At 42.2% G+C, this 144,179-nt stretch overlaps 1 protein-coding gene and 1 long non-coding RNA gene across 3 annotated transcripts; both read left to right on the top strand.

Moving 5' to 3' along the window:
• The first annotated feature begins 6,272 nt into the window (after positions 1–6,272).
• RFT1 (RFT1 glycolipid translocator homolog) lies at positions 6,273–63,954 on the top strand. 2 transcript variants are annotated; one of them, XM_048856672.2, is made up of 13 exons: positions 6,273–6,827; positions 8,099–8,184; positions 9,185–9,301; positions 11,427–11,616; positions 12,094–12,195; positions 14,276–14,410; positions 17,037–17,115; positions 20,763–20,813; positions 21,982–22,112; positions 24,703–24,847; positions 28,479–28,584; positions 32,918–33,167; positions 60,416–63,954. In XM_048856672.2, exons 1-13 carry the CDS (start codon positions 6,765–6,767, stop codon positions 60,458–60,460), a joined length of 1,500 nt encoding a protein of 499 aa, XP_048712629.1. In that variant the 5' UTR covers positions 6,273–6,764; the 3' UTR covers positions 60,461–63,954. The 2 variants fall into 2 exon arrangements, with proteins under 2 accessions (XP_048712629.1, XP_048712628.1); XM_048856671.2 differs by lacking the exon at positions 60,416–63,954 and adding an exon at positions 38,622–39,783 and having other exon boundaries at positions 6,276–6,827.
• A 10,960-nt stretch (positions 63,955–74,914) lies between these two features.
• LOC125639484 (uncharacterized) lies at positions 74,915–119,459 on the top strand. The gene is made up of 5 exons (XR_007357499.2): positions 74,915–75,248; positions 94,227–94,427; positions 103,155–103,239; positions 117,158–118,215; positions 118,797–119,459. It is a non-coding gene; the product is annotated as an uncharacterized LOC125639484 (long non-coding RNA).
• The last annotated feature ends 24,720 nt before the right edge of the window (positions 119,460–144,179 follow it).

The raw sequence follows: 144,179 nt of genomic DNA on the forward strand, positions 1-144,179 counted from the left end.
TCCTCACTGAGTAGTGGGCCTATTCTGCCCTTGGTCTTCCTCTTGCTTCTAATTTATTAGAATGGTTTGTTGTTACCCTTTATGTCTCTAGCTAGTTTGATCTTGTTTTGTGCCTTGGCCTTTCTAATTTTGTCCCCACAAACTTGTGTTATTTGTTTATATTCATTGTTTGTAATTTGACCTAGTTTACACTTTTTGTAGGACTCTTTTTTGATTTTTAGATCATTGAAGATTTCCTGGGTAAGCAAAGGTGGTCTCTTGCCATATTTCTTATCTTTCCTATGCAATTGGATAGTTTGCTCTTGTGCCCTTAATAATGTCTCTTTGAAAAACTGCCAACTGTCTTCAATGGTTTTTCCCCTCAGGCTTGCTTCCCATGGGATCTTACCTACTGACTTCCTGAGTTTGCTAAAGTCTTCCTTCTGGAAATCCATTGTCTTTATTGTGCTGTTCTTCCTCCTACCATTCCTTAAAATCATGAGCTCTACCATTTCATGATCACTTTCACCCAAGCTGCCTTCCACTTCCAAATTCTCAACCAGTTCCTCCCTATTTGTCAAAATCAAATCTAGAACAGCCGCTCCCCTAGTAGCTTTCTCAATCTTCTGAAATAAAAAAAATTGTCTCCAGTACATTCCAAGAACTTGTTGGATAATCTGTGCCCTGCTATGTTATTTTCCCAACAGATGTATAAGTAGTTGAAGTCCCACATCACCACCAAGTCCTGGGCTTTGGATGATTTTGTTAGTTGTTTAAAAAAAACCTCATTCACCTCTTCTTCCTGGTTAGGTGGTTTGTAGCAGACCCCTACCAGGACATCACACTGTTGAAAGTCTCTGGGTAAGGATAAAAGGGGTAAAAAACAAGTCTATCTCCTATTTCCATCTCAACCTCAGTCAAAGTATATACATTTTTACTATATAAAGGCAACATCTCCTCCCTTTCCCCCCTGCCTGTCCATCCTGAGCAAGCTGTACCCTTCTATACCAATATTCCAGTCATGTGTATTATCCCACCAAGTCTCTGTGATGCCAATTATGTCATAGTTGTGTTTATTTACTAGCATTTTGAGTTCTTCCTGCTTATTCCTCATACTTCTCGCATTAGTATAGAGGCATTTAAGATACTAATTTATTTCCCTTCCCTCCCCAGTTAGGTTTTATCTCTCCTTTATCCCTGCTATAATAGCCCACACTCCCCGCAAATTCTGACCCTTGTCCGAGGTCTCCATGTTTTTGACTTATCTGTGGGCTTTGATCATCTGCCCCCTTCAAAACTAGTTTAAAGCCCTCCTCACTGGGTTAGCCAGTCTGTATCCAAATATGCTCTTCCCCTTCCTCAATAGGTGGGCCTCATCTCTGCCTAGCAGTCCTTCTGCCTAGCAGTCCTTCTTCCTGGAACAGTATCCCATGGTCAAGGAAGACAAAGCCCTCCTACCAACACCATCCTCACAGCCAGGCATTCATCTCCAAGATGCATCTGTCTCTGCCTGGGCCCCTACCCTGGACCGGAAGGATCGAAGAGAACACCACCTGCACTCCGAGCTCCTTCACCCTTACTCCCAGAGCCCTGTAGTCATTTCTGATCTCCTGAGGATCATACTTTGCAGTATCATCAGTACCCACATGGATGAGTAGTATGGGGTAGTAGTGAGTGGGCTGGATTATCCTCGATGATCCCTCCATAACATCTCGGATATGGGTCCCAGATAGGCAGCATACCTCCCAGGATGCCATGTCAGGCGACAGACAAGTGCCTTTGTCCCCCTCAGAAGAGAATCACCAAGAACCACTACCCTTAGTTTCCTCCTGGGAGTGGTGGCTGCTATTCTCCCAGCCTTGGGAGTACATAGCTTCTCCTCCTCCACCTCTGGGGAGTGATTTCTCATCGCTTGTTGCCAGGGCAGCATATCGGTTTTCCATCACCATGGTGGGTGGGTTGTTAGTAGGTAGTAAGTAGTAACCAGCAGCCATATCCTCCTCCCCCGGTGATATGACAGCAGCCCTTTGTAGCGGGATAGCTTCCTCAGCCTTGGATGTCTCCATAGGAATACTCTGGAGGAATTCCTCATGGGCATGGATGCTCCTCAGCCTAGCAACCTCTTCCTGTAGCTCTCCCACCTGCTTCCTGAGAGATTCCACCAACAGGCACCTTTCACACTGGATGGTCCCCCCAGCCTGGCTTCCTATGAGTGGGAAGTGTAGGCCACGGTTTCTGAAAATCCACACCAGGATCTGGGTAGAGGTATCCATGGTTGTCTGTCTGGATACAGGCACAGGTGGAGGAGACAGGAGCAGCATTGGTACTGGCAGTGAGGCCTTTCCTAACCATAGCAATTATATTACATCTTCCTCTTCCAAACTCCCCTGTTTGTTAGCTCCTCTTGGTAGCTTAGCTCCTGGCATTTAAGGCTTTCTCTCCTAGGTCAGCCCTACCCTCTCGTTAATCACACATGGGGAGGGTGATCACAAGGCTGATTCAGGCTAATCAAAGATGATCAAGGATGATTCAGGGAACAAAAGCTGAAACAGTCCCCAGACACACAATGCCAACTGATTCTGTAACTGAAATAACCTGAAAGAGAAGGAAAAACCACAAACAGCCAATCAAATTCACTCACCCCAAGATTAGTATTTGCACCTTGTTCGTTCAGCAGGAGGATCTCCTTCTCCCCGTCTCAAACTCCCCTGTTTGTGGTCCCCTGGTTGCTAGCTCCCTTTCAGGCTACAATCATTGTTACCTATTAATAATCTTCATAGGAAGTAAAAAGAAAAGGAGTACTTGTGGCACCTTAGAGACTAACCAATTTATTTGAGCATGAGCTTAGTTGTACCTCACCAGGTCTACAGGGGTTTCTTCAAAGTCTTCTCAACTAGAGTTTGAATAATTCTTTCTTTTCTCAGCTGCAGAGATGCACACAGTCCTTAACTAGCTCAACAACTTAAAATGCAGTAAAAATTCTTTCCTGAGTAGTCAGACCTCAGAACTGCCCTGTTTACTTACAGCTGATCAGCTTTCATATTCTGCTGTGTTCCCGGAATGCCCATGCTTAAAAGACTAAGGCCAAAAACAGGAATGCTGGACTGCACCTGCCCTTAAAGGGTCAGCATGCTCTTGCCAAACTGACTTGCCAATTATTCTGTCTTTTGTGGGGAACACATACATGAGCTCCAGCCAGTCAGAAAAAACATGAAAAAAGCAGAGTGTGGAGGCAGAGCACATATACAGATGATCCTTTATTCTATGAAGCATTTGAAGTATCTTATGCTCATGAAATTTGGCACAATTACATTTGTGGGGAGGGTTGGAATATATAAATAACTGATTAAAAGGCTGGGGAAATGTTGCTTATTTAAAGATATTTGAGTACCAATACATTTGACATACGTAATTGTCCCTCCATAATCCATAAAGTTAACACAGCATAGATGCAACTAGCCTGTAAAGAAATATATAATGAACTGTTAGATAAATGTATATTAAATAGTGGTAGAGAAGTAGAGATTATATATTTAATAGTGTTATAAGAAAATAAAGAAGAGATTTTTCTGCTCTCTGTGTGTCTTGTTGACACAGCTCTCAAAACTCTGGTAAAACAACTTCAAAGCTTGTAAAAAACCAGAAAGCTGTCTTATCTACAGTTGATTCTTGGTCTGTGTAGATGATGGAGCAAAACCAGACAAATGTGTGATTTACTAGCCAGGTGCAGCTCTCCCTAGTAAAACAGATTAGGGAGGATGGACACTGACTGGACAGGACTAACCAACCAGCAACTCCAAGGCCAAAAGAAGCAAATAAGTAAGAATAAGACAACTGTTGTAAAAGACAATGGAACACATGAAAGTAATGAAATGACAGCTAGACTGAGTAAGGAGGAAGGTAGCAATGGTTACAAAAGATATATAAGGAGGTACCAATTAGAGTTTTAGCAAGCTAAGTAAAAATGTATGAGAGCTATTATGATGTGTGTATGCAATTATATTTGGAATAGAATGATTATAGATAAGGTAGTTTTAATAATTTGTCCTTGCATGGTATTATGAGACAAGGTATAAAGGATGTGTGTTTATAAAAGGGAGGGTAGAGCAATGCAGGACATCCACCAGATCAGACCAGCATGGACCTGATGATGACAGAAACAGCCTACCTGCACCCCAGGACTCAGTAACTGATTGTTATTCTATCTTGCGCTATCTGTTTCACTTATGCTTTATGCTTGATAATGGCATAAAATTTTCTTATTAAAGCTTTAAATTACTTAAGCTTAGTAATTGGTGTGGACTGCTTTTCACTCCATAAGCCTTTCATTGGCTTAGGGGCTATATATGTGTATCTGGCTGAAATGGAGTCCTAAATACTGTTAACCATTTTGCTGCTGCCCCTGTGCAATGTTAGAGCACAACATAGTGAAGTGCCAATGTACGATTGGACACAATCCAGTTAATGTGACAGGAACATGCCATTGGAATATTGGCACTGCAAAGGGAGCATATTCAGTACATGCTTACTGCAGTGATAACAATGAGCCAGAGTCTGGTCTTGTCACATTGTTATCACATAGCAAAACCCAACTCTTCATGTAAAGACATTCTTGCAGAAAATAACCAAAGCACTCAGATACTACAATGATGGGTGTCAATAAAAGAATTTAATAGAGAATGAGTCTGCTCAGAGCTGTTAGAATGAGAGGTAACATTAACAGAAACATAATGCCTAGAAATTATGCACATAGGTACATTAAAAATGCAGACACAGATAGCAATATAGGAAGTGCATTTTATGCTAGGAACCCAAGAGAAAACCACCGCAGTGGTTAACTGTATCATCTTTGGTGTCATCTTAACAGAAGTAATTTCATATAATTTACTGCAAATAACTTCTCTTCAGCAGGTTTACAGAAACAGGAGAGTCACCAACAGTTAAGAATAGCCTCTTGATTTGCATGTGGCCAAATCTCAAATCTCCATCATTTTGAGGAACGTGATTCATTTTACTCCCCAAGTTCCCTATGTTCCATACAAATTTCTGTATCTTCAGTTTTGTTGTTGAAAATTATTTACATAATAAACACAAATTGCTATTTACACTAAAGGAATGCCCTCCAAATAATTAATTTTCCTGCATGCATGATTTGTGTGTTCCTCATTTTTTTGGATCTTTGCGTCACATTACATTCCACATTTGGGCCTTAGCAGGTGTTGAGTTATACCCATGGCTGTTTGTTGCTTTGGTGAAGTTCACAAAAGTTATCTATTTTGACATTATGGGCATCTAAAAACTAAGTGTCTGAGTGAAAGTGACTCAGAACTTTACACTGGCAACCAGCTGTTTTGAGATCAGCCTGAGTGATACATTGGTGGGTCTGAGCTCTTGGATAGTTGCCAGGTGCACCTCTTAACAGAGACAGCTGCAGGAGGAAACGTTAGAAATAGTTATCAGTGAGAATGTGTCTCATCAAACAGCCAAAGTCTTCACTTCAGGACAGAATCAAAGTACAACACCCAAAGGGAGAGGAGTGTGTGTGAAAGGTGTCTCTATGCTGCCTTTAAGAGTTGGCGTTTGGGGAGCTGCCTTTCCTTGTTCCAGATAAGGGTAGAGTTTGGGGGAGCTGTATGTCTGTGAAGGATGTCTCTCCTGGTCCATTAGAAGGTCTGGAGGAGCGCTGGTTTGCCTTGACTCCATAGGGGTTGGGGGACCTATATGAATGTTTTCCTTTCCCCCTAAGACAGAGGAGGACAAGCTGCAGCCGCGGGGCACTCTCGGAAGCGGCTGACCCCCTCTCCCTGCGGCCCCTGAAGGAGCGGGGTTTCAGAGTGCTCCGTGTGTTGCCTGCAGGCACCGCCCCCGCAGCTCCCATTGGCCAGGAACGTGGAACTGCGACCAATGGGAGCTTCGGGGGCGGTACCCACAGGCGAGGGCAGCGCGTGGAGCCATCTGCCCGCCCTGCCCCAGGGGCCGGCTGTTTCCCGGAGTGGTGCGGCGCTAGGGCAGGCAGGGAGCCTGTCTTCGCCCTGCTGCGTGCCACTACCACCACCACCACCACCACCCAGGGGCCGCTCCAGATACGCGATGCCGGGCTGGAGCCAGCACCTCAACCCCCTGCCGCACCCTCTGCCCTGAGCCCCCTCCCACACTCTGCACTCCCTCCCGCACCCCAGCCCTACCTTCATGAGCCAAAAAATTTGCCCACCCCTGCCGGAAGAGTTCGGGCAAGAGCTGGGTGTGAGTTGGCATCTCTCTTTGAGAGTTCGGACGTGTGTTGGGAGGTTTTTTTCATGTTCCCTACAGGGGTCATGGGGAGTTGTGTATAAGGGTTTCCCTCTTATCCCGTGTAATGCCGGGGGGCGGTTGTGTGGCTCCCCTTGTCTCTTCTCATGGTTAGGGCGGGAGCTTGTCTTCGTGTCCCCTAAAAGGGCGGGCCTGTGTGTGTGTGTGTGGAGGCGGGGGAGACGTCTCCTTGTCAGGGTTTGGGCTGGAGCGAGGAAGTGGCTGGGCGCCTCGCCTTGTCCCCGCCTTGCGTTGCGGTGGGGGAGGCCTGAGGAAGCGGCCCCGCGGCCAGAGCCCCACGCTCCGCCCCGGCTGACGGGATCGATGCGCGACAATTCGGCAGTGCCATGACTTCCTGCTTCTGGCCGGGGGAGACCGACGCCGGGCTGGGAGCGGGATGGCGCCGCAGCGGAGGCTGAGAGCGGCTCCCACGCGTGGCAGCCGGGGGTCCGGGTGCTGAGCCTCCGTCTCCCCCTGGTGCGGCGGGGGCGCGAGCCATGGGCTCCCAGGACGTGCTGAGCGAGACCACCCGGCTGGCCTCCTCCAGCGCCTTGCTGCAGGTACCCGGACGCTTCATGTCCCCCTCACGGCTCCTCTGTTGGGTGCCCCCCCACGCCCGCGGCGACGCGGCTCCCGCTCCCCGCCTTGGCGTGGAAGGAGGGAATCTCCTCTGCGGTGTAAGAGCGAACTCCTCCGAGCGGGGGCTGCCGGCGGCCAACCTCCTGCGTGTCGCCACCGCGTGTCGTGACAATTGACCGCGCACGGAGACCAGCTAGGTTCAGTCGTCCTCTCCTGTTCCCATCCCTTTCTCTGGCTCGGTTATTTTCATAACTGAGGTTCGCCTTCTTGAGTTTTGCAGGTTCTCTCTTGTGTCATTTGTGCTTGGCTTCCTGCAGTGCCCACTGGCTGCTGTTTTGAGTTCCTACTTATTTCTGGGTCTGTTACAGATGAAAACAAAGCTGTTCTGCAGGCAGTCTCAAGGCTTGTACCCTGTCCCATAATAGGTTACTGGTGAGAGGACACAATTAAGCAACATAAGACAAAAGCTTAATAGATAGCATCATGGTCACTGATCAGGAGTCAGGAGAACTAGGGTCTTTTAGCTCTGCCACAGACCTGCTGTAGTCATCTTTTGCAATCCACTTCATCTGTGAAGCGGAGAAAATGCTTTCTTCCTTGGTTAGTAAGTTTGTGCTTACAGTATACTTAAGGTGCCATTGCACCTCCATGTTCCCTATAAGTAATTTTTATTTTCCAGACTAACAATGCATTTAGCATGTGAGTTGTTTCTAATTTCAATTATTTCTAGGTAAATTGATGCTGTATGGGAGGTTCTCAACCTTTGCAGACTACTGTGTGCCTTTCAGGAGTCTGAGGCCCAAGCGCTGCCACCCAGGCTGAAGCATGTAATTTAGCTTCTCAAGGCCTCCTGTGGCATAGGGCCCTGGGCAAGAGCCCTGCTTGCCACCCTCTAACACTGGCACTGCACTTGTGGTGCCCCTAATCCTGTCCCGTGATCCCATTGTGGAGTCACAACCCCCGTGTTGAGAAACAATGATGTAGATGAATTGACGTATCGTACCCTAGTTGAGAACCATTGATTTAGATAGCAAATAGTAAAAATAATTGTCTATGGGGTTAATCCTGTGAGATACTGGACATCTCCTCTGAGTTGAGCACATATCCTCATCAACTTCAGTAGGAGCTGAAAGAATTCAGTACCTTTCAGAAGATGTTTGGCTCTGCACAGGATTTGGTTCCTTGTTAAGATTGATATTGGTCCATATTTGAAAGTATCTAATGCAACTTATTCTGTGTGTTTTCTTCACAGATATTGTTTCGGGTGATTACTTTTGGCTTAAATGCATTTACTCTCCGCTATGTATCAAAAGAAATGATTGGCCTTGTGAATGTAAGGTAATGAAGAATAGAATTGATGGTGAATGATTCCAATATAGAAGTTTGTCATGTTGTTCCTTTTCTAAATACAAATGAAGTACCCAGGCTTTCCATAATGCAAGATTTTTAAAAAGTGGGTGCTTCATTATGCTACTGAAGATGCTGGTGTCAGTACACTTTAAAGGCTTGAAGTAAGATTATATGCCTTGTATTTAAAAACAAATTCTTACCCATGTTGCGAGTAACACCTCAGAAAAAAACCTCTAACAAAGTACTTCTTGGTATTTTATGCTGTTCGCTTGTTGGAATTCTCTAAATCTGAGCAATGGAAGTATATCAATCCATTTCGCTTTCTGCCTCATGGACTAGCAGGATGACTAAGTGAAATGTTTAGAACTGTTTCCAGTGTCATTAGAAACATTTCTGTCTGAATTTTGAACTATACAATGGTGTGCCTGTAATTTTGTGATAAGAGTAGCTTGATAATGTTCAGTTTTGAAGTTATGAATGAGTAGCTGACTACTAGGTTCTTAATACTCAATGTTGAACATACAGGTACCTGGTGTGGGTTTTTGCAAATCTTAAGCAAATTGGGTAGGGTATTCCTTCCAACTTCCATGGGACTTGCTTAAACCTTACCTGGTAAAGGTTGGAGCATCCATTTGAAAAACGCTGCTTTACTCTTATTCTTTTCCTGCCCGTCAGGAGAACTGTATGTTAACAATTTACCACGTGAGGGGAAAAAAAATACAATTTGCCTCTATCTGTATTAAATCTTATATCATGACACCACATCTTCCCCCATTGGGGGCAAATTCGTCAACCCTCTATTATGCACGATTTTTATTATAAGATCATCTATTAGAAATAAGTTTTTGCTTCATGGTATTTAAACTATGTTTATAGGTAAAGTGGCTTTGTCAGTTTAGTTTTTAAACGTCAGTTTAGCCGCTGTAGTGCTGTACATGAAGACAAGCCCTCAAAAGAATCACTTTATCTTTTTATCCCCTTTCTTTAGGCTAACACTGCTTTATTCTACAGTTGTCTTCTTAGCCAGAGAGGCATTCCGTAGGGCTTGTTTGAGTGGCAGCACAAAGCGAAATTGGACCAAAACTATTAATCTTTTGTGGCTAACGTAAGTTTCCTTTTGAGATTCTTATTTATTCCAGTCTATGTTTATAAAAGTATTCATTGCCAGATGTCTGAGCACATGTAAAGATGAAAATATGTATTTACCTAACTAGTCTACTGTTCCAGGAAGTAGCAAATTATGATCTCCTCAGTTGCAGCCTCAAGACAAAGTTTCAAGGCATTAGATTAAATGGGGTTAAAAGTGTTTTGAGATCTACTGACGAAAAGTGCTGTATGAGAGTTGAGTTAAGTATTATTGTTTATTCTATGCTCTTAGTATCCATGGCCTTGGCCTCTTTTGGAGCTATACTAGGGAAGTAAATTCTATAGTCAAGATACACACAAGGGAAAATTTGATTATTTAGGAACATGTACTTCAAAAGTATTAGAACTAGAGGTTCTTATACAGCATTCATCACCATACTACCTGAACGCCTTCTCATAGTGCCTTAAGCTTTGTGACTAACTTCTGTCGTATGTGTTTGCCTATCTTCTCCCAGTGGGGAGAAGTAAAACTGAAAATGAAGGTTTTAATTTATGTGGCGGATCCAAGTTTGGATCTAGAGCTTGATTCCAAATTTCTTTGGGGTTTGGAGCACTGCAAAAGCATTGTGGGTGGCCCCGAGGGCATGGCTGTCTTCGGTTACTTTAGAGGCTAATTAAGTACTAAAACTGCCTGCTCCTGGAGGAAGCAGAGTACAGCTTTTGCTTAGTAGGTCTGGTACAGGACCTTGGAGTGGAAGTGTGAATAGGAGAATGAGAAATCAGAGAAACACTTTGTCCTCCCCTCACCCACAAAACTGCCATGTTTAGATAAGATCAGAGGTTTGCTTATGTTTTCAGCTGTGGAAGACGTAAAACTAGGTGTCTAGCCAAAATGCCTAGCAGCCAAAGTGTGTTAGATTCTACAGGTTTGTCTATGCAAACATTTAGTTCATGGCAAGCTGGGGTGTGAATCTAGCCGATCACGAGCCTGCTGTGTACAAAGTGTCCATGTGAACCTTGCTGACATGCACTGACAGTTCCTTCGTGTACTTTATGGGCCCTGCTTTGAAATGGGAGTAGATCAAAGCACACTAAGGAACTGTTAGTGCATGTCAGCAGGGTCCACATGAACACTTAGTGTGCCCCAGCTTGTTGTAAACAAAGTGTTCCTGTAGACAAACCTTTATTTAGTATTAATCTTATTATTGTTTAACTTACATAGCGGTAGTAGCTGAAACCAGCCAGTCAGGGCGCTGTTGTACTAGGTGGTGTAAAAATCTTGTTACTGTCCATATTGCTTAAATTTAATTACAAATACTTATTTCAGATATGGTAAAGCAGATAAATAAAAAGGCTTCTATTTGTATTAAATAAATAATTAGTGTAGTCATCCATAATTGAAATTGTGCTAGTAATGATGATTTGCTCTGGTTGTAACTGTTAATGCTAAATCTCCAAGAGAAAGCAGTATTTCCTACTTATTTGTGTGTTCCAGGGGCTTTTGCTATGGCTTTGTTTCCAGTCTGGGTTATCATAGGGCAAGATAAATTGTACAGTAACTCCTATTTCTATACTGTTACTTTATGAGCAGCATAATGCAGTCATCATTAGTATTTTGTAACTTATTAAAAGATTTAGTGTGTCTTTCTATATCCTTACTGAATACTGGCCTTTTCAGAAAGAAGGGTCTGTCTTACAACCATGCAAGTGGTCCCCTAGAGGTGAGGAAGTTGTCTGCAGCCTCTTATGTGATGCACTTGAAGAGGCACTGAGTGGGGTAGGCCTATAAAAAGAAGTCAAAGGAGTTTGTTAGAGATCTTTTTAAAACAACAGCAACGGTGCACAGGGGTTTTTTTGGGGGGGATGGGGGAAGCAGTTAAAAAGTGGGTGGTAATGGTTTGAACTTTTTCTATTAGAATGTTTAAAGTATTTATGTAAATATAATCACCACAAAGAAATTAAATATGAATACTTGTATCCTGTAGTATCAATTCAAATATTTTAATTTTATATAGCAAAGTGAAAACTGCACGTTTCCTTCCTCTCTTGCTTGCAATATGTGATCACTTAATTTAATTTGTTTTTTGCCATTTAGACAAGCGCCTCTGTAACTCAGAAAAACAACTTATTTGACTTTATTTTAGAGTTCCTTTGGGGGTTTGTTGGTCACTGTTCCTGGGCTGGATCTGGCTACGCTTACTTGAAGTTCCTGATCCTAACACAGTTCCTTACTATAAGATTGGAGTAGTTGCATTTGGTCTTTCTGCAGTGGTTGAACTTCTAGGAGAACCATTCTGGGTTTTGGCACAAGCACATTTGTTTATAAGGCTTAAGGTTAGTAAAATGAGCGCTATACATACATATATTGGACAATGATGGAGAAAGTCTTGATTGAAGTAGTCAAAGATGACTGGGGTATTTAATCACAGAACTCTGAATGGGAGTACTTGTGGCACCTTAGAGACTAACCAATTTATTTGAGCATAAGCTTTCGTGAGCTCACATCCGATGAAGTGAGCTGTAGCTCACGAAAGCTTATGCTCAAATAAATTGGTTAGTCTCTAAGGTGCCACAAGTACTCCTTTTCTTTTTGCGAATAAAGACTAACACAGCTGTTACTCTGAAATAACTCTGAATGAAGTTAAAGACTAGTGTGATGAGATCCCTTTGGCTTTGAAAGTCTGATACCTAATATTTAACACACGTTTTTAAATGTACATACATAATAAGTGAATATGCAGTTTGTGTACACTTCAGGTCTTCTGGCTGATGCAGTTGGCAGTGAATGTGTTTTTTTTTTTTTTTCTTTAGGTAATTGCTGAAAGTCTTTCAGTAGTCTCCAAATGCATTTTGACAGTTATTTTAGTAGTTCTGTATCCACAATGGGGACTTCACATTTTTTCTTTGGCTCAGGTAAGTTTTTTTTTCTCTGTGTTCTCTACTGTATATTTGTGATTCACCAAACGTCTGTTTGCTGCTGCCTCTTGGATTTAGCCAATTAACTAATTCTGAAAGTAAGAGGAAGATGCTTCTGCAATATTGTACAGAATACTGTTCTTGTATATTGATGTCTACTACACACTTAGCATTGTGACTGACCCAGTTTAGTGCTAACGGAAACACGCATCAGGTTTTATGTATGCATGCACATTATCCAAATATGGACACTTATTATTCTCTTATTATTTCTAATTCACTTATACATGCTAATGATTGGTATGCTTAATCATTGAATTTGTTACTTTGAATTCCTACTGTTTGCAACAGGAGATGACGATGTGTGTACCAGTTCAACAAATATGTTTTGATTTTTTTCCCGCTTATTGTAGTAAAGATCAGAAGAGAAATGCGTATGGAAATAAGATCTTGAGTTCTTAAGCAAAGAATTTCAATGATAAATATGACCAAATAGATCAATGTTTATATGTAATAACTTTAATAACTGGCATTTAAGATTTGAGAATTTATTCCAAACTAAGAGAGCCTTTGTGCAGACTAAGCACTACCACACTACAGAAAAATAACAAGTATTTAAAGGCCTGAGCCTATTGTGCTAGGCACTGTAGGAACATAACAGACCCGCCCCCAAGACTTCATCAGACTGATTTATAATCATAGCAGTTGTGTGGATGGTGAAATAATCTATGGACTGAATCAGGATTTGAAAGACAGCTGTTCCTCTGTTAAGTACATGCTTGAACACCTTACTTTAGGGCATAACAAACTGAAGCAATTATATATTTTTGTCTTCATAACCCCTTTTAATTTAGGGTCTAATCCTGCAAAACTCTACTTCACAGTAAGAATTTGTAAGATCAGACCCTTAGATTGCAAATACCCTGCCTTTAATTTTTCTGCAAAATGTAGTGCATACCTGTGGTGTTACATAATATTAATGCTGTCTGTCACTGTAGTTGCTATCAATCCTTCCATTTAGGTCCCCCTTTTACAGACATTAGTATAATTTGGCTGCAAATTTCAATTGTTTTGAATAATTTATAAACCTCTTCTCCCTATGTACGTGCTTGTGGGACAGATCAATAAAATATATTCTGTGAATTAATTAAAGCTTTATAATTAGATATCTACTAACTAGGACAAATGAATTGGACGACAGAAGAGGAAAACAGTGCAGTGAAAAACTTCTGGGGTCTCAGAGCTTTGGCTCCAAACATCTACACTGCACTTTTTAGCCCAGGGGTGGCCAACCTGAGCCTGAGAAGGAGCCAGAATTTACCAATGTACATTGCCAGAGAGCCACAGTAATACGTCAGCAGCCCCCACCAACTCCCCCACCCTGCTCCCAGCACCTCCCACCCATCGGCAGCCCTGCTGATCAGCATCTCCCCCGTCCTCCCTGCACCTCCCGATCAGCGATTTCGTGGCAAGCAGGAGGCTCTGGGGTGGAGGGGGAGGAGCAAGGGCATGGCAGGCTCAGGGGAGAGGGCGGGAAGGGGTGGAGTGGCGGCAGAGCCTGTGGCAGAGCTGGGATTGAGCAGTGAGCACCCCCCGGCACATTGGAAAGTTGGCGCCTGTAGCTCCAGCCCCGGAGTCAGTACCTACACAAGGAGCCACATATTAACTTCTGAAGAGCCGCATGTGGCTCTGGAACCACAGGTTGGCCACCCCTGTTTTAGCCCTTCAGCCTGAACCCTGCGAGCCTGAATCAATTGACCTGGGTCAGCTGCAGCCATGCTGAAAATATTTTGTTGCAGTGCAAACATAACCAGTTTTAGGGTGGAGTGACACGGATTGGAGCCAGTAATGTTAAAATGTGCTGATTAAAAAAAAAAAAAAAATATTATGGGATTTTTGTGTTAAGGTGACTAGTGATAGTAGTAATTTGGTTTAGAACATTTGTTTGTAAACTATTCCTTCACTCAGTCTACTATTTGACAATTCAGAATAATTGTGAGGTATCCAATTATTATTTAGCTGGGAATCCTAGTATGTAGTTTGTAGTTTATATTATGTTTCATATCTTTTCTTTCAGCTTTTATACACCAGTATTCTGGTGCTGTGCTATATAATGTATTTCATGAAGTTTTTGGGTTCTCCTGAAGCAACAAAGAAATCTTTTCCAGTTTCTAGAATGACAGATCTGTTACCCAACTTGATTGAAGATCAGGTAAATTGCAGAGCTTAAAGTTTTTAACATTGTAGTCTTTCATGAATGAGGGAATTTCAAATTTGGTTTTGCTGAATAAGGAGAAACTACTTGACTAATACCCTCTTAAGTGTGACTTTGCAGGATGTGGCCTCCTTGCAGAGGAAACAGTTGAGCAAGAACAAACAAGTTGGGTAAATTATTCTTGTAATGGTTCTCTTTTTGTATTAATAAAGCTTTTATTACTATTTAGCACATGGCCACCACCTCACTCTGTGGTCAACGCTCTGATTCCCCCAAGCTTCTTAAACACTATTTATTGAAGTGAGAAATGAGATCAGTTATTAGCTAGTTAATTTCTTCAATGCAGGATTGTTCCACTGAAATATATTTTCTAGTGTTTTTTGCATAGACCTTTAATAAGAATGTAGCTGCATGTAACAATGAATAGAATGAGCATTTGTGATTGAATTCCAAGCAGGTCAGTTTCTCTCATAAAGGAATGATAATCTCACTATTATGCCATGGAGTTTTCTACCCAATATTTTTTGGAAAATACTGAACTCTGAAATTTTCAGAATCCCTTATTCAGCAAAAAATGTTCCATTCTCTTCATAGATCGGATCCTGAGGAAAATCGTGATTTAATGGACTGGGCAAAATTTGCCCAATGCCCAAATTTTTCCAACGGCTGGGAGGCAGAAGTGGGCACATGTGCTCACTGGTCTGGTGCTCAGTGCGGTGGTGGCAGTCTTGCCTTTCATAAAACTGGCTGTTGGGTCCACTCCCGAACTGCTGCAGTTTACTCTGGCTGCTGCAGACTTCTTCCGAGCTCTCTTCCTGTCTCCTGCTCGGTGTCCACCTGCCTCCCAAGGTGGCTTACCTGCTACAGGCTCAGTGGCTGTTTTTATTTGAGGCAGCACTGCTGTCCTTTGGTGCATATGAACAGCTGCCGACTCAGCAGGGAGGCAGAAGTTGCACCAGCTGCTGGGTCTTCCCCTCCCACCCCCCTACCCCCCGAAATGCTGTCCAAAATGATGCTGCTGTCCATTACTAGCCACACCATGCATGAGACCTGCATGCACAGGTGCCTGCTTCTATCTTCCTGCTGTCAGAAAAAATCGCAGCAATTTAGAGGGTGGACTCAGCAGTTGGTGTGTGCTCCTGTCTCCCCAGTGAGGCTGCAGGTGCTCATATTCCAAGTGGTGATGGCAGCACGGCCTTGCATAAAAGCAGCAGCTGAGTCTGAAGCAGATGAGCCAACTTGGCAGGCACTAAGCAGGAGAAAAGAAGAGAAGGAGGAAAAAGTCTACAGTTGCCAGAGTAAGTTGCAGTGGTTTGGGGGGTTTTGGCATCCAGTTTTATGCAAAAGGGTGAAGTAGTGACCTTTTGCTGACTGCACTTTGTGCACATCCTGTGAAAAATTTTGTAGAAAGCCTTGTTTGCTTTAAACCCTGCATATGTATTCAAGAAGTCAATGGAATGTAAAATAACACCCATTAACTTTTAGCCTAAAATGGCACTGCCAGTAAATCTGACGGTAGTATGAGCTATAGACACTAACTAAACTTTTCATATCAGTCATGATTATTACAAACCATTTCATGCTGCTTCACCTGATGAGCTCTAAGGCACAGCTAAATCTGTTATTACTAACAAGTGCTCGTAAACAATATAGAACGCAGTTCGCAGTGTTACTGTAGCTGTGTTGGTCCCAGGATATTATAGAGACAAGGTGGATGAGGTAATATCTTTTATTGGAGCAATTTCTGTTCAGCTCTGGGCTGAAGAAGAGCTCTGTATAAGCTCAAAAGCTTGGCTCTTTCACCAACCGAAGTTGGTCCAGTAAAAGATATTACTTCACCTACTGTATCTCTCTAATCTAGAGCATTAACAGAAATAGTGTTACTCATCTCAAGAATTAAATAAATCACTATTTTAAAAAATGCATTCAGAGTTAAGCAAAAGGGAACCAAAGGAGGGTTTGTCTGCTCTGTCAACATAAGACCTCAGAGTGGGAATCTTTGCTCCAACTTGTCCTTTGGCTGTGATTTAGTTAACCAGGGATGATTTGGCCACAAATCTCAATATATTAAACCTTTCATTGTTCACAATTACTGCACTAGGCATCCCCCTCTTAACTAGAGAGGCATTTAAATATTAATAGTTTGCTTCCTAGGACTTGGAGCACTTGCATGCCGTTCCAATTAGATGTAGATCTTATTCTCTCCCGCTCCTAAATATGGGAAGCATGATCATCAAATCACTTTCTCCATGCTTACTAATGCTCCTACAGCAGCACTGTGTTCTCCCTTCTTTCAGCCTTTCCCAGTTGCATCCAAGGCAGAACTTTATTGAGAACGACTTACTCCAGGGGTGGGCAAACTATGGCCTGTGGGCTGGATCCAGCCCGCCAGCTGTCTTAACCTGGCCTTCGAGCTCCTGCTGGGGAGCAGTGTCTGGAGCTTGCCCCACTCCGGCTCGCCAGCCAGGGAACAGGGTCGGGGCCACTGTACGCGGCTCCCAGAAGCCACAGCATGGCCCCCCTCCAATGGGGATTAAGCAGTGTATTCACATATTATCTTGCAATTCTGATTCTCGAAATCAACTCCAATGGTTAAATCACAGTACATATTTCTTTCTTGCAGACTGTGGTAGACTGGAAAGAGGCTAGGTTGACTTGGAGCTTCTTTAAACAATCTTTCTTGAAACAGATGTTGACAGAGGGTGAGTATTATGTGCCCTCGTCATGCCTGTCCATGGTTGGAAAGACCTTGGTGTTGCTTGTTTGGCTGTCAATTCGATAGCAAGAAACCACAGATAACATTTGGTTGAAAAGAATCACGGAAGACTAGTAATAGTGTGTTTGTGATACTGACACCCGCAATAGGAAAGGAGTCATCAGTATATTGGTGGCCCAGCCTAGTTTTCCATGCTTTTTCCACTAGAGCTGAGCAGAACATTTTTTGGCTGCATGAAATCTGTAAGGGTAAGTGTGACTGAATATATCCCTGTACATCTACATCCCTATATACACCCTACACTATTGGGACAATGTTTGTGCAAGGTATGCCTTATAAGGTATTATTTAAAAATCCATAACTTGCTGATCAATAATATGGCAAAATGCATATAGCAACATTATATGTGAAGTTATGAACATAAGCTGAAATCATGACTGAAGTATGTTTCCCAAATGTTTGGGGAGTGGCTAAATCAATTCCCCAGAGACAAAGGGAAGCGGATGCCAGTCAGGTGTCAACAAGGCTGATGAACCATTACCTGCTAAGTGACCTTTCTTTGGCAAGGAAGGGGGTAAGGACAAAAACCTACATCTTAGCAAAAAGCATTCTTTTCTTCACTGGATTGCCCGTCACCTTGCTTCCATCTGGAAATCCTTCTCAAAGGAGAACAGGACAATAAAAGAAGGGGCAGACGCTCCAAGACCTCTTCCTCTCTTTCACTGTAATTCTCTGGCACCACACCTAAAAAGGCAAAAGAAAACAGCCGTTGGACTCTGGAGGGTGAGGGGTGGGGTGGTAGTGGTGGTCCTGACCTGAAGAATTTGGTCAGTAATCTTGTTGGAAGCATGTGGTTAGAAAGTTTTTTTTCTTTGCAACTATGTTAGTTTCTTAAGTAAAAGCAAGTAAGTATTTTATCTTTATTTTTCTTGTAACCATTACTGACTTTTATGCCTCATTACTTCTTTGTAGTTTTACTGTTTAATATAATCCAGTGTGTTTAGGTTGGAGGGTCTGGGTAACTATTTAAGGTAATAAGATGGCACATGATTCCTTTAAAGGAATAATAGATTAACTATATTTGTACTGTCCTGGAGACGGTGGGGCAATGCAGGACAGTCATTTCTGGGGGATGATCTGGGACTGTGGGTGTGTTGGAGTTACCCTGCAGTATAACCAAGGCTGGTGAGAGCCAGGGTGTAGCTGGCAGACTTCAATTATGCACAGACACTCAGTATGTAACTTGCCTGTGGGATGGCTGAGTGGCCCAGGTGGGAGCTACGACAGCAAGGCATTATAAGTAAGGCTACGATTTTTATCATGGATATTTTTAGTAAAAGTCAGGGACAGGTCACGGACAATAAAAAAAAATCAAAAAAAAAAATCACAGGAGCTGTGACCTGTCCCTGACTTTTACTAAAACATCCCTGACAAAATGGGGAGGGAGGAGGGTCCAGCACCCTGCCCCTGAGAGCTGCAAGGACTCCGTTGCCCAGTGCTGGGAGCTGTGGGGTGGGGAAGGGGGAATTACTGTGGCAGAGGAGCTGTGGGGGGGGGGGGGGGAGGTCCTGCCAGCGACGGAGGCTGGGGAGCCTTGGGGATGGGCTGAGCAGCCCTGGGGTCCCTCTGCTGCTGGAGGCTGGGAGCTGCGTGCCCTCCCTCCACACCCCCGGCCTGTGGCCCCATATCAGCTCCAAGGTTACTCTGCTGCCAGCGGCAGGAAGCTACAGAAGGGGATCCAGCTGCTCGCGGTGGCTGAGCTGCTGCAGGGGGGACCCCTGCTAACAGTGGTAACTGGGCAGCTCAGGGGTTGCCGCCAATGGCAGCGGCTAGTCAGTTGTGGTGAGTCCCGCCACCCACAGCTGTTGGGCAGCTGCAAGAGGGTCCTCTGCTGCCCATAAAGGATGGGCTGCTGTGGGGTCTCCTGCTGCCAGCAGCACGAAGGTCGCTGGAAGTCATGGATTCCATGACTTTCGTAACCCCTATGACATAATTTTACCCTTAATTGTAAGGCACCCAAGGTTGCAGGGCAGGGGTGACATGCCCCTCCCCCCACACTAGCCTGGATTGTGCCCTGATATGTCACAGTAAATTTTTAGCATTTTTTTAATGTATATTATAGTAGAGCATGAGAACTCCACTGTGGTAGAGCCTCTGTGCTGTACTGGTTCAGCATATGAGCCTTTTGGCCTTGGAGACTTTTTCAGATTTGTTCTAACATTAATGAACGTGAGTTTGGCCATCAGTTGTAGCTGATATTTGCCCACTCCACATTTTGTCTTTTTAAAAACAAACACACTCAAAAACCAGATGCTTTATGTAAGAAAATGAACTCAACAAATCATGAAGAGTGGAATGTATGGAACAGAATCAATTTAAGGATTATGTTTTCTCACACACTCTTAAATGTTTCATCTTAACAGTGTTCACAAATTAAGTATCGATACGAGTTTTGGGGATGTATATGCCACAATGTAAACCCAGGGTTAGTGGAAGTCAAATTAGCAGACCCTGGTTTGTTAACCTGGGGCTTATATATTCGTGTGGATGCTCAAACCTTAGGTTAACAAACACTGCATTATACTGGCCCAAGTCCAACTATGCATATCCCAGATTTCCTAGTGCCCTCTGAACTTGTGGCTGCTTTCCCCCTTTGTTCATAGTGCAGTATGGATAAACTTGACTGTTTAGAGGACAAAGAAAGTCGGCCCATGGGATACTTTTTGGTGGACTCCCAGAGTACAAGTCCATTTTGGCTGCGTCTGCACTGCAAAGAAATGGGGCTTGAAGCCTGGGTCCTGGCTTGACTTAGGCTCGGACCCTCCACCCCTATGGGGTCTTGGGACCCTGAGTCCGAGCTCTTGTTTTAGCATGATTTGTGTGTGGATGAAAGGGGGGTTAGGCTTGAGCCTGAGTTTGGACCCTGGGTTTGCATTGCAGTGTAGACATAGCTTTAGGGTTTTCTGTGGCAGTAGAAATAAATTTAAACATTGAGCAAGTCCGGAACATCATTTACGTTGTTCCAGTTTAGGTTGCTCTTTATTCCTCATTTTCTTGCCTTTTTCTTAGTTAAAGTCTCCTGTGTATACAATAATATGAGTGTCCAGCATCTCCTGCACTGAGAAGAGGAAGTAAGTCTTAAAAGATGGATCATTGCAAAATACAGATGCTGGTGATACATACTAATTATTGTATTTTATGGTTAATCTGGAGCTTGAGAAAGCTGGGTCATGTCTGATCCATTTTGGAACTGTTCTGAAACTTTTATATTAGTCGCATTGCTGTTGATTTCTGGGATGCATTAAACATGATGGATTTAATTCAAGAACAGATAGATTACTTTACTGATCAGTGAAGACAAAGTGTTCTTAAAGTGTCCACAGATTTTGTTGTTTCTATTTCTAGCTGTCTAACTCAACACTTTGGGCTTGACTTTCAGAGCTGCTTCCACCTACAATTCCCATTGACTTCAATTCATGCCAGGCCTACGGTGTAATTAGTAGCCATTCTTGAAGATTTTTTACCTTTTCATTTGGCTTCCTCACAACATTGCCTGCTACAAGTATATGAATAAAAACTGGAAAAGGATAACATTCATTGTTAGTTGTTAATTTCTTTGTTTTGAATTTACAGGTGAAAGATACGTGATGACTTTTTTGAATGTGCTAAATTTTGGAGACCAGGGTAAGCATGATATATTACCAAGTGGTAACAAACTTATTTGGTTTATGCTTTTACATAAAACTTTGAAATTAAGAAACCACATTGAAAAGGTATTTTGAAACTTCAGAGATGATCTCAAAGCCTTAATGACTTTGTACTGAAATGATGGGGAAGTGCGAGATGTAGAGAGAGAAGATGTTGGTAGTTTATGATCAAAGGCTTTAATTTTATGTTTCTCTTGATGAAAACTTTTCCCATAGTAATTGAGAAGGAAAGAACATTGTACATTTTGCAGTGTATCTTACTTAGCACTTTTTAAAAATGGTTTTTGCCTCCTTTTGAGGCTTTTGCTGCCTTCTCTTCTCTCTTTGAATGTGTGCATTTATTGCATTTGATTTCTCTGCTTGTTATTCCAAGGCACCAGCAACTCAAATTTAAAAATAATCAATGCTGTTGCATTAGTGTAACACTGTATTTTTCCCAGGGTTGGGAAACTATCTAGGGCCATTATTTCATTCATAGGTCATGGTCCTGAAAAGAGTTATGTATGTATTTAATACACTGTGAGTAGTCATGTTGTAGTAATGAACAGTAGTTTTTGCAAGATTGGACCCTACTCAACTTCTTATTGGGGGTAGAATTGTTAGAAGAGTGCTGTAGAGTGTCATTCTGGTAGCTTATATAAAATTCTTCCATTTGAATGAAAACAAAAAAAGGCCTTGCATTTGAAGATGGCTATTCCCTTTTTTTGAGTTCCTGAAGTCCTGATATTGTACCCATTCAGTGAAACAACATTTGTTCTACGGTGTCTACTGACCTTATCTCAACGAGTTTTTCCTACAATCATCCCCTGCTAATGTTAATGTAATTTGAGGGGCATTTGCACATAAATTAAGTTTCACTCAAACTTGTCTTTCTGTCCAAAAGTGAGATTTGCAATTCCAGCAGCTTACTGCTATCAATGTGTTTAGGTCCAAAATCCTTATGGATCGGAATGATGCTTCTTTTAAAAGTGTTCTACTATATATGGAGAGACAAAGTGCTGTTTGTTTTATGACCATTCACCAGAAAAGTCAGCTCAAAAGGAGCTTGTGTGCACATAACTTTTTAAGATCTAGAACTAGGAAGCTGAAAATAAAATATTTTATAAAAGTTAATATATTGTTTCTCTGTTTTTGTTTTGTTTAAGGTGTGTATGACATAGTGAATAACCTTGGTTCTCTGGTGGCTAGATTTATCTTTTTGCCAGTAGAGGAGAGTTTTTACATTTTCTTTGCTAAGGTGCTGGAAAGAGGGATGGATGTAAAGCTACAGAAACAAGTAGGTTGAGTGTAATTCTAAATGAGTAAACATCTGCTATAGAACTGTGCTTTAAAATAAGTAAAGAATTAATCATAAAAATCTACTAGCTCCTACAGGGAGTAAGTTTTTTTTCCTTCAATATTTAGGGGAAGGGAAAGGGTGGGAAAGTCATTGCAAAAGTGTGTTCCTCAAAGACTGTAGAAGTCAGAACACAGACATCTGCACTGTCAAATTTCTTAATCCATTTTGGTTAATTAGGATGCCAAATCTAATCAAGTTTTTTTTTTGCAGGATCACGACTAAGAATGTTTTTTTGGAGGATCAGAGTTGTAAAAAGAAGTGAAATAGAAAATAAAGAAGGATTGGGGAGGGGTGAAAGAGTATTAAAATAAACCAACTGGTAAAATGCTAATAGGTCATCCCATCTCAAAAAAAGATACATTAGAATTTTTGGAAAAGTACAGAGGAGGGCAACAAAAATGATCATGGGTATGGAACAGCTTCGATGTGAGGAGAGAGAAAAAAGACTGGAACTTTTCAGCTTCGAAAAGAGATGGGGTGGAGGGGACGGGAATGTGATAGAGGTCTATAAAATCACAAATGGAATGGAGAAAGTGAATAAGGAAGTGTTATTTACCCCTTCATTTACCACAAGAACTAGGGGTCACCCGATGAAATTAATAGGCATAGGTTTAAAACACAAGTATTTCTTCACACAATGCTCAATAAAAGTGTTAAACTCATTGCCAGGGGATGCTGTGAAGGCCAAAAGTATAACTGGGCTCAAAAAATAATTAGACAGGTCCATCAATGGCTGTTATGGTCAGGAATGCCAACCCCATGCTCTAGGTGTTCCAGAAGCTATGACTGGATGAAAGGGGGTGGACCATTCAATTATTACTCTGCTCTGTTCATTCCCTCTTAAGCATCTGGCACTGACCACTATGGGAAGACAGGATGCTGGGATAGATGAACCATTGGTCTGGCCCAGAATGGCCACTCTTACGTTCTTAAGTAAAAATGAATAAAGGGATCAAAACTCCATAGTATGGTATTTCCCAGAATGTTCGCTTCAATGTTAATACACTGCGAAATAGTTTTACATAAACCTTACCCAACTCATTTGCACACACCCCATTTAGGTTGTCTTATTCTAGGTTAACTGACAAAAATGCTCCTAGTTACTTTGTGTAATGCTTTGAAAATATATGGAACTCAACAAGTACTATATAGTTGTATTGCCACTTACTACACTAAAAAAATAGGGTTTTTTTTCAGTTTTGAAAAGAGAATAATCAGATGGGACTATAACTGAGCTATTTGAGATTATGAAGTGCATAGTAAAAACTGCCTTGTACTGCCTTTTCATGGTGGTAAATAACTGTACAACAAGGGAAGTGGGAAGTGAATTATAGATGCAAGTCTATGTAAGGAATACTTCATAAAATATAAAGTTCAGCCTCTGGAATTTACTAATAGTTTAATTGGATATTTTATTTTCAGTAGTACTTGTTGGTACACATGATAAAACAGGGTAAATAAAATCTCTTGCTTCAGGGCATTGGTTGATTGGTGCATGGGGTAACAAATGTATATTTTCTCATGTTCAGTATTGTATAATTGGCCAAGCGCCTTATAAATTTTCACATTTCTGTCACCTATCTAATATAGGCCAGTGTTACGGAAGGGACACTAGAGTTAACAGACTGTTCTGGTATGGCAAATGCTGTGTTCCTGCACAGCAGTAAAAATCGTACTTCTGCCACTCAATCACTGTGGCCTTGGGAAAATACTTTGCCCTTCTCAGTTTACCACTAATTCAGTGAGGCTTAATGTAATGTATAGAGCTTTGAACATATAAAACGCCAAGTAGATGACAAGTATGTTAAGATTAAAAGTGTATGTTTGTACACAAAATGTATGGGGATAACTCAAAACTTAACAAAAAAAAAAAACGAGGAGTACTTGTGGCACCTTGGAGACTAACATTTTTTTGGGCATAAGCTTTCATGGGCTAAAACCCACTTCATCGGATACGTGCAGTGGAAAATACAGTAGGAAGATATATATACACACAGAGAACATGAAAAAATGGATGTTGCCATACCAACTGTAGTGAGACCAATTAATTAAGGTGGGCTATTATCAGCAGGAGGAAAAAAAACTTTTGTAGTGATAATCAGGATGGCCCATTTCAAAAAGAAAAGGCGTACTAGTGGCACCTCAGAGACTAACCAATTTATTTGAGCATAAGCTGTAGCTCACGAAAGCTTATGCTCAAATAAATTGGTTAGTCTCTGAGGTGCCACTAGTACGCCTTTTCTTTTTGCGAATACAGACTAACACGGCTGCTACTCTGAAACCATTTCAAACAGTTGACAAGAAGGTGTAACAGTAGGGGGGAAAAAGTACTTTTTTTTTTTTTTTGGGCTGATACAGACTAACACGGCTACCACTCTAAAAACTTAAAGAAACCTTTACCATCTGTCTAAAGCAGTAGAAAAATGCTGTTCTTTTTTAAAGTAATTCTTTGTGAAAATGTCCATGAAAATAAACTGCAGAATTCTGTAGCTTCTGATTCATGTAGATTATAAAATTCTTTCCCTAGGATGATATTGCAATGGCTGCAGCGGTGTTAGAGTCATTGTTAAAACTCGTGCTTCTGGTTGGCCTGAGCATTACAGTTTTTGGCTACGCCTATTCTCAACTGGCTCTGGATATTTATGGAGGTTCAATGCTCAGTTCGGGATCAGGTAACTAATCACTTTTTGCCAGTTTTAGAAGTCTTTCTGAACAGAAGATGCAGATTTATTGAGTTATTTTACAAATCACATGTTGTCAGTCGAGCAAAATTGTCTGATAAGTAGAAAAGCACTTCTATCTGCTTGTGCATGAGTTTCTGCATTGCAGTCTACAGTATCCTGCACTGACCTCACTTTGGATAATCTGCTACATCCGTTTGTTCAGTTATACACCCCTAATTTCAGAATTTAACGGCACTAGGGAACCAACTTGCCAGGTAGCCGTTGAGAACTGCCATGGAAGATAGAAGCACTATGTAATTACATTTGGCTCTAGACAGATTTGAAGCTAATAATTTGTAGGGTTCTATTTTATTCTTTTTGCAGGGTAATCCTTTGGGAGGGGGGCATTCCATGTGTTGCATTTTCAGATTTATGTAGCAATTAACTGGTATGTTTATAATAATGGATATCTTTATGAGAGTGGTGTTACAGATGCATTTTATATACAGTTTTGTGTGTGTCCAGTTCATCAGTGCAGCTGTAGGTTTCCATTATAACCTATTGTTGTTATCCTTCATTTCAAATCACATTTGACAGGGATTTAGAGCCAAATTCCTCCCTTGTGCATACATATCCAGCTCCCGTGGAGGCCTGTGGGTTAGTTTTGTCTATTTGAGTCCAGAATTTGGTTTTTAGTATTCAAGCGCTAAGTAGTTATCTTCAGTTTTAATCTGCTGGAGAGTTTAATTAGTGATCACATAATTTTTTTCAAGATTTCCCATGGTTGAAAGTTACTTTAAAAGGTAATGTGTGTTTGGTTATTCCATAATGCAGTATTACCAACCCCAAGAGATCAAAAATCATGAGTCAATCTTCCACAGTCCCAACAAAAAAGATATTGTGGGTTCTTTTTATTGGTTTTCCAGCTTCTGAATCTTTAGGGTCATGTTCTGAAGGCTTTCTTTGCAACCAAGAGGGCTACAAACTTCTTTATTTTTAAACATGGAAAGCTGAGATGCTTGCTTAATTACATGATTCCAGGAGCCAAAGGTTGAGGAAAACACCAAGTATTATGAGACTTGTGATAAAAGTATCAGAGCTGAAAACAAAACAAAGAAGGGTGTGTTTGTGTCTTGTGTGTGGCTTTTTTTTTTTTTTTTTAAGACTAGCAAAAACATTTATTTGAAAACTGCTTCTGTACTGAGCATACTATTATTTGTAAATCTATAAAATTATGATGCAGGTCTGTGGCAATCGTTATATGTATTATTCAAAGCTGTTAGATTATTCAAAACAGTAATCACTGTCTCAGTAGTATTCACTGGGGGTGATTTGGGTTTAAGATTTAACAGTTTCAGTGCAGCTTTACATGTTAAAGGGTAAAACGTACAACTGGAAAATAATTTCTATAGGCTGTTGGCTTTTCTTCGTAGCCCAGAAGAACTGACACTACTCCTAGAGACTGGTACAAGTCCTTTTTCTCCTGGCTTTCTTCTACCTAACACAAAATCAACACATCAACTATCCCTGCCCCTAATCTGGGATCTGCTGGAGGAGCCTATGCATTCCCTACATGTTGGCTATCTATTGGCCACTTGCCTGAGAGTCACCCTGCTCCAGTGCCTGATACAGGTGCCAACCTGCTTCCTGTAACTTTCCTTCCCCCACCCTATCCATGGGTTTACTGCCAGAGCCTCCCCACTCCTGGCAGATCTCTTCCCAGCTGAGCTACTTGTTAGGTTTTATAATTGCCTGATCCCTAGCTGATTTCTCTCAGTTGGGAGGCAGCTGATCTGTCAGTTGAGGCTGGGCGCAATTTCAGTTAAAGGGTCAGCCTTCCTGAGACATTTCACTTCAATCTGGAGACACTGACAGTGCCACAATAAGATATTAATATTCTGACTGACAAACACTTATATCTTTAATACTGAAAAATTACAAGGAAAATGGAAAACCTTACAACACAATTTATTACATGGAATATATAGGAGCTTTATAGTGTGAAACATTGTCCTTTGAATACCACTAATTGAATAACAGAAAGAAAGTTGCAATTACTTTATTCAATTTCAAGATAATTAATTTGAGAGACATTGTAGCTCCATGAAGACCCTTGTTACTTATCTTTAAGGGGGTAGGCCGGACATAGGCTTGTAACAATTGCTGTTGCTTCTGCTGTCCTTTAATCTGCAATTTGATAGTATGGTGCAAAATACAATCAAAGAGGGTGAGCAATAAATATAAGGACTTAAATATTACCACCTGTTCCTCAAGAACTTTGGATTCTTGACAGATTAAGATGCATGTTTGGAAGCCCACATTGGTTTTTATAGAGAATTTTTAGCAATAAAGAAACATGACATGCATCAGTTGTCAATACATCTGTTCTGAGTACATATTTTATCACTAATCCTCTTAGATTTTTATTAATTTCAGGAAAATGAAATTTCTGAAAGTGGGTTGTTATAGATTAGCAGCAGTTAGCTCTTTTTATCAAGAGAGCATTTTCTATCCCCTTGCTTGCATCACTTGCTATCCTATTTCCCCCTCTAAAATGTAAAGGGGGAAATGAAATCAGCTGTTACTCACTGTGGGCCCAATCTATCAAACATTAACTGTACTTAAGGTATTAGCCTCTTCACTTCAGGAGGACTACTCGTGTGTTAAGTCACTCTCAAGTATATTCACAGGATTGGGTCCTATGAAGGTGAATTCCTAAATGTGACATGCTGACTTTTGTATCTACCCTGATTTTCCTTGAGTATCTGTCAGTTGTGTTAAATTATTTCATTTCCCTTTTTTCTTGCGTGCTTGTAGCCTGACTTTGATTGCCTGTATGTGCATCTGCATAGAGATGAAGACTTTCTCTTCACCTTAAAGATATGTGCTGTACCGTGGCTGCTCAGGAAGTTACTCCTCAGAACTGAGACAGAGGGATAGTGCACAGTGTAATAACCCTGATCAATTAAGTCTGTTTTTTGGGATATGAGTTCATTTGCCAACATTCATTTTTTGCTACCAAAGCAAACTGAAATGTTAGCTGCCATTTTGTAATTTTCTCACCTTTACAAGTTCACGTGGGAATCTTTCTTTTTTAAAGGACATTAAACCAGTTTCCAAAACTAGGTGTAGAATTTTTAACTCCTTTATAAATCACCTATGTCCCATTAAAAATATTCATGTAACTCCCAGTTTAGCACAGTTGCTATCTGTTTCTTATGACAATATATCCTGGCTGGAGTATATATCTTCTCCCTTGCTTCCACCTCTTGAGGATTAGCCTCAGACTTATTCCCTAAGTCCTCTACAATAGACAATGCTGGATTTAACAAGTTTTTGTCTTTCTTAAAGAAATCTCAACTATTAAAATATCCTTTTGACTATGGGGGAAAAAAAGATCTGAGCTACAAGTGATGTCCTTGGCTTTTTGTTTAGTCTACTCATTTTCTTGTCATGGTATTGATAGGAACATGCCTGTGTAATTTAGATTACAGATTGAACTTGAAAGTAGCTGTAATGGTAAAATCATCATTGAAAACATTTGTGGGGTTGATCTTTGAGCACCAGTAGATATAAGAAGTATATACATGAGGCTTCATTATAAGAATATTGGTTCATTTATTGTTTTATTGTTTTTTAGGTCCTGGTCTCCTGCGCTGCTATTCTTTATATGTCCTCCTACTTGCTGTCAATGGAGTAACAGAATGTTTTGCATTTGCTTCTATGTGCAAAGAGGAGGTAGACAGGTAGGCAAGAAGGTTTGTGGATCCATTAATAGCCCCTAAAGTGTTCCCGAAAAACAAATTTGCTGCAGGTGCGACTGTCAGTCTACAGTGCATCTGTACCTAGAGGGAAGGCTTAAGGGGAGGAGGGCGGGGTGGGAAAAACACTTCTGAAATTCAGGTGCCTTTTTACACACTGTTGTTTCACCACTTAAGCTTCAGTTTTGATTTTCACATCTTCAGTGCCAGTTCTAAAGCAGTGATACATTCTCAACTAATATAAATATGATCAAAATGTTTAGACTCTGGTTCCTAAGGTTACATACCTAAATCCATATGTATGTGTTTCAGTAAGTAACTTGATTTACGCTTTGCAGCCAGCACCCACTCCTCCCTTTGAGGTTAAAGGGTGTTCATAGCTTCTCAGCACCTCTGAAAAACAGGCTACTTATTTAGCAGCCTAAATATAAATTAGTTGGATAACTTGGGCACATATAAATTTGGACGTTATATACACAGAATACATATCTAGTCAAAGTATGAAATGGAAGAAAATATTTGAGGGGGAAAAAAAATCCTAAACCTTAGTTTCCATACATGTGCACATTGAGTAGTTTTAAAAGTATCTTCCAATAATAGCAATATTTTTTATTATAAAATATATTGCTTTAGTAATACATCTAATTTAAAAATTTCAGTTATAAAAATATTCCATCTCAAGTATTTTTCTGAATGAATGAAATTTCCTGTCTATATTTTCTCATATTTCGCTGACTATTTTAATTGCTAATTATTTCCTATTTTTCTGAAATCTGTGCTGATGTGCAGCAGAGGCTGTTTTTGTTGACTGGGAGAAGGGTTGATGCATAATGCTTATGACTACCAGCTTTGGTCACTGTTAAGTGGCACTAGAAAAAAATTTTTGGTTCCAAACTTTTTCAAGGAGAGGGTTTCACTATAAAGAATTTGCCAATCTCAATTATAGATTTGACTCTCCTTTAAAGAAAAATATATAAGCACTAAATACTGTATTGTACACCATGTCTTATTACCTTATTAATTCTAGGCAAGTGAACATAAATATTTGGCAGCACAAAAGACAGTGTATTAGGCAGTATATCAGTTAATTAGGTCCAGGGTTTTTATAATACATCATGAAATAGCTGTCTTATTAAATAATATACATAAAACTCATTGAACTTCAAGTTTTGTCAAAAGTTTGTCAAAGGACTCTTTCATGGAAAACCTAGTCTCAACCCCCCCCTCCCCCCCCCCCGCCCCCATCAGCTCAATTTCTGCGGCATATTGGTGAGTTTAAAAGTGACATAGTTATCAATATAAGAGGACTGCCAAAATAGCATAGTAATATAAGAATATTCATGAGACTATTTTTGGATTGGCAAACATCCTGCCTTGAGGAAACAGGTTTGTATGTCATGTGACTTGGCACTGAGAAAGTTTTCACATTTATATTTTAAACATGTATACTGTTTTGACCAAAGTCTTTATTAGATTAAATTATCAGACTTTACAGGTTTGAATGTCTGAGCCACTGATCCATTTTAAATGTCAATTTAATTAAAAGTTTAATTTTCCAACTGTGAACTTTTTATTTCACTTCATCAAAATAATCCCCAAAATTGAAACTTTAAAATTAGTTACTATTATTAGATTTTAAAGCTAACTTTTAACACATTTTGTGATAATTGCCTGCTTTCGTGAGACTGTATGCCTATCATGTCTTTTTGGCAATCTAGGCAAAAATATGGCAGCATACACTGCGTTTTAACCACAACCTTATGGCAGAATAATTGCTGTCATGGTATAATTATTTTCTGTTGATTTGAAAAAGTGCTATATTAATTGCGTCTCATTTTAAATTTTCAGTTTTTGTCAGATGTACAATGCATTTTAAGGCTGCAGATTCATGATCTGTGCTTAATTGGGAAATACAACAGCTGCAGAGTGCTCATATAATGGAAGACAGCAGAACTTGTCATTATCAGCTGTACTAATGCTGCCTTGAAGTTATTCACTGTAGTCTTTTAGACTAGGGCTGTAATGTTGAATTAATCCCTATTTTCCTGAATTAGTTATTAGTTCACATCTATTTAAGATGTCTTTCTGGGTGTGACTTTCAACTAATAAACTTGTTGCAATTCAGGATGATCAAGTATCAACTGGATATTTTTCTATGGATACTATAAAGAAATAGAAGTTGGATCAAGTGAAGTGAATTTTCATCTAAGTTTCTGTAGGGGCAAAATGGTTGGTATAGCTCTCTGCACACTGATTGCACATATACTTCATGTTGGAGTAACCACATGTCCAGCAATCCGGGAGACATGCATAAGTGCTTGCTGAAAATTAGTAGATGTTACACACATGCAGAGAGTGGTGTGTGTGTGTGTGTATGTGTGTGTGTGTGTATATATATATATATATAATATTGAACTGTGCCATATTAAAAATTACTACTGCACTTTAGTTCAAATTAAAATAGATTAATATTGCTTGCCAAAAGTGTTTTTATTTAGACTATAGCCTGTCATAAATATAAAGGGAAGGGTAAACCCCTTTGAAATCCCTCCTGGCCAGGGGAAAGCTCCTCTCACCTGTAAAGGGTTAAGAAGCTAAAGGTAACCTCGCTGGCACCTGACCAAAATGACCAATGAGGAGACAAGATACTTTCAAAAGCTGGGAGGAGGGAGAGGGACAAAGGGTCTGTCTGTGTGCTGCTCTTGCCAGAGACAGAACAGGAATGGAGTCTTAGAACTTTTAGTAAGTAATCTAGCTAGGTATGTGTTAGATTATGATTTCTTTAAATGGCTGAGAAAAGAATTGTGCTGAATAGAATAACTATTTCTGTCTGTGTATCTTTTTTGTAACTTAAGGTTTTGCCTAGAGGGGTTCTCTAGGTTTTTGAATCTAATTACCCTGTAAGATATCTACCATCCTGATTTTACAGGGGGGATTTCTTTATTTCTATTTACTGCTATTTTTATTAAAAATCTTCTTGTAAAACACTGAATGCTTTTTCATTGTTCTCAGATCCAAGGGTTTGGGTCTGTGGTCACCTATGCAAATTGGTGAGGCTTTTTATCCAACATTTCCCAGGAAAGGGGGGGTGCAAGTGTTGGGAGGATTGTTCATTGTTCTTAAGATCCAAGGGTCTGGGTCTGTAGTCACCTAGGCAAATTGGTGAGGCTTTTTACCAAACCTTGTCCAGGAAGTGGGGTGCAAGGTTTTGGGGAAGTATTTTGGGGGGAAAGACGCGTCCAAACAGCTCTTCCCCAGTAACCAGTATTAGTTTGGTGGTGGTAGCGGCCATTCCAAGGATAACGGGTGTAATATTTTGCACCTTGGGGAAGTTTTGACCTAAGCTGGTAAAGATAAGCTTAGGGGGTTTTTTCATGCAGGTCCCCACATCTGTACCCTAGAGTTCAGAGTGGGGGAGGAACCTTGACATAGCCCTTTCCCAATATTGGCTATTTTAAAAAACTATGTAGTCCCAGAAATTAAGTAGGCTATAACTATGCAGTTATATATTAAGTTTTAATGACCATCTGGCTTTGTTTTTTTAAGTCAGAACCTTGTTCTGTTCTATTAAGAGGTGGGCTTCATCTCCCAACTTCCTTCACCCTCTCTATTTATAAAGGCTAACAGACTGCTGGCCTTACTAAAACTAGCAACAGGCCTTTATTCAGCAGCGTGCAACAACTCCCTGTTACAAGACTTTTGCACTCTTGCTTTTCATATACCGAGAGAGATTTTAGACTGAACCAGCTGACTTGCATGATCTTTTCAAAGTGCTGATTTGTAAGTGAAGTAAAATTTTTAACCAAGGTTTACAGAAATTTACGAATGTGCCTTCTTGTTAAGAATTTATAATATAGGGTATAAATCTTCAGATTTTGCAAGCTTAATTAGTCAAATCTGGTAAGAGAAATCAGAAATGTATGGTTCACTATTAAAAATAAAAATCTCACACTTAATGTGGCTCTTCCTTTGTTTTCCTCCACACCTTTCAGCGAGCCTTTTTTATGAACACCTCTTAATTTGATCCCTTCCCTACTGTTTATGTTCAAAATTAACCATAATTTGGTTTCTTCTTTTAGGGGAAAAAAATTGTGGGACTCTTGCTGACATGCGTGTTAATGGATAAATATTTTCACTGCATACACTGCTTAACTCAGAGACTAACACATGTATTTGAGCATAAGCTTTCGTGAGCTATAGCTCACTTCATTGGATGTCTCTTATGGTGCCACAAGTACTCTTTTTCTTTTTGCGAATACAGACTAACACGGCTGCTCCTCTGAAACATTGCTTAACTTGTTTCTCTTTTTTCCTTTAGGTTCAATTTTGTTATGCTGGCCTTGTCCTTCACATTCTTGTGCGTCTCCTATTTCTTGACTCAGTGGCAAGGCAGTGTAGGCTTTATCCTTGCAAACTGCTTCAATATGAGTATTCGAATAGCACACAGCATTCACTATATCTACAATTACTTCAAAGAGAGCTCTTACAGACCTTTGAAAGGGCTGCTACTCTCGCCATCACTAATTTTTGTTTATATTATAAGTGGAGTAGTCACTGTTTTTTCAGAGGTGAGTGTTTCTCAGATTTCACTATCATTCTTGTAAAAGTTTGCTCATGTCAAGTAATTAGAAAATATAATTAGTGAGATTCTGATAATAAAAAAACTAAAGGACATGCAAGTAGAGTATGAGCATAAGCTAATAAAATGCTATTACAATTTTGCAAGGCTGATTATATGGTATATATGTATATGAGACAAAGGTGCATGATGATAAATTTAATTTATCACATGGGTATTACCATACATAGTGGTGTGTGTGTATGTACAGAATATCTATCAATGCCACGTGGCAGGGGTCTGATAGATTAATGAATCATGCTGTTTTTTACCATACCATCTGTTCTCTGCTTACTAATCAATCTTCATGGATCTTATTTCAATATCTCCAATCTCCCAACAGCTTCAAACAGCAATCAATAAAAAAAAAAACTTGCCACAAAAATGTTCCCTCTTTTTTGCCCCTGCCCTGGCACCCCCTCACCAGTATGTGGCATTCCTCCCCCATTCACACCTACCTAGGGTAGAAGATGGGCAAGGTTCAGTCCTGCAGCTTAAGATTTTCTGTGGCAACGATTACATGAATTAAGTCGAATATCCCATGGCTCTGAGGGGTAGAAGCTAGAGCTTATATTGGAAAGGGAGATTCTTCTTCGAGTGCTTGCTCATGTCAATTCCATTCTAGGCATGTGCACGCCCATGTACACAGTCATCAGAGATTTTTACCAACTGCAGGGTCAGCTCTGGTGCCCCCTTGAGTGCCGTGTTCATGTGTTGGTATATCAGGCACCGCCACCCTATGCCCTCTGTTCTTTCTTACTGCCCGAGAGGTTGGTCGGATCACCTTGTCTTGCACAGCAAGAGTGTTAGCAGTTCTTAACAGCCCATTGTTATTCCCTTTCTATATAGTTTGTAGGTACACTTTAAATAAGTGTTAGTTTAGTGGTTAGAGTCCCAGCTGGAACTTCACCCTGGAGTGGGTTATGCTCTGTTCTCCGGGCTTTAAACTTTGTTCATTGTGCAACAGGCCGATGCCTCTCGGTGATCCTCCCAGCAGCTGTTTGAAGTGCTTGGGAGAATCCCATATAAAGAATAAGTGCAGGATTTGCAAAAACTTTCATCCCAGAACCCAAAAGGAGAGGGACATCCACTTGAGAGCCCTCCTGATGGAGACCATGCTGCGCGTGACGTCAGAGCCCTCCCCACCGGATTTCGCTCCAAGCACCTTGGCATTGGTGTGACGGCCCTGCTGGCATTGGGATCCTCCCGGCACTGATTTCCCCCCCTCGCCGGTGCCCAATAAGTGTCCAAAGAAAAAGGGCTCCCTGGCACCGTCAAAGGAGGGGAAGGGGGCTCTGGGCAAAAGACCAAGTTCAGGCCATGTGCACGCCCCAAAGCTACATGCTACGGTTGGACCCCCTAGCCCAGCCAAGGATCCGAAACTCAGGAGCGGTAGAGGATCCTGACTTCTAGGGGACCTTCATCGCCTGAGACAGCCCAAGTGGCCAAAGACCTGGTGGGCCTACTAGTACCGCAAATGCCACGCCAGGTGCTGGCAGTGACTAAGGCCCTACAGCACAATGACAAGCCAATCATGGAACCTCCCCAAAGGGTAGGGGAGCACCTTTGGTCCCTGAATCACAGGCATTCACCCCTGTCCCCACAGCCTAGGACATCAGTCGCCGGCTTGAAGGCACAGGTCCCTGGTGCCGCACTCTCCTTCCATGAGACACAGATCACCGGCACCGACGCACAGGTCCCCACACTCCTGGTACCAGCCGGCCTCCCGCCTATGATCACCTTAGCACAGATCTCTATCACCCAGGCTCAACCCGACTCAACCCAGACCTTTGAAACACATGGGGTCCAGAGACAGGCGTTTTGAAGGTGCGACCTAGTACCAATCAAGTACCTGGATCTACCCTCCTGTTCTTTCCTCAACTGCCTGTGCCCCTTTCGATTGACATGGTCACGAGGGGCATCTGACTGTTGGATGCTCAACATAATATCCTTGGCCACACCCTACAGTTCTCGACTGCTCCCCCACATCCCTTCCCGGTCTCTCTTTAGGGGCCCTTCTCATGAGCAACTCCTCGCTCAGGAGGTGGGAAAACCTCCTAATGTTGGGACTGGTTGAGGAGGTCCCTCGGGATGTGAAGGGAAAAGGATTCTATTCCCAATATTTCCTAATCCCGAAAGCAAAAGGGGGCCCAAGACTCATCCTGGACCTGCCTCACCTCAACAAGCATCAAGCAACAAACATCTCAAGAAGTTGAAATTTCACATGCCCTCCGTGGCCTCCATCGTCGCTTCCCTGGATCCGGGTGTGCTGCCCTCGACTTTAATGACACATTTCCATTTTCCCAGGACACAGACAGTTCCTCTGTTTTGTGTTGGGCCAGCACCATCTCCAATTCACGGCACTGTCCTTTGGTCTCTCATCAGCCACGAGAATATTTACAAAGTGCATGGCGCCAGTGGCCGCTTACCTGAGGTGTTTGCAGTGTTCACATTTACCCATGCCTCAATGTCTGGCTGATCAAGGGCTGGTCTCCACACCAGGTGTGGCGGCACCTTGATTTGATTTCCTCCACATATCACAATCTAGGTCTATTCATAAATGAGAAAAAAATCGATGTTAGTTCTGGTGCAGCGCATAATGTTTATAGGAGTGGTCCTTGACCCTACTCAGGCCACGGCCTTCCTCCCTGAAGCCTGATTCTGTGCTATGTCAAACCTAATCTCATAGATGCAGGACCACTCTCACCACCACTCTCACGTACTTGAGGCTGTTGGGCCATGTGGCAGATTGCACTTATGTGGTCTGGCATACACGGCTCCGTCTCAGGCCCCTACAGGCGTGACTGGCGTCGGTCTGTGTTCCCAGCAGGCACAACATAGACAAAGTAGTCAAGGTTCTGGACCATATATTGTCGTCGCTCGCTGGTGGTTGTACCCCGCTTCGGTGTTGGAGGGAGTCCCCTTTGTGGCCCCATCAGTTATCCTGGTTTGGATCTGGGGTGGGGAGCCCACCTGGGTATGTAAGGTCATTGGTCAAGTTGCGATCGCTCCTTACATATAAATGTCAGGGAGCTCAGAGCAGTATGCTTGGCCTTTCAAGATTTTCTGCCTCATGTAAAAGGCAGGGTGGTTCAAGTCCTGATGGGCAATACTTCTGCTATGTTCTATATCAACAAGCAAGGTGGAGCCTGATCCTCAGCTCTTTGCCAAGAAGCCCTCAGGGTCTGGAACATTTGTTCAGCTTGCCATTCATCTCGTGGCCGCACACCTCCCTGGGACGAGAAACATTTTGGCAGATCGCCTCAGCAGGACCTTCTCGTCTTGCCACGTGTGGTTGCTCCCTCCGGAGCTAGTCAGCATAATTTTCCAAAGGTGGGAGACTCCCCAGGTGGACTTGTTTGCATCCAGGCACAATAGAAAGTGTCTCACTTTCTGTTCGATTTGGGGGACTGACAGAGGCTCTCTGTCAGACGCTTTTCTGCTCCCGCAGTCGGGGGCTCTGAAGTACGCCTTCCCTCCAGTGCCGTTGATCTAGAAGATCTCTAGTTAACCTCATGAAGATCAAGCAGGACAGAGGAAAAGTAATCCTGATAGTGTCATCTTGGCTGCACCAGCACTGGTTTGGTATGTTGCTGGACCTCTCGGTGGCTGCCCTGTTACAGCTGCTGCTCCAGCCAGCCCTGTTGTCTCAGAACCATGGCAGACTGTTACAGCTGAAACTGAGGGTGCTGCACCTGACGGCCTGGCTGCTGCATGGTTGAATACAGATGAGCAGATATGCTTGGCCGGTGTCCGGCAGGTCCTGTTGGGTAGCAGAAAGCCCTCTACCAGAGCAACCCACGTGGCCAAATGGAAACGGTTTACATGCTGGACTTCAGATAAAGGTATTTGACCCCGAGAAGGCCTCACTGCAGTTAATCCTGGATTATCTCCTGCATCTTAAACTCCAGGGTCTCTCTCTTTCATCTGTTAAGGTCCACTTGGCCGATATTTTGGCCTTTCATCCTCCGATCAAGAGCAGGTCGGTTTTTGCCCATGACATGATTGCTAGGGTCCTCAAGGGCTCTCGCACCAGAGACCCTGTTCCTCTGTGGGACCTCAATCTTGTGCTGTTGCGGACCACGGGAGCCCCCTTCTAGCTTCTGGCTTCTTGCTCCCTCCTCTCCTGAAAGGTCACTTTCTTGGTGGTAAAAATGTCTGCCCACAGGGTCTCCGAGATTAGGGCCCTTGCCTCGGAGCCACCCTACACGGTCTACAACAACAAGGTTCAACTGCGACCACATCTGGCCTTCCAACGCAAGGTTGTTTCGCAGTTTCATATGACTCAGGACATATTCTTACCTGTCGTCTTCCCTAAACCTCATAAGTCAGAGGAGGAAGCACAGGTTGCATTCTCTGGACATCAGAAGGGCACTAGCTTTCTACATTGAGAGGACCAAGTCTTTTCATAAGTCACCACAGTTATTTGTCGCAGTGGCTGACAGGATGAAAGGTTGTCCGGTGTTGACCCAGAGAATCTCATCTTGCATTAGTGCCTGTATCTGCTACTGTTACAATGCTGCCTTTGGTGGACCAGTATTGCAAGCTGTACGACCACGAACTCCGAGTCCACCTCCATAGATACTGCTTGTGAGTCACCTTGAATGGAGTCGACATGAGCAAGCACTGGAAGAAAAAATGGTTACTTACCCACCTTTCATATCTGGTGTTCTTTGAGATTGTGTTGCTCATGTCCATTCCGTTACCCACCCTCCTGCCCCTCTGTCGGAGTTGTCAGCAAGAAGGAACTGAGAGGGCATAGGGCTGGTGGCGCCTGATGTGCCAACACATGAGCGCAGCACTCAAGGGGGCATCACTGTCAACCCTATGGATACCGCGAAGGCAAAAATCTCCAGTGACTGTGCATGTGGGCGCACACACACCTAGAATGGAATTGACATGAGCAACACATCTCGAACAATAACAGTTAACAAAAAGTAGGTAACCGTTTTTCCCCAGATTTCCAATACGTCCGTCTTTTAAACATAGGTGGATATATGGTTGCAGAAATGAAGGAATGTGTAGCCTTAATCTCAACACATAACAAGAAAATAGTTTTCCTAAGTATATCAATTAGCTTCATGTGTGCATAGTGAATGGTATATGATGGCATATAACTTCTACAATGATCAGGTATATACCAAATGTTTGTTTATTTTCATAGAAATTGTATTCTAAAAATATTAATAGGGCCATTATTAGCTATAATATTTTGTAGGTTCAAATTATGCTAGCCAAATCTATCTGATTGCCTTGCCTGAGACTGGCAGCCGGATGACCACCTCAGTAGTACTGGTATTGTGGTCAAGAGAAGTATTAGAGCCTACTTGTCATTGATGCAGAGCATCCACCTCTCCACGAGTAATCTTTCTACAACTGCTTGCTTACTTTGTTTTCTTTGTAGGTATTCTTGTGCTGTGATAAAGGCTGGCTTGCAAGGCTGATTCACATCACTGTGGGAGCTCTGTGCTTTGCAGCAACACTTATCACTATATTCTTCACAGAGACCAAGATGATTAACTTTGTTAGAACTCAGTTCCTGTCACAATATACCAAGAAAGAAACTTAAAATGATCATGTACGGAATAATTATGTATTTTTATGTTTGCTACAAAGGTAATTTTTATATATTAAATATGCACAGGATAAGTTTTACACTGTGTAGCTGAAATGGAAATATTTGGCAACCAGATACTATTTCCATTTTCAAATAATTTAAACTCATAAAAGCTTCCAACATAAATTATACTAACCCTGAACCAGGTAATTCTCCTTGTCATTCTTATCAAAGCTTTTTCCTTCATAACAGTATTGCCTAACTTTGTTTTTTAGCAGAATGAAATAACTAGGACTTAAACTTCCTTGTAAGTGCAAGATTTCCTTGCAAATCTTCCTTGTGGGATGCTCCCATTGTTACAAATGGGACTACTAAGTGTGATGGTGTTAAAGAATTAGACTTTACCCACTTTTACACAACTATCAAATATTAAAATGGATGAATGACCCTTCAAAGTAAGTGATGCCACACTTAATTATTAAGAAAAAATTATATATATATACTGTGTTCAAGGAGAACAACGCTGGACAGTAGAGCATGAACTAATAGTAACTTAATAGTATACAGAAACAACATTATCCAGTACAAAGAAATTGACTTATTAATGTTGGGAAACATGAAACAATTTGGAACAGAAAACTTCAGACATTTTATGTTATAAACAAATAAATGGAATGCACAAACTTGTATACATATGCATGTGGATTGTGCAAGAGTGCTTGTTTTTCTACATACTGTTTACTTACCAGGGTATTGACTAGTATGCCAAAAATGTACTTCAGTGTTTACTAAAGTACACAATATTGTATTTTGGAAGGAAGTTCTGCAAAATGTAAGCCCCTCTCTGTTCTTTCTCCTGGGTGCAAGTCACAGCTGAAATTTCCCAAAGTCCAGAAGGTCAATAGAGTTAAACTTAAATTCTATAACTTTTATTTTATCTTTATTTTTAGTTAATTTATAAATACTAGTGCAAACAAAAATTTAAATAAAAATATTCCCTCATAATTCACATGTGTGAAATATGTCTGGATGACCAAAATGGCTTGTGTGTGTGTGTGTGTTGTATTTATATATATATATATATAAATAAAACCTTCCATCTAACAATGAAGCTTATCTTTTCACTTGCTCACAACTTTCTGAATAGTTGCCATGGATAGACTCCAGGGTTAACCTTAACCCATATGTGACTTTTTTGTTGTTGAAAACTGGAGGCTTTGGAATTAGATAAATACTAATGAAGCTTAAAACACATTTAGCATACTTCTAAGAACCGAACTCTGAAATTTCAGATTTCATAAGTGGCAGGTGTTTAATGATCAACATTCATTTTGCTAAGTTTGGACAGATCAAAAAAGTCAAGTGATGAAAAATATGTGCTGGTGCATGTACAGTGTGTGGTTCTTACTGAATTTTTAATTGTTAGTTGTCTGAGATGCTGTGGAGTTGTGTAAAATCCAGTATGGTAATGTTATGAACTTAACTCAAAACTACAAGAACACAAGCTCAGAACTAAGCTATAGAGTCCAAATTGTCATCTCTACTTCTAGAGAAAGATATGTGAAAATGTCAATAACCGTCAATTGTGCAAAAGCACACATTTTTGGCTAATTGTGCTTTGGAAGACTTGGCCAGGATACACTTTGACATGCATGTTATCCCAGGTTTGTTTATGAAATTCCTGCAACAGTTAAAGCTGGGCCTGTCACAGTTGACACCCTGATTAAGTAAAGCATTATTAAGCACTATGCTTAACTTCAAGCACATGTTTAAGTCCTTTGTTGAAATCCAGCTTCTGTTCAGCACACGCTTAAATGGGCTTTGAACTGGGGCCTAAATATCACAGGTACCTGGCCCTTGCTGTTGACCCTCCATCCCTTGAGGGTGAGATGGTAATCTTATGGTATGGGTGAGAGGCAGGAGGAGTAGATCTGCTAATAAGGCTGTGCTGCCAGTAGGAAGAAATCTAGGGAGCAATGTGTGGATTTCTTGGTCCTCCATTTAGTTGTTCTGAAATCCCTGATGCTTCCCAATGATTCATTGGAATAGCAGAGGGTTTGAAGGCAATGAGCCTCATCCCAATCCCTCTTCAGGAAAGGAACTCCTTCTGACACTATCTCCAGCTGCACCAGTTTGAACTCTCAGGGTTTACTAAATTATTTTGTTTTCCTCTGGAGGTTTTTCTGTAAGAGGTCAGGATTTGGCTTGTAATAAAGTAGTATATACCATAAAAATACTTCAGCAAAATGTCATGGATTTGAGAGAGAGAGAGAGACCTTTACAGACCTAAAAATATATTTTTGCAGAAACTTGGGTGCATAGGGTCTTTCCTTATGTTGGTGGTGGTGTTTTCAATTCTTAGCTGGAAGGTGGTAGTAGCCTGGTGCTCTGCTGCTTCTGTCTGTCTGGGTACAAAGTTCTTCTGATTAAAATGAATGCAACAGTTTCATTTAAATGTGTCCATTTGAATAGGTTTGGCTTATTTTTGTTTGTTTGTTTTTCCCTCTCTATTCTCTTACAACTTTTTTCGTGGCTTCTAGTTTATTACAAATACATTGTGGAGTACCGGGCCTTGGATTGCAGAATGTCTAGATCTTTTCCATTTTGTTACATATTTGTAGAGTTTTATTACCTTTGGGTATTACTTCATCATCTAAAAGCACAAGACAGGAGTCAGACTTCCAGATTCTATTCCAGGCACTGTCATTTTATTGTTGTATGACTTGTGACTTCACTGTGTTTTCAGCATCCTAGTCCATAAAGTGAACTATAACTACATCATGGAGTATTGTGAAGTCTGAAAAATTTGTGTTTATGTAAAGTGTTCTGAGTACCTCTGATATAAGATGCTTTAGAAGTATGAATACGTTTTTTACCCTAATCTTGCCTGCCTTCTCCAGTGTGCCACAAAAGCTTTTCTTCATATCTGGCATTTTACCTTTTGCTACTAACCATTTTCCCATTGATGAGATGAGGGTGGGAGACCTTAACATTGTTCAGGAGAGATGATGTGCTATTTCTAACAATTTTGTCTAAAATAAGTAGTATACAGTTTGTAGTTGAAATTCTGAGTAATTTTCTTAAAAAGAATTGTTGCTTTGATTACCTACTGGAAAGGCCTTGGAAGGTTCTTTTTAACAATTGAACATGTCTTGCCTCCCAGTTAAGTGGTTCAGGTCCTGACTGTAAATAATTACTGCAGGTTTAACCACTATTGATGACCAAATCAGAGGGTCTCTAATTTAATTTTGTCAATCAGCATTGATCAGTTATTCTTGTCTTTTTATAATACTGTATCTATTTCATAGATTTTCAGAAATTTAAAAAATTAGGTCATCTGGTCCATACCCTGGCCAAAGACCATATGATTTGCAACTCTGATTCTTTGTTCAGTCTTTTTAAATAACACTAACCTTCATAGGTTCTGATGTGGGAAAAAAATATTGTGGGGTGTAGATGGGGATAGGATAGAGTAGAATAGATTAATAGTAATCAGCCAGTTGCCTTCAGGAAAATATTAATATGGTTCAATAAACTGTTGCTCAGTTACAGGCTTGGAATATATTCCTTTTTACGTTAAAAATGTGAGAAAATTGTAAGAAACTGTGAGGCTGAGAGATAGGAAGTGTAGGCCTTTGAAACTGCCTGCCTCAGTTCCTTGATTTTTGCAGGCTTTAATGTGAATGTTGTTCATAACTTTCCTGTATAAATTTTTTGTTGCAAAAATAGTGATTAAAATTTCAACCAGGTGCCGCAACGTAGTTTCAGTCCCCCTGTTGTGGATCCCTGGTGCCTCAGCTGCTCATAAAGCCTATGTCTTTGGTTCCTTGACTTTAGAGAGGCTAAAATTATTTTGCAGATATGCTGCAAAGACCTGAGGCTGAGCCTGGAGGAGGGCTAGTTTGCCTCTCTCTTCTGAAAATAGAATAATTATGTTGTGTGCTGATGTCAGATTGCACTGAGAGGAATGAGGTTAAGCAGTTGTTGCATTCTAAGAGTGTAAAATAAGGATACTATTAAATTTTTTTACTGTTTTTGTCTTAGTGCATATGCCAAAGAGCTTACAGTTTCTTATATTTATGTACAATACCGAACACAAAGAAGACCTGAATGTAGTTGAGATATCTAGGTACTGTTATACAAATGAATCCATTTTCACACATGAAGTCACCCCGCAGACTTGGAAACTTTTATAACTTTTCCCATGGAATTTAATGGGAAAATACGTTTTGTAGTATTCCTGTGAGAAGCATGGTGAGCATATTTGCTCTGTTTTCCCCTTTGCTTCTGCCTAACTTCATGGATTTGTAACTTGGACTTATTTTTAGTTACGAAAATATGAGAATTTTTTAAAAAATTGAATCCATGCTTAATGTTTTTAGCAAGAGTCTTATGTAAAGTCACCTTGATTTACATAACTCCTAATGAGTTTACATACTTTAAGGATTTGCGGTTGCTGACATGTTTCAGTTGGATTATACAGGAATCTATTTTGTGTAGAGCCCAGTCCTGTTCCTGATGACTAAAGGAGCAGGACTGATTCCCAAATTTGAAACTCTGTTTTCTAGTGTTCTGTTCTGTGTTTTACCCATAGCAGGTCAGATCCTGCTTGTCTTGCTCCCAATGAAATCATGTATTGTGATGAAAGTGATCAAGATTTGTCCTTATATAAGTAACATCTGAAAGCCTGAAACTGTTGGGAATTAACCTTCTGAGCCAGTCAGATGCAGGCTAAATATTATTCCTATGACTGTGCACATAGTTAAATTGCCAGACTCTCTCCTTTCTGACATATGTATGCAGATGAATTAGTCCTTAATATTATAAATATCTCATTTGCTAATTAAATCTCAAGGATAGCAGGAAATATGTTGTTTACAAGAATGTGAAATTAAGGCGGAAAAATTCATAATATTGATTTGCATCATCAGTCAGTGCTCAATTACTTCAGTGCAATCAGTTCCACTACTTAGTATTCATTTTTAACTGAAAAATCATGGTATATCAGAGCCGTATAATATTAATGGAATAAATGGATTCATCAATGAAGCGCTACCTCATTTTTGTACCTAATCAGCAATATTACAGAAGTCACATTAAGGATTTTAATAATCTTCAAGATAAATGGACAGAAATTGTCTTTAAATTTTGTATCAAATGCTGCCCACTTTTTGTATCATTTTCTTTTCTTACACAGTGCATTGTATTGACATTTAAATTTCACTGAAATAGCTGCCGTTAGTGCACAAATTGGCTTTCAGGGTGGGGAATAGGGCTGTGTGATCCAAGGAGAGTCCTGCTGGTTGTTCGTACAGGGCTGCCAGGAACACTTTGTTCTTTTTTTTTTTAAATTCCCCTAAATACCGTTGATTAAACAATTACATCTATTTAGTGTTTGCTTTTCTTGACTGGACAGCAAGTGCCTTTGTGAACACAATGTTCTATTTGTACAGTGTTAAGCACACTTGGTGATCAAATAATAAATGATAATGATAATTCAAATACAGTAGGAATACCTAAAAAGTAATATAGAGCCGTACTTGTCATGAAAAATGTATGTCCTGAAGGCAGGGCAGGTTCATAATATTTAATATATTTTTATACTGTGTGTTTTAAGTGATATTTTCTGGTAGGTAAACATCCAAATTTATAATTTGGTATGGAGATTGATGAAAATGATGCAAGGAGATATGTATACAGATGAAAGTTGTATCAAAAGAAGTAGTGCAACCACTTAACTTATAACATAAATATATGCAGTTAAGAACAGGTGATTATCTTTGCAGGAAAGTAGGCTTTTGGTGTAGAATAGGTATAAATCACAAGGTATAGAGGCCTTTTTTAATAATTTTTTTCTACAGATTGACCGTATGTTCCAGAATGCGTGTTTCAGTGTGAATAATAGAGGCACTCATTGTGTGTGAGTATTATCTGGTATGGGTCTTTGTGCTAGTGCTCTTATTTTTGTACATTGTAAATAGAATATTAGCTAAAGCCGAATGGTGTTTGAACTGATCTTGGAACTTTCAGATTCAGTGATTAGTTCCATGTTATTTCATCACATCTGTCACACGGGGTAGGAAGGGAGATGGTGGCACAGAGGTAAAGTGACTCTCCAAGGATCATAAAGAAGGCCAGTAGCAGAGCTGGGGAGTAGAACTTCTCTCCGAAGTCCTAGTCCAATGTCCTGTTCACTAGATCATGCTGCCTCTACTCTAGACAGTATTTGAACAATTTTTTTTTCCAGATCATGATTCAAGAAATCATGACACACATTGACCCTTCTGTTAAGAGTGTTGGTGTAATGACCACAGACTATTCAAGGAATCCGGTTCATTCTACACCTGAAAAGCTTATTCTTCTTGCCTTTATCATTTACATTTCTGTGGACATCTACTGAGAGTATAAAGGGCAGGCATTGCTGGGCTAAGGATGCACTTTCGTTCTGGACTGCTATAGACCTCGCAAAAGCTTTAATTCAGGTGCTTGGGGAGAATGGCCTAATGCAATTTCAGGAATGTGATTTCTATAAATGTAAAATCCTTCACTATTTAAGACCGTATTCTTTAGATAATCCAGGAGCCTTTGGAGATTAAAGTTTAAGGTTTTGCTGAACTCAAGCTTCAGAAAGGTTCAATGAAATATATAGTTAACATGTCATTCATATACTCTGGCATAAATGGTTGTCAGTACCTTGTTTATAATGGCAGATGGTGTCAATGGAGTTACAGTAGCGATAAAGTTGTGATTTTCAAGAAATGACTGAAGTAGTAACACTTCTTACAGTTGCATTGCTAAATATGAAGTCCATCCAGACTCGGTCACCAGTTGGGGTAGTAATGCAAACCACACACTTGTGGGCACTCACTTTCCCTGCCTTACACTCCATGTAGTCATTTAGACTTGTGCAGCTGATGTAAAAGCCTGTGATTTTGGTTTTGGAAGTTGCATATCTACTTTGCATTCACTTCGCATTGGAATAATTTACTCTACCATGTGCAAAGCAGAGCCTCTACTACCTCAGTCCTTTTTTCTTTAAAAAGGTTCTTGTTCTGTTTGGTTTGTAAGTTATTTTGTTGAGCCAGACCCTTTACATTTGTTGCACTTTGCAGCTAGGGAAGGAAACATTGGAATGTGCTGAGTCTGGGCCCCTGGTGCAGTCCAGAGAAGATAGGAAGAGCCTGAGGTAGCATGTAGCTCCGTGGGGTCTCAGTGCCCCTACTCCCTGTGGAAAGCCCTAGCATCCAGGCTGCAGTCTCTGTCTCTCTCTCTCTGCTGCTGCTGCCCTGCCTACAGCCTCCGCTTCCAGTCTGCAGTGCTAGGACTCTGGCAAGGGCTCCAAATTTGGTGGGGATGTGGGTGCCCCAGCCCCTTACCTCCTGTGTGGGAAGTTGGTTTCTGGTCACAGCTAAGTTTGCAGCAGGCCTGCAGCCAGGGAAGACATGTTCCAGCGCTTCCTTGCATGAGTGCAGCCCTGAAAACCTGCCTGTGGCCAAGGACTTTCTTCCAAAAATAAGTTGCTATGAAGTATCATGCCTGTTGCCAATATCCGAGTTCCATTAACATTGAAGTCAAGGGGCCAGGTTGTTTCTAAGCAAAGTGCTGCTATTAAGTGAAAGCTGTTAACATCAGGATTGCTATTAAGTGGTATACACTGTACCTTAGATAGATAGAAACCAGAAAACACCCCCCCCCCCCAAAAAAAAGCTTATTTTAAATCATAATCTTAAACCAGCCTCCGGAATCAGGCTCCTCCACAGCATCATGAGCGGTGAACACGGGTTGGAGATCTATAGGGCTGAGTTGCAACATGCAGCACTTCAGCCAGAGGCTGGTAGAATGTGGCCTATGCTTGTGGAAAGCGGTAGGGGTGCTGCCTTCTCAGCTATATGCCACAGCTGGCATCAGAATTTTAAACCCTGCATTTCCTGCCTCCTGCCAGCAGAGAGTCGAGCTGCGGGCTTGGCTCAGCGGCGAGCTGCACGCTCTACTCTTGGTCTCAGTGGAACAGTCCCAAGGAGCCATGACCCTTCAGCCATGGCAGGGCACGTGAGGCATGAGGAGGTGGGGGGGGCATGCAAAGGGCAGTGGGGTGCAGAGAGGAGCAGGAGGGCGGTTGTAGTGGTGGTGGCATGGCTGGGGGGGCTGAAGGGCAGAGAGGAGCTGGGGTGAGGGTGGCATGGCTGTGGGGGGCTGAAGGGCAGTGGGATGCAGAGAGGAGCAGGACGGTTGTGGAATGGCTGGGGGGGCTGAAGGGCAGAGAGGAGCTGGGGTGAGGGTGGCATGGCTGGGGGGGCTGAAGGGCAGTGGGATGCAGAGAGGAGCAGGAGGGTTGTGGAATGGCTGGGGGGGGCTGAAGGGCAGAGAGGAGCTGGGGGTGAGGGTGGCATGGCTGGGGGGGCTGAAGGGCAGAGAGGAGCTGGGGGTGAGGGTGGCATGGCTGGGGGGGCTGAAGGGCAGAGAGGAGCTGGGGGTGAAGGTGGCATGGCTGGGGGGGCTGAAGGGCAGTGGGATGCAGAGAGGAGCAGGACGGTTGTGGAATGGCTGGGGGGGCTGAAGGGCAGAGAGGAGCTGGGGGTGAGGGTGGCATGGCTGGGGGGCTGAAGGGCAGAGAGGAGCTGGGGGTGAGGGTGGCATGGCTGGGGGGCTGAAGGGCAGTGGGATGCAGAGAGGAGCAGGAGGGTTGTGGAATGGCTGGGAGGGGGCTGAAAGGCAGTGGGGTGCAGAGAGGAGCTGGTACCAGGAGCTTGGGTAGACAAGCAGGTACCACTCCCATTCTCTTTAGCACAATGAATCTGCGGCAGAACACAGTAAAAGACAGTCATAAGACAAGGATACAGACTTAATAAAATCAAATAGCGATTCGTAAGTTTTACATAGATTCTTGAAATCGTCATACCATCTCTTTTTGTCTTAATTATTTGTATCTGGGGTGCAGTGATGGCCTTTGGGAAAGTACTAAAAATTGTGAGTAAGGCAGGGTTGAACAAAGGGAGTATGACATGTACTGATTGCACAGTGACAAAAGGCAAACTTACTCTTGAGAGGATGCATCTCCCCTTTCTATTGCAACATGCTCCTTGGGTCAAGTGTAAAGTTGCCCAGTCTTTTTGTTATGTGGACAAAGTGATTTAATAACCAATTTTTCTTCTTTGAGTGCTGTCCCTGGGGGTGCTCCACTGTAGGTGACGGTGCATCCTGGCACCTTGATCGGAGATCTTCAGTAGCAGTGCCTGGTCAGGATGTATTCACTCAGTTGGTATCTCCCGTCTCGTTGGAATCTTCCTGAGTGCATGCATCCCGCATCCTCCTCAGTTCCTTCTCAACCGTCCTTGGCTGAAGACGGGACTCGGGGCAGTGCTGCCTCTCTTCCCTGGTCTCTGTAGGAAACAGTAACAAAGAACATAGAAATAGTTATTAGTTACATCCCAGTTGTTTCCCTTTCTTTAGAATAGTTACATAGTTTAGTTACTTAGTTTAAAAACAAACAAAAAACCACTTATTGCCTCAGGCTTGTCTCCTGCTGAGACACTTTCCCCTACCATTTCTAATTCAATATGCCAAGGGCTTCAGGATTCAAGAAGTGTGTTTCCAGTCAGGACTCCATGCCAAGATCTCATAGGCACTCACGATGTGTGAAGTGCCTTGGCGAAACACACGTCCCTGCAAAATGCCTTCACTATGCAAGCCTCAAGACCAGAGCTCGTCGCAACAGGGACCTGCGGCTTAAAATGTTACTAATGGAAAAATCTCTGCAGCCGCCTTCGGAGACGGGGAAAGTTAAACCCTCTCCCTCACTCTCCCCGGCCAGATCAGAGCTAATTGGGAGCATGGCTTCACCCTCTCTGTAGCAGATGCAAGAAGCCCAACAGTCTTCGAGGAGAAACTTTAGCAAGAGTACAGGGTCTCCCACGAGATCCTTACCCTCTGTATTGACAGCGCAGAAGGTGGGTGGCTCAGGCTGTCACAGCACCTCAGCTGTGCTGGGAAGGCTTCCGCGGCCCCGAGCGCTTCAGCGCTAAAAATAGCCGCAGTGAGGACTGCGCGCTCTGCCCCAGTGCCGGGAAGAAAGTCGGCACCGAGCCTGCCTCGCGCCCCGGCACCAGCAGCAGACCCCCTGCAGGGCTGCTTCACACACCCCGGGGCACCAGTGAGGCTTTCAATTGACAATGCGCTAGAGCACAGTTCAGGCTCAGCGCAGCCCAGGGAGCAGGAGCAACAGTTTCTCACTCAAGGTGACCTCTCAGTACCACCTGAGCCTAACTCCCCACTCCTGGACACACAGGGCTCATTTTTTGAACAGCCGCTCTCCCCACCTGAACTGGCTACCTTTACTGATAGCGAACCTGATGTACAGCAGCAGGTGGAGTTCTCCCCACCTGCCTCTCCTTCTCCACCGGAACCTTTTCCGCCTCAGGGCATGGCTTACAACCACCAGTCTGTTTCCCTACTTCACCCCTCCGCGGATGGCACCTGGGTTCTCCTACCCTATGCCTTGGTGTCAGTGGTACCCTTGGCCACATCCTCCTACCACTCACCCTCAGACCTCTTCTACCAAACCACTACCTCCTTCTGTGCCTTGATCTCTACTGAGCCCCCTCCTGAGAACATGAGCTACGGACCATATCCGACTCTCCATCAGCTCCAGACGGAGCCCTCTTCCCTCTGCCTCCACAGAACGTGGATGACTGTAAACAATTTCAAGAACTTTTCAAGAGGGTGGCACTCCGTCAAGACATCCCCTTTGGAAGTGGTTCAGGAAACACAACACAAACTCCTCAGAATCCTTCAACCCTCTGCACCCTCAAAGATCGCGCTCCCCATAAACGAGGCACTCTTGGAGCCAGCTGACACTCTCTGGCAGACTCCAGCTTCTTTATTACCAACTTGCAAAAGGCTGAATGTAAATACTATGTTCCCACTAATGATGCTGACTTCCTATGTTCTCATCCACAACCGAACTCTCCTGTCATGGATGCAGTTGCACAACGGACAAAACAGCTGCAATATCGGCCCACTCCGCAAGACAAGGACTTTAAACGCCTTGATTTCTTCGGTTGCAAGGTTTACACATCCTCCACTTTACAATTCAGAATTGCGAATTATTCTGCCCTCCTTGCCAGCTATGATTTCGATAATTACAATAAACATTTCAAATTTGCCTTCTACATTCCAGAGGGCAGGAGAGCAGACTTCAAATCAATCCTGGTTGAGGACCAATTAATTTCTAGAACGGCCCTACAAGCGGCTCTAGACACAGCAGCCTGTACTACTGCAACTGCTGTGTTTATGTGCAAATCTTCATGGCTCTCTGCATCTGGCATCCCTACACCACACCACTAAAGATCTTCCCTCCACACCATGAAAGGTTCTAGAGTGACACTGCGCACCCTGGGCATTCACCCATCTTTTCCCAGGCGACAACAATACCAACCCTACCAAAGACCACGCACACAACAGTATTATTAGCCTCAACCCAAATCATATGACATAACGAGGAGTCGCAGTAGACCACCTAAGCGCAGACAAAATCAAGCTCAAGCAACCACCTCCCACCCACCGAGGAATAAACAACAATTTTGAAACATTAGTTGAGGGTCTGCAGGACCTCCCCTTGAATTCACCACCTACTTGGCCGTTTGGCCACCACCTCCCGGGTTTCCAACATGCCTGGCAGCGGATTACACAGGACCGCTGGGTCCTCAAAACAGTTCAGTCCAGTTACTCTATCCCCTTTATATCCTACCCTTCCCTGTCCCTCTTCCTCTCACGAGCACTTCGCGTAGAAGTGGCTCACCTTCTACAACTAGGCGCAGTGGAAACTGCTGACACAACATCGAGGTAAAGGGTTCTACCCCCATTACTTTCTGACCCAGAAAAAGACCGGGGGATGGAGGCCTATACTGGACCTACGCCGACCGAACAAATTCGTGAGGATACAAAAATTCAAGATGGTCACACTGGGTACATTATCAAGGGGACTGGACTGGATCACTGGACTGGATGCACTGGATCAAGGGGACTGGTTCACAGCCCTTGACCTACAGGAAGCTTATTTTCATATACCAATTCAACCAGCTCACAGACGCTTCCTACGATCCACAATCAGTCACAACCATTTTCAATACAGAGTTTTTCCTTTCTGACTCTCCACAGCACCAAGACTCTAGCCATGTTCGTGGTTCACCTCCACAGACATGGAATCACGCTTTTACCCTACCTGGACAATTGCCTCATCAAGGGCAACTCCTATGGCGAGACACTTCAAGTTACCCATTTCGCCATCTCCCTCTTTCACAGCCTAGGCCTCCAGATAAATGTCTGGACACCCTGATGCCTACACAACAGATCGAGTTAATTGGAGCTCATCTGGACTCAATCCGAAGCAGAGCCTCACTCCCAAATCGCAGGTTCCTCGCTATCACACAGCTGATACACCACCTTCGTGGTCCAGCACGCCAGGCTACACATGAGATGTCTTCAGGGCTGGCTCAACTCCAACTTCAAACCCAACAGACACACCTTAGGGATGATGCTAACTCCTCCTCCTCCTCCCAATGTTCTAGCTTCCCTACACTGGTGGACAAGACCAGAAAACCTCTGCACAGGCATTCCCTTCCAGCAATGATCCCCAATGCTCACACTCACCACGGACGCTTCCCTAATCGGCTGGGGAACACATCTAGGGGGACACAGGGCACAAGGCTGGTGGTCCACATCAGAGATGTGCCTACACATAAATCTCTTAGAGCTCAGAGCAGTGCAACGAGCACGCCTTCACTTTCTTCACCTCATAAAGAACAAATCTATTCGGGTCTTAACAAACAACATAGCATGTATGTTTTACATCAACAGACAAGGGGGAGCCCGATCACATTCCCTATGCATAGAAGCCATCTGACTATGGAATTGGTGCATACAACATCAAATACAAATCATTGCCTCATACCTACTGGGCTGCCACAATACTACTGCCGACGCACTCAGCAGTCACTTTTCGACAGAACATGAATGGGAACTGCACCCCGCAGTACTTCCACAGCTCTTCTCCCTCTGGGGCACCCCATCAATAGACCTCTTTGCCACAACCCAGAATCGAAAATGTCACCTGTTTTGCTCCAGAGCAGGACTCGGGACTGCACCCCTAGCAGACATGTTCCTCATCCCATGGAACAACTCTCTCCTGTATGCCTTCCCACCAATCCCTCTGCTACACAGGGTTCTTCGGAAGATCATAGACGATAATGCACGGGTCATACATCTTGGCCCAGACAGTCGTGGTATCCTTACCTACTCTGCATGTCCTCCCGTCATCCACAGACTCTCCCACCATAAAATGATTTCTCATGGGCCTGCAAAATCTCTACCCTGAAATTTACCCGACGGCAGCTACGTGGCAGCTACATGGAAGTAGTTCTTCACTCAGTTTTCTGTACTGGTGAATTTCTTTCCTCCGCCTCCCTCTTTGAATTTGTGTAGATGGTGACCTAGGAGATACTGGCAAGTCACTTGATGAATTTCTTTGCTGATTCCCAATTATAGCTGAAGTTGTTTTGTTTCCACCCCATGCTGGACCTTAACAACCTTAACTGTTCATATTTTCCTCCAGTCCCTTTGTTCTGTGATCCAGGGGGTGAACCTAAGAGGAGTTTCTTTGTGCTCTGGGTCTGTAGGATGCCATCCTGCACCTTCACATTCATCCGCTAGCTAACTGGAATATTTGTTCGGTAGTTCAGGGTCAAGCTTTCAGTTTGCCATTGCCCCTTCATTTTTGCTAAGGTGACAGTGGTTCTAGCTCCTGTTTTTCAGAAGGGGGTAGCCTGTTTATCCATTTATAGATTAAAATAAAAGCAAAGTCAGTTATCTTTTTTTAAAAGGTGATTTACCCATTGCTGGTGTAAACTCCAGCTCATGATTTGTATGACATATTAGTATTTCTCTTCTGATCTAGTGCTGAAATATGAACTCTAAAAATGATATAACTTAGCCACTAGGTGCTAAGCAAACACACTTTCCCAAAAGAAAGTTGATTGTCACCTGGATTGAAATATGATGCTTAAAACTGTTAGCCTAATAATTTTGTAAATTACTTCGGCTGGTGCTTTAGATTTTCCTGCAGCTGTGAATTAGGTGGAAAAATAGTGCAGCTGAACATAATGTTGCTTTGTCAGTAGAGTACTCATTGCTGGCAGGGTGTCCAGCCTGGAAAAGTAAAGAGGTCATGACTCCACATCTGTTTTGTGGAGAACATAGTTATTGGCACTAGTAATACAGTGAACACTGGAGTGGAAAAAGAAAAAAAAACTCCAGAGCTGAGTTGCTAGTAACGATACCTTTTAGAGTTATTCCATAGATTGCATTGGCTAGATTCCTCCTAGCCAAACGCTCTAGGAAACAAGTTTTGGATAAAATGCTCAAACATGAGGTGGAGTTATTTCAGTTAGTCTATAAAATCTGAGGTTTTTCGTCTTTACTCTGCCACCTTTTCTCCTTCTCTGGTGGCTAGCTGAGGCTCTTCTTCAGGCCTGGTGCTAGACTACAGCTCTTTAGTTTGCATAGTTTTCTGCCATCTCTTACTGATATTTGTTGAAAGGTTAAAGAACCTTGTTTAATGTAACTGGAATTCATTACATTGCTTGGATTTTTGTTGTAATACTATTAAATAAGTTTACCCTAACACTTGCCTTTGATACAGAACAAACTGCTAGTCTGAACAGGCTGTGACACTCCTGTATTTTTCTATAGTGTACTATTACCTAGCACTAACAGAAATAATAATGACACATTATATGCCGGTTAGGACCGGGACTATCGTTACTATGTGTAAACCACAATGGGGCACCGGGCTCATTTGGGCCTGTAGGCACTACTGTACTGTAATAGAAAACTCACACTGTCTGTTTTTAATTTTTTCAAAAGCTGCTTTTGCATTCTAAGCATCTAATTTGTAACCAAAAATAGGTTTCAGAGTAACAGCCGTGTTAGTCTGTATTCGCAAAAAGAAAAGGAGTACTTGTGGCACCTTAGAGACTAACCAATTTATTTGAGCATAAGCTTTCGTGAGCTACAGCTCACTTCATCGGAGCTGTAGCTCACGAAAGCTTATGCTCAAATAAATTTGGTTAGTCTCTAAGGTGCCACAAGTACTCTTCTTTTAATCAAAAAGACGCAGCATTTTTATATTGCCTTGAATGTTTGAAGCATTGATGGTCACAATATAAGCACCCTTTTAATTCCTAAACCTTGTCAACTCCTCCTTACCCCTCCAAATTACCCCCAAACAGGGATTTGACCCTGTAGAGACTCCATGAAGTCCACTAGAGATTTTTGCAGTTGCTATTAATTTTATGTGGAAGGATCTCAATAGTATGGTGATAGGTGGCAGTATAAGATAGTATACAGAAAACTAATCTTCTCAACTCTACTGCCAGGTAGGTAGCTGTTCTTCTTTGAGTAGTATCCCTGTGGGTGCTCCACTTCAGGTGTCGGTGCATCCCTGCGCTGCAGACTGGAGATTTTCAGTAGCAGTGCTCAGCTGGGGCGCACGTGTGCAGTAGTCTTCTTGCGGTGCTGTTGGCATCTCATGTAGCTCGTGCACAACCTGATTCATTCAGTTCCTTCTCAACCATCCTTGGCTGCAGACGGAGTTCAGTGGGAGTGCCTCTTCGTTTTTATCTAGAGAAATAATTAGATTAGTTGTTTTGACATTGCACTCCATATGTTTTATGGAAATATGTTTATAAGTGTGAATATGATGTAACTGGAATATGCTTCCTGCAAAAGGTCTCTTGTAAGGTATCGTTACAAAGCTTATGATCTCCTGAATGTGTTCATCCTGTTTTTTTGCATATAGTATTTTGATGTCTGGAGTTAGGAGAATAAGATATAAACTTCTATTACTGATGTAAACATGTTAAGTGGAAGCCATTAAGGGTGCTTCAGAATCCATTAACTGTGAATGGGTTTGTTTACCTGCAAGCCTTTCTATACACATGCTTCCAGCTACTAGGTAATGAAGAAGGAGGTCTTGCAGTGACGTGATCATGTCACCTGAACTGGAATCCATCTGAAACCTGGTGCTTTTCCATTTAGAAGGAGGGGTGGGGGATCAAGAGAGATGAAAGATTTCCGCCTTGTGCCAAAGCTATAAAAGGGGGTGGAACAGAACAAAGGAGGCTGCCAGTCATGAGAAATCCCCTAGTTACCACCTGAGCTGGAGCTGACAAGGACTGTACCAGGGGAAAGGATCAGGCCCAGACTAAGAAGGAGTCTAGTCTGTGAAAGAAGCTTATTGGAACACCTCTGAAGGCAAGATTTACCTGTATTCAGTTTCTTAAATGTATTAGGTTTAGACTTGCATGATTTGTTTTATTTTGCTTGGTAACTAACTTTATTCTGTTGTTTATTACTTGAAACCACTTAAATCCTACTTTTTATACTTAATAAAATTACTTTTGTTTACTAGTAAACCCAGAATACGTGATTAATATCTGGGGGAGCAAACAGCTGTGCCTATCTCTCTATCAGTGTTATAGGGGGCAGACAATTTGAGTTTACCCTGTATAAGCTTTATACAGAGTAAAATGGGTTTATTTGGGGTTCCGATCCCATTGGGAGCTGGGTGCTGGAGACAGGAGTACTTGCTGAGCTGTTTTCAGTTAAGTCTGCAGGCTTGGGGGTGTAGTTCAGACCCTGGGTCTGTGTTGCAGCAGGCTAGCATGTCTGGCTCAACAAGATGGCGTTCTGGAGTCACAAACCATCAGAGCAAATGGGCTCAGAGGTAGTTTCAGCACATCGGGTGACAGTCCCAAGGGGGTCTCTGTGACCGAACCTGTCACAGTTGTAATTTAGTAACTGTAATTTAGTAACCTCATTTTTTGTAGTTAGGTATTGTTTCTTCCCCCCAAAATAAAAATAAAAATTCTCCCCTCCCTCCCCCAATTGGGAAACTTTTATTAACCGCGATGCCTGGCTTGCCTGGGTTTAAACGCTGGGACTCTTGCCATGAGGCAATGCCAGTCTCTGATAGCCGTTCGTTGTTTGGGGGAGATGTATATCCCTCAAAAATTTGCCCATTGTAGTAACCTGAAAGCCAGGGACAGCATGATAGAGATCTCCGTCTCAAGATGATTTTAAGAAGTCCATTTAACCGACCTCTCAGGGACCACAATCAACACCAGCATGCATGTTCTGTATCAAGCGCCAAGGAGGAGCTCACTCCCATTCACTGTGCACTGAGGTCCTGAAACTGTGGAACTGGTGCAGTCACCACAACACAACCATCTCGGCATGTTACCTCCTGGGGTGACAGAATAAAATGGCAGACACGCTAAGCAGACATTTGTCTGAGGAATATGAATGGGAAATACATGACAGTGTCCTCCAGTTGATTATTCCAGAAATGGAGCTATCTATCTGTAGATCTGTTTGCATCTGCAACGAGCCACAAATGCTTACTTTTCTGTTCCAGGGGAGGACTAGCATCCAAGTCACTAGGGGATGCATTCCTCATCTCATGGGACACATCACTCCTGTATGCATTCCCACCAATACCTCTAATCTCGTGAGTCATTCACAAGATACAGACCGACAAGGTCCATATCATACTAATTTGTTCCAACATGGCCCAGACAGACTTGGTTCCCTTACCTGTTGCGCCTGACAGTATGTGCTCCCCGAGCTCTTTCCTTGTAGGTGAATCTCCTCTTACAGAATGGAGGCTGAACTCTCCACCCGAATCTGGAGAAACTCCATCTCAGCATGGCTCCTATGTGGTTCCAACACGATGAATTAGCCTGTTTGGAATGAATGAAACATATTATTAAATAGCAGGCAATCCACCACTCTCAATATTTACCTCCAAAAATGGAAGAGATTCTCACTATGGTGCCAACAAAAACAAGTTAATGCTGTCACAGCACCTTTACCGACCATACTGAATTACATACTGAAACTCAAAGAATCAGGCTCATATATAAGCTCTTATATTGTATACTTAGTGGCTATTATAGCCTTTCACCACAAGGTGGAGGGAACATCAGTCTTTGCTCATCCAATCACTAGACCAGAGGTGGGCAAACTACGGCCCGTGGACCACATCCAGCCCGCGGGACCGTCCTGCCCGGCCTCTGAGCTCCTGGCCAGGGAGGCTCACCTCCGGCCTCTCCACGGCTGTCCCCTTTCCCTGTAGTTACGCCGCTGTTTGGGCAGCACAGCTTGTGCCTGCCCATCTCCCAGGCTTTCCAATAAGTCTGTCCTGCTGCTTTGAGTGGCATGGTAAGGGGGTGGGGGTTGGATAAGGGTCAGGAGGTCCCGGGGGGCAGTCAGGGGACGGGGCGGTTGGACGGGGCGGAGGTTTGGGGAGGGGGCAGGGGCGGTCAGGAGACAGGAAGCGGGGGTTTGGGGGGTCCCAGGAGGGGGGGACGGAGCGGGGGGGTTGGATAGGGGGTGGGGTCCCGGAAGGGGGCAGTCAGGGGACAAGGGGGGGGGTTGGATGGGTCAGGGTTCCTGGGATGCCTGTCGGGGGGCGGGGGTGTGCATAGGGGTTGGGGCAGTCAGGGGACAGGGAGCGGGGGGGTTGGATAGGAGTGGAATCTGGGGGGGCAGTTAGGGGATGGGGGGGGTTGGATGGGTCGGGAGTTCTGAGGGGGGAAGTGGGAGGGGGTCGATAGGGGGCGGGGGGCCAGGCTGTTTGCGGAGGCACAGCCTTCCCTACCCGGCCCTCCATGCCATTTTGCAACCCCGATGTGGCCCTCAGGCCAAAAAGTTTGCCCACCCCTGCACTAGACCCTTCCTTACTGGTGTATAAAACATGTACCTGGAAGTTCAACAATCTACACCTCCATGGGACTTGAAATTTGTACTCAAATTTCTCCCCAGAGTACCTTTTGAACCTTCAGCAACTTGTTCCTTCATTCGTATATCCATGAAAGTGGTGTTTTTGGTAGTGATTACCTCTGCTAGACAGGTCAGCGAAATGGGGGCACTGATGGCTAAGCCTCCTTACACCGTGTTCACTAAAGATAAGGTCACATTGTGGCCACACTCAAAATTTTTGCCTAAAGTTTCGACATCCTTCCATTTAAGCCAACCCATATACTGTCCCACCTTTTACAATTAAGAGACAATTAAGACAGGCTGATTAGAACACCTGCAGCCAATCAAGAAGCTGCTAGAATCAATTAAGGCAGGCTAATCAGGGCACGTGGGTTTTAAAAAGCAGCTCACTTCAGTTTGTGGTGTGCGTGTGAGGAGCTGGAAGCAAGAGGCAGTAGGAGCTGAGAGTGAGAATATAGACTGTTGGAAGACTGAGGTGTACAAGCATTATCAGACACCAGGAGGAAGGTCCTATGGTGAGGATAAAGAAGGTGTTGGGAGGAGGCCATGGGGAAGTAGCCCAGGGAGTTGTAGCTGTCACACAGCTGTTCCAGGAGGCACTCTAGACAGCTGCATTGCACAGGGCCCTGGGCTGGAACCCAGAGCAGAGGGTGGGCCCGGGTTCCCCCCCAAATCTTCCCAACTCCTGGTCAGACACAGGAGAAGTCAACCTGGACTGTGGGTTCAGAAAAATGGCCAAGCTGAGGGCTGCCGTGAAGCTCCAAGGTGAGCAAATGCGCCAATAAGTGCAAGACCGACCAAGGTAGAGCAGGTTTCAGAGTAACAGCCGTGTTAGTCTGTATTCGCAAAAAGAAAAGGCACCTTAGAGACTAAGCAATTTATTTGAGCATAAGCTTTCGTGAGCTACAGCTCACTTCATCGGATGCATACCGTGGAAAGTGTAGAAGATCAGAACTTTGTCACAGTACATACTCTGCCATTTGTTAGGCCTTATCAGATCTGAATAGTTAGGCTAGTATTAGGCTGTATGTTCCAGTGCAGCACAATGGTTTCCCAAAAATGATTGTTATTCTGTAATCACATTCATCTCTACTGCCCCTTGCATAGTAATCCTTAAGGTAAACAGGGCTCTGTAAAGGACTCTGCCATGTGTATCCTAACTTTTGCCTTTGGTTTTTGAGAACCACAACCCTTATTCAACTTGTTAAATGGACAGAAGACTTCAGTGGCTTTTTTTGTTTTGTTTTTGTTTTTTGGCAGCAATTCTCTAGGGTAGGGCTTAGAGACCTTGGTGTTTGCCTCCAGAGACAAAACCAGAGTGAAATTTACCTCTTCAGAAATCAATAGTGTTTGAATAATAAATACATTAATTATTTCTGCTTTGTTGGTATATCACGAGGAGCAGCTATTGCACAGAAGCACTATCTTTTGGAATCTTTGAGAATAAGTATATGGATACGCATGACAGACAATTCTGGATCTCTAGCTGGAGAGCTGAAAAGTTTAACACAAAGTGGCTTAATGTGCAGTGACAGATTGCAGTATTTATAACAATACTATAATGGCAGGCTTCTAAAATTCACACAAAGATATTCTAAGGAGAGTTGGTTACCATATTTGTTACCATTTCAAATGCAGAAATAATAGCAAGTTATGAATAAAATGTAAGAAGCTTGCCAACTTAACTCAAGTATTGTAAATTTCACACAAACAATAACTTCTAAAGAATTTAAGTAACCACAAAAGCATTCATTCCTTAAATGAAATATAAAATGCCATGGTCTGACTTTCTCTCTCCCCCTTTCAGATTAGTCAAAGTTCCTTTATTTCATTAGTTTACTCCATAAACCAATTACATAACTGTTACCACAATAGAACTAGAATAGTGAATTACATTTACTGAAAATAACTGCAATTAATTTCAAATGATCTTCATGCAGTCATCTCCTACATATAATAGAATTATTCAAATGTCTCTGAACATTTTACATGCAGTACTGGAGTGAGTTAGATCAATCAAAAATTAATTGCTTCCAAGGCATCAGTGCAGTCTTCTGGGATCAGCTGAATCCCAATATGTCACAATAAAGTCATAATAATTGATGTAGCATAGAATCATGCATTTGCCACTCACTTATAATAGAAGTTTGATTAGCCAAGCAGACTGGGTAGAAAAATGAAAAGAAAAAAGAAATGAAAATAAGTTAAATACCAGATAGTAGCCATTAATATTGATTTGATTCTGTGCTAACACAGTTCATCATCTTGACACTTTCCTTATGCTTAAAATAGCTGCCCTTGTTTTGCACAATTGCTTTTTCAGTGTACTTTGTATATTGACAGTGAACTCTGGCATTCAATTTGTCAGCCCAAAATATTTCTTTTGAACTTTGCTGTAATGGCTTGGACACTTATGTACTGTTCAGTGTCTGTGAGAATTTCCTTTTTGTTAATGGCTTGAATGTTACATGATGCATTTTGTTATACTGGGTACAAAACAGGACTAGGGTACTGAAAGACTAAATGTTGTTTTTTCCCTCCATTTAAAAGCATTTTCACCTAATTTTTCCGGGTCTTTGTTCGAAGTTATAAGCCATAGCTACTGTAGTATTATAACTATTTGAACATTAATTGTACTGGTATAATACTTCTGATTCTTTTGGCTTTGTATTTGTGTATTAGTGGATGTAAAGTAATTATTTAGATTCAGATTTGATTTCAAAGGGTGAATTTATTTTCATTGATTCTGTGAATGGTACTAAGTCTTCTTTCCTTAGGATTCTTTTTTTTTTTTTTTTTTTTAGATATACACCAGAGAGAGAAAAAATTGCTTAAGAAAAGTCCTGTAGATTCAGAAGAAGACATGGGATGCTTTGCCTGTTTAATACCCTTTTGTAATGCTGCAGCAAAGATAACTGAAGTTCATATTGTCTCTTATTCTTTCTTGTTTCCGTACCTGATCTATTCTCTCTTGTTACATTCACTTGCTGCACAATTAACACCTTGTTCAACTGTACCCTTGCAACAGCTTTTGCCTCACTGTATCCATTTTCCCTGTTACTTCTTTGCTTATTTTGCACGAAAGTTGGCGTAATTTCTTTGTTGTGACAGTTGCTGAAATTATCAGTGAATGGTCTGGGCTTACATTTGAGCCGTTACTAGAGGAATGACAAGTAGAGGCAGTCATCTATGAAGAAGCAACAAGAGGATGGGTTTTTAAAATGATCACTTTGGGGAATTATGGGTGGAACATCTGCAGCTAAGTATGGAAGAAGGTATAGAGACTTAAAGCCCTCATATTCATCAAGATAGCACATGGAGACTAGACAGTGGAATGTGATGGGTTGAAGGAATAAAAAGATGACTTCATATTTTGTCCAAAAATGGCTTGATAGGACTCTGCAGGAGCACTTGTATGGCAGAGTATTCACTGGACTCAATAGGAATCACAGGTGACTTATGTAGCTTTTACTGGGAAGGACCAAGGAAACGAGTACATTTTATACCTGTTTTCAAGTTATATCTGTGACGCTTTAAATGTTTATTTTTTCCCAGCGAGCCTCCAGTGGGTCAGTGGTGTGGGTCAGATAAGCACCCACAACATTGGAATGTTCAAGATGAGCATCAAAACTTTTAGCCCATTTCTTCTGAGCAACGCTCCCTCACAGAATCTCCAAGCAGGCTTCAGCTGCAGTGGATAGCTGCGTCTGTGTGACACAAACTCAAGGAATCACAATGCTACAGGCCATAGGATAATGCTGTACCACTATTGCTGGGTGACCGATCCCTTTCTAGGTATCTTAGAACAGTAGGGTTATCCCTGCCACTCTGTTCACCACACATGCTGAGTAGGACCAGAATTTTAAAGACCATTCACCCTCATGGCCCCTTCTGTGACCAGCAATGGCTTAAGGAAGAGACCAGAAAGCTTTTACCCCTTCTGAGAGGACACCATTTCTTATATGCTTAAGCAAATCTTGTATAAGGATACTGTCCTCTACATTTCTTTTGCAATGTGTTTGCCATTTCCTACTATTATGAAATGACTTAGCATGCCATTTGTTACTTTTAATATCCTGTGTTCACATTGTTAAGTCTCCCTCTTTAATGGTTTATACTGCATGTGATTAATCTCAATTTCAAATGGGGGACAGATGCATTTAAAACCGGATGTGACTTGAATTGGTGCATTTCCTTACTCAAATTAGTTATGAATCCTTGAAAAGCCAAAGCCTACTTTAGCATCTCTGAAGTGCAGAAACTTTTTTTTCTTTTTGAGATCCCCAATGAAGGTAGAAGTGTGATAAGGATAACTTCTGAAAGGAAGAGGCTAGTACGGGAGAGAGCATCCCCCTGCACTATTTGAACTTTCAACAATACGCACACTCTGAGACTTTAGGCCTCAAGTTATGACTTTTTTGTTCTGTAGAAAAATGATTGGCTTGCATGCTACTGAGTTTCCTAGTTAGGATGGGAACAATCCAGATGTATTATTGTCATTAGGTTCATGTATGCCACTTTTTGTTTTAAAGCTGAATATTATTAAAGCAGTACAGACTGCTGATAGGCATGACAAGACTATCTGGCAGGTCAATCTCTAATATGTAGAACACAACACAATTAGAGAAAGTAATGGACGGTTACTTCCTCAGAGACACATAGGAAGTCTGTGGTGGAGCTGTGTGTTCTGAGTCCCAGTACAGTGCCTCTTGAATACAGTGGTGAGGCTGCATCTAGATTTCTGCTTTCAGTTTTGGGCACCTCTTTACCAGAAAGTTGACAAAATGGGGGAATTTGGAGAAGAGCAGCTAAAATTAATTATGGGATTAGGGAAAATTGACTTGAAAGATTAAAAGAAACTATAAGCTTCTCAGGGCTAGGATTGTCTGTTTGTCGCATAATGAGCAAACTGGCACTTATAATAAATTATCATTAATACAAAAATGCCTGATTAAATAATTTTGGAACATATCTCAGTATCTTTATTTTTTTTTTCTTTGCTTGGAGCTTTCACCAGAATATATTTGGCCAGTGTTTTTTATATATTTCATTGTGTGGAGTAAGTCTTATTAGTTACATAATCTTCAGACCATCTTTCCCATTTGTAATCCCATAATAGCTTATGACATCTATCACAACTGCTTATTAGAAAAACAACAGCTACATTTTTTTTTATTTTTATTTTTTTAGTGGCTTTAAGTGATGTGTCTAGTTCTCTTTGAAACAGTTAGTCATGTGGCTACTTTTCTCTTCATTTCCCCAGCCCAGCTGTTGTTTCCCTCTTCCTTCTTTATATCCCTGCCCCTCATTCTTCCACACATCTCTTTTAGCCTGTCCCCCTTCTCTATTGCTGTATATAGTTGCCTGCCACTTGATTCCCTTGTCCCCCGCATGTTTTGCATTGCTTTTTAGTTCTCTTCTTCCCTTGTTGCTAAGGAGTTACTGCCTACCTGTAACCTGCCTGTGAAATAACTATTTATTTAATGTTTGATTTCTGTATAACTATGATGGGTTCAATAACTTGTTTATTGATTACTGTGTTCACTTTAGTGTGAAGACCTATGTGTTCTTTGTTGATTTCATATATGTGGTATGGTTCAGTGATTTACCTGTGTTGTGTGACCACTGATTTTTTTTAATGTACATTCTGCTACTCAGTTTATCAGGAAAATCTTTTGAAACCTTATTTGATATTTATTTATTTTATTGATTGAGGTGGTCTGATCTGTAGCTGTAAAATCCAAAGAGTGTCTCACCAAAAAAACCTTGTTCTGAGTCAACAAATTTCACTATATATACAAACGTACAGGCCTAAATTTGGACCTTCTGTTTACCTTGTAGACCTAAAGTTACCACTGGAGCCTAACATACTTTCTTTGGGTACCCTAGTCTCCTGTTTTCTAATGGAAGTTTAAGGTGCACAAGGAAGGCACAAACAAGCACTGTAATCCTGATCAGTGTGGATAACATCCCTGTTTCTACTTCTACTGCAGTCAATGAGAGTCTTGTCCCTGGGTTTCCTGGTGCATAATTAAGGATGTCTGAAATTTTGAGACCTGGATTAATGAAAATGGAACTTTAATTGAAATCTAAAACATTCAACTTTTTTTATCATCCTATAAATGAAACACTTTTATTTTTACACATTTTGATAAACAAAAATGTTTTTGACTTTTGTAACTAAAAAGCTTCTGTGCTGAACAAACAATGAAGAAAACAATGAAAGATATCCATATAAACTGTTTATTTGCTATGGAGGATCATAAATTGTATTAATATGCCAATGTGAAATACAATAAAACGTACTGTTAACCATATTAAAATATTTCATATGACTGTGAAAGGAGGTATTTTTCTTTATTTATTTGCCCTTGGAGTTTTTATAATTTTACTGACCTTTATTAAGGGCCGATTTCAGCCATGTATTGATCTTTAAACAGTGATGGAATTCAAGATGTTTGTCTCTTTGTGAAGTCCTCCATGATTCTGAGTCTGTCATCTCATTGTCATATCAAAAATCTTAGACTTGACCTGGATGCTGTTTTTAAGAAACAGTAATAGTGTTAGAAGGCATGTGTGCTGCTAAACAAAAGGGGATAGAGGGGCAAGAAATAACCAAGTATAGCTAAATAGCAAGGCGGGGTATTCAAGCCACATGGAGATCCTTCAGAATTTGGAAACTTAAACCTAGTGAAGCCAGTGATAAAGTGAAATTCAAAGAGCCAGTAGTTATACATATAAAACAAAAATGATTTGTTTAAGTATAACAGAAGCAGGAAGCCCACGAAAGAATCAGAGGGTCTGCTCCATCACTGTTTAAAGATCAATACATGGCTGAATTCTCTGCATCACTCTTTGCCACAGTGGATTTTGGGGAGATTCTACCCTGGACATGTATATTTCTGGCAATAAGATGATATACTATCAGGAACTGAGGTGTCATAAGATGATTTGATGTAACAAACTCATAATTAAAAATACAAAAAGTCCCCGGGCCCGGATGGTATACACATAAGAGTTCTGATAGAAGTTGAGAATGAAGTGACTGCATATTTTTGCTAGTATCTCAATCTTTCAAAAACTGTTATTATACCTGAGGATTGAAGGATACCAATGTTAGCTTTTATTTTAGAAAGCTCTAGGAGCGATCTAGCGAATTACTGATCATAAGCTTTACATTTGTACCTGGTAGATAATAAAATACCTAGAAGATAGTTATAAGACTTTCTCTAAAGGAGCAAAAGAAAATTGTCTCTCACTAATCTATTAGAATTTTTTTGAAAATGTCAGCGTAGTAGGTAAAGGAAAATGGTTGACATTCTTATCAAGATACAGATTCTCTTACTAACCAGCATTTTGACCTATTGACATCTCTTTTCAGGCATTGGAAATTCTTTTCTTTCTGATTGCATGCATTTCTTTTAACTGATGTGACTGCAGTAGTTCTCAATATTGTACAAAGACACCAAATCAGAAACAAGAAAAATGCAGAAAGATTGAAATGATGGGGTTTGTGCCAGGGAAATGGGTCAGTTTCTGTGCTGTGAATAAAACCTAAGACTTTAGTTTCACGATTAGGAAGTTCTGAGGGCAGTATGAACAATAGATTTGGGTAAGGATCTACACCAAAATTTAGTGTTTAATTTAAAATTATAAAGAGGGACAAAATCCAAATGATTTAATCTGAGCCCATTTGAATTTGTGGAATGGGACTAGAATTTGAATCTTCAGATCTGAATCCATGGCTTTGGCTTCAGGACAAACCAAACCAAGACAAGCAGGCATCTGTTTACTCAGTGTGGTTCAGATGTGACTCTTGTTTCCAGAAAACACATCATCTTGCAAGATTTTTACAAACTGCACTAGTGAACACTAGTACATGGTGAAATGTTCCATTAGAATTGTCAAAGTGATATGAAATGCATTTAGTTTGGAGCTCTTTTATTTTGCACTTATTTGCTAAATCCCAAATTTAAATCCTTGGCAGGGGGTCTGCCACTCCTAACTATGGATGAGTCAATTTATTTTGTAATTGTTTTTTGTCTCAGGGAAAAGACTGGAGTGGACAGTAACAAGTGCGGTAAAGACTAATATTATCTGTTACTTTTATTTGTAAATTAGTGATGTGCCTCATGTCTCTCAATGAGAACACATTTCTGTGCCCTGGTCATGAATGACGGCTGCCTGACTCAGCAGTGATCAATCTGCTGCTCTGTACTTTATAGCTCCTATTGTTCACTATAATTAGAGCAAATTAAGTTATTTTTAAGTAGTTATGCAATGAATTTTGCCATTTTTGAATAGATTATTCATGAAAAAATTATTTCACTAGCTCTGACTATATTAATGCAGATAGGCTCAAATCCTGCACACCTAATTTTATTTTCTGAGTATGACAAATAAGGTGTTCAGTGCTAAGCTTGCAAATAGTAGGACTTAGTACTGTCATTGCTTCTTTTGTATATTAAGCAGGCTTGGTTTCCAACAACTGGTAGACAGAATAGGAAAATACAATAGAACTGCTATCCTTCCTTTTGCCAAAAGGTAGAGCTAGTGATCCGTAAGATAGTCTTGTGTTGCTAACTGGTTTTCTAGGCAAATTGGACGAGTATAATATAGGCAGGGGCTTTCTGTTGGCTTACACTTTAAGTCAGGGGTCCGCAACGGGGGGCAGTTATGTGTGCCCGCAGGCTTTCTCGGCCGCGTTTTGACGGCGAGGTGTATGGCGCCCTGCACAGTCTTGTGGGAATAGGAATGTGCTATTCCCACAGAAAGGTTGGGGACCACTGCTTTAAGTGCTTGATATTTTTCATATGTCTCTGATATAATGAGACAGGCCATCTTAATGAAGTGGCCAAACTTGTTAGTTACAAATGGGTTAAATAGGAATCTATTGCTTTCTTTTATTTAAATTATTTTGTGTGTCTGTGTGTAAAAGGGGTGGGGGTTTTGGGGGCTGAGGGGATTTCCCTATAGAAAAAACACATGTTGCTGGAGGAATAAACTGTCTCTTGTGCTACTACAGCATTTTGGACCACTCCTATAGCATGTTGTTCTTTGACAAGGAAAACGATTCATTTGCTGTAAGTACAGTGGGACAGACATTGACTATCTCTGAAAAGTTTTACATTTCCTTCATTTATTTCTAGACCTGTCAGATTTTGGCAAACAAGTATCCTCACATGAAAGATGTGGGCTTCCCTCCTCTCGTGACTTGTTAGGATCTTGTTTGTCTTACTTAGTGCCTTTAGCACTCTCAGTTGTGTCAAAATGGGACTGCTGACAGTATTACTTTAAACCTTTTCAGTCAGCTGCTCTCAATTTGAGGCAGTGGGCTATGAATGATAGGAAGGCAAAGCAAGATTAGTTTAATGGGGGGAAGCACTCGGGAGAGGCTGGGTATTTTATATTTTTTCATGCAAACAAACTAGGCTGGCACATGCTTTGTACTATTTCAGAGTAACAGCCGTGTTAGTCTGTATTCGCAAAAAGAAAAGGAGTACTTGTGGCACCTTAGAGACTAACCAATTTATTTGAGCATGAGCTTTCGTGAGCTACAGCTCACTTCATCGGATGCATACTGTGGAAAGTGTAGAAGATCTTTTTATACACACAAAGCATGAAAAAATACCTCCCCCCCACCCCACTCGCTTGCTGGTAATAGCTTATCTAAAGTGATCACTCTCCTTACAGTGTCTGTGATGATCAAGTTGGGCCATTTCCCGCACAAATCCAGGTTTTCTCACCCCCCCCCAACCCACTCTCCTGCTGGTAATAGCTTATCTAAAGTGACCACTCTCCTTACAATGTGTATGATTGGAAATGGCCCACCTTGATCATCATACACATTGTAAGGAGAGTGGTCACTTTAGATAAGCTATTACCAGCAGGCGAGTGGGGTGGGGGGAGGTATTTTTTCATGCTTTGTGTGTATAAAAAGATCTTCTACACTTTCCACAGTATGCATCCGATGAAGTGAGCTGTAGCTCACGAAAGCTTATGCTCAAATAAATTGGTTAGTCTCTAAGGTGCCACAAGTACTCCCTTTCTTTTTGCTTTGTACTATGTGTAAGATAGGCCCAAAGATCTCTTTCTGCTCTGCAGTGCTACTTCTGTATTTCAGAGGAGCAAGATGGTGGGACTACAGTCTTGGTGAGTAATTTACAATAGTGTTTTAAATATGCACTGTATAAAACCCTACCTTCCCAATATTGTGGACAACAAATTGGGTGAACAGATGATGGAGAATGACAGACTGATACATGCAGAGAGTTTTATGCAGTATAGTTGCAGGTGTGTCAGTCCCAGGATATTAGAGAGACTAGGTGGGTGAGGTAATATCTTTGAAGTTGGTCCAATAAAAGATATTGCATGTAAAGAGTGGCAAATCTATAAATGTTAGCTGCTTCTGTTGTATTGTAAGACTTTTATTTAACTTTTGTACACCCTTTTATATCAGATTTAAGATGTAGCTTCATGATTACTTATAGCTAGATGGCTGGAATTGGGTGAAGCACTAAATGGGTTCACGTATTAGACATCCATGTACAGCGGATGTGGAAAATTTGTATTTAGTTTGATATTAAAGGTAACCAATTTCTCCAAGAGATTACAGTATCACATTTGCATATGACTTACCCCTTTCCAAAAAAGCTTTTTTAGTGTTGTTGTCATTACATTTTTCTGCATGGAATATAGGATATTTTGGCTTTGTCACGTATCCTATGCAAGATATAACTGGTTGGATGAATCAACTTAAACAATAATAGATTCAAATGCTTGACTTGTGTGTGCCAAGATGGAAGGAAGAAAAAAGGGATGAAAGGAGAGAAAACAGTAGAATGAATGGTGTAATTTGATGTATATGTTACTTTTAAAATCGGATTTTCATTTGGATATCTGTTTGAATGGTCATTGAGCAGTCTTTGAGATGGTTCTGTTAACACATAGATTAGCAAAATCTTTGGATTAGTTAGAAAAACATGGTGCTGACTGGTTTTAAACAGACAAACAAAAACACCCCAGTCTAACAATCTTGGAGGGGGGGAGAATAGATTTAAATTAAAGTTTTAAAGAAAGAGACAACTGAAAAACTGACCCATGAAGTTAAACGTTTTATGTGACATCCCAAAATTGTCTGGGATGATTGCAAAGCCCCAGAACCCATGAAGTAGCATATAGCTAATTCCAATTCCCCCCCCCTTTTTTTTTCCTTTCATATTTTTGGGTTTTGGAGGAATGTAGAGCATGGGAAATGTTTGCTGGAATGGAGATCATTAGTATAGTATATTTGACATAGAGGTCATAACCATTGCAAATCTAGAAAAAAAATTACTTTTCCAGTGATGTATAGCATGACATTCAATTCTTGGTAGTCCAGAGGTAGTTGACAGCTGCCTGTCTAAATTTTCTGCCTGTCTAAATTTAATCAGCAGATTAGTGTGTATATACAGTTGTGATAGTTACCACAGTAGGATAAATGCTGTATAAAATCGCATTCTGTTTTAGTTCTGCTCTGTCCTTTGCCTGACTAACTTGCCTCAAGCAGAGGGATCACTTCAGAAAAATTCAGGGGGAGGGGAAGTGGTGTCAGCATTAAAGAACATTGTCTTTTTCATCAAATACCATCATGTATGAGAAAAATTAGGAAAGCAATAATTGCCTAGTGACCATGTCCAAAGTCTTGGAGAGGCAAAACAAGGGGGGGGGCGAGAGGGGGAGATGACAACTTGTCCTCCTTGCCCTATAGCAAATGATGCATTTTGTGTCTAGAAGAGCAAAATCGAAGACATGGATGTGCCTGTTGCAGTACTTAGTATAATACTGGGCTGTTTTAGAAGCACTGGTTGGGCTGGCTATCTGAGGGATGTATTTTGGTCTCTCTAACATAATAGTAGTAGTGTCACTTAGTTACTATAAGCAGCATACAAGCAATCTCATTTCAGTGTGTGGATGGAATGGGCAGTATAACGCCTAACTTTCTTCACATAAAGAAAAGGAGGACTTGTGGCACCTTAGAGACTAACCAATTTATTTGAGCATAAGCTTTCGTGAGCTACAGCTCACTTCATCGGATGCATACTGTGGAAAGTGTAGAAGATCTTTTTATACACACAAAGCATGAAAAAATACCTCCCCACCCACCCCACTCTCCTGCTGGTAAGAGCTTATCTAAAGTGATCACTCTCCTTACAATGTGTATGATGATCAAGTTGGGCCATTTCCAGCACAAATGGTGCCACAAGTACTCCTTTTCTTTTTGCGAATACAGACTAACACAGCTGTTACTCTGAAACATTTCTTCACATACATTGAGATGAAGATTTAACTCCTTGTACTTCATCAACTTCCAATTTCTGCCTAAGTGGGTATATTTGGAAATTGACCTGAAGCTTTGTCAAGACATTGTAGAAGTGATGTGATTGAAGAGACTATCTTAGCAAAATATATGTATGTAAGCAGTGCTACGGGAGTCACCCCATATCTCTTGATGTTTGGGCGAGAACCAAGATTACCCATAGACTTGTGCTTTGGTGTATCAGAGGATGGAGATAGCTATGAAACTCATCAGCAATATGTATCCCGACTAAGAGAAAAGCTGCGGGATGCTTATCATTTAGCTACCGCTGCGGCTCGGAAGAACGCAGACCGCAACAAACATCGATATGATGCTAGAGTGCGTTCGCAGGAGCTCCAGCCGGGGGACAGAGTCCTGCTGCGAAATTTGGGTATTGCTGGCAAACACAAGATAGCTGACAGATGGAAGGCAATACCTTACCTGGTGATGGAAAAGCTGGGAGATCTGCCGGTCTACAAGATCAAACCTGAAGACGGTCCAGGGCAAATAAAGACGGTGCATAGAAACCTTTTGCTCCCTGTGGGGGAATTGGTAAGCACCCCTTGTGAGATGGGCCTCGGCAGGGCCGCCGGGCAGAACAGAGGTGCTAGACCAAAGCCGCCATCCAACACAGACAGTGGGCCCCCTGCAGCTAACTTACCCCTATTCTGCGCATCTGAGAGTGAGTCTGAGGAGGAAGACACAACCCTGGTGTATCCTGGGATGGAGACAAGATTTCAGTCTCGATCAGCTGAACCAAACGAGAGTTTTCCCTCTTCCACCCTAAACCCAATGGCGGAACTATTTAGGCCCCTTTCTGATACCCCGGTGCTGCTGATGAGACCCCCCTGTGATGACACACACAGGTTATTGGACAATGGGGACAGACAGGTAGAGGATGTCCTGGGCACCTTGGACCCTCCAGCGTTAGAACTAGGAGTGCAGGGGCCTATGCCAGTAGCCGAGGGACCCTCCAGGGAAGCCTCTCCATCCGTCACTCAAGAGGATGTTCCCCCTACCTCGGCAACAGAGATTCTCAATAGACGAGACAGGGTGATAAGACCAGTGAAACGGTTAACTTATGATGCACCTGGGGTGACTAGTGAGGAGCCAATACATTTAGCACACAGGCTTGTGGAAGCTAAAGTGGGCTTCCTGAGGCCCTTTGGAGGAAACCAATGAGTTGGTATAAAGGGAGTGTGATTTGTCGGGACGACAAAGTCTCGGCTGGTGGGAGGATGTAAGCAGTGTCAGGATGAGCTCCACCCTGACATCTGGTGGTGAGATGTGGCAAGTTGTGGAAAAGAACTTCAGGGGCCGATCTCATTTGCATAGGCACACCCACCCCGCCTAGAATGAGACCATAGCTGCCCAAATGGTCACTTTGGCTGCTGTGGGATCCCCAGTGTCTCTGTTATTGGGGCAGGAAGAATAAATTGTTATTACCCTGATTATGGGAACTGTGCTTGGAACTGTACGTGGCCTTTTGTTATGATGGAGGGATTCACCATCAACTAAGTAGCACTCGCTAGGCAAGGGTCATGGGTTCCAAAACTGTGTGAATGGAGAGAGGCTGGGGACAAGTACTAATACTTGGTGGCATGGGCCCCTTGGTGAGGGCCTTACATGCTAATTGCACTTCCTCCTCTCTCCACTGTGGAATATCAGAGCTAATTTTGATTTCATTAGAAGTCTAGTTATAGGCTGCTGAGCTCATTTTGGGCTGACAGTGCACCAGCACTGGGGCTCCCCTACTACAAGCTGAATTCACCTAAGAGCTGAAATCACTGAGTGTTGTGTTAAGTAGTGGGGGAGCCGGAAGATATATTGTGGAGCAGTTGGCGGGCCGGCTGGAGTGCCTTGCGGACCGGCTGGTGGAGCAGTTTGTGGATGGCAGGAGCTGCTTGTGGGCCGTGGAGCTGAGCGAAGGAGTTCGTGGGGCGGCTGGCGGAGTGGAGCGCAGCCGAGCGAAGGAGTTCGTGGGGCGGCTGGCGGAGCGGAGCGCAGCCGAGCGAAGGAGTTCGTGGGGCGGCTGGCGGAGCGGAGCGCAGCCGAGCGAAAGAGTTCGTGGGGCGGTCAGCTTCAGATCATGTAAGGTGCCTCTTACTCCCGTCCCATTTCCACCCAGGTTGGGAGGAAAAGCTCCGCAGATAAACTTTCAAACTCTGAGGCGGCCCTGACCAGGGACAGAGACTTTTGGGGCATTGGACTTTTGGGACTTTGAGTGATTTGGGGTTGCTGGACTCAAGAACCAAAGGGAAAAGGGCATGCCCCAATTTGCTTGGGGTGGGTTTTTGCTCATGGGTTTTGTTATGAATCCTGTTGGTGGTGTTTCCCAAACATAATGCCACATTGTTTCTCTCTGTTATTAAAAGGCTTTTGCTACACTCAGACTATGTGCTTGCGAGAGGGGAAGTATTGCCTCTTGGAGGCGCCCAGCGGGGGTGGTATATATTTGTCCCAGGTCACTGGGTGGGGGCTCGAGCCGGTTTGCATTGTGTTATTGGAATGGATCCCCTAGATATTGAACCCGGCCCTTGTTGCTGCCAACTCTGACGGGCAGAAGGGTTACATGTATTTATATTGCATTTGTTTTCTCCCAAAGCATTTCACACCCTGTGGCTATATAAATGTGCTTCAGATACAAAACTAGGATCTGGGTGTTCAGAACTGGAGCTTAAGACTAACAGCAACATTCTGATTTTGATCCTAGTTTGAATTCTGAACATCTCTCCCTTGCAAAACTTAAAGAATGTCTGGGGCAAAGCTTTTAATTTCGGTCTATAATACGTAGATAAGAATTTCTACCACTGAGATATAGCTGCGGTGGCGGTGGAGGCGAGGGAGCACATCAGTGATTTAACAGCACCCAGCAATATTATACCATGGTATATGGGCCTGGGCCTGATCCTGCCCTCATTGAAATAATGCAGCTTTGCCTTTGAATTTAAGCAGGATCAGACCAAAAGAAAGGTATATTTTAAATATGGTGTGTGTGTGCGTGTGTGTGTGTGTGTATATATATATATATATATAATGTACCCTACAGACAAAAGATCGGATTGTTGGCATCTTTTTTTTTTTAAAGGGATATTGCAATATTTATGGTGCAATTTAAAATGTGGTATTTGTTTGTAGTAAGGATGTGAGTGAATGCCCAAGTCTGTCTTGTAAACCTAAATATTGACAATGTAATTCCTTATATTTTATAGCAAGTTTCCTGAGGTTATCCTTCTGAACCTATTAAATGTGAACAAGAAACTACAAGTGAGTCTGAGGGTAGAGTTAAAGGACGCAGCATAATCCAGCTCTCTGTTGAATATCTTCCTCATCTCATTTCAGACATGCAGCTGTCTCATGTAGTATGCGATCCTTCTAGTTGCTCACTTTTCTGTATGCTTACTTTTCTGATTTTCAAGACCTGTGTGGATATTTGTTACTGGGTGTGTGGTGGGGAGGAGAAAGGAATGTTACATGGAAGTCTCTCCTGTGTCTTTTTGTCTTGGTAGCCTGCTTATCTATTTTTAGTAATCTTCATCTCCATACTCTGTTTTGTTTTTTTGTCTTTTTTTGTCCTTGTTTTTTAGAACAGAATTCAAAAGGAGCCATTTGAGGTTCTGAAAGAGGTGATTCATTCAGAAGTTAGAATTTGCTCTTCAAGATGTATGATTGGTCACTTAAGTCATATGGTATAGTTTATGTTCCCTGACTGGATGACTCTGCCTTCACCCACTACTTAGGCTTCTGCATGAACAGTGTTTGGTTTAATTCCAAAACTAGTTTCTTGATTATGCCTGTAACAGAAGACTATTAGATCATCTACTTTCTGCGAATAGTTGTATGGAGAACATTTAATGTGTGTAAATGTGAAAAACACACATTGCTAAATCAAAGTGCCATTCAGTATTTGCACAAACGTTTGCAAATAATCTTCTCCATTTGTCCAGCACCGGTGTCTAGTTTAAATTTAAATAGCTCTGTCACTGAAAGCATTTTCAAGGACGATTGTCCCAAATGAATAGTGTTAAGTCTATTAATTTTTTCTAACACCTTTATTTGCATTTGAGGTTGTCTGGAGCACTTACTATTTAAAAAAGTGCATAAGCAATTGTGGTAGGAGTCTCTCTATAGCATGTTTAACAGCGAGTGCAAAGCTGCAAGATAACTAATAAACAACAGCTTTTCTAACTGTATTCGATAAACAAGTGTACAATTTACAAGTGAAGGTACTTCTAACCATACATAACTCAACGCAGTTGTTCATCAACCCTCTGCAAGTTCTATGTTGTCATATAGATTTTTTTTAAACCAGATTTGTACTCATCCTTCCTCCCAGAAAAATAAACCACTTCTGAGCTGAAAACAACTTTAAAAAAATATCCTTTTAACCTAATATGCTCCATGCCACTAAATACAGTTTGTGTATTTTTAAAATTTTTCCTGATTTGATCAAAAACTATAGAAAAATGCTGCTTTCCCCTCCAAAAGTATAGACAAAAGCCATTCTCCTCCATTTATTTACCCTAGAGCTGGTTTGTGTTAGTTTCTGCTCAGGTTTGTGAGTGTAACCAAAGTATTAAGTTGGTAATGAACCCCAAAAGCTATTACAGGTATTCTTTACAAAAGGTTCATTCTCAAATGAACAGAACAACTCAGTTCATCCTCCCCCCATCCCCGCAAGTCCCACCAAATGCTGTGAACCAAGCATGCTTGCCTGTTTTACGCTGCATCCTGAAAAGCAACCTCCAGAACGTTGCCCTTCCCCCATGCAGGGGAAGGGCGTTGAACACTCAACGAATTATTGTGCCTATCCACCGTAAAAGTAAACAAAGTTATTAAGCTGAGGTGTTTCTGTAAGATGCAGAGAATTCAAGGAGTGTGCAGTGACCTTCATACTCACCCTGCCATGTGGTTTAGTATTGGCAGAACAGGCTGTGCTTCCAGTGGTACCTGCCTGGTAACACTGCTATGTCTGTGTCTGTAAAACTTTCCTTTAGAACAGGGGTGGGCAAACTACGGCTTGCGGCTTGGATCTGGCCCACCAGCCATTTTAAGCTGGCCCTCGAGGTTGGCTGGGGAGTGGGGTCTGGAGCTTGCCCTGCTCCGGTGCTCCAGCCGGGGAGCAGGATTGGGGGCCACTCCATGTGGCTCCTAGAAACCGCGGCATGGCCCTGCTCCGGCATCCCAATGGGAGCTGCAGGGGTGGTGCCTGCAGATGGGGCAGTGTGCAGAGCCGCCTGACCGCACCTGCATGTAGGAGCCGGAGAGGGATGTGCTGCTGCTTCTAGGAGCTGCTTGAGGTAAATGCCGCCCAGAGCCTGCACCCCTGAGCCTCTCCCCACACTCCAACCCCCTGCCCCAGCCCTGATCTCCCCCTCCCACCCTCTGAACCCCTCAATCTCAGCTTGGAGCACCCTCCTGGACCCCAAACATGTCACCCCAGAGCCTGCACCCCCAGCCGGAGCCTGCACCCCTTCCCGCACCCCTGCCCTAGCCCTGATCTCCCTCCTGCCCTCTGAACCCCTCGGTCCCAGCCCAGTGCACCCTCCTACACCCCAAACTCCTCATCCCCAGTGGACCCCCTGGAGCCCTTGCCCCACCCCAGAGCCAACACCCCCATCCAGAACCCTCACCTTCTCCCGTACCCCAACCCCAATTTTGTGTAAAGTGTAAGACTGTGTTGGCTAGGAGAACGGAACTATATTTCAGACTGTTATTGACTTCTGAATTATCTTGGGCCAGTCATTTAACCTCTGTGCCTCAGTTTCCCTGTCTATAAAATGGATGCAATAAAATTTCCCCAGCTCCTATGGGATTTTTGTGATAGTCAAATTTATAATAATTTAAAACTTCTTTGTGATTCTCATCAAGCAGGAGCTCTGTATTACTAATACAACTATTAACAGACTCCTGTGACTATCAAGTAGCTGTTTTGGAGATAATTATGGAATGAATATATCTCTTTTCTGTATACAATTTATGACTTAATCACCATTTTAAGGTGACTTGATTTATTTGAATAAAAAGAATAAGTACGTGACGTTATCGGTTATGATTAAGGCTAAGATTTTTGTCACGAATATTTTTAGTAAAAGTCATGGACAGGTCACTGATTCCGTGAATTTTTCTTTTTCGTTTGTGACCTGTCTGTGATTTTATGTCCTTGCGGCCCGTGCTGCTTCCCACAGTTCCCAGGAACGGTGAATCGTGGCCGCTGGGAGCTGTGGGGGGCCATGCCAATAAGATGTCTTGCGGCCCACCAGTGGATTAACCTGACGGGCCGCATGGTGAAGGTTGCTGAGCCCTGTACTAGCAGTACTTTGTACCTCATTCTCTCTCTCTCACATCAGTGACTGCAGTAGAGTTACTCCTGATTCACAGCAATAGAAGTTATCAGAGAATCAGCCCTTTCTCTATATTATACTACAGTGTATCTATAAAATATTTAATCATGGCTAAAACTGTATTTCTTCTGTTTGTACTGAAGTTAAAGGTGCCTTAGGTTATCAGGAGTCTAGTTTAAGTTCACCTAGATGTGAAGAGAGATGTTGTGACAATTGGGCCTACATACTGGATGATTTTAGTTGTAAAAACGAGTCCAGTGGCACGTTAAAGACTAACCGATTTATTTGGGCATAAGCTTTCATGGGTAAAAAACCACGAAAGCTTATGCCCAAATAAATCGGTTAGTCTTTAAGGTGCCACTGGACTCGTTGTTGTTGTTGTTTGTGGATACAGACTAACACTGCTACTCCCTGATAGTTGTAAAAAGTAATTGTAAATTCATAAAATGTCACAATGTATAACAGCAAAAGTGGATGGGAACAGGTACAAGAAAACCGGCAGAGAAACTGGACTAGTCTAAACCAAAAAGACTATGTTGATATAATCCAAGGACTGTTGAAATTATGCTTGTTAGAAACAGATGTGGAATTGGAAATTGATGAACCAGAACTGGGGTGTAGAATATTAGGCCTAATTGATGGACAAAATAACGAGGGATTGGGCTATTCCACCCATCATTTCCTTTCTGAGTCCTTAAAAGAAAGAGATGATGTGAGGAAAAGTAGGAAAGAACAAAAAGAAGAGTAGAGGGAGGGTACTGGAGCAAGCTTCACCAATTCGTGGTTGCCACCCCCATGGGACCCCAGGCCTTCATCATCTTGATCCTAAGAAATGCCCTGGCCAGACCCAGGGAGCCAGATGACGACATCACCCCTACCAGCTCCAGTAGCCTTTCAAACACCACCTGGGGTGAAAGGACTTTAACAACAGCCGCAATAACAGCTCCAGCTCACCTCAAACATCTTTTCCTCAAAAGGACAGTTACCATATTTAATACCATCTAGGAGACTGTCAAACAAAGGGTTTTTCCCTTTTAAAACCCACTTCTGCTAAAGGGAAAAGGAACAAAGGGAGGTTGTTAAAATGAATGCCTTATTTAATATTTTACATTTCATATGCTTTACCTGTTTTTCCTTCATTTCTGTATCTTTAATAAAAGACTTAAAAAGATTTTTAATAGTGTGTTTGCCATAGTACTAAGCAAGCAGGGGTCTCTGTATACCTAACCCTGGAATTTAACACTGTTTAATGTTAGATTGTAACTAGGGCCACAGGTGTTACTGTAACCTATTTTCCATCTAAATTAATACAACAGTCTAAGTTTTTTCTTTGGTTTGAGACACAGACAACTGGTTAGTGTCTTCGGTGTATAACTAATTATACACACTACTATATTTCATCTTTTTTCCTACAGACCTCATGTAGGCAAAACTCCCACTGATGTCATTTTGATTACATCAAGGAAGCAAACTATGACTTTGAGTTGTATTCCAATTTGAGTTGCACATTTTTAGAATGCAGTTGATTTGAACATTCCTGGCTTATCAGGTTTTTTTTTTTTTTTTTTTAAGCCTCAAATGCTACTATGTAATCTTTCCACCCGTTTCCTTCCCACCCTCTTGCCACTTACCAGGTAGTTCTTTACTATACAGTTACTGTTCAATGCTACCATCTTTAAAGGATATTGACTCTTTTTAGAGGCTTTTTTCCAATTAAGGAAAATAACCTTCAGCATAATCAGGAAAAAGAATCACATATTTAAAACATATTTAAAAAAAAACCCCAACATGTTATTAACTGCTGTTATGCAGCTGCTCTGAAACTTAGTACTCACTCCCAACATTGTAGTATTAATACTTGGAACATGTTGGTTCAGTCCTCATTACTTCAGTACTGTTTCCCTTACAAATCTGAGCTCTTAACAAGACAGTAAGAATGCATTTCCCCTTTTTATATATATCAAAGTATTTCTGTATGATCTAGCTATCTGTGTATGTTGCTTTTAATTCTAGAAGTCTAATTTTGTATAAATTACACATGTTGATTTATAGCTCTAATTGTACATTATGGTTTTAGATGGTTATACAAACAAAATTTTAAAGGCAGAGTATGATAGCATAGAACCTTGTGGAGTCCCACTGACACACAGCCACACTAGCTAATCCCATTGTAGTATCTAGGCCTTTGTGAGTATATAAAAATACACTGAAAATAACCAGATTGTTTGTTTATACACACCTCTAATTTTAAAACATGAAAATATTAAGCTACAGCTTCAACATCAACACTAAATTGGTTTTGAAGACACTATTAAATGTGTATCATGGTTTAATATAAATACATCTTATAATAGAAAATATTTGGCTTTCTTAATTGAAGATGTCAGTCCCACCTCTGCTTATAATATTTTTCCTGGTATGTCTGTTTCTAGAAGAATGTGAGTATGTTAAGTAATATTGCTCTACATTAGTATGACACTTCTATTGCAGTTGACCATATTGTTTTTTAACCATGATTTGAATTATAGTTAGTGGGGTTGGTAATTTCTTTTTTGAGTTTAGCTGTTGTGTTCATTTATAAAATGTTAGTGGCTTTGTTTTGTATTACCTGAGATAACTCCCATTCTTTAATTTAGTTCCTCCTGATTGTATTTAATGTGCATTAATGCATTTGTGATTTGTGTGTGTATATGTGTGTGTAATTAAAATATATATATGCGCAAAGGTATTATATTTTTCAATTGGTTGCCTGACAATATAGTGTTATCCTCATCCTTTGTATGTTGAAGCCGTGTTAACATTTTTTCCATTCTTAAAAATACTAATACATTTAGGCAGAGTGGGGTTATTTGTCAGCAGCATGTTACAGGTTGCCATCTATGTTGTTGTCAGCCTACTCAGTAATGTGTGCTAATTTAATTACAAACAGAAATGAGGTTTCAAAGTCAAGCCTTCAAATGTTAGAAAATGCCAGGTCCACAATTGTCTGTGCAACTTTAACTTTAATCTCATATACTTGCTCCCTCTAAAACAGGGGTGGGCAAACTTTTTGGCCGGAGGGCCACATCTGGGTGGGGAAATTGCATACAGGGCCGTGAATGTAGGGCTGGGGCAGGGGGTTGGGGTGTGGGAGAGAGTGTGGGGTGTGGGAGGGAGTGCGGGGTGCAGGAAGGGGCTCAGGGCACGGGGTTGGGGCGCAGGAGGGATGTGGTGTGTGGGAGGGGGCTCAGGGCAGGGGTGCAGGAGGGTGTGGGAGGGGGCTCAGGGCAGGAGGTTGAGGTGCAGGAGGGGTGCGGCAGGGGGCTCAGGGCAGGGGGTTGGGGTGCAGGAGGGGTTCGGGGCCAGCACCGCTTACCTGGAGCGGCTCCAGGGTGGCAGTGGTATGCAGCGGGCTCAGACAGGCTCCCTCCCTGCCCTGGTCCCACACTCTGACTCAGATTTATATTATTCAATGTTGTCGTAGCCATGTTGGTGCAAGGATATTAGAGAGACAAAGTGGGTAAGGTAATATCTTTTACTGTACCAACTTCTGTCGGTGAGAAAGACAAACTTTTGAGCTTAGCGAAATCTGTTGTCCACTTACAGCATAGTGAATGTTAGCTATTATTTTTAATAAAGATTTTTTATGTATGTATTAGCCTAGATTTAACAAGAGAGTTGGAGGATAAGTAAAGCCTAATAAAGAGGCTTGCTTGCAGGGAATTGATGCCAACTCTAGAGCCTTTCAACTTTTAGATTACCAGTTTGGATCTAGGCCTGCTTTATGGTCTGAAAGTGATTAACATCTTGTGGCCTGTGTGCAGGGGTGAAAGTAACTTAAGGGACTTACCGGTACTCAGGGCGGCCGGGGTCCTGGGCAAGGTGGGGGTGACAGGTGGCTCTGGCGCTGATTTAAAGGGTCTGGGGCTCTGGCTGCTGGTGCAGCAGTGGTGGCCAGGAGCCCTGGCATTTCTGGCTGGTGCTACTGTGCCAGCGGCCGGAGCTCCAGGCCCTTTAAATTACTGCCGGAGTCCCAGGATAGCAGTGGTGGTGGCTGGGAGGCCTGGGGCTCTGGCAGCAATTTAAAGGGCTTGGGGCTCCAGCCACTGCCAGGAGCTACGGGCCCTTTTAAATTGCTCGGCCCCGGGGCAGCTGCCCCTTTTGCCCCTCCCCCTGTCCCATCAGCAGCCCTGCTGGTACTGTCGGCTTTTCTTACCGGTATACCGTACTTTCACCTCTGCCTATGTGAAATCTGTTTGTAGTTACAGTCCACAAGTAGTACTAACTGGACCTTTTTGGGGAGTGCAGCAGAGACTAAAGATTAAATTGGAATTGAGAATGAGTTACTTTTGACAGTTCTTCCATCATAGGGTTAGCAAAGACATTAGTAACTGAACAGGGAAGCTTGTACCTGTTCTGTAGATAGTGGATCGTTGTCAATCTCAAATGCTTCACTAGCACTAAATTTGATTGAGACTATTTAAAGCACATTTAGTTAGTAGTCGTAGCAATAGAAGTAAGCTATATATGATTTTTATAGGTCTTACCTGTCAACCTACAAGAGGTAAAATTTGAAGTCATTGTGTGGGGGTTTTACCAGGTGACACATGATATTAACAGAAGTTTTGCAGTTAATTCTTTGCAATGCCATGTGCTTGCCAATTTACCTCTAATAGAAACATAAATTAGTGGAACCTTAATCTGCAGTGTACGTAATTGCTGCTTCAGAAAACTGATTTGATGGAAATTGAGTTGTTGATAGGTTACTAGTCGTTAAAAATAGAAAAGTAGTATAGGTCCGAATCCACTTCTCTACACATTCAGGATAGATCCTCTTCTTAGGTGAAATTAGATGATGATAAACTAATTTTATTCTTAAATGAAAGTGAAACTCACCTTCCTTAGCCAGCTATTATCAGATTCATTTGGTGAATTGTTTATAAAGTAAATGAACGAACCTCAAATAGGTGCAGAAACTTGCTCCAAATAAACATCCAACCTTTCAACTCTTTTGAACATGTGAGACTGGCTGGAAATAGAGAAAATGATTTTTCTTTTTGTATTTCCTTCTGTTTCTTTGTTTCGTTTCTATCTTTGTTTTTCTTTCCTGAATATATTACAAGAACAGTTTGTCTTGCCTTTGCTATGGAACCTTAGTACAGAACATGGGAGAACTCTAGAGGTGGAGAAAGTTAGCTGAATTTTATTCTTAATCTTGAACAAATTTGGCTCATTTGACTTACAATGGTGTGAGAAGAGAATGAAACCCAAAGTTTGGATGTGGATTTTCCCAAGTTTTGTCGAATCTATTTATCACTCATTTATACAGCACCATAGGGAGGAATAGCTTGTATCTAGTCAACTTCAGCAATTTCTAGTGTGACTGTCTAGGCAGTTTAAATTGCAGCTGATGGTTCAAGTTAATTATGACCACACTAGTTTACTGATTCCTCTTACAAACTAGGAATTGGTATTTTTAAAATTAATTAAAACAATAGTTTCTTAGCCGCCTCTGTGCTGCTGATGCCAGTTGTTTTGCTGGAAGTGCCGTCAGCTATGACAATGGTAGTATGCAAGGAGAATGCCAGTTTTTACATCTGTTTCTGTCCTACTTCACTCCTGATCAAGGAATCAGAAAAAAATGTTACTATTTCGTGTTGAAATGCTGCTAGTGCCACAGGTGTCCCTTCTAAGCAAGATGGCTGCCTCCAAGAGGAGACCGGAGTGAAAGATTTTTTTTAATCAAAACTTTTAATGACGATAAGTCAGAGGAATAGAACACTGTCAAAGTTTCACTCTGTACCTCGGGAGAACACCCAGCACGCCCATGTTCATCTTGTAAAATGATTGTGTGGTATCCAATGCAAAGTTTGTCATGCTGGGTGTCTTCAGAATGCTCAGTGAATCATGGGCCTTGTTGTTACAGTAATGTTATAGGTTTATAATTTCATGTATGTATTTGAGGATGAAAATGTATCCTCATGGCTTAAAATAAGCGCAGGCAAAAACTCTCCAAGAGCAGAGAGGCAGTTCACACCTCATCAGGGCAGGTATGGGATAAAACCAGCCTCACAGGAACAAAGGATGCTGGCCTAGGCAGCAACAAAAGGATCTGTTGGACTCTCGAGTGAGTCACCCCCCTTCCTTTGGCCAGTTTGGGACTGTGATGAGATAATGCTCACTTAAGTCTGAAGGGGTGGGGGCAAAGCCAAGAGGGGAAAAAAGAACATGATAAAAGGGAGAGACTTTGCCATGCTCTTCCTCTCTCTTCCACATACATCTACAGACACCACACCAAGTGACTGAAGTGCTGATCAAAGGGGAGAGCCTGACTGAAGAGCAACCAGCCAGCCTGTGTTGAGAAGCATCTAAGTTTGTACGGGTCTTGAAAGTGTTAAGATCAGCTTAGAATGTGTTTTACTTTTATTTCATTTGACCAAATCCAACTTGTTATGCTTTGACTTATACTCACTTAAAATCTATCTTTCATAGTTAATAAATTTTGTTTATTCTACCCGAAGCAGTGCGTTTGGTTTGAAGCATGTCAGAGACTCCCCTTGGGATAACAAGCCTGGTACATATCACTTTCTTTGTTAAATTGACAAACTCCTATGAGCTTGCAGCGTCCAACTGGTATAACTGGACACTGCAAGACAGAGGTTCCTAGGGTTCAGAGTAACAGCCATGTTAGTCTGTATTCACAAAAAGAAAAGGAGTACTTGTGGCACCTTAGAGACTAACAAAGTTATTTGAGCATAAGCATAAGCTACAGCTCACTTCAGTATGCATCCGATGAAGTGAGCTGTAGCTCACGAAAGCTTATGCTCAAATAAATTGGTTAGTCTCTAAGGTGCCACAAGTACTCCTTTTCTTGTTCCTAGGGGTTGTGTCTGGAACCGGAGATACTGGCTACTGTCATTTGGTTGCACAACCAAGGAGCAGCTTACATGCTAGAGGCTGTGCGTGAACAGCACAGGAGTGGGGGTTCTGACAGAAGAACAGGGTAAGGCTGACTCCCAGAATCAAGGATTGGAATGACCTAGCAGATCACCGGTCCAGATAATACCAGAGGGGAACATCATAACCCTTAACAAAATATGCTGCAATTAAATCATCCATAACTTTTGGAAGTTCACATTTGGATCCAAATTCTGCGTCTCGAACCAACCTCTTTCTCTCCATACTACCAAACACACAATAATAATTGATTCCAAGGTCAGAAGGGACCATTGTGATCATCTAGTCTGACCTCCTGTATAACACAGGCCATAGAACTTCCCCAAAACGATTCCTAGAGCAGATCTTTTAGAAAAACATCCAATCTTCATGTAAAAATGGTCAGTAATGGAAAATCAACCATGACCCTTGGTAAGTGATTCCAATGGTTAATTACTTACTGTTAAAATTTTATGCCCTATTTTCACTCTCAATTTTTTCTAGTTTCAACATTTAGCTGCCAGATCTTGTTATACCTTTCTCTGCTAGACTAAGAGTCCATTATTAAATATTTGATCCTTACTGCCACTTATAGTCTGTAATCAAGTCATCCCTTAACTTTCTCTTTCATATAACTTACTTTTGTATTCCCATACAGCACAATCTAGGGGCTTCATCTTAAAGACATTGAAACAATGGTCAGAGCAGGTTCTTTTCTTGATTTGTTGCAGCACATGATGTTGCCAACTCTTGTGTTTATTTGGAATCATGATATTCGGTATTCTTAAAACCGCTGGAGACAAGTGGTTACATGAGAATCTCTGCTTTCATATATGAATAGTATATTTCTAGCCCTCATTGCTGTGGAGAAAAGCTTGAAAGCATGACCTGAATGTACTTTGAAAGCCTCAAATCAAAATGCAAAGAAAAAGAACCCAAAACTTACTTGTTTTAAAAATCATGATTTTGTGTCTTGAAATATGATTTTTGAAGACAGGGTTGGCAATACTTAAAGTAAGACTGGGCATACAGACAGTCTCATTAAAGATACATACCAGTGGATTTGGGGATGAGTTAGCCATAACATATCAGGTCCCTTGAAGATTTGACTGAAAGCTAACAGCTGGTTGACCTTTAAAACTGTGCTTAGAGCGATTTATTTTTTAAATTCTGGAAAGTGTTATTTGCTTAAGTTGTAAACGGCCAATGAGCTTGTTCAGACTGTGTAATGTTTGATGTCTCAGTAGTTGATTTGCTCTTTGGAGAGCATTAGAGGTATAATTTTGTGGAACCCCTTAACTATATTTCCACCAAGTATATGTCAATCAAAATTTTAACAGTTCTTCGCTTTGGAACTTCTAATGTAAAACTTATATCTGCAAAAGGTACATGCACAATAATAAGACTGGACTAATTAGAAATTAAGTGGACAGTGGCACACCTAAGTAGCTTTGGAGTGCAGTTATTCAACTTGCATACATAAATACAAGCTTTTACAGTTGCACCTTTTGCAAGCCTATTTGTATTTTAAAACATAGCCCTTTATTTCTGTTGCTCTAAACACATATTGAACTAAGAAAACTCATATCCAGTTGCCTTAGATTATTTCAGGATACTGTACCTGAAAGTCTGTTCAAAAGAAGAATCTGATCCTGACGTCTTAATGTAGTTTTTTAAAAAAACAGAAAATATACTGGATGCTACAATGTTTAGGTCAGAATGGAGAGCACTCATGAAGTCAGAAATGTAGTACTTTTCTAGCTACTGCACTAATGGAGTTAAAACAACAGGTCTGGGGTTCACATGTAAAACCAATTGATTAGGAAAAACTGGCCCCTCTTCTGCTTTTACATGGAAACAGCGGTATAACTGAGCAGAATTTGGCTCACTGAGTTAACAATTGGGGATAGAACTTCAAGTTGTAACTCACTTGTTGTTCAGACAAAACTGCAGTTCACTTCAATAGGATATTTACTTGACAAGAATTTAATGATTAAGTGACAGGTTTCAGAGTAGCAGCCGTGTTAGTCTGTATCCGCAAAAAGAAAAGGAGTACTTGTGGCCCCTTAGAGACTAACCAATTTATTTGAGCACAAGCTTTCGTGAGCTACAGCTCACTTCATCGGATGCATTCAGTGGTGCATCCGATGAAGTGAGCTGTAGCTCACGAAAGCTTGTGCTCAAATAAATTGGTTAGCCTCTAAGGGGCCACAAGTACTCCTTTTCTTTTTGCGGATACAGACTAACACGGCTGTTACTCTGAAATCCATCCACTAGACTTTTTTGAGTATCCTACAAATTTTAGGGGAAAAAATTGGTCCCTGCACTAGAATTATGTAGGCTGTTCTAAAACTATAATAGAAAGGATGTTCATTCTCTAAGTACTGTAAGATCTTTTCATAAGGGACAAAGCTTTCAAAGAAGATCCTATCTGAGGATTCATTGTGCTCTTCTTTGGCTTTCACTCAATACCACTCCTGGACATATGCTCTTTTAATTTACTGTTGGGGAGGTATTTAACCAAACTCTGATGAAACGAACCAAACGAAAGAGCTTTGTTACTACTGGTTATGTTGATAAAAATTACGGCTGTGCACTGTTGTACTTGTCAGCATAATTGCTCTTCTACAGCAAATTATCTACAGTAATATCAAGTTCTAAATTTTGCCAACCCAGCATTTCTTGTGTGTGTATGAAAATTCAGTTAAAATGACAAACTTATTTAAAAATCTTTAGTATATAAGGGAAAATTTTCATAAACACCAAAGTGACTTTGGAGCCTACGTCACTTTTAAAAACAAGACTATACTCCTGAAGGAGGGCCTAAGTGCAGTAGCAATGTATTTAGCTAGTTATCAGCTCTGTATTCCAGATAATGTGCCTGATTCTCATTTACATTCAGGCCCCTTTACACACCTCTATTAATGCGCCAAGTGAACTCAGTGTAAATGAGAATCCAGTTCAGTTTCTCCAAGCCATGATGTTCCAATATAATTTATTAAAGTGAACACAGGAGGGTCATAAGGAATGCTAAATCACAAACTCAGGTGTTCCATGTATCCACAGACCAAATATAGCACGAGCAGCAGCACAAACTTAATCCATGCTACCCTTTGGGTTGCCAACTTTCTACTCGCACAAAACTGAACACCCTTGCCCCACCCCACCCCATTTCCGAGGCCCCATACCGTGCTCACTCCATCCCACCTTCCTCTGTCTCTCCCTCTCCCTACCATCACTTACTTCCTCTTTTTCACCTGGCTGGGGCAGGGGTTTGGGAGCAGGTGAGGGCTCCAGTTGGGGGTGTGGGCTCTGGGGGGGGGGGCAGAGATGACGAGTTTGTGGTGCAGGAGGGGACTCCAGGCTTGGGGGGTGAGTGGAGCCGAGGCTTTTGGAGTATGGGAGGGTACTCCGGGCTGAGGCAGGGGGTTGGGGCGTGGGAGGGGATATGGACACTGGGGTGTGGCTAGAAATGATAAGTTCAGGGTGTGGGAGGGGGCTCTAGGCTCAGGTAGGGGTTGGGGTGCGGTGGGGGTGAGGGTTCTGGTGTGGGGCTGGAAATGAGGGATTTGGGGTACAGGAGGGAGCTCCAGGCTGGGGTAGGGGGTTGGGATGTGTGTGTGTGGAGAGGGTGAGGGCTCTGATTGGGGTTGTGGGATCTGGGGTGCAGGAAGGTGCTCTGGGCTTGGATCAAGGGGTTCAGAAGGTGGGAGGAGGATCAGGGCTGGGGTGGGGGGGAGGGTCAGGGTGCAGGGTCTGGGCGACACTTACCTCAGGTAGCTCCTGGAAGCAGCAGCATGTTCCTCCTCTGGCTCCTGTGCAGAGGTGCAGCCAGATGGCTCTGCGTGCTGCCCCATCCGCAGGTGCTGCCTCATCCGCAGGTGCTGCCCCAGCAGCTCCCATTGACCACAGTTCCTTGCTGGGGACAATAGGAGTTGGAGGGGGGACATGCCGCTCTTTTTGGAGCTTCACAGAGCCACAGCAGGCAGGGAGCCTACCTTAGCCCCGCTGCACTGCCGACCAGACTTTTAACAGCCTGGTCAGTGGTGGTGACCAGTGCTGCCAGGGTCCCTTTCCATCTGTGTATTCCGGTTGAAAACCAGACACCTGGCAACCCTAGATGCCCTACCTCAACCTTATTCTGCAAAGGGGGGCTAAGAGGCAAATTGTGGATCCAGATCCATACAGTCCTTGGTCTGTCTCTTGAGAGTTCCACTGTTTGCTGTGGGTTGAAGTTACATTTAAACTTGATTTGAAGGCTCAGTACTGCTCCACATTGAATTCAATGGCAGTGGCAACAGATTCAGGCTCTAAGACTTTATGAAAGAAAGGGCAGAAAATATACTCCAGAAGAATGAGGGAACAGGTGAAATAAAATGCAAGTATGTAGAAAGAATATTAACACTTTCAATTTTACTACATCTAGGCTTTACCAGAGAATACAAAGTTTTGTTTAGGGCTGAAATGAGGTTAAAACTAGTAAAATCACACACTGAGCAGGGGGAATGATCAGAGGGAGACTAAGCCTGAAACTAGAAAGTGAAGAATGACAGTGACATTTCTAAAAAGGATTTTAATATGTTTGTTGGACTCAAGAGACCCAGTCACTAAATGCTCCTTTGTTTAGTATATCTACTGTAGTTAATTGAAGATAGGTAGCTTTATAGGAGCAGGTTTTTAGTTGTCTATAGAAAAACCTGCAGTAAAGAACAATTTTGTATAAGGAAGGCAATTAATTGGTCATCTACATGTGACCTTATTTTCTCCAGAAGTCTCAGAACAGTTTCCCTTAGAATTGCTAGAATATGAGGAAAAAGAAAAGGAGGACTTGTGGCACCTTAGAGACTAACAAATTTATTTGAGCATAAGCTTTCATGAGCTACAGCTCATTTCATCGGATGCATTCAGTGAAAAATACAGTGGGGAGATTTATATACACAGAGAACATGAAACAATGGGTGTTATCATACACACTGTAAGGACAGTGATCACTTAAGATGAGCGAATACCAGCAGGAGAGCGGGCGGGAGGGAAGAAAACCTTTGGTAGTGATAATCAAGGTGGGCTGTTTCCAGCAGTTGACAAGAACGTCTGAGGAACTGTGTGTGTGTGTGTGTGGGGGGAAGGGAATAAACATGTTGAATTGGAATTAATTTGCAAACTGGATACAATTAACTTAGGCTTGAATAGAGACTGCGAGTGGATGGGTCATTACACAAAGTAAAACTATTTCCCCATGTTTATCCCCCCCCCCCCAACTGTTCCTCAGATGTTCTTGTCAACTGCTGGAAATGGCCCACCTTGATTATCACTACAAAAGGTTTTCTTCCCCCTCCCCGCCCCCCCCCCCCGCTCTCCTGCTGGTATTAGCTCATCTTACCTGATCACTCTCGTTACAGTGTGTATGGTAACACCCATTGTTTCATGTCCTCTGTATATATAAATCTCCCCACTGTATTTTCCACTGAATGCATCCGATGAAATGAGCTGTAGCTCACGAAAGCTTATGCTCAAATAAATTGGTTAGTCTCTAAGGTGCCACAAGTACTCCTTTTCTTTTTGCGAATACAGACTAACACGGCTGCTACTCTGAAACCTAGAGTATGAGGGCTTTGCTATGAGTTCCCCAAGTTTGCTGCCAAAAGTTTTTTTTTAATCAATCAATAAACTGGTTGCTTAGTACTACACTGTTCCTCCCACACTCCAACATTTAAAAAAACAACAAAAAAACTAATTTCTTAACACAACAATTTTTTTTTAACTTCAACTACCCCCTTGTTCTGGAAAGTACCTAATCCCCTGAAAGTGGTGGAGCAGCACTGCAAATGCACTCTTGCGCTTATAGCAGGAAATCTCCCTCTGATTGTTCAGAAGCTGCATGCAGGCATCACTCCCCCAACCTTAAAAAAGAAAACAAAAAACACAACAATCATCTGAGCTATCCAAGTTCACGGTTTCCTCAGGGAAAAGCCTTATCTGAACCTAAAAATCCCTCTAGCATATATACCAGTACGTATGATTGAATTATCCATCAATTGTGGCTTTGTTACAATTTTTCCACCAAGTGTTGGAGAGACACTGGGGACTGAAAATGATCAAGTGACCAAAAAGAAGACAATTTATTTTGCCCTTTATGGTAAAGCTTTGAAAATGAAATCCTTATACCTTCATACAATTCAAATAAATAAGCTGAATGCTGAGGTGGGGGGAAGGAATTCTTTCCCTATAAAGATATGGAGCAGATCTTTTTTTTCCACCCCACTCCCTCCATAAGCCACAGTAGCTTCCACTTCTATTGTGCCATTCATTCTGCAGGTAGACAGGTCAGTGGATTCATTATGCTATCCTGTCCACAAACTCCTCCTTTGCACTGCGGTCCAAGGAACCCCTTCAGAGCCATATTTAATAGTCTTAATTGAATATGCAGCCCCTGTGTGGGATCCCTGACTCCTGTGTATTGCTGTAATGACCTACCGCACTTGTGGAATTGCCCCCTCTCTCCAGTGTAAATTGAGATTAGGATCCAACCATGCGATATTATCTGAATCTTATTTGAAGTGAATGAGAATATTTTTCTGTTTCATATATCAGGTCACATCTACACTTACTGCTTTTGCTGATATAATAATGTCCGTTGGGGTGGGGTTTTTTAATGACATTTGTACAGTGATAAAAAAACCCCATGATGTAGATGCAGTTATACTGGCATATAGATGCTTTTGTCAGTATAACTTATTTCACTCAATCAGCTGGTATTATCTATATTGCCAAAAGCACTTTTTCCCCCAGTATAGGCTACATCTATGCTTGGGTGCTTTGCCAATATAGCTATTCTTGTAAATCTTTTCTAATGCAGATTAGGCCTCATTGTGGAAAGACACTCAGCCGAAAAATCCTTAGGCAGATGTGTCCTACAGCACCACATAAAGAATCCTGATATTTTGACATGAAGTTTCATTGACTTCACTGAAGGATCAAATATCGACATGTGATCCAGTAGAATTAAAGTTTCCAGGAGGGAGATGCATCAGACTCGTAAGATGAATGTGCAACCTCTAGAACAGGAATTCTCACAACAAATTTTTGGGTGGCCTCAGAGTGTGGCCATCAACTCTTGCTGGTGGCCACTCTGACAAATCTGTCTCTCTGTTCTTGCCTCCTGTGGCCCTTCAGAGAGAGCCTTCCCCAGGGAAGGCGGGTTGAGAACTCACCAGCTGCCTGTGGAATCCCAGGCTCCCTGTACCCCAGCCGGGTGGGAGCTGCCCAGAGGAGCAACTGAAGACCACAGCAACTTCCACTGACAAGAGCCACCTCTGGTGCTGTGCACACCAGCTACACGTGTCTCCAGAGGTGCTGCCCAGAGCTCCCGAGGAGGCTGTGTGGTGCAGAGCACTGATCCCTGCTGGGAATGCAGCAAAAACACCAAGGATGGGCACTGCAGGATTGTGCCACTGCTTTGCCCCTCTAATCTCTGCCCAAGCTTTGGAGGCTGTCATGGCCACAAAACAATCCACTAGTGGCTGCATGCAAGAAACACTGCTCAAGAATGCCTTGCTCTTAGATCCTTTGCATTCTCCAAACCTCAGCTTTTCTGAGCATGAAGTAAATTGTCACGAAGAATTAAATCATGAGACACCTTCAAAAAATCTACATTTCTTCACCAACTTCTTGTCTAGGAAAAACATTTAATAATCAGGATTAAACGTATCCTTCACAGAAGGAGATAAACGGATAGATGTATCTGCAAACTCTCCTGGAGTCTGATGCAAAAGATGTAGTAAACTATCTGTGTGGAAAGAATAAAATCGTTCTGAAGCACATTCATGAAAAGTATATAGCCTTTGAAATTTTGTTTTTGTTAAAATAAGGAAGCAAAAGGAGTTGAACGGGTTCACATTCTTGGGAGCCTTACAGCCCTCTTTTCAAAAAAGATTAATATGAATAGATCTTCACATTTATAGGATGGCTTTTCTTGTCAGGATGGTCAGGTGTCTGACTTCAAAAATGCATTCATGCACAAGTGTCTAGCTGCTAGTTTACTTGGATACATACACCTCTACCCTGATATAACACGGCCTTGGGAGCCAAAATATCTTACCGTGTTATAGGTAAAACTGCGTTATATCAAACTTGCTTTGACCTCAAGCATTTCCGTTATTAATAGTCACTTCCTGCCCCCTGACTGACCCCTCAGAACCCCAGACCCATCCTACCCCCGCACCACCTGACAGGCCCTCTGCGACTCTCACACCTTATCCAACACCCCCTTTACCCATCCCCTGACCGCCCCGCCCCCAGAACCTCCGAACCATCCAACCCCCCCTGTCCCCTGACCGCCCCCTGAAACCCTCTGCCCCTTATGCAACCTCTCAGCCCCGGCCTGGCACCCTTAACACGCCGCCCAGAGCAGTGTGTCGGAGCCAGACACGCTGACGCGCTGATCTGCTGGAGCGCACAGCCCCGCCCCCCAGAGTGCTGCTTTACCGCATTATATCCAAATTCGTGTTATATTGGGTCGAGTTATATCGGGGTAGAGATGTATATCAAGTCAGGAGAGATTCTTGTATTTAAATCATGGTCATCACCCGCTGGCTATTCTCAACACAAACACAACTTCCCAATTTGTTTTGCTTCATACTACATCTGATTTGTTGAACATCAACATAGCTTTGGATATAAATGCTGATATGGTGTCACTTCTGCTATCCTAAAATTCAAGACCCTGTTGTATTCCCATATCTGTGCTTTATGCACCTTAGAATAAAAGAGAACAATCAGAATCTCACGTGTCAAGAGAGGTGGGCTGCAGAATTTGGACCTAGACTTTCTCCAAGATGATGGTATTTGGATCTGGGATTTTGATTGAAGGTATGTCTCATGATGTCTCATGATTTTATTGCAAGTCTTGTGATTTTATTATCGCAAGTCTTGTGATTTTAATTTATGTGGTCCCACTGAAGGAGGCTTTGATCCACCCATTATGCCTTAGACTGTAAGCTCTCTGAGAGAGTGTCATTCACTATATGATTTACATGTACAATGAAGTCCTGACCTGATTGGCCTTTTGGGACCACCACAATAGAAACGTTTATTAATAATAATATAATAATATAATAACCTAGAATGAGGAATGAAGTTCAAAGTTATAAGCAATATCTGAAGCAGCTGCAAGAGCTTTTTTATTATATTTTTAAAATATTTTGATTCTATTCAAATAGTACTCCGAATGCTCTCATGCATCCTATTAGCTGATACATAGTTTACTTGCCTGAATCCTCACTGATTGCATTAAACATTATGGAAGTCAAACTGTTTTGCATTCAACCATTTAAACTACAAATCAAAGTTTCCATCCTGTATGCACATTCTCTACATCATTCTGTGCAAAGAACTTCCATTGACATGCATTTGGGGACAGGGCTCTGAGTCAAATTCAGCCTTGGTGTAAACATGTAGAGCTCCTATTGACTTCTATATGAGCTGTGCTCCCTTTCTTTCAGAACTGAACTTGGTCCTCCAAGTCCTATGTGGTAAGAGGAGTGACCAGCTACGTAAAGTGGTACATTAGGGAGTGCCTGTCATCAAGGCAAACATGAAAAAAGACATTTCGTATGAATAACATTTTATGGAGCCAATAGCTTTTTGATTCCCACTTCAATTTTTCAGATATTCAAGATTCAGGCAGAAAAGAAAGTTTAAGCACCCCCACAGTGTTTCTAACCCTTCATGAAAATGAGCCTGAATCAAACCCCTTCTTCGGAAAACCCCAAACCTTAGGCAAAGTTTTACTCTGCACCCAAAACTGAGAGAGCTCTTCTGTGGCTTGCAGAAGGTTGGAGGCTCCTTCCGGAGCTGCTCTGTTTGTGCCCCTGACTCATGAAGTCCTACAATTGATCTTAAGTCAACTGAACATTTGTGTCTTTTACATAATACTCCCCCTGCCTAGCCTGCTTTATATCATTCTCATTGATAATCCCTACAATGTTGTAATGGTTATGTAACCTAGGTACCATAAGCATCGCTATTAATAGATCCATTGAGGGAATTTCAAAGTGACAGTCTGTGCTGGAGAGAATCACCATTTTAAAAAAGTGTATGGTAAGGCTTTGGGGGAAAAAGAGAGCCATCATATCATATATGTATTTTGTCACTCTAGCTACAGAAGCAAACAGCATCAATGGAAATGTATTTGACCAGAGCAAGTGTTAGAGGAATGCAACAACTCACTGCTTGTATTAGATAAACTGAACTATTTGAGGAAGGAGGAACTAAGTATTCACTGATTAAAGAAAATAACTGAGCTGATCTCTCCTGAGTTCATAGAGCCCAATGACAAAATGACATTTACTGTACCTCACAGAAGAAAGGACAAAAATAGTTCTCTTTTAAAGTCTTTCTTCCAAATTATATATACTTTGTACCAACCCAGTGACAATGTGTGTGGAAATGGACTTATCTCATTCAAACAGATAATTATAAACTTGATGAATTTTATAGCCTACAGGAAAAGTATTTTCCATCAGATGTGTTTGTGTAGCTGTAACTCCTCTATTCTGTCAGCACGCATCTTGATCATTTATACCTGTTCTCCAACATTTCACTTGTATAATTTTTTACTGGCTGTATTGATTGGCATTTTATATGTCAATGTAATTTTAAAAGCTCAATCAAATACTTTTACACAAATAATATTCTATAAAGCAGTCAAGTTTCTCAGGGTGATTCTTCAGATTCTTTATGAGTGAAGGACACCCTATATAAGATCATGCCTTCTTGTAAAGGTTTACAGCTACACTCAGATGCTTTGTTTGGTAGTATAGGTCAACTTCATGGGAACATAACCATTGGAGGAAAGGAGACCTTTATAGGAAAAGTTCTATGGGAAGAAATAATTAGGATCCATAGAAATTTAATGGGGGTATATAGACATTATTCTGAATATCTATAGACTAACTTTAATTTTCTATAGGCATTTTCAGACATCCTAGAAATGGTAATATTTCTCTATTTATTGCAAAGGAATTTCCAATAAGTGACACCCCTGCAGTTGCTGCCCCAACACTACTCTCCAACCACTGTTGAAGAAACCACATCTGCTCTATCATATTCTTCCTATGGAAGCAGAACTATGGAATATTTTGGATGACTGAACCACATAAACATCAATTCTGCTCACGGCTGTTCCTCTGAAACCTTTCATGAACACAGAGAGTGGAGTGGGTAAGGATGATTTGACCAGAAATGTCTGTCTCAAAGCAATTAAAGAAAGCATCCTTGGAACGACGATCTAAAGTTCATAGTCTGCCCTTGGGAAAAATTAGTTTGTGTACTACTTTTAAGTTTTAAAATATTTTGTATTGTAATCTCTACGGTGCTTTGCCATTCCCTTTTATGTTTCATTAGATTTTTAAGATCTTGTGTCTTTTATATATTTTTAATGCTACAGATAGTGTTGCCTATAGTTAAGGTTGCTTTACACTTACCATTCTAAGACTCTGTTTTCAGTTGCTGATAACTTTGGTAAACTTAAGTCATTTGGGCTGAATTTCTCCATGTTGGGTATCTGCCCAAGGCTGATTTTTTTGGAGGGATGTTTCAGCTGAAATGGTTGTTCCATTTCTGAGAACGGTGCAGGGAAAATATGTTGTTTTGCTCATGTTAAAAAAATTGTTTACAGTGATTGTGATGAGAAGCTCTGGTGCCTCCATACTTTGGAGCAGGGACTTGAAATATGGTGCTGGTGCAGGTGCAGGTTGGGGGAATGAGGCATGTCTTCCAAATGTCAGGAATGCACCTTTTGCTTGCCTTGAGAAAATTCACCCAAATTTGACCAAGGGTTGAGCCTCTGAAAATCCCAGTTTGTACATTAATTTTTTTAGAATTTTGCAGCTAAACTCTCTGAAGATTCCATCTGAGCATACTTCATCCCCACCACAACTCCCATGTCATCACTGGACTGCATGCGTGCCATCTGCACAGAGTGACTGAGCATACTCCATCCAAGGACTACTGGTCCCAGGAAGACATTCCCTGCCATTGCTCCTACAAACTACTGGGAGCTGCTGTCGCACCAGACTCTAGAACTGATAGCAGGGGGACCGTCTCTTATGTGCTTTCAGTGCTCCACCTGCGGGTGCCTAGGCAATGTGAAGGAGGAGGAGTTAAATGACTTGAATGCAGAGGGATGAGTAACAGGAGCAGGGGTAGGGGAAAGAGATGCAAAGTTGGGAGAGGGGGAGGAGCTCAGAACGGAGAGGAAAGGGGCAGGACTAGAGAGGGAGAGAAGATGCGGGAGATGAGGGGCAGGAGCAAAGGGAGGAGAAAACATGGGCAGGAACTAGGGACAGGAGTAGGGGAGGAATGGGAAAGGACTGGGACAGAAGTGGAGGGATAGCAGCAAGAGAAGGCACACTGGCAGGTTCTGTGGAGGAATAGGAGTAGAAGGGGATAGGGAGAGCAGCAGCAGAAGGGCCTGTTACAAGTAGAGAACACTCTCCTATGGAACTGACATTGAACCCATTATTTCTGAGTCTCCACATTCCTCTATTGTCTAGCAAGTAGCTGTGCAATCCACAGGCAAAGTATGTGTCCCCATCCTCCCTTAGTGACATGGCCACATATAAGATAACAGCCTTCTACTGCTGCCCGTTACCTAGTGCAAGTGGTAGAACACTATGCTCTGAGTCTAAAGATCTCAACCATGCTGAGGACCTGTTGGGAGACGGGGGTCAGTAATAATCCATATAATTAATTTTTTTATTTAAAAAAAATCTTAGGAAATAACATTTTAAAATCTGCATTAAAAGAATGTTAAGATTGCAAAGTGTTAAGCACTCAAAAATTAGGAAATGCCAGAACCAAGGTTGCCTATGCAACGTTAATTTGGCCTTTTTGCATATGCATTATGTACAGTTTAATTACATAATTATGTAGTATAATTCCACAGGACCACTGCCTCATTAAATGTACAAGACAGACTGTTCTAGGAATGAATCAGGGATGTGTAGTGAATAATGCTGTTATCTGAAGGACCCCTGTTTTGTTTGCTTCTGTCAGGGTTCCCTCCCCACTCTGAACTCTGTGGTATAGATGTGGGGACCCGCATGAAAGACTCCCTAAGCTTATTTCTACCAGCTTAGGTTAAAACTTCCCCAAGGCACAAATCCTTTCCTTGTCCTTGGACGGTATTGCTGCCACCACTAAGTGATTTAGATAAAAATCCAAGAAAAAGGGCCACTTCGAGTCCCTGTTTCCCCAGAATATTCCCCCAAACCCCTTCACCCCCCTTTCCTGGGGAGGCTTGAGAATAATATACTAACCAATTGGTTACAAAGTGAGCACAGACCAAATCCCTGGGTTTTTAGGACACTGAAAATCAATCAGGTTCTTAAAAGAAGAATTTTATTTAAAAAAAAAGTAAAAGAATCACACCTGTTAAATCAGGATAGAAGGTAACTTTACAGGGTAAATAAAAAGATTTAAAACACAGAGGATTACCCTCTGACTCTGCTTCCAGTTACAAAACAGGAATGAAATTACCTCTTAGCATAGGGAAAATTCACAAGCTAAAACAAAAGATTATCTCATGAATTTCCTTGCCTTTACTTACAATTTTTGTAATCTTAGATGCTCATTTCAGGTAGGTTTTTAGGAGATATTTTTTCCTGCCTGGTCCCTCTCTCATCCAGAGAGAGAACAAACAAAGAGAACATAAACAAAGCCTCCCACCCCCCAGATTTGAAAGTATCTTCTTTTCTTACTGCTCCTTTTGGTCAGGTGCCAACCAGGTTATTTGAGCTTTTACAGGTAAAGGAGGGATTTTATGCTACCCTTAGCTGTATGTTTATGACAGCTCCACAAATTGAAAGATGATGAATAAGGTAGAGAATGGTCTTGCAGTTAACACCTCCCTGGAGAATTGGATTCTCGTCTTGTCTTTGCCATGGAGGTCCTGTGTGATGCTGAGCAAGTCACTTAAATCATACTTCTCATGGGTGGCCATTGTATGTTCATTTTCTGTGTACCTCTTGAGATACCTGGGGTCTGATTTGCAGAAGAAGCTGAGCACTCAACTCCAGCTGAGATCGATGGGATCTCTGCTCTGACCATATAAAATGCTATACAATGCTAAGTACTCTGAAAAAATCAGGATCGATTCTCTCAAATTGTGCCCATCTCTTCCCGCCCCCCTGCTTCCTGGAAAAAGGTTAGTTGATGCTTCTGTCAATCTCGCATGGGTGTTGTGAAGAATGAACTCATTATCATTTGTAAAGAGTTTAAGGTAATATGATGACAGCATCATAGAAAAGCACACAACTAAATTAATAAATTCTGTACTCAGTGCAGAATCTGAAAGGTGTGTGGTAGATAATGCAGGGGGGTCACATATTGAATGAGGAGGATAAAAGAAATATTGAATAACTACACATTCAGTGAGCAGTGTCCATCCTGCAGGGACTTGTGGAAAAAGTAGTATGTGATCACATAGTTGAAGATTGTATCATAATGCATATGCACAAATTGGCCAAATTAAGGTTGCATAGGCAATCTTAGTTTTTTAAAGGTGTGTGTGTGTGTGTGTAATTCTGCAAAGCAGATCCTGTCTCTCCCTTAGTGAGTGCTATTTATGGATTTGTTATGATTTATTGTTTGTTAATGGTTGGTGAGACACCTGTTTTATGCATGCACACTTGGAAATTCTATGTGAGTAGATGGCAGAGAGGCCAATTCTGTCCATGCAGGGAGAAGAGTGTGAATGAACTTGACAGGTACATAAGCAGCAGGGAAAGGAACTGGAGCATGTGAACATCTACATTACATGTAGAGAAACAGTCACAATGTATAGCATGTGCATCTATTTGTTAGGAGAATAGTGTAGTTTAAACCAAGGAGGTTTGAAGCAGCAGCGGTATATAAAATTTTCTTTGAGAGTCTGTCTACTGGACAGTGATTTGAGTTTCATGGCAATTAGTTTGTCTCTCTCTTTGGTACATAAACCTGGCATGTGACATTCTTTGTACTTGTTAATTTTATATAGGCTGTAGACCGTGTATAATATCTATGGGTTATGTTGTTGCTTAATGGAAAAGTAATTAGGAAAGAATTTAATACATATTTAACGGTTTTACTGGAGTTTAGCAGCTGGAAATGAGGAGCCAGCATCATATAACCAAACCGCTCTCAGCACACCACCAGCAAGTATTCTGGCTCACAGACCCCAGTTTGAAAACCTCTCTTCAAAAGCCAACTCTTACTGGGGTTTTACGTTCTAGAATGAGCTATTAAATGCTGTATCACTATTTGACGCTTTCAAGACTTCTGTTCTTGATTAGGGTTTTTGTTAGTCTGAAGTCTGAACATTAGAAATAGAACCTATCCACACGCTTTTCTGGGGGAAAAACAAATCTCATCTGTTCTACATTATTCATAGCATAACTCGCCTGTATTTCAGAGTGCCAAACATATAATGGAGACCTGTACTAATTTAATATCATGTGTACACTTCTGGATGTGGCAGTCTGTGCACACAGCAGTTTTTTTTTAATACACACAGCACACAAAGTATTACTCTATTTACGAGAGAGCCTGCTTTAGAAAAATGGCCGTCCAGTTCAAATTAAGCAATATTAGAAAAAGGTTAAACTGGTAAGATAATAACAGTGTCAGGTCCAGAAATGGCTGCATTGGGAAAGCTCTCATGCTTATCAGAAAGATTTACTTATTTATTTTCTATTAATGCACCAGCAGTGAAACACTTGTGTTTACCAGAAAAATATTCTAATTCTTGCACATTATCCACTAAATGTTCTTATAATCTACATTCAGAATATTAATTTAACTGATTAAAACACAGTTTTAAAAACTCATCTGATATTTAAGGGGTGGATATTTATATGATCTGTTCTAGTTTCTAGTAAATTAGACTGTTTTTAAAATAGACTTCTACAAATGATAAACTAAGCACCCACTTGGTCTAAAAATAACTCTTGAGGGGCTAGGGCCAAGTTCTGCATCCTCTGCGCCACTAAATTCCTGTAGCATTCAGTAGGTGTTTCAAAATGAGAAATGGCCCCTTATTTAGCTTTTCCGCTTTTAACTTCTGTTTGTTTTCACCTCAATAACCTTATAAAGTTGCCATGTTCAGCCTCTGAAGAACCCTATTTCTTTTTCCCAGCTTATTGCTTGTAACTCTAGGCTAAAAACAAGTGGACTTAGAGGGAAGTGGTTTTTCCTTCCTCCCTGTTTGCCAGTCATAGAGTAGGGCTTTCGCATACTTTGATTGAAAATAGGACCTCTAATCATAGGCCAGTGTAGTGAGGTGGAGTGGCCTCCCACTGAGCAAGAGGTGGGCAGAAGCTGGGTGGGCAGAAGCTGGCCAGGCCTGCCCTTCATGCTGGAAGCTAAGGGGCAGGCCAGGAAGTATAAGAGGCGGGATCTCTAGCCCAGTTGAGCCTGAGCTAGGGAAGGAAATAGATGTCCCAAGCTTGCAGCAGGCCCCAGCAGATGGTACCACTCTCCCAGATTGTGATAGGAAGTAGCCCAGGGGAACCAGACTTTGGTCTGATTTTACTATCAGAACCTGTGTCAGTGTGTTGCAGTGGGATCCCGGCTGATCCATTGGTGGAGCGCTCTGCCACTGTCAGGGCCCTGGACTGGGACCCGGTGGAGTAGGATGGGCCCGGGTTCCTCTACCCTATGTGGCAGGCTCTCCACCTTAGGCTGAACAGCTGTTCGTTGCTTTGCCCTGCCTGAGGGCCTGAGCTCCTTACAATACTTTGCTGCTCTGTCCTGCCTGAGGGTCAGAGCTACCCCGACTGCTTTGCTGCTCTGACCAGCTGGAGCGTCAGAGCTACCTAGACTACTTTGCTGTTCTGCCCTAACCCACCAAAGAGGCCTCAGGCCCTGGCACTTGATTCACTAATTTCTTGATACTGGGTGGTGCCCCAGTGACATAGTGAGGTGGAATGGTCTCCCATTGTGCCAGAGGGGGAGGGACAATTGCTAACACACAACAGCCAGGCATATGTAACAACAGGGAATAGGGATGTGCGAGCGCCCTCACAATGGAAATATTGTGGAATCTCTGCCCCTGAGTAAACTTGTGCGTGGCTGGTGTTTGGAGAGGGGTGCAGAGGCAAGAATGGGACCAAGAGATGCTGGAACGGCTTCCGCATTGCCATAGATCAGGCCAGGGAGTAGGGATTGGGACCTGAGGGGTAGAATGGGCCCAGGAACAGGGCCCAGGACCATACTTCCCAGCCTGAAGCCAGCTTCCCCCTCCCCCTGCCGAGTGTAAATGCTGTCCCTCACTACCTCTCTGTCCACACGTTCACAGAGAGCTTCTTGCCCCTCATTCAACAAGATTAGTTGAGCAAAACATTATTACATCTTCTGGTGAAGGGAAGCTGACTATTATACAACACTTCATAGAAACCTGCTCCAGAACCTGTGTGTGGATTGACAGAACCAACACTGGGGATTCAAGCAAGCATAAATGATCTTTGGTTTTAAGCCCATTTTTAAATTTCCAGATAACATACAAGGATTTAGGGGGAAGTTTGAAGCTATTGCTGCTCTACAATGGGCTGCTCCATCTCTACATATCAGAACCAAATCTGACCTCTGAGATGTTTGAAACCAAATTTAGATCTCAACTTTACTGCTCACCTCTATTCTGGACTGATCTTGATCCCCTCTCTGAACACCCTGAAATTTGGAGAAGTGTTTAGATTAAAAATTGTACTTCAGGAACACAACTAGTTTAGTTTTGCCATTTAAATAACTGACCCTTGTAACGTTTTTTTTTTTTTTTTTTTGATGGTGATCATATCTTTACAGTAGTTTCTCACTTTTGCATATTAAATGTTAGGCAGGCTTTTTTGCATTGCTGAGACACGTAATGACTGTCTTCCAAGTGAAAGAGAGGAAAGGAACAGTCATCAATAATGGACTCTAATATATTTGTAACTCTACTAGGATTTAAACAAAAAAATTTCTATTCAAAATCATCAGGTGAATCCATCAACCCTGAAGCTCTTTAAAGAAGAGAAAAACAAGTGTTTCTATATATTAAATTAGCTAGTGTTCCCAGGTTTCAGTACAAAGTTGTTCATTTGGGGTGCAATTTTAAAATAATTCATTATGTAGGCAAAACTCTCATTTAAAGCTAATGGGAGTTCTATTTGCATCGAGATTGATCAGGGGACACAGGCGAATGAGTGACAAACACACAGGAATCAGATAGATTTAAGATATATGCCCACCCCCTGTTCACACATACCAGGCATGTAACTGGTTCCACTGTGGGGTTTATAACCAATAAATTAGGTTAGACCTGCCTAGGCCTCAGCTCGCTCTTCCTCCCACTGTGTGCATGTGGGATATATAGAAGTTACCAAGGGGGACCTCAGTCCACGAAGGCTTCAGATCTCTTCTTCTCCTATATAGCAACAAGTTCCACAAGTGAAACGCTGGGTCTCATTTACCTCTGGCCTTTTTAACCTTTATCTGCATTGAACACTGGCCAGTTTTACCTATTCTACTATTAAACTTTCATGTCCTATTGCTGTCAACTCAACTATCCTCATGATGCTGTGAGGAAAGTGAAAAAAACCAGTAGACCTCTGACACTTTGGCCCAATGGGAAAAATTTCTTTGTTGTTCCAAAACAGGCAATTAGTCAGACCTGCAGTGTCCTTAAAAACACAACTTCTTCACTCCAACTAAGGGAAGGGAGGATAGGGCATCTAGCAGGAGCAAGAAGCTTTACAAAATCTTGGGAAGGTTTAAATAGGCTGCAGAGGGAACAGGTGAGAGCCAAACAGCTAGCTTAGTGATATAGCCAAAAGGGAGGCAGTGGAACTGAAGGAGGGCAGCCCCCATCTTGCCACACATGTGCTCTCACATCCTCCCTCCTGCCCCCAACTTTCTGGGCACTCTGTTATATTCCCTGCAGTCAATTCAAGATCCTGCTCCCATTGACTGAGGGGAGAGGGAGGCCTGTGCAATTTATGGTACAAGATTTCACAGAAATCAAGATTTCATTTACTTCTCAATGCCATCAGCTGATAATTTGCATGTAGAATGGGAAATTACCATCTGCACTCCATAAAATACAGATGTAACTAGTTAGCTTTAGGCTTACTCTAGACTGTATATTTTCCCCAATTTAAACTGGTGGCTTGCCATAATCTTAATTTGACCCTCATTCAGGGCCCAGTTGCTTAAAAGATTCAGGAACCTGAGTGAATATTTTGACACCCTGCCCAGAGTTTTGAGTTTGTAACTATCCCCTCTTCTGGCACTACTAGATGAGTGTCTTGTATTTCTGTACACAGTTGTGACTGCAATGGGCACTTAAGTTTGTGGTCAGGGGGTGAGTCTTTGGCAATACCTTTATTAAAAAGATCTAAAATGCTACATCTTGTGTTACTGCATCTTGGTGATGATTGCAGAATACTGCAGTACTTTTATAAAAGCATTATTATTTATTTTTTATTAAGTTCTGACTGTCATCTTGGTACTGAGCAATATATGGAGGAAGATAATTTCTGCCAGAGAGATTTACCAATCTAGTATCTGTTGTCTGTTTTCACAAGCTGTCTTTAATTTAAAGCTAATTTATAAAGTTTGTGGCTCAATCCTACATGAGTGCTCACCCATGGGAACTGAGGGTGCGGTATGCCTGATAGAATCAGCCTCTTCAATAAAAGCTGGTTTGTTATGCAATTCTCAAATCATGCAACCAATAATTTAACTAGATGTGCTAATTTAGATATAACAAAGCAAGAACCTGAGGAACTGATATGAGAGTTATAGGAACATGAAAAAAATGGAAGTTTATCATAATTTATTGATGTAATAGGCTTAACATCTGCTAGCATTAGGGTTGCTATTATTTAATAATAGCTCATTAACTGTCTCTTTCACTTTCCTTCTGTTTGCTAGGAATTAGAAAATGTCGTGCCTTCCTCTGTGGCTGTGGCTTAAATAAAGGGGATCTTTGTTTCCGTGGCAGAAATGTCACAAGGAGGTAAGTACAAGTGAGGAGATTATTCCTCACCATTTCATTTGCTGACAAATGTAGAACTCATACAGAATAAACACAGTCCTGTTCATTGCTACAAAGGATAGGAAACTGAATTGCTTGTAGGCATTCGCTTCATTGTGAATTTATGGTATGACTATAATATTTGCATTAATCCCAGTAGCACAATGCAGACATAAATGCATTAAAAATTATTTTGTCTTGCTTACACAATTTACAATAAGTTCCATATGCAGAGTTATATTTCTACAGCAAGCTTTACACATGAAATTCTATTTTTCTTCCTTTTTCTTCTATCAATATGTTGCATATTTTTAAGCTTTCCTGGGCTCAGTGCCAGCAAGGAACTACAAGGATCTATGGCAACTGCCACATTTGCACTTTCAATTTACAAATTGCTAAATTCCCATTAAATATTCTTAACCAGCTTGTTCAACATATGTTCACTTGCGTATCTGTACCTATAAGTTGAAGCAAATTAGAATAATAGCTAAATTTACTTCCTAATAGCTGAAGATATTTGAGAAAGAATAGATTTTGCAAATGAGCACTTTTAGAGAAGAGTCCCCCCCCAATCTTTTTTTTTTTTTTAAGGGGAAAAATTAAGTTCAGCCTGTGCAAATAGGTAAAATCATAGGCTTTTGAAAGCTCTCTCCACATCTTACTGCATATATGGGGAGAGTGGTAGGGGACTTCTAACAATGCTGATATTAATTGCAAAAGGACCAGCCGTCAAACGGATGTGCAAAATCTTGGAAGTATAATAATAGATACATTCTAATACACGTTAATGTCTCTTTTTAAAAGGGTACTTCATGCACATACAAATGTTGTTAATGCTCAGCAATCAAGGATGATAATCAAGTTGTTTCATCTACATTTAATTAGTCTCATTGTATTATCAAAACCGTAACAGAAATCAAATAATTTTGTTTCCAGGTTTGTGATGCTTCATGCTTTAAAACCTATAGCAGCTCATTCGTAATGGCTAAATGTGCCACTCTTCCATGGGCTGTTACTAATATTGTTGTATGTCTAATGATTAGGGCAAAAGATTGGTGCTCAGGACTCCTGGTTTCCATTAACGGTTCTCTCATGTGTTTGGCTGGCTAACTGATGGCCATATGTGTGGTCAGGAAGGAATTTCCCCCCAGGTCAGACTGGCAGTGACCTTGGAGGGTCTTCACCTTTCTCTGCAGCCTGTGGGTGCAGGTCACTTATTGGAATTATTTGGGTATATCTCAATCTATTGTTTTCCTGTCTTTGCCGGGGCCTTGAGCACTGGTGCACTTCAGTTCCTCCTGTTCTCTGCCTGTGGAGTGTGATAATCTTGTCTTCTGTGGGTTGTAATACTTTGGTCTCATTTGGTTGTTGGGTTTAGTGCAGGTGCTGGATGATGGTGGTGGTCTGTAATATACAGGAGGACAGACTAGATGAACTAGTGGTCCTTTAGGGCTTCAAACTCTATGACTCTGTCCCTAACTAACTTTTTTATTTTCAAAACTAAGCCTAACTTTTTTTCTAAAGAGACCTGAACACCTTATTTCTTTCATTCAAGGCCAAAGCAAATTATTGGGAGGCATATTGCAGAAGTAAATCCAACTGCAGCAAAAACAGTCAAATTGTATGACTGAGATATCACATACAGCAGCTTTCATTGGTTGCTATAATTAATATTTGCCAAGATCCTTCTTTATGAGGGGGAAAAAACAGATGATCCTGATTAAATGTGGATCCTGAAGATGTTGGTATATAGTAGACTTCAGAGGATTTGGCTCTGTGTACAGTGCAGTTCAAAGAAAATATAGAAAGTGCTATTTACACCTCATAACACAAGAACTAGGGGTCACCAAATGAAATTAATAGGCAGCAGGTTTAAAACAAACAAAAGGAAGTACTTTTTCATACAATGCACAGTCCACCTGTGGAACTCTTTGCCAGAGGATGTTGTGAAGGCCAAGACACTAAAAGAACTAGATAAGTTCATGGAGGATAGGTCAAAAAAGAACAAGATAAGTTAATGGAGGATACGTCCATCAATGACTATTAGCCAGGATAGGCAGGGATGGTGTACCTAGCCTCTGTTTGCCGGAAGCTGGGAATTGGTGAAGGGGTGGATCACTCAATGATTACCTGTTCTGTTCATTCCCTCTGAAGCACTTGGCCTTGGCCACTGGCAGAAGACAGGACACTGGGCTAGATGGACCTTTAATCTGACCCAGTATGGCCGTTCTTATGTTCTTAAGCTACTTGAATTTTAGGTCCAGTACTTCACTAGGGCACAAAAAAACTCCAAGAGAGAGCGAATGCTGCCTTTGTGGATTATATATGGAAAAACTGTTTTTTTCTCTCTACCACTTTGATGTGGACTTGGCTGGCATGTTCTGAATGTGACCAGCATACTGTGTGTGTTTAAAGAATGTATCAGCAGCTGAACAGGTGGTGAAGAACAAAGGAATAGAAATGAAAATTTTAAGAGTGTTTGGAAACGTGACTGCTGGAACACTTCCTTCATTTTATAAACAGATTGGCATTGAGAGGGGGAGAGAAAGGGAAGGGCAAAGATCAAGCATATTGAAGTTGACATTGGATGCCCTTTCCTCGGAAGAAGTGCAATAGCTTTAGGTGGAATCTTAGTTTGAGGATATATTTTCCTGTATTAGGAAGAGGATAGTATGTACATAACTGTTTATTACAAAAAAAAAAAAATCAGTGAATGAAAATGAAGAAGGGTGGGAACCTTTCAATAGAAAGGGCTCAGTTTTTGATTTTGTTTTATTTTACACTTTGCCAACTGATCCGTGACCAATGTAGAAATTTTTGTCAAATATTAATTGCTTTAAAAATACTGTTGCAAAATATTTGTTCGGGAAGACATTTCCTGAACCTTGTGTCCACAGCATACCCATGACGCAGCTTTTTCCAAATGAAACTTTGAGTGTTTTATAAAAGTCAATGTCTCTGCAGTTATTTCTCTTTCCAGTACCAGCTAAAGCTTACAGAAAAATCATGATAATCTTTTATGAACTGTATAGGGACTCACTTGGTTGAAAAATGGCAATTTTTGTTTTTGATTTTTTTTTTTAAATTTTGAAGGATTTTTACCTGCTCCTATAGAGGTTAGATATTGACTAACCAGTAGTTTGGCACACAATACCCTCAAAAGTAGAACAATTTAGCCTAGAGTATTTCCATCATTTGGGCTTGGAATAACTACAACCTGTACTATTTTTTAATCCAAAATTATTTCTATTTACTTGATTGACATTTGCTTCTTTGAGTCCAACTACAGACATCTCACTAGAGCAGAAATACTGTAATTGATTTTAAGCAATGATGGAGAACCATCAGATGGTTTGATGTTTTGGTTCTGAGGCACGCATCCAGACATTGTAGAGTATAGTTTATCCAAAGTGTTTGATCTACAAAACTGGACAGGAAATTTTAGAAGATCTGGGTCTCTTCTGAGTTTTCTGGATTTTATTGTGTCTGACTGAGCGGTAAATACTTCAAAATAAGTTTGTTTGGATTTTGGAGAAGATTCAGGTCATTATTTTCTGTGAGCAAATTCACACATCTCTGGGCTCAATTCCACTGAAAGTTGTCTGCTTTTTGTTTGTGAATAGAGCCATTTTTCCAGTGGACTGTGTCATAGTGAAACGAATGACGGTTCCAAACCCCATCAATGGACTTTCCACCTAGTGACTATAAGTGGCTTAGTATTCATATTGTACTTTTGCTGTTGGAATTACAGGACAGGTGCATCCCAAGCAGTTTATGGCCACTCTCTCCTCCTGTGCTCTAAGGTCCACGCTAGGAAAATTAGTGTTTGTTTTTCAGTTCCAGTATAACTACTCCATTCCTGGGCTCAGGTGTTGCTTAATACTGGCACATCATCTATCCTAGCAGTTAGGTTGTCGATTGCAATGGTGCAGCTCTTGCTAAAAATCAGGTACTGGTTTTCCTAGCTTAAACCAGGCCTCTTGAAACAAAGGAGAGGGGAAGCTCCTACTGTCCTGTGTGAGGAGGTAAGAGGAATGAGAAGCTCTGAAGAATCCCTAGGATCCTCAGAGGGAATTAAAACATCTCTCAGTGTCTTCTATAATTGGAAGGGGATAAGAGGACCTTACCATTACCAGCATGAGTAAGAAGGAGATAGTTAGCCAAGATGTCTCTTTTGCGTTAAAACATCCCTGGTAGTGAGGTTTTCTTGACAGTTTATTTATTGAAAAATTGTATTATTTGTATTTGGCTGAACAGCATTCTAAAACAATCTTGACAACCAATATCCATGCATTGGTTAAGCAGATCCTACCTGACTGCCACAGCATTACTGAATTTGTCATGAGACTACAGGCTATATTACAACCATTATAATAAGACACATGCAGTGCAGGGCCACTGAGTTCACAGGGAGTTCAAGCAGTTGGCACACAGAGATATTTTGTATCCTAAATGTAACAGCTTCTTAGAAATCTAGACGATTCCAGTTAATCGAACGATTCCAGTTAATCGAACAATTCCAGTTGCATGATTCTGCTGCTGCAACAAGGTCTAGAGAAGTTTCCAAGCTGGAGAAATACCCAGCACTCCTGGTGATAAGCCGCTTTTGGCAATGCAGATTTATTGTGGAGAACATGGTGGGGGGACCAATGTTCCCTCTAATTTTTGACAGGCTGTGTGCGCAAATTGTTGTGCTTCTGTGCAAATTTTTGTGCACGCGGTGTTTCACTCTGTGTTCAGGGTTTAGGATCTGTGTGTGCACTCACAGGCACACAGCTTAGAGGGAACAGTGGAGGGGACACAATCTTAATTTCCTTTTATACAGGCAACGTCCCATTGATGGTCAAGGACTTTAAGTTCATTTCTGGACTTCTAGATTTCTCAGTATTCTCAAACTACACCATTAGAATGCCCATATAGATATCATACTAACAGTATGTGAATATTAAGGGTCCAGTCATGTAGCTGTTATTCGTGCAGTCACTCCCACTAAATTTATTATTTGTTACTTTACCAAGAGGTTATACTAAACAAATGGAGAACTATGTTAACCCTTCAAGTCCAGCTAGTCAAATGTATTGTAATTTCTAATCAGATGTAGAGAAAGACATAGCAGCCAATAGATCTCAAATAACTGTATTTAAAATTACTTCATAAATCAAGCAGTATGTAGAGCTATGTATGTTCTCTAGTCCATCTGCGCACACAATCCCCCACTAGAATGTGTTCTTATGGGCAAGAACAGTCTTGAACTGTATTTGGAAAGAGCTACTGCAGTCTAAATGTATGAATTTAATCACTGCATCTCTACAAGTTGACTAAGGTCTGAAATACATGTTTTGTAGTGAGGTGATCTAATATTGTTTCTTGTTTCATCACTTTCCCTTTTACTCTGTGTGTACCCACACAAAACTATTATAGAAATACTAGGCATGCTGATGGCTGATTCTGGGTTCAGTTACAGTTTCACCTGGAAGCTAACCTATCTGCACTGATAGCGTGTGAATCTGGGCCTATGTCTGCAGAGCTCAGACGGAGTAGAGAATCAGGGCCGATAGAGTGAAATTCACCACAGTACACATATTTTAGGCAAGCTCCTCAAGACCACTTATGTGCTATATTTTCCCTTCCATGGGATAGATGAGGGAGGATGGCTAGGTTGAGCACTCAAAATAGGCCAGTGCAGAAGACAGCATTTTGGGTGAAGCCTGGGCCAGGCTTCGGGATCTGCAATTACAACAGATCCAGTTGCTCAAACATCCCATGGAAGTGGTGTGTGGTGGGGAGATGCAGCCATTACTATAGCCATTGTGTTGGATCTTCCTAGCCCTCCCTCCAGTGCAGGGCTGTAGTGGTCACTCCCCATGTTCCTCCATGTCCCACTAGGGGTCCCAAGTGTGTGTGTGTGGGGAGCTCAGTAGTGAGGTGAAATGCTGCTTGCAGCCTGCTCCTCCCGCCAGGGGACCAGCGGAGTCCCTCTGCCTGGGGGAGTAGGGACCCTCTTCCTCACTGGCTGCCCCAGGTGCCAGGCAGGGGGCACAGCAGGTGCACGGAGGAGTGGGGGAGCTGATGGAGGCATGGAGGGGATGCTGTCCGGGAGGCACGGGGGGCGCTGGGGCAGGAGCTGCAGTGGGAGTGGGGAGTAGAAGTGAAACCCAGGCTGCTCCTGGGTGTGCTGTTGCCGCCCATCCCTGGTGCTACTGCCACCACCGATGCTGCTAGAGGAGGTGGCTGGGGAAACTCTGATGTGGGCATGTGCCGGGGAGACCAAAAGGGCAGGGGGCACAGCTTCTTGCTGCCCCCTGCTGCCGGCTCTGTGCTGTGATCCCAGAAAATACAGGACAATAGTTAATGCTGACGTTGGAAATATATTCATTACACTTTTCAGTTAACATGGGAGTGAGATTATTGGATCAGGTAATATCACCCCTCTCATAACTATTGTTAGGAGGAGAATCGGGGGTTGGGTGCGTGGGAGGCTCCACGACCCACACTTTAACTGTAAAAGCCACAGTTTGGCCATGCCTGCCATATTCTGTCAGCCAGCTGCTAGATGTCATGCACACATTTATGAAGCCAGTGCAGTCCAGTCTTCCACTTTTTATTTGTCCCAGTTACTTCAGATTTGACATGGAAAAGGTGATTTGTAATTGCCTGTTAAAGTGATGAGATATGACTGACCTTTTTTATATGGATTCACTTTGTTCTTCAAAATCTACAGTAGGCATGTGGCTATTTAACCATACACACTTTCCCCATGTCTTATTTACACTGCTAACTAATCTGTCGTGCTGATCCTGTGGTGAAAGCTAAGTAACTACTCAATCTGTTCACCTCTACTTCCTTCATGTTAAATATGCACAAGAGTAATTTGATTAGAAACTGTTCCAAATTTGTCCTCAGGAAGTTGCTGGCTTCTCAGGGAAGGGCTTTATGTTCATATGTAAATAAATATTTCCTGTAGTAAGAAATAGGAATTCAGAGTATATACTTGGGACTATGGTGTTCTCTTTTTCTTCTGGTTGCTGCTGACATGACATACTTCTGTGTTATACTTACTACCAGGCAGGACTAGCTGCTTCAGTAAATTATGGACCTCCAGCTAAAAGTAAGCTGTGAAGGGGTTGTTAAAAAACCAAGCAGTCTGATTTTTTTGAAAACCATGTTGCATTTCATTCTCCATTTGACCGTAACCTCACATTATTTCCTTTACTATAACCGTCATGTTGGATTACATCATACCTCTTGTGTTGTGGGTGCAGTATGGTGCCTGACCCTGAATGAGAGAAACATCCAAGGGAGATCAACAACTGAATAGCCTCCCCTCACAGGACCATGATGACTACCAGCAGAATCATTGGCTGTTAACCCTGTGTGCCCAGCAAAAATGCGGGGTCAGGGAGAGGGGTTGGAGAATGAACCTACCTTCCACTCACACATGGAAGGGCAGAAAGAGAAAAGGTGTTATAGTTTCCTTCACTTAATTCTCTGCATTTAGGTGGGCAGTAACACATAAATGAATAGGGAAAGAGAGTAGATAAAAAGATAATAGAGACAATTTCCCAGTTTGTCACACTCACCAGTGTGTATTTCTGGTTTCTTCTGGATCCAGACAAACCAAAATTCTCTTCTGAGGTAAGAGTACTCAGTCTCTCTATTTTATAACAGAAGGATAGCTGGAAGAAGGAAATTAGTTTGAAGAATGCACATTGTAGTTGGATTTACTTCTAACTTGGTAATAGATTTAATGTAGGAATTGTTTAATAAAATGAGTATGGCGTTACTATTAATCATTACATCACCTTTTCTCTTGAGCTTTCTCGTTCTTAGCAGCTGATGATTCTATCACTCTCACAACCTCTCAGGATTATTTTATAGTTTTTAAAATAATTTTGATTTAACACCAAACATTGTGGCAGAGAATTTCATGGATTAAAACTCTTGCTTAGTTGTTACAGTAGACTCAATGGGCTTCTTTAGAAATCCAGAATAACTTTGTTGTCTGTTCATAGTTTCAAATGGTTAGAATCATGCAGTAAGTGGTGTCTGGCATTTTAAAGGAACACACAGGATTAAATAGCTCAGTTTTGCTAGGAGATTTAAAAAAAAAACAACCCTTACCAAACAAGAAAAATAAGCTGGGAAAATTGTGCTGTTCTGAGGCCATGTCTTCTCTAGCCATTCTAGCTGAAATTGGCAATACACTATCCTTTTTATGTGTATGCCTTCTAACTGTAATTTTTATATGGTTTCTGAAAAATATAAAAGGCATCTATTGTGATAAAACTACAGCATTTATTACAGTTTTAGTGTGCTCTTCTTTCCTGAATTATCCCCAGTGTAAGATGTGAAACTGTAGTGATAGATGATTCATTTTTGACAAGCCATGAAATCAGGACAATTTATTTTCTGTGTCAAATAACCTTTAAAATAAAGTTTCAGAGTAGCAGCCGTGTTTGTCTGTATTTGCAAAAAGAAAAGGAGCACTTGTGGCACCTTAGAGACTAACAAATTTATTTGAGCATAAGCTTTCGTGAGCTACAGCTCACTTCATCGTCACTTTCTTTAGTACTGTTTATTAAAGGGTTATTTTCATGTGCTCAGACTTATTTAGTAATCCATTCAGGTGTTCACAGATTTCCACCTGAAGGGTCACTATGGTAATTTTTTACCATTAACTGCTGGGACTTGCAAAGAGACATAGGTGAGTTATGTGCCCATATTCCTTTGAAAAATCAGTGGGAGTTGGGTGCCTATCTGCCTTAGACCCCTTGAAAAATCTCAGCCAGAGACAGATGCAAGCTGGACTCCCAAAACCAAACAACCCCAGAATTTTGGATGGTGATGGTGAAATCTCTCCCTAATCCTGGATCCAAATCGTGCATCTGGAGCCATTTTGTTAATAGTCATTAGTGCCTATGATAAGAGTCTAGATTGGAGTCAACGTTTTACTGGGGATGTCCTGCTCATGAGTTTTGGCTTCCAAATTTGGGGATTCTAGGGGAGTGTGTCCATACTCTACATTAAAAACACACATACACAAAAACTCCACACAGACATCCAGACCAGAGTCTTTATTGTTGGTCACTTGTAATGCCTAAATGCTTTTTTAACATATCTGTCAAAGGCAAAAAATCTTTGACAGTTCAGCTTTCATTATATATCTTCCTAAACATCACAGTTTCCAGCAGAGGCTGAAGCATAGGATCTAGGCAGTGAGATGAGGAATCTGAAAACAGAATATTAAATGCAGCCCTGAAGTTACCAAGCACTGTACAGTTTCCCCACCCCCACCATGCTTCCCATTTCCTTCTCCTATATTTTGTCTTTGTTTTGCTGGTTTGAATGAGAGGGTATTAGAAACAGAGAATGAAGCACTCTTTTCTTACATACAATCTTTCGGTTAAAGCCTGAATTTAAAGACTTGACACAGGCCCAAAAGTCAGCCGAGAAATCAAATTCTATTCTTCTTGCAAAGCTCTGAACACATAATGAATTGCTAAAAGCTTTAATGCTGCCAGCTGTGGCGTGGTTTTTTGATAGGTCCATGAGATAGCAGAGCTGTCTTTATGAATAAACAAAAAGCACAGTATGAAAAGCTTTCCTGGTGAAACATCTGATTAAGTGTTAAGTCCTAACAGTGTTTCCACTCTTGAAAATACTAGGCATGCTTCTTTTTTTTTTCAGTACAACTGAAGTGACAAAGGAAATACAGTACTGATTTGGCACCCTTGAGTGACTATAGTTTCTTCACTCCAGAACCAAAATGATTCAAAGGTGCCCAGGTGCTAACGGTAATGGGGACCACATACATATCTAGACAAATAAATAAAGGCCATGCTTGCAAACTTTTTATTATTCTCTAGACTATTCTAGCAGTTTGACTTGATGAATGGATAACTGGTATTTGTTCCATTAGGCTGATCTAGGGGACAGAAGCAAACACAAATGGTAGGGCAATACAACTGAATTACATACACTGTGTTTCCTCCTCCAGGCACAGCATTTTGAAACTATTTCATTTTATGAAGGTATTTGCACTGTTCTGAGGTCACCTCTGTTGCAGAGTTCATTACTGAGCAGGCCGTTCAGACACTGGACTGCAAATGTCTATTGTTTAGTTTTGACATTTTATATATATTTATGTAAAATCTGCCATATTGGATTAGGCTCAGTGGGCCATCTAATACAATATCCTATCTCTGACCAAAGGCAATAGCAGCTACTTCAAAAGAAGTTACATGATATAATTATGAAATAACCTGCCCATAGGGGAAGTTTCTTTCTAACCCCCTTATTTAGAGGTTGGCTTATTCCATGAAGCATGATATTCTTTATTCAAAATGTTTGCTATCCTGTCTTATGTAACTCCAGTAGTTCTCATTCTCCGTATAAACTGCTGATTCTTTTCAAAATTTAGCTAAGCTCTTGGCTGAAAAGATAATGGGGGGGGGGGGGGAGGGAGGAAAGAAATCTGTTGGCTAATTGAGCATTGTGTATTTCCTTTTATCAGTTTTAAATTTATTGCATGTCACTTCCACTGAATGGCTCCTTGTTCTTGTATAAAAATCTAAATAAGAAGCTCCCACATTGCATTTCAAATACATACCTCTGTCATGTTCCCCCTTTTTCCATTTCCTCTCTAAACTCAACAGTCCCACTCTTTTAAGTCTTCTCATATGCAAATCTTTCTATGGTTCTGCTCATTCATATTACCCTTTTCTTAAGTTCTGTTTTTGCTATGTCTTTTGAAAGAGAATGACTAGAACTAAACACAGTATTCTAAGGGTGTGGCAGCAATTATATCATGACATTACAATATCTACTCTCTATACACATCATAAAATTATTTTTCCTTCCCTCCAAGTAGCTGCTCATTGAACAAATAATTTCATTCAGCTATCAACCATGACCCCTCAGGTCTGCCCAAGTTTTCTTCTCAAGTGGTTATAGTTAATTCAGAACCTAGCAATATGTATTAGTAGTTAAAAGTATTCCTGCCAATAAGAATTATCTTGAATTTATCAACAATGAATTTCAACTAACTCACTTACTTTTAGGTCTCTCTGAAGTTCCTCACTGTCTTCTCTGACCTTGAATAACCTACATAAATTTATGATATCAGCAAATCTTGCCACCTCTTTGTTCACTCTCTTTTCCACATCTATTAATAAATATATTAAACATGTTAGTCTGTGACAGTGTCTTATCTTCTTTAGCCAAACAGTTTTCCCCCACATCTTCTGTAGGACAAGTCTGATGCAAAGAAATCATTTAGCTTATCTGCAATTTTCTTATGCTCCTTAATTGCTCCCATACCTTGCTGGTAGTTCAGCAAACTTACCACTTTTCTCACAGGTTTCCTGCTTTTGATATCCTTGGAGCATTTCTTGTTTACTTGTGTATTTGACAGGTTTCAGAGTAGCAGCCGTGTTAGTCTGTATCTGCAAAAAGAAAAGGACTACTTGTGGCACCTATAAATTTGTTAGTCTCTAAGGTGCTACAAGTACTCCTTTTCTTTTTGTGTATTTGAGTATTTGTTCTTCAAGAGCATGATCTCATGCCCTTTGAAGTTAATAGAAAGCTCCCAGTCACTTCACTGGCCATTGGATAAGACGACAAATTCCATTGTAGTAATTTCCATCTAATATTTTATCTGATATAATTGATTTTTCCTTCTGTTAGTCTCATTAGGGTTGGATTTCTATTTTCTGAAGTATGTCTTTTTGACTCAGGTAACCTCTTCAATTGTTCTGTGAATTTTTTCTTACATTACAACTTTCACTTTCAGTGGTATGAATGCTTTCTGTTACTCTGTTATGTTTATTTAAGTAGCCTCCACAGTGTGTCCAAAGATTTTGGTTACCTCATTTTTGACTTTAGAATCTTGACTATCTTCCTCATTTTTTAAAATAAGTATTTTTAAAACTTAGTGTCATAGTGCTGGGTTTTGGTATGAGAAGCCTCCTCTGCCTGTCTTTCTGAAAGAGTTGAGACTTTGTAAAAGGTTATACATTTGTTAATAAGTTGTGTGTGTACACCATAACAAAATTCAATTTTTAGAGATTATGAAAGCTGAGTACTGGATGTAAACCAGTTTTAAGAAGTCCAAATAGGAGCTGGCAATATACCAGTCGGGAACTAGGGGAACCAGTATGAGCACTGTACATATTTATACAGTTTGTGACATCCTGGGAAATATCTATATTTTTTTAATGACTATGATGCATGACTCCGTGTTTGTTTATGGTGGGTTACTACGTACTTATGTTCTCACAGGCTTCTGGGGGGAAACTCACGCCAAAACCATGCTGAACCTGTGTTGTTAACATGGTTGGAAACCACGGGCTGCAGCCCAGAGATCCAGTCAAGAGTGGTTGGACTATGTGGTTTCACACAGAGTGAGTTGTAGGAAGCCTACAAGGGGTGCACTCAAGAAGAACTAAAAGGGTCTGAGGTGCAGTTTACCATGTAGCTGTTATGCTGCTGATGGCAGATCCCATTCTGACATGTACAATAGTTTTGTTATGATCCTGCTTCCATGTACAACTTTCCTCAATAACTTTTTTTTAATGGAAGACTTCAACATTCTCTTCTATAAATGTTCTTTGTAACATTAATTTTTGTTTCATGTGCCATGACCTCTATAGGCACACTCTGGTGTTTTGTTGCCCACCACAAAGTATGTGACTCCCCTCAAGGTTAGAGTAACAGCATTATGTTGATGCACAGACAGATGGATCATATCCAACTCAGCTACTTTGGATCAAATGTTAAGCTTCAATTCCCAATTCCTTCAAACTTGTTGCTTATATTACTAAACCGTCACTTCTGATGCTCTTGTAAAGAGTTCAGGAAATCTTTCTTGCCAAGGGCAAGAAGCAGATGGAGTAACTTACAAGGAAGGTGACTGGTCAAAAATATCAATGGACCTAAGAGTCGTGTGAATTTATTTCTATAGGGGGAGTATAGTGAGCAAGTTGAAATGTAGAATTAGTTGACCAAAAAAAGGCAGGTGTCTTCTGACTAGATCCTACAAGGGCAGAGGAGAAGTGTGTGAAAATAAACAAAATGAATAGAACTTTTTCAAACTATTTCTTTGACCCTGCAGAGTTAACTGAATTAATTTGTGTTTGAACAATTGTTTTCTTAAGCCCCCCCTTTCAGATTTCTGAGCATAAATTGATTTAAAATAAAGTTTTCCAGATAAACCTTGCTCTGTGTCAAGGGACAGAGCAACCAACTGTCCTAATGTCTACAAAAAATGAGCTGGCATAAATAAATGACGTGTATAAGAAGAATACAGTACTGTGGGTATATTTAACTAGAATTACATTCTCCCAATCTTTGTTCATTTTCCCTCTACACTGTTCTCAGCTCCATTTTCCATGCCACTTTTCCATTGGATATTCCCCAATGCCCCCAGTTGCTCCTTCTATTCATAGTCCCTCTGTGGTGACACACACTTGTTTTCCTCCTTGTCTTCAGCTGATCAGCCAGCCTCCAACAAATTCTGGGTTGAGAGGATTTAGCCCTCCAGTTAGATCACATGGAAATTCCACCCCTTCCAGGGTACCTAAAGTCCATAATAGACACAGAAAAACTATTCTGTTCTTCCTGGGCTCAGTCTTCAACAGACTCCCAGGCTCTTCAGTGTAGCAAGAAAACAAACAATTCTCCCCACTGGGGCTCATGCAAGAAGCCTAAGTTGGTAATTGGCAACCAAACAAGGCAATCATCCCAGGCCAAGCCTACCTTCCCTCAAGGGGGCTGTAGGCAGCAGTCTTGCTCAGATTTTGACCTGTCCAGTAGCCTTTTCTTCCACAGTGAGAGAGATGAACAACTGCTCTCCCCTTTTAGCTTCTCCCTTGAAGCCTAACACTTTCTTTATCTTTCACAGGGCAGGACTGAATGGACTCCAGCAGTCGGTTACTCTTTCCTGTCTCATGAGGTTTGTACACTCCATCACACCCTCCTAAGCAGCACATGAACACAGAACATTCAAGTTCTTATTTGAGAGGCTCTGTATGCCCTGGTCTACACTAGGAGTTGAGGTCGAATTTAGCAGCGTTAAATCAATTTAACTCTGCACCCGTCCACACAACGAAGCCCTTTTTTTTTGACTTAAAGGGCTCTTAAAATTGATTTCTTTACTCCACCCCCAACAAGGGGATTAGCGTCGAAATCGGCCTTGTCGGGTTGAATATGGGGTAGTGTGGACGCAATTAAACAGTATTGGCCTCCGGGAGCTATCCCAGAGTGCTCCATTGTGACCGCTCTGGACAGCACTCTCAACTCAGATGCACTGGCCAGGTAGACGGGAAAAGGCCTGCAAACTTTTGAATTTCAATTTCCTGTTTGGCCATCGTGGCAAGCTGCAGGTGAGTGCAGACCTCATCAGCAGAGATGACCATGATGGAGTCCCAGAATCGCAAAAGAGCTCCAGCATGGACCGAATGGGAAGTACGGGATCTGATCGCTGTATGGGGGAGGAATCCGTGCTATCAGAACTCCGTTCCAGTTTTCGAAATGCCAAAACATTTGTCAAAATCTCCTAGGGCATGAAGGACAGAGGCCATAACAGGGACCCAAAGCAGTGCTGCGTGAAACTTAAGGATCTGAGGCAAGCCTACCAGAAAACCAGAGAGGCAAACGGCTGCTCCGGGTCAGAGCCCCAAACATTCCGCTTCTATGATAAGCTGCATGCCATTTTAGGGGGTTCAGCCACCACTACCCCAGCCGTGTTGTTTCACCACTCCAGCCATGTCTCCTTCAATGGAAATGGAGGCAACACAAAAGCAGGTTTTGGGGACGAGGAAGATAGCTCACAGCAAGGAAGCGGAGAAACCGGTTTTCCCGACAGCCAGGAACTGTTTCTCACCCTGGACCTGGAGCCAGTACCCCCCGAACCCACCCAAGGCTGCCTTCCGGACCCGCCAGGTGGAGAAGGGATCTCTGGTGAGTGTACCTTTTAAAATACTATACATGGTTTAAAAGCAAGCATGTTTAATGATTAATTTGCCCTGGCATTTGAGGCTCTCCTGGATGAACTCCCAAAGGCTTTGCAAAAGGTTTCTGGGGAGGGTAGATTTATTCCATCCACCATGGTAGGACACTTTACCACTCCAGGCCAGTAGCACGTACTCAGGAATCATTGTACAACAAAGCATTGCAGTGTATGTTTGCTGGCATTCAAACAACATCCGTTCTTTATCTCTCTGTGTTATCCGCAGGAGAGTGATGTGATATCCATGGTCACCTGGCTGAAATAGGGTGCTTTTCTTAAGAGGACATTCAGAGGTGCCGTTCCTGCTGGGCTGTTTGCCTGTGGCTGAACAGAAATGTTCCCCAATCTTAGCCACGGGGAGGGGGGAGAGGCTAGCCATGTGGTGGGGGGAGGCAAAATGTGACCTTGGAACGAAAGCACATGTGCTATGTATGTAATGTTAACAGCAAGCTTTACCGTGAAAGAATGTACCCATTGTTCTATAAAATGTGTCTTTTTAAATATAACTGTCCCTTTTTTTTTTCTCCACCAGCTGCATGTGTTTCAAGGATCACAGGATCTTCTCCTTCCCAGAGGCTAGCAAAGATTAGAAGGTGAAAAAAATGCACTTGCGATGAAATGTTCTCTGAGCTCATGCTGTCGTCCCACACTGACAGAGCACAGACAAATGCGTGGAGGCAGACAATGTCAGAGTGCAAGAAAGCACAAAATGACCGGGAGGAGAGATGGCGGGCTGAAGAGAGGGCTGAAGCTGAAAGGTGGCGGCAGCATGATGAGAGGAGGCAGGATTCAATGCTGAGGCTGCTGGAGGATCAAACTAATATGCTCCAGTGTATGGTTGAGCTGCAGGAAAGGCAGCTACAGCCCCTGTGTAACCAACTTCCCTCCTCCCCAAGTTCCATAGCCTCCTCATCCAGATGCCCAAGAACGCGGTGGGGGGGCCTCCAGTCACCCAGCAACTCCACCCCAGAGGATTGCCCAAGCAACAGAAGGCTAGCATTCAATAAGTTTTAAACTTTTAAAGTGCTGTGTGGCCTTGTCCTTCCCTCCTCCACCACCCCTCCTGGTGCTTCTCTCCTCCACCACCTCTCCTGGGCTACCTTGGCAGTTATCCCCCTATTTGTGTGATGAATTAATAAAGAATGCATGAATGTGAAGCAACAATGACTTTATTGCCTCTGCAAGCGGTGATCGAAGGGAGGAGGGGAGGGTGGTTAGCTTACAGGGACGTAGAGTGAACCAAGGGGCGGGGGGGGGGGGGGTTCATCAAGGAGAAACAAACAGAACTTTCACACTGTAGCCTGGCCATTCCCATTAGCACCATGATGCCCGCATTGCCAGGGCCCATGCTTTGAGAGAAGTCTGTGTCCATGTCCTCATCACTCTCGTCACCGCGCTGATGTCACCTACTCGCCTGGTTTCGCTTTTCCAGGTTCTGGTGCTGCATATACTGATGGATAACGTGCGTGGTGTTTAATGTGTTCCTAATTGCCAAAGTGATCTGATCGGGCTCCATGCTTGCTGTGGTATGGCGTCTGCACAGAAAACAGGTGCAGAACGATTGTCTGCCGTTGCTCTGACAGAGGGAGGGGCGACTGACAACATGGCTTACAGGGTTGGCTTACAGGGTTACAAAATCAACAAAGGGGGTGGCTTTACATCAAGGATAAACAAAAACAACTGTCATGGGGAATGGCCCTCTGAAGGATTGAACTCAAAACCCTGGGTTTAGCAGGCCAATGCTCAACCCACTAAGCTATCCCACCCTCTGATATTTTAGGCAGGACTGAGTCTCCATTAAAGTTTTCAAGGTGCCCTGACAGACCTCACCAAAACAATTGTCGGCTGTTGATTTCATGGAGGGAGGGAGGGGGGAGCAAATGGTTACAAAACAAATCTGGTGTATTTCTTGTTTTGATCCACTCCATCTATCTTTTACATCTTTGTCTGGCAGCAGACGGTGCAGTGGGACTGCAAGCCATCCACATCTTCTGGCTGCTCGGCAGAAGATGGTGCAATAGGACTGCTAGCCATCCTCATCTCCTGCCTGCTCACCATAAGATGGTACAAGAGGACAGCCTGCCGGACTAAAGAGAATGACCTGGTCGACTCATCCTAATTTAGTCCCTGCGCCCATGTCTGCCCAGGTGTTCCTGACCAACCTTACCGAGGCAGCCAGGAGCACCTTGGACTCGATGAGGATGGTTATCAGGCCTATTGCACCGTCTGCTGCCACAAGGCAATGGGTTGCTGCTGCTGTGTAGCAATGCAGTACCGCGTCTGCCAGCACCCAGGAGACATACGGTGACAGTGAGCTGAGCGGGCTCCATGCTTGCCATGGTATGGTGTCTGCACAGCTAACTCAGAAAAAAAGGCGCAAAACGATTGTCTGCCATTGCTTTCACAGAGGGAGGGCCAGAACCACCCGCGACAATGTTTTTTGCCATCAGGCATTGGGATCTCAACCCAGAATTCCAATGGGCCGTGGAGACTACAGGAACTGTGGGATAGCTACCCACAGTGCAACACTCTGGAAGTCGACGCTAGCCTCGGTACTGTGGAAGCACTCTGCCGAGTTAATGCACTTAGAGCATTTTGTGTGGGGACACACACAGTCGACTATATAAAAACGATTTCTAAAAAATGACTTCTATAAATTCGACCTAATTTCGTAGTGGTGACATATCCTATATTCCCATTTATAGGTGTTGTGCCACCTAGTGGTAGCACTTTCTCCAAGCAGTATACATTAGAGTGCTCCTGTGTCCCCTCCATACAGCGTCTCGGAAGGGTGAGGCTATATAAGGGGGTACACAGCCCTCTACCATCTCTGTGCCTTCCCGCCATGTGCCAAAGAGAGTGAATTCCTCCAGTCCATTCGGATCTGGATTTTTTCCCTCCATTTTTAGTGTCCTATTAATTGTTTAGTACAATTTATAGTTTAGTGGTAAGTATAGATAGTTGTTAGGTAATAGCTCAGTTCCAGAGAAGTGGAGATTCTACAGATGCGCTTTGTGCCTGGCTGTCTTTCCAGTGTCAGATGACCACACTATGTTCCTTAAGCACTTGGGAGAGGGCCACTCTCCTTTTGAGTGTTCCATCTGCCAGATTTTCATGCCCAGAGCTTGCAGGGAGAGGCAGAACATGTTGCAGATGCTTCTCCTTAATGAGGCCCTTGAGGTAAACCCCTCTGGATCCAGGCACTCATCTAAGAATCCAGTTTTGGCTCCTGTGACTTCTTCTAACAAGTCAAAGCAGTTTAAAGGTTTTAGGAAATTGCAACCTTTGTTGGGTCTGATTTCAGGTCCTGCTGCTCAAGAAATCAGGTCTTTGAAGGTGCCATTGATGGACAAGGGCAGATCGCCTATAACAGTACCAAGAGCCATGTTGTTGATTCTAGCTGTGTTGTTCCAAAGAAGGAGGCTAGGGAAAAGACAGCCACTGTTAATAGTCCTGGATCCCAAGCTTCAGATTCATTGGATCCATCCAATTCTGACAGGCACTCTGTGGTTCTGAAACCAAGGGCAGTTCCAGTTTCAGCTACAAGAACCAAGAAGGAGGATTTGAATATTTCATTGGACCCTATGCTATCCAGGTCTTTAGCTCTGTCCTCGACCTCTGCTCCAATTCCAGGTCCATCTTCGGATCCAAAGAGAACTTTTACTTTGGTGGCTGATGGGTAATGTTCAGCTTCTGAGCATTTCTTGGATCCACGTGAGAAACAGAGGGTCTCAAAGGCTTCACTGGTTCCAAGATCTGCATTGTCTTCACTTGAAATAAAAGGGGATGAACAGAGGAGACTGTTAGCCTGTCTCCTGATCTGTCTATATTATCTCCTCCTAAGACTCCTTTAGGGTCTCCACAAAGAGTTTTCTCTGTTTGTTTGTTTCTGTCCTTCCTCCAGATTCATTGCTATTTCTGTAAGTTCCATCTTGGATCTGAGGCCATATCTGTTAGAGGATAGAAGAAGGATAAAGAGACCGGTTTCCTCATGCTTTGGGTCTCCTCTTCGTCCTCGTCCTGCAGTACATTCCTGAATCCCAGTTGCTGGGACTATTGGCAGTTTTGGGCTGTATGTTTAGGCATCTTCCACAGGAATTTTTCAGTTGTCCCCCTTATGGATAGAGAGGCGATGTTTCATCTGTAAAGGATCTGGTGGTGGAGAAATCCTTGAATCTGCTTCCACTGGATCCTCTGCATCTGAGGCAGTGTGGCTTGATAATCTATGTGAACAAGATGAGACAGCTTCTCTTTTTGAACAAGAGCATTCTGATATCATGATCCTGATTTTTCTCCAGACAAGCATGCGAGAGTGGCTTCTGCCTCTTCCCCTTCTGAGGATGGCTCTGCAGTTTCATGACCTAGTGGACTGCATGATATCCATGTTGAACTTACTTTCAGTACCTGGGGAGCAAACTTCCCATCTGACGTCTGACATTCTTGGGTCTACCTCCAGTCCTTGATGGTCTGCTGCAGCCTGCTAAAACTGGTCCACTCCTGCCTCTTCCCAGCGTGTTTCCAAGAAGGCAGACAAATTGTATCAGAGGGGTTTTTGTATTTTTACATCCTCCTTTATCTAATATGCTTGTGGCAGCTGCTGCCAGTAACAGGTTGTGATCTGGACAAGCACATTCCCCTTCTACTGATAGAAAAAGGAAAAAGATTGATTCTCTAGGGATAAAGGTGTTCACTTCTTCCTCTTTTAATATTAGGGTGGCAAATTACCAAGCAGTTATGGCCTGCTATCAATTCCGCCAGTGGAAAAAGCTGGCACTATTTGTGCAGAATTTGGTGGATAACAAAAGGAAATTGGCAAGTGTGATTCTAATGGAGGGTCAAAATGTGGCAAAGCACTCTCTCTCAGGGCTCCATTTAATGCCTCGGACTCTTCTGCTAGAGCGTCAGCTTCTGCAGTTACTCTGAGGAGACATACTTGGTTTCGCATCTTTTCTCTGGCTCTGCATACTAGAATTAAAGTGGAAGATCTCCCTTTTAAATGGGATGGTCTTTTCAATGAAAAGACAGATGCTTTGCTGGAAAAGATAAAGGAGACAAGATCAAAAGCTTGCTCTTTGGCCTTGATTTCTTCTATTCCTTTCTGTTAACTGAGACAGTATTATCCACAGTCTTCTTTGGCTTATCTCTTGTCAAGTCAAAAACGTTAACAAGAGCATCAGCCAATTTACATCTTCCCAGATCCAACATATGAAGAGGTCTTTTAAATTGAGGCCTTAATCTAAGCAATCTGCTCCCTCTGTTATCTTTGAACATCACATCTCAGATTTGATGTGAGGATTGAGAATCAAGAACCAATCAGCACAGTGGGAACCCTTCCCTTCCTCTGTTTGGAGATAGACTAGCCCATTTTATTAGCAATTGGAAGCTTATTACATCAGACAAATGAGTCCTAGAAATTATAGAGATGGGCCATGACCCCTTTTAATCCCCCCATCCTTCCTTTTTCAAGAAACCTGAAAGTAGAATAGTCTTGTGAGAAGAAGTGCAGAAAGTTCTTCTGACAGGGGCTTTCAGGGAATTATTCAAAGAACCCAGGGTCAGGAGGTTTATTCAATATACTTTCTGATGCAGGAAAAGGATTTTCACCCACTTCAGGTGACAAATCTGAGGAACTGTCCCAGACTGAGGTATCAATAGAGGAAGTTTTGGAACAAATTCATAAATTAAATGGTAATAAATCACCAGGATCAGGTGATTCTGATTCTGAAGGAACTCAAATATGAAATTGCAGAACTATTAATTGTTGTATGTAACCTATCACTTAAATCCATGTCTGGGATGACTGGGAGGATACCTAATGTAACACAATTTTTTTAAAAAGGCTCCAGAGTTGATCCTGGCAATTACAGGCTGATAAGGCTAACTTCAGTACCAGAAAAATTGTTTGAAACTGTAATAAATAGATAAATAGATAAATAGGATATGTTGGGGAGGAGTCAACATGGCTTTTGTGAGGGGAAATCATATCTTACCAATCTATTAGAATTCTTTTGTGTCAACAAGCAAGTGAATTAGGGTGATCCAATCAATATAGCATCCTTAGACTTTCAGAAATATTTTGGACAGGTCCCACACCAAAGGCTCTTAAGCAAACTAAGCAGTCATGGGATAAGAGGGAAGGTCTTCTCATGGATCAGTAACTTGTTAAAATATAGGAACCAAAGGGTAGGAATAATCAGTTTTCACAGTACAGATAGATAAATAGCAGGGTCCCCAAGTATGTGTACTGGGACCTGTGCTGTTCAACATTTTCATAATTGATTTAGAAAAGGGATAAATAGTGAAGTGGCAAAATTTGTAGGAAAATTACTCAGGATAGTGAATCCCAAAGCTGACTGCGAAGAGTTACAAAGGGATCTCATTACCAGATAGGCTATGGGTGGATTTTACAATTGGATTCTCCCCACATCTGGATTGAGCATTTACTAAAATAAAAAGGACTAAAGATTCTTTATTATTGTCCTGATCTCCTTCCCATGAAGATGAGTCATGCAAGTGGACTCCTCAAATCAGCTGAGTTTGCAGCTCAGAGCACATGGCAGGAGGGGGAAAAAAACCCCAAATAAAAGGAACTAGGTTTCTCTATGCTGCTTGGACTCTGCTAAGGGGGCAAGGGGTTTCTAGGCATAAGGAAGAGATCCCCATCTTCTTTGCCTGGGTTAGCCCTAAAAGTGAAATAGAGCTTTTGAAAATCTAAGACTATAACTTATTTGTGTGTGTGTTTGCTTTAACTTTTGTGACAAAGCTCTGTCCTTGCCTCCATGGGTCCCACATTTCCTGGCGGATTTTGCTAGCCTCAGAGGCTCACTGTGACCCTCCACGTAACCCTTCTCTCTCTAGAGACAAGGGTCACAGTCTATTGAGCCATTTTCATCATAAGCCAGCGAGGGAGGTGAGGAGAAGTTATCCTTCCTTGCATAGTCTCTGTTGTCTCCCAGTCTCAGTGATTAATCAGGGGGCAAAGGTGGGGGGGGCACCCAGGCCCACCCTCTACTCTGGGCTCCAGCCCAGGAACCCTATTAGTATCAGCTATGGTAGCTGACCTTTTAGAAACATGACATGTGCAATTCCCTGGGGTACTTCCCCCATACAGCAGCCCTCACTTCCTCAAGCTCCACTTCACCCTTACCTCAGGGCCTCCTTCCTTGTGCCTGATATGGTGTGTACTACTCAGCCTCTCCAACAGCACAACTTCCTCCCACAGCTCCTGACATCCACACCCACCTGACTAACTGGGAGGCTTTTAACTAGTTTCAGCCAGCCCCGATTGGCTTCAGGTGTCCCAATCAACCTAGCATTCTCCCTGCCTTCTGGAAAGTTCTTAATTGGCCCCAGGTGTCTTAATTGACCTGGAGCAGCTTCCATTTCACTTATCTTGGTACCAGGGATTTGTTTAGCCTGGAGCTAATTTATCTATCTCCCACTCCTTTTTTATAGCCATCTGGCCTTACCTCGTCATGCTTTGTAAATAACATAAATTTCCTCCTCCTATTTAATAAATCTTTATACAGTTTACTATAGGATTGGCTACAAGTGTTGTCTTTGGTTTAAGACCTGAAGCACAATAGAGTAGGTATAAGTGACTGGTCCTTTGGGATTAGGAGTATTACTGTGATTCTTGATGTAAGAGACCATCTGCCACAGAGAGATGCTCACCTGGGTGTCAAGACAGATCAGAGTACCCAAGGGGATTGTCTGTGATGGTGTTAAGGCTGTTAAAGTGCCTAATGAGTACTTTGTTGAAATCTAAGTTTAGAATTTATCATCAATTAGGAGTTTGTGCCTTAGTTTTTAACAGTCTGCCCTGAGCTTGGTACTCATGGTCTTGCATCACCATTGGGAGCATTACAGCGACTATTTTTGTTTACCTATATTTGGACGATTAGCTGTTGAAGGCTGCTGTTTGCGAGGATCTATTATGCCACATTGCTTTTACGGCATGCTTTTTTTTTTCAGATGTGGGACTACTTCTGAATATCAAAACGTGAAATCTCTATCCAGCTCAGAATTTTATTCAGAGGTTCCATATTGGACTCAGCAGTAGGGAAAGCCGTTCTACCAGAGGACAGATTTTCAAAAGTAGTGAAGTATGTTTTAAACATTCAAATATGTCAAACTCAGGAAGTAATCTTCTCTGGGTCTTATGGCAGTTACTACTTACACGACTCCACTTGCATCTCTCAGAATCAGGCCAATATAGAATTGGATGTCTCAGGTCTACAGACCACATCTGGACAATCTTTAAATGTTAGTCATCATGCCTTGAAACATTCTGAATTCATTGATGTGGTGGCCAGTTACAGAAAATATTCTCAGAGGTATACAGTTAGATCTACCTTCATCATTGGCACGGGTAACTTCAAATATGTCAAACAGTGGTTTGTTGAGGGGGTGCATCTTAGTCATCTTGCAGTTTGAGGTCGCTGGGCTTCTCAGGAGATAGGCTTACACATCAGCATGTTGGAGTTGAGAGCCATTCATCTGGCCCTCCAATTGTCCCTCCCTCATTTACATGGGACGGTTGTGGGTGTGCGGAAGCACCCCCTGGCTTGAAGTGGTTTCCATCATATACAGGGTTTACAGTTTGGTTCAGTGGCTTTCAGCACACCCACTGTACAAATTGTTCCTACAGCACTGGAGAGTTATGCAAGTAGCAATGAACTCTATATGTACTGTATCAGAAAACGGGGTGGTGCTCACTCTACTCAGCTATATGCAGAGGCAATCAGATTATGGGACTGGAGCATTCTCCGCAACATTTATTTGGTGACCCTGTGTTTAGCAGGAGAGAAAATGATTGCAGATTGTCTCAGCAGGGACAGTTCTCAAATGCACAAATGGTCCCTGAGGGATCAGTTGATTCAGAGCATCTTTTCCATTTGGGGTCAGCCAAGTGTGGACCTGTTCACTACAAGGTTCAACAGAAAGTGTCTCCTCTTCTGCTTGAGAGTGGGAAGAAATAGTCAATCCATATTGGATGGGAAAGGGACTTTCTGTATGCATTTCCTTCCTTTCCATTGCTACAGAAGATGGTAAGGAAGGTACGTTAGGACAGGGCAGTAATAATTCTTATTGCCCCAGCTTTGCTGCATCGATAAGCAAGATTTAGTTTTATCTACACCCATGAAACCACCTTTCGAGCCCTTGATTGAGTGTTCTTTGTATTATTTATCTTTTAAGACGACGTTCATTATGGCCATAACATCAGCCAGAAGGGTGAGTGAATTAAATGCCTTGATGGCTGATCTACTATTTATGTCTTTTCATAAAAATAAGGTTGTTCTTAAATCTGATCCCAAGTTTTTGCCCAAATTGGTTTCTGAATTTCACATCAATCAAAGAATTAATTTGCAAGTATTTTTCCAAAGCTGCATACTAATAAGGGTGAATCTGTTTTACATAGTTTGGATGCAAGAAGATGCAAGTACATTTTAAATAGTACTAAAAGTTATAAAAAAATCATCTAAATTATTCATGTCTTATGATATTGTAACAGGACTGCTGCTTACTGAGCAGTTCTCCATAGCCAGCGTTCCTTTTGCAATGGCCTCACTCTATTCTCCCAATCAGGGTCTCTTTCAGTCTCTCCCGAGCCTTTCTTATAAGTCCTACTGTCCTCCACTTGGCACTGGGTTAGTTCCCACAAGTTGTTTTAAACAGTCCCACCAATAAAGTCCATCACTGCAATCCAAAGGTTCATACTTATCTCTGGCTCTTCGGCCATCCACACAGAGCTCTTCCCCCTGCCATAGCCTGCTCTTCACAGTGTTGCTTCTTATAGCTGTCTCCCTGGAGTTTAGCCTTCTGGCTCTGGCTTCCTTCTCTTGCCAGTGTCTCCCCTTTTCTAAGGGTAGTCTATATACTGCCCTCCTCCAGAGAGCTCCTTATGATTGGCTGGAAGAGAGGGCAGCCCTACCCCACTCTTCATTACAGGGCTCCTGATCCCAGATTCTTAAAGGAACAGTGTCCTTGGTTTTTCTCCCCATCCATCTCCCAATTTCCTGAACCCACTTCCCCTCTTCTTCAACCACGCCGTTTCCTGGGCCTTTGTTTATTTCAGCTCTCTCGAACAGGGTCTTTTGCCCCATTCTACCCTTGCAATACCTGTACGTTTTAAATATACAGAGCCATCTCTAAGAACTCGAGTTCAATTAACCGACCTTATTTTTTGTTGTACTTTGAACCTTCAGAGAGGATTTTAAATTAGGCACAACGAATTTGCCAAACCTATAATTCTTTTATATCATCAAGGTTGCCAGTGGGTATCTTTATGAGGCTCTCTTATTTGTAACATTACAGCGATAAGTCTTTGTGCCTAGCAAAGTCTAGTGAAATAATTTGGGCATTTTTAATTAATTTCCTCCCCCCACCACTCAGACCATAGCTACAGTTTAACAACAGGAAAAGTCCAGGAAGTGGAGGCAGTGTTGCAAAACACGAACAGATTATAAACTGCAAGTGTAAATCATTATTTTTCAAACAGCTACACTGAAGTATCATTTGTGTTCTAGTAATTTTGTTGGCTGTGATGCCTGTAGCAGTGATCGATTGCATTCCATAGTGACAGCTAGAGAGCTGAATATGACATTCGCTGATGGATGGTTTTGTACTTAAGGCAATGATAAATAAATTTCCTTTAGATCATAGCATTTTGTAACTGGGATGTGTGTCCAGACTTTTTTTTTGCATTTTGTATTTTTTTGTATTTACTTTCTAAAAATTGCCAAGTGGTGAAAAATATGCATTTAATTCAATCTTATTTTTTAAATTCCTCATTTTTAACTGAGGATCCACAGACATCTAAGAATGGACCACCCCCTGCTCCAGGGAAGACTGCTTTCTCCAAAGCGTAGTGTAGAATGTTAACTTTCCCAAGTGTATGTTGGTGATGGGGTAAGGAGCTGTCTTAAGCACTTTTCAGTCCTGCTGTTTCATTTCCCATGCATCTTTCTATAGAGGGTACTTTCAGCAGTCACCACCACTATCTGTTATGGCTGTTGTCCTGTGAGTATTGGGTGAAGATGAGTGCTAAATTTGCCATCTAGTGGTAAGATTTTTAATATTTCACAAGAAACATATTCATGGTGTGATTTTTTTTCAAAAAACTATTTTGATGCATCTATTCCTGTTGGTTTGAGCAATTTTAAAATGGCTGTGGGCAAAGTCGTAGATAAATTACTGTATATAATCCTTTCATTGGCCCTTTAGATTGGCAGAATGGAAAGTCAAATAGAGGTTTTTCTTATTTAGCTAGTGGTTCTCTAAGTATATAGTTAGATACAAGGACCAGGAACATGTTTACCTTTTAGAAATCATGGAAGATGGGTGAGGTCCCACAGGACTGGAGAAGGCAAAAATAAAGTCTATTTTTAAAAAGAACAACAAAGAGTACCCAGGGAATCACAAGTCAGTCTAACTTCAATACCTGGAAAGATCCTGGAACAAATTATTAAGCAATCAGTGTGTAAGCACCTAGAAAATAATAGGGTGATCAGTAATAGCCAGTGTGGATTTGTCAGGAACAAATCGTGACAAACCACCTAGTTTCCTTCTTTGACAGGGTTACTGGCCTAGTGGCTAGGGGGGAAGAAGTAGCTGTGATTTATTTTGATATTAGTAAGGATTCTGACATAGTCCCTCATGAGATTGTCATAAGCAAACTAAAGAAATGTGGTCTAGATGAAATTACTTCAAGGTGGTTGTATAACTGGTTGAAAAACCATACTCAAAGATTCACTGTCAGCATGGGAGGACTTATCTAGTGCAGTCTTGCGGGGTACTGGTACTACTCAATATTTTCATTAGTGGCTTGAATAAAGGAGTGGAGAGTATGCCTATAACATTTGCAGATGACAGTAAGATGGCAAGGAGTGCAGTCACAATGGAGGATAAGATTAGAATTCAAAATGACCAGGACAAATTGATTTGAATTCAACAAGGTGAAATTCAATAAAGACAAGTCCAAAGTACTACATTTAGGAAAGAAAACTCAGATGCATAACTACAAAATGGGGATTAAGTGGATAGGCAGTATTATTATAGAAAAGGATCTGTGGGTTGTAGTTAGTTACAAATTGAATATGAGTCAACAATGTGATGTAGTTGCAAAAAGGGCTAATATCATCCTGCGGCAGTGGTTCCTAAACAAGGGGCACTGCTTGTTCAGGGAAAGCCCCTGGCGGGCTGGGCTGGTTTGTTTACCAGCTGTGTCCACAGGGTCAGCTGATCATGGCTCCCACTGGCCTCAGTTTGCTGCTCCAGGCCAATGGGGGTTGCAGGAAGGGCAGTTAGCACGTCCCTCAGCCCACGCCGCTTCTCACAGCCCCCATCGGCTGAGAATGGCGAACCGCAGCCACTGGGAGCTGCGATCAGCCAAACCTGTGGACACGGCAGGTAAACAAACCAGCCCAGCCCACCAGGGGCTTTCCCTGAACAAGCAGCGCCCCTAGTTTGGGAACCAGGGTGTATTACAGGAGTGTCATATGTAAGACTGTAGTGGCCCCTCTGTGTCAGGCTCAAAGGGAGGCCACTCTGATTTGCTGCATCAGGCAATGACCAAAAGTTAATTAGTGGTTTCCGACTCAAGCCTCCTGGCTAGGGAAGACAGTAAATAGAGTCTAGGCTCTGACCTTCTGGTCAGGGTAAAGCAATAAGCACTCTTTGGCACCAAGCCTCCTGGCTAAGGGAAGCAGTAAATATAGTCAGTGACTCTAATCCTCTTGGCAGGGGAGAGCAGTAAATAATTAAGCAGTCTGTAACTAGCCTCCTGGCTAAGGCAGACAGCACACACAGTCTAGGGGCTTGCAGGGCAAGTCACAAAGAAGGCACAGGCCTTCCAGCCTAGGGTGAATAGGCCACCACCCAAAGGTTGGGGTTGGCAACAGGAGTGTAGGGCGACCCAGCCCCACCATGCTCCACTGGGTCCCAGCCCAGGGCCCAAACAGTGGCAGGCCACTGGTGATACCAGTCAGCTCTGTGTTCTTGGGGAACCAGGGCACAGTATCCAGCCTGTCTGACTCATGAAGGACACCCCCCACCCCAGCCTCTGCTTGAGCCAAAACCGATCAGAAGAAAGACTTACAGAAAGCAATGAAAAGGCGGTGGGAGACACACCTAAACCCCTCCTGACAAATATGACAAGATTAAGGCAACTCCCCTAGCCTCATCTGCATCAAAGATGGGACAGGGAGGCATCTCCATTAGCATACAGAATGGAGACCAGAGATTCCAAGGCAAGAACTGTACTGAACTCTGGGAACCGGGAAAAGCAGGGAAGCACTGCATCATGGGGGGAATCTCTGCTCCAGATGTTAATGAACCTACGCCTGCACACATCCATCTCAGCAGTTATCAGACCAATTCTAGTAATGAATCCTTGATTGATATCCAAAATACTGAAGCTGCCTAATTGCATTCTGAGCTCCCTTGAAGGAATACCACTCAGGAATGATCAGTTCCTATTGTCTAACCTAAAGAAAACCCTTGAGTCATCAGTTTACCCATAAACAAATCTAGTGTTCTCCCTTGAGCCATTGTTGTTTCCCTACAAAGACCCCTACCCACTCTCAAGTAAGTGTTCTGAAGCATGGATCCAAACTCTGCATCAGTTCCACTGGGATTTCATCTTCTCCTGACTGATTGTTCTGGGGGCTCTGCCTGTCTCCAGTGCTCAGGACCCTGAGCTACCACCATCACCTGGGAGCCCCGACCCAGTTCAAGCTTCATGCAGTGGTGTGACCCCAGCGCACACGCACACTCTCTCTCTCTCTCTCTCTCTGTTTTCTTTTCTACCTCATGTATAAAATTTTAACCCTGACTTGTTTGATCAGTTTTTGTAATCTTTCATAATGTAACTGTTATGTCTATTAAGCTCTCCTCGTGTGGTTATCACTATTATTCAATAAATAACTTTTATGGTTAAGCTGGTTGCTTCTCTCTCTCTGAACTTTACTCTTTTGTGTTTCTGGCTTCCCCATTTACTCTGCAGCAACGCTCCTCTTACCTAAGCTAAAGATCCCTGTAATGCCCAAAAATACTGGGGGGTTTCTTCATCAAGTGGGTTACTCCCAGAACAATTGTAACTTGAAAGTGGGGATAGGGACGTGCTGAACCTGTGACATACGAGGGTGGCATCTTGGAAGTAGAAAAGGAGTACTTGTGGCACCTTAGAGACTAACCAATTTATTTGAGCATAAGCTTTCGTGAGCTACAGCTCACTTCATCGGATGCATACTGTGGAAAGTGTAGAAGATCTTGTTATACACACAAAGCATGAAAAAATACCTTCCCCCACCCCACTCTCCTGCTGGTAATAGCTTATCTAAAGTGATCACTCTCCTTACAATGTGTATGATAATCAAGGTGGGCCATTTCCAGCACAAATACAGGGTTTAACAAGAACATCTGAGGGGGGGGGGTAGGAAAAAACAAGGGGAAATAGGTTACCTTGCATAATGACTTAGCCACTCCCAGTCTCTATTCAAGCCTAAGTTAATTGTATCCAATTTGCAAATGAATTCCAATTCAACAGTCTCTCACTGGAGTCTGGATTTGAAGTTTTTTTGTTGTAATATCGCAACTTTCATGTCTGTAATCGCGTGACCAGAGAGATTGAAGTGTTCTCCGACTGGTTTATGAACGTTATAATTCTTGACATCTGATTTGTGTCCATTTACTCTTTTACGTAGAGACTGTCCAGTTTGACCAATGTACATGGCAGAGGGGCATTGCTGGCACATGATGGCATATATCACATTGGTGGATGTGCAGGTGAACGAGCCTCTGATAGTGTGGCTGATGTTATTAGGCCCTGTGATGGTGTCCCCTGAATAGATATGTGGGCACAGTTGGCAACGAGCTTTGTTGCAAGGATAGGTTCCTGGGTTAGTGGTTCTGTTGTGTGGTATGTGGTTGCTGGTGAGTATTTGCTTCAGGTTGGGGGGCTGTCTGTAGGCAAGGACTGGCCTGTCTCCCAAGATTTGTGAGAGTGTTGGGTCATCCTTCAGGATAGGTTGTAGATCCTTAATAATGCGTTGGAGGGGTTTTAGTTGGGGGCTGAAGGTGACGGCTAGTGGCGTTCTGTTATTTTCTTTTTTAGGCCTGTCCTGTAGTAGGTGACTTCTGGGAACTCTTCTGGCTCTATCAATCTGTTTCTTCACTTCTGCAGGTGAGTATTGTAGTTGTAAGAATGCTTGATAGAGATCTTGTAGATGTTTGTCTCTGTCTGAGGGGTTGGTGCAAATGCAGTTGTATCGCACAGCTTGGCTGTAGACAATGGATCGTGTGGTGTGGTCAGGATGAAAGCTGGAGGCATGTAGGTAGGAATAGCGGTCAGTAGGTTTCCGGTATAGGGTGGTGTTTATGTGATCATCGTTTATTAGCACTGTAGTGTCCAGGAAGTGGATCTCTTGTGTGGACTGGACCAGGTTGAGGTTGATGGTGGGATGGAAATTGTTGAAATCATGGTGGAATTCCTCAAGGGCTTCTTTTCCATGGGTCCAGATGATGAAGATGTCATCAATATAGCGCAAGTAGAGTAGAGGCGTTAGGGGACGAGAGCTGAGGGAAGCGTTGTTCTAAGTCAGCCATAAAAATGTTAGCATCCTGTGGGGCCATGTGGGTACCCATAGCAGTGCCACTGATTTGAAGGTATACATTGTCCCCAAATGTAAAATAGTTATGGGTAAGGACAAAGTCACAAAGTTCAGCCACCAGGTTAGCCGTGACATTATCGGGGATAGTGTTCTTGACGGCTTGTAGTCCATCTTTGTGTGGAATGTTGGTGTAGAGGGCTTCTACATCCATAGTGGCCAGGATGGTGTTATCAGGAAGATCACCGATGGATTGTAGTTTCCTCAGGAAGTCAGTGGAGTCTCGAAGGTAGCTGGGAGTGCTGGTAGTGTAGGGCCTGAGGAGGGAGTCTACATAGCCAGACAATCCTGCTGTCAGGGTGCCAATGCCTGAGATGATGGGGCGCCCAGGATTTCCAGGTTTATGGATCTTGGGTAGTAGATAGAATATCCCAGGTCGGGGTTCCAGGGGTGTGTCTGTGCAGATTTGATCTTGTGCTTTTTCAGGGAGTTTCTTGAGCAAATGCTGTAGTTTCTTTTGGTAACTCTCAGTGGGATCAGAGGGTAATGGCTTGTAGAAAGTGGTGTTGGAGAGCTGCTGAGCAGCCTCTTGTTCATATTCCGACCTATTCATGATGACAACAGCACCTCCTTTGTCAGCCTTTTTGATTATGATGTCAGAGTTGTTTCTGAGGCTGTGGATGGCATTGTGTTCCGCACGGCTGAGGTTATGGGACAAGTGATGCTGCTTTTCCACAATTTCAGCCCGTGCACGTCGGCGGAAGCAGTCTGTGTAGAAGTCCAGTCTGCTGTCTCGACCTTTAGGAGGAATCCACCTAGAATCCTTCTTTTTATAGTGTTGGTAGGGAGGTCTCTGTGGATTAGTATGCAGTTCAGAGGTATGGTGGAAATATTCCTTGAGTCGGAGACGTCGAAAATAGGATTCTAGGTCACCACAGAACTGTATCATGTTCATGGGGGTGAAGGGGCAGAAGGAGAGACCCCGAGATAGGACAGCTGCTTCTGCTGGGCTAAGAGTATAGTTGGATAGGTTAACAATATTGCTGGGTGGGTTGAGGGAACCATTGCTGTGGCCCCTTGTGGCATGTAGTAGTTTAGAAAGTTTAGTGTCCTTTTTCTTTTGTAGAGAAGCAAAGTGTGTGTTGTAAATGGCTTGTCTAGTTTTAGTAAAGTCCAGCCATGAGGAAGTTTGTGTGGAAGGTTGTTTTTTATGAGAGTATCCATTTTTGAGAGCTCATTCTTTATCTTTCCCTGTTTGCTGTAGAGGATGTTGATCAGGTGGTTCCGCAGTTTCTTTGAGAGTGTGTGGCACAAGCTGTCAGCATAGTCTGTGTGGTATGTAGATTGTAATGGATTTTTTACCTTCAGTCCTTTTGGTACGATGTCCATCTGTTTGCATTTGGAAAGGAAGATGATGTCTGTCTGTATCTGTACAAGTTTTTTCATGCAGTTGATAGATTTCCACTCCATATGGCTAAATGCAGTGCCTTGCATAATGACAGGTTTCAGAGTAACAGCCGTGTTAGTCTATATTCACAAAAAGAAAAGGAGTACTTGTGGCTCCTTAGAGACTAACCAATTTATTTGAGCATAAGCTTTTGTGAGCTACAGCTCACTTCACCGGATACAAGTGCTGCTCGACCCAGACTGCTGAGTCCAGGGACATATAAGGGGTCAGCTTGAGAGGGCTGATTGACCCGGTCTACTCAGACTTGCTCTGTTAGTGTGTGTGTGTGTTCATCTGATTCTAGGGCTGGAGGAACCCAGGTCTGGGGAACCTAGGTCCTGCAGGATAGCTCCATTATGAGGGGACATGCAGAAGGGAAAAGTAGAGCTCCATACGAACACACAAGTGACACAAGCAGTACATTGATAGAATTACAGAACACCCCCTCCCCCCCCAAAGAGTAACCCTAATAAATGAGCGTATCCCAAAGTAACGGGGAAATCTGGTAGCACTGGGTCAATAAGGATCCTGCTGAAGCACGCTGAATTGTATGGTGACAGCACAACGTGACTAACGTCTGGTTTTCCTGGACTACTTCCTACCCCAGTCTATTGGTGTTGCTCCGAAGACTGTAGGTCCTCCATCTCCTCGGGGTAAGTGGCGAACAACACTCCCAGCAGCTCCTTTCCAATCTTGGTCTCTTCCAGGGACAGGGCACCGCACAGCTTGGAGTCTGGTCTGGAGTCCGGTCCGGAGTCCTACAGCAGACTAGAGACATCTGCCTCCTTCACTGACTCCAGCTCAAATGAACTGAATGGTCCTTCTCTTATACTTTCTGTCCCTCCCCTCTGCTTCCAGATGGAGTATTATGTATGGTTCTGTGCACCACATGTTTAGAAAGATGTGGACAAATTGGAGAGAGTCCAGAGGAGAACAACAAAACTGACAAAAGGTTAAAAAAACCTGACCTATAAGGAAAGGTCAAATACATATTTAATATGTAGAGGCATATTTAATCTTGACAAAGGAAGACAGAGTAGGGGACCTGATAACAGTCTTCATATATGTTAAGGCTGTTAAAAGGGGATGTTTATTGAACAAAGAGGTAATGGACTTAATCTGCAGTGAGGGAGATTTGGGTTAGATATTAGGAAAAGCTTTCTAACTATAAGGAGAGTTAAGTACTGGAATAAGCTTCCAAGGGAGGTTGTGGAATCCCCATCATTGGAGCTTTTAAAGAACAAGTGAGACAGACACCTGTCAGAGATGGTTTAGGTGTAGTTGGCCCTGCCTCAGCACAGGGGGTGTACTAGATGACCTCTTGAGGTTACTTTCAGTCCTACATTTCTATGATTATATGGAAATGGATGGATCCCTGGACTTTTCTTTGTCAGGAGAAAAGGAATACCTTGTCTCAGATTGATGCTGTGCTCCAGCTTTTCATGAGGCCATGTCCTGCAAAGCCAAGATAGTCCTTCTATTTGCATATCAAAACTGAGAGTTCATCCTATCCTGGCAAAAGTGGTAGAATATGAAACTAACTTTGTTGTTACAATATAAAATGATAACCAACAGAAATATTCAACAGATACACTTTCCTTTGTATTCAGTCAAATAAATTAAGGGCAAAAGTTTTTGGTTTTGATAGCTTGTTAAAAGTAGAAACATAGGCCACCGTGTTTTAGAGGAAAGGTAATTGCTACTTGAATTGAAATGAAATTCTTTGTGTATTGAAAAACAGTCAAGCCCATTTAGTTGCTGAAAGGAAGGAGTTTTTCATACCGAGGCCTTATCTACATGAAACAATTGTACTCATTTAACGAAGGCTATGGCTATACTAGAAAGGTTACGGCAGTGCAGCTGCATTGATGCAACTACGCCACTGTAAGCTCTTTAATGTAGCTGCTCAACTTAATTTCTAATTACTCCAGCCTCCACCAGCGGCGGTAGCTATGTCCACACCAGCGTTTAAATTGGCATAAATTATGCTGCACACGGGGGTGGCTAATTCACACCCTGAGTGACATAATTTATGTTGATTTAAGCTGTAGTGGAGCCATAGGCTAAATTAGTTAGAAACTGATTTAGTAAATTAGAGGAGCAACACCTTAGTGAAAACACTATTATTTTGGTTTGTGAGTGCCATATACTTTTTTTTTTAAATAGATCCCTTGCTCATTTGAGCTACAAAGATATAAAGCAATCGGGAACTAAAACTAAGAGCAGCCATACAAAGGGGGTTGGACAAGTTTACCTTAATCAATTATAAACAGATTGAGTTGAATAGATATAATTTTCTTTTGTAGATCAGGCTCGATACTTTTTATAACTAGTGAACAATTGGAGCAGAGTTTAAGATATACAGTTTGGCTGGAGATAGGTGCAGAACTGTTAGCTGGAGTCTTGTATGTAACAAACTGCGTTTTTCTTTTTCTATCTAATGCACATGCTCAAGAATGTGCATACTAATAAATAAATATTAGAATACAGTATCTTGTGTCTGCATTAATCCATTTTAGTGCTCAGAGAATGAAATATTTCACCCTGAGACCAAATCAGGAAGCCATAATATACTGTTAGAAAAACAGGGTTGATTAATGGACCCTGATTTTGGCCACTTTACTGCTGCCTTGGTTTTCAGTATCGCTGAAAGATTTAGGAAGCAGCTTGAGGTATTCATGGTGCACTAGAACATGACTGAATGATCGGTTTGTAATGAAAGCCAAAACCAGATGATGCTCGGGTAGTTTTACGTTTCATGAATCAGTACAACCTGTTGGAATTGTGGACAATGGTGTCAAGTTCTGCACCAATCTGAGTGAATTTTGTGCAAGTCTCTTCCTCATGGTTATTGGGATGGGATATGAGTTTCACTAGAGAAAGGCAGAACTTTGAATCAGTATCTGACATATCCAGAGGAAGGCCAGGTTCACAATCTGGGATTTGGACTTTTACTGAGATAATGGCTAATTGTAAAGTAGAGAACCAGACTTTTCCAGATTTTGGGTGTATTCAGATCTTTAGTTTGGGACTGTCTTTATGGCTTTTTCTACTCACAGATTTTGTACTGTTGTACCATTTTTCCATTAGGGGAGTGATTTTATGGAAATATTTAAACTAGTGTAACCTCTAATGTGGACCCAGTTATACAGGTATAGAGGTGACTTCCTGTATGAGAATTGCTTCACAGGGGCTTTATACCAATGTAATTGCCTCCAACGCTTGGGGAGCAGGGGGAAAGAGGTTTGCACCACTTCAACTACACCAATAAGTAAACCCATAACAGTGTGTGTAGACAAATACTAATTATGACTGACTGCAAAGAGAAACCCAGTGGTAACTGTTTATTTGAATTAGTTTGTAGACTATAAGTGACATTCAAGTGCTATTAACTCCTGTAAACTGCAATAACAAAGTGTTTGCCAAACCCTAGGCCAGCCAAAGACATGAGGCTTCCCACAGGTTTACACCTTCTCTAGAATCTATCATGGCATTCCCAGTCTCTTTCTTTCATTATATTAGCTTCTGTTTACATCCATCTCATTTCATTAGTGGGTTTCTCTGTTTGTTTTGTATGTTGCTGAGCAGCTAGTGGATTACTGTACTGAAGTCTCTATAGTGTGCACCTAACACTTACCATGGATACAAACAGGGGTGGCGAGTTATACATACTTGTGGTGCCCGGACTCCAGCAATAGTCAGGGCCCCGGGGGCCCAGCTCCACCAGTGTTTGGGGCCAGGTCTCTCCCCAGCCCTGTCTGCTGCCTCCCTGCCCCCCCTCCCCCAGCCCCGGAGCCTGCAGCTCACGCTGACTCTGCTCTGCTGGCTCCCCGAATCAACTGCTGCCGCAGGGTCCTAGTGCACCCAATTCACTAATGGCAGGGCAGGCTTCCCTTACCCTGCCATTCCTCCCTACCCCTGCGTCTCTCCAACGCCCTCAACCCCAGCCCCAGACAGAGCCCAAATCCCCCCACACCCTAATCCTCTGTACCAGTCCTGAGCCACCTCCCACACCCCAAACCTCTCATCCTAAGCCCCACAGCCCTCACCCCTGCACCCCCTCCTATCCCCAAACTCCCTCCCAGAGCCTGCACCCCTCACCCCCTCCTGCACTCCCACCCCTTGCCCCAGCCCAGAGCCTTCACACAAACTCTGTCCCAGAGCCTGCACCCCTCATCCCCTCCTGCACCCCCACCCCCTGCTCCAGCCCGGAGCCTACATGCAGTACCCAAACTCCCTCCCAGAGCCTGCACCCTGCACCCTTCCTGCACCCTAATCCCCAGCCCAAGGCCTTAACCCCAGACCTCCCCCCACACCCAAACTCCCTCCCAGAGCCTCAGGCAGGTAGGGGATGGAGTTTGGGGGCGGGAGGCAGGTTCTGGGCAGCACCAAAATTTCTACAAACCTGCCACCCCTGATACAAACTTAGTTGAATTAAATAGTGACAGCATATTCAGAAAGAATAATGACCCAGTGATTTACAAGACAAAACACATTAGAAGTCAAAGTAGTTGTACTAATTGTTTTTATTGAATACTGAGCACAGTGTTAGAGCATTCTTGGAGCGGTGCCTTTGCTAGTACATCTGTGGTATGTGTCATGTCCAGGCCCCTCTTGGAAGCTGCCACCATGAAAACATATTCAGTGTTCAATTCTGTCCTAGCAGAACAGCTAGTTAGGATTTACACATAATTTTTTCCTCTTCAGTGTGTTTTATAGACACTAACTAATCTGATAAATTAATACCTAGGAGCTGGAGCTCCAAAGATGCTGATGGCTCAACTCCCATTCAGTGCAACACCTCATGATCATTTTTCTGGAGAGGATCATTTAAGTCCCGTGTGTCTCAGGTGACCACTCAAAGAACCAACAAATATCTGTTGCTCAATGGTACATGTGACGTTGCACTCGATACGTTTTATGGAAATATGTCTGAGAATAAATATGATGTAACTGGAATATGCTTTATGCAAAAGGTCTCTTGTAAGGTATCATACCAAAGGTTATAACCTACTGAAGATATTCCTTCTATTTGTATGCATGTATCATTCTTGTATCTGAAGCTAGAAATATGAAGTAAAACTCTGAGGTCCTATTGTAATTATGCAAAGTGTGGGCCATTAATGGTGGTTTAGAATATTGATGGCTCCTATTGACTAGGACAATTGGTGGTAAATGGTTTATTTACCTGCACACCTTCCTGAATACATGGTTTCAGAGTAACAGCCCTGTTAGTCTGTATTCGCAAAAAGAAAAGGAGTACTTGTGGCACCTTAGAGACTAACCAATTTATTTGAGCATGAGCTTTCGTGAGCTACAGCTCACTTCATCGGATGCATACCGTGGAAACTGCAGCAGACTTTATATATACACAGAGAATATGAAACAATACCTCCTCCCACCCCACTGTCCTGCTGGTAATAGCTTATCTAAAGTGATCATCAGGTGGGCCATTTCCAGCACAAATCCAGGTTTTCTCACCCTCCACCCCCCCACACAAATTCACTCTCCTGCTGGTGCTAGCCCATCCAAAGTGACAACTCTTTACATAATCAAGTCGGGCTATTTCCTGCACAAATCCAGGTTTTCTCACATCCCCCCCACCCCCATACACACACAAACTCACTCTCCTGCTGGTAATAGCTCATCCAAACTGACCACTCTCCAAGTTTAAATCCAAGTTAAACCAGAACATCTGGGGGGGGGTAGGAAAAAACAAGAGGAAACAGGCTACCTTGCATAATGACTTAGCCACTCCCAGTCTCTATTTAAGCCTAAATTAATAGTATCCAATTTGCAAATGAATTCCAATTCAGCAGTTTCTCGCTGGAGTCTGGATTTGAAGTTTTTTTGTTTTAAGATAGCGACCTTCATGTCTGTGATTGCGTGACCAGAGAGATTGAAGTGTTCTCCGACTGGTTTATGAATGTTATAATTCTTGACATCTGATTTGTGTCCATTTATTCTTTTACGTAGAGACTGTCCAGTTTGACCAATGTACATGGCAGAGGGGCATTGCTGGCACATGATGGCATATATCACATTGGTGGATGTGCAGGTGAACGAGCCTCTGATAGTGTGGCTGATGTTATTAGGCCCTGTGATGGTGTCCCCTGAATAGATATGTGGGCACAATTGGCAACGGGCTTTGTTGCAAGGATAAGTTCCTGGGTTAGTGGTTCTGTTGTGTGGTATGTGGTTGTTGGTGAGTATTTGCTTCAGGTTGCGGGGCTGTCTGTAGGCAAGGACTGGCCTGTCTCCCAAGACTTGTGAGAGTGTTGGGTCATCCTTTAGGATAGGTTGTAGATCCTTAATAATGCGTTGGAGGGGTTTTAGTTGGGGGCTGAAGGTGACCGCTAGTGGCGTTCTGTTATTTTCTTTGTTAGGCCTGTCCTGTAGTAGGTAACTTCTGGGAACTCTTCTGGCTCTATCAATCTGTTTCTTTACTTCTGCACGTGGGTATTGTAGTTGTAAGAAAGCTTGACAGAGATCTTGTAGGTGTTTGTCTCTGTCTGAGGGGTTGGAGCAAATGCGGTTGTATCGCAGAGCTTGGCTGTAGATGATGGATCGTGTGGTGTGGTCAGGGTGAAAGCTGGAGGCATGCAGGTAGGAATAGCGGTCAGTAGGTTTCCGGTATAGGGTGGTGTTTATGTGACCATTGTTTATTAGCACTGTAGTGTCCAGGAAGTGGATCTCTTGTGTGGACTGGACCAGGCTGAGGTTGGTGGTGGGATGGAAATTGTTGAAATCATGGTGGAATTCCTCAAGGGCTTCTTTTCCATGGGTCCAGATGATGAAGATGTCATCAATATAGCGCAAGTAGAGTAGGGGCTTTAGGGGACGAGAGCTGAGGAAGCGTTGTTCTAAATCAGCCATAAAAATGTTGGCATACTGTGGGGCCATGCGGGTACCCATAGCAGTGCCGCTGATCTGAAGGTATACATTGTCCCCAAATGTGAAATAGTTATGGGTAAGGACAAAGTCACAAAGTTCAGCCACCAGGTTAGCCGTGACATCATGTGGGCCAACCCAGGAAGAATGGAGACTAGGGGTCTTACGGTGACATGTAACCATGTCACATGATACTGGAATCCATCTTAATCCTTGTACTTTTCCATTGATGAGGTGAGGGGTGGGGACAGGCACAGACAAAAGATTCCCATCTTGTGGGGGAGGGGAAGCTCCCTTTTATGAATACCCAGGCAGTCAGTTAGCTGTAAAATCCCTCTTGGTATCTGTTCGCTGCTTGCTTTACCTGTAAAGGGTTAGCAAGCCCACAGGTAAAAGAAAAGGAGTGGGTACAGTAAAAAGAGCCAAAGGGAAGGCTAAAACTTTTAAAAATGGGAAAAGAAATTTTCCTTTTTTCTGTTGTTCTCCGGAGAAGGAGACACGGAGCAGCAATGTTATAAACAGGAATGCTGTGTAAAGTTTGAACCAGATACGAAAACCATCAGATCATATCTAGAACTTCTTTTAACAACCCAAAAATGCAAGTAAATTAGGAATATTTAGGAAGACACGATTATGTTTATTTCTGTTTATTTTTTAAGGCTTGTGGACTCCTCTGTGCTAACCCCAGATGCTTTTATTTGCTTATAACCTTTAAGCTAACCCCCAAGAAAGCTATTTTGGGTGCTTAATTTTTGGATTTGCTCTTTTAAAATCTAGCAAAAGCCTAAGTTCCAGATGTATTTTCTTCCTTTTAGTTTTTAATAAAATTTACCCTTTTTAAGAACAGGATTGGATTTTTGGTGTCCTAAGAGGTTTGTGCATATGTTGTTTGATTAGCTGGTGGCAACAGCTAATTTCCTTTGTTTTCTTTCTCAGCTCTTCCCTGGGTGGAGAGGGGGTGAAAGGGCTTGAGGATACCCCACAGGGAGGAATTCCCAAGTGCTCCTTCGTGGGTCCAATTTTTTTTTTTTTTGCATTTGGGTGGTGGCAGCATTTACCAAGCCAAGGTCAGAGAAGAGCTGTAATCTTGGGAGTTTAATACAAGCCTGGAGTGGCAAGTATTAATTTTTAGAATCCTTGTAGGCCCCCACCTTCTGCACTCGGAGTGACAGAGTGGGGATTCAGCCTTGACAATTGTACCAGGGAAAGGATTTGGCCCAAACTAGGAAGGAGTCTAGTCTGTGAAAGAAGCTTATTGGAACATCTTTGAGGGTGAGATATATTACCTGTAATCAGTTTCTTAATGTATTAGGCTTAGATTTGTGTGGTTTTTGTTTTATTTTGCTTTGTGACTTACTTTGTTCTGGCTGTTATTACTTGAAATTATTTAAAGGCTACTCTTTATACTTAATAAAATCACTTTTTTAATTAATAAACCTAGAGTAAGTGATTAATACTCGGGGGAGCAAATAGCTGTGCATATCTCTCTATGAGTGTTCTAGAGGGCAGACAATTTATGAATTTACCCTGTATAAGCTTTATACAGAGTAAAACAAATTTATTTGGGGTTCAGGTTCCCAGAAAAGCTGGATATTGGGCGCTGGGAAAGTCCCTGTTGACTGAGAAGCCCTTGGGCTGAGTGAATCTCCATTTCAGTGAACTGAAGAGAGGTATGGCCCACCCTCTGGGTCTGTGCTGGAGCTGACTGGAATGTCTAACTCAGCAAGACAGGAGTAGAGGGGCGCCTGTTCTGGCAGGAGGGCTGTTCTCAGTGGTATCCCAGCTCATCGAGGGACAGTCTCGAGGGGAGTCTCTGTGACCAAACCCATCACAGTATATATCTGGACAGTTTGGGAACCTGAATACAGGAGGAATGACTAATATGTATAGTCATTTGTGCAGGTTTAATTGTATCTGTTAGTAATACCAATGGACACAGTTACTTTGGAAACTAACAGTACTGTAACCT

The sequence above is a fragment of the Caretta caretta genome, chromosome 7 (assembly GCF_965140235.1).
Source record: "Caretta caretta isolate rCarCar2 chromosome 7, rCarCar1.hap1, whole genome shotgun sequence".
Lineage (NCBI taxonomy): Eukaryota > Metazoa > Chordata > Testudines > Cheloniidae > Caretta > Caretta caretta.

What these genes read in the sequence shown, in the direction of transcription:
- RFT1 (XM_048856671.2), top strand. Translation starts at nt 6,765, where the DNA reads ATGGGCTCCCAGGACGTGCTGAGCGAGACCACCCGGCTGGCCTCCTCC. An exon ending in CCAACTTGATTGAAGATCAG is followed by an intron (nt 14,411 to 17,036) that starts GTAAATTGCAGA and finishes TCTTTCTTGCAG; the next exon opens with ACTGTGGTAGACTGGAAAGA. An exon ending in GAAACAGATGTTGACAGAGG is followed by an intron (nt 17,116 to 20,762) that starts GTGAGTATTATG and finishes TTGAATTTACAG; the next exon opens with GTGAAAGATACGTGATGACT.